The 126,451-nt window shown below is 36.8% G+C and overlaps 2 protein-coding genes and 1 non-coding gene across 3 annotated transcripts; 1 reads left to right on the top strand and 2 right to left on the bottom strand.

Moving 5' to 3' along the window:
• Positions 1-16,864: 16,864 nt before the first annotated feature.
• On the bottom strand, positions 16,865-17,689 carry LOC131860404 (uncharacterized). The gene has a single exon (XM_059214815.1). The coding sequence runs from the start codon at positions 17,687-17,689 to the stop codon at positions 16,865-16,867; it is 825 nt and encodes a 274-aa protein (XP_059070798.1).
• Positions 17,690-27,231: 9,542 nt separating this feature from the next.
• LOC131055848 (5S ribosomal RNA) lies at positions 27,232-27,350 on the bottom strand. The gene has a single exon (XR_009108533.2). It is a non-coding gene; the product is annotated as a 5S ribosomal RNA (ribosomal RNA).
• Positions 27,351-42,830: 15,480 nt separating this feature from the next.
• LOC131055846 (nuclear pore complex protein NUP50B) lies at positions 42,831-67,720 on the top strand. Its single transcript, XM_057990165.2, has 2 exons — positions 42,831-43,109; positions 65,643-67,720. Exon 2 carries the CDS (start codon positions 65,727-65,729, stop codon positions 67,191-67,193), a length of 1,467 nt encoding a protein of 488 aa, XP_057846148.2. The 5' UTR covers positions 42,831-43,109; positions 65,643-65,726; the 3' UTR covers positions 67,194-67,720.
• The last annotated feature ends 58,731 nt before the right edge of the window (positions 67,721-126,451 follow it).

The following is a 126,451-nucleotide window of genomic DNA, read 5'->3' as shown; positions in this document are numbered from 1 at the left end:
GATGGGTTTGAGACACGTATTGTATGTGCCTGAGTTTCGGGCAAACATGGGTTTGCTGACTGCGCTGGCCGAGAGATGGCATTCAGAGACATGCACATTTCATTTGCCGATGGGTGAGATGACAGTCACCCTCGAGGATGTCTACTGGATTCTGCGGATACCGATTGATGGAGAGCTGATCCCATATGATCGTGACGGAGACAGGGAGGCATTGAGACGGGTGTTCCAGGATCCCGGACTAGAGATGAGAGCAGGACATGTGGCATGGGATACCATGACTGCGACAGGGTTAGCTTTGCCAGCTGTGATTGGAGGAGCTATCAGTGGGTTCCTATGTCCGGACAGAGTGACACGGGAGTTGGCAGTGGGCTAGGGAGGAGAACTGGAGACATTGGTGACGGAGCACACCAGATATGCGTGGGGTCCATGTGTTTTGGCCCACCTATATTATGAGCTTCACCAGTTTGTCTACCATGGATCAGTGGGACTGGGTTGTGGAGTGACACTACTGCAGGTTTGGGCATACGAGCATCTGCCTATCACGCGGTCGATACATTTCAGAGGCAGGGGTCATGGATGGAGTTTTGTTCATCTGTACGACATGATCACGTCACAGCCTCGGATTGGCAGGTTAGAGTATTGGCGACGAGTGGTAGATGACATTGATGTCGTCATCTGGAGGTCGTATCTGGGATGTGAGGAGTGGGAGGATGATGCAGTGGAGCTGCCTTACACCTTCAGGAGCAGATATTTGATTGGGTGGACGCCCTATATATTAGAGAGACAGCTGGTGGACAGGGTTGGCCGACAGTTTGGCCGGATCCAGAGGATGCCACGAGGCTCCGGTATGTATGCCCGTACAGTTAGGGATCAGGCGCAGTTCGGGCCTTTGTTGTCATATGATCAGGCAGTCACACAGCTGGCAGAGATGATACCCCTTCCTTGGGACATGTGGCCGGAGATTGAGGACGTCGGGATGGATGCAGAGTATACAACGTATTGGGCCGAGCATCCATTCCCCCGATTGACAGATCCAGGAGAGCTACTGGATGGAGATGGAGGAGGAGATGATGATGACGATGGTGGGGGTGATGGGGGTAGAGGCCGACGGCGGTAGAGGGGAGTAGTTGGGGAGAGGAGGGTGGCACCTCGGAGAGAGGGTGGACAGGAGGGACAGACCCAGGTGGTGAGGGGTTGCGGTGGAGTGCCCCTGCAGGTACCAGTAGCACAGGGACAGAGACAGGGACAGGTGTAGGGACAGGTGCCAGTACAGGCACCGGGACAGAGACGGGTATAGGGACCTAGGCATGTACCGAGACAGGTACCTGTTCAGGCACCAGTACAGGTACAGGGAGAGGTACAGGGGCAGGCACCCGCAGAGGGAGAGCCACGGGCAGAGGCAGAGGCAGAGGGGGTTGACCCAGTGGAGGCTGAGCTACTGGATCTGAGAGAGATCTGCCAGGGCCAGGCAGATGAGATTCAGGATCTGGAGAGGGAGAGGGATCGGCTCAGGACCCGGCTCAGGGATACTGAGCGGGGAGAGGGATCAGGCTATCCAGCGCTACACAGAGGCTGAGACAGCGCTGAGGGCAGGGAGGCAGGCAGCGGAGGATACAGGAGCAGGCTACGCATATGTCCTGCGAGCCGGAGAGGAGATTGCCTACTGGAGGGACCTATATTATGGTGTCGTGCCAGCAGATCAGTGGGTGAGGAGCTTCCATAGACCATTGCGGACAACGACAGCTACGGGAGGGAGCCGGAGGAGACAGGCATCGAGTGGTGGGGTCATGGGTCCTCCACCACCACCAGACAGGCAGGGTGATCCTGGAGCGGGTCCTTCTAGGGCTCAGATTCCATCTAGGCCAGGCGGCTCCGAGGGAGGGAGTTCATCATAGCCATAGAGGGCTCCCTTGTATCAGTATTTGTACCATTTTTTGTATTGTAGACACCTGCGGGTGATTGTAGCCATATGATTTTTTGACATCATTGTATCATGACATTTTTTATTATATGTATGAGAGATGATTCATTTTGCGGCAGCTATATGTATGTGTACCTATGTGATGAGATGTTCTTATGTGATGCTTATGATATGGATGCAACTATATATATGATGCAATGCAATATTTTTGTTCTTTTATGATTCTATATGTTATGCTAATGCAAATGTGAATGTATGTAATGCAAATGAATATGATAATGCAAATGTAAATTGTGCTAACAGGTGTTGTGTGCAGGATGTGATGCAATTGTGATATCTAGATGTATGTATGAGATGCTTATATGTGGTAATGCAGGTGCAACTACATGAAATGCAAATGTTTTTGGTGTGTCATTATACTCAGTCATGTGATAGCAGGCTACGAGGACTCGAGAAGGATGATGGAAGTCAATCAAGAAAGGGGGGATGAAAGACAGAAGATATGAAAGTGAAAGAGCTCCTTGTGCGTTATCATCATTGAGCTTTATTATAGCAAAATAGGTTATGACAATCGAGGCATATGTTCGACCCAGAAAGTCATTGTACCTGTTTGCATGGAGATAAGACAGTCACAAACAAGGAATGCCCCAGTTCACACTAGACTCACAGTGTCCTCATATCCTTGGACAAGTCATAGCATTACTAAGAGACAATCCACAGATAGCAAATACAAATAGGTGACGATACCCCATCCTTGCCTTTCTAGTCAAAGACATCCTAGAGATAGAATCTCTAGTCAGAGACATCCTGGAAAAGCTAAAAGACATGTCACCAAAAAAGATGAAATCAAAAGAAAACCAAGACTCGACACCAACATCCATTGTAGTCCTCAAGTTTAGTGTCCCTTGTTACTTGTATAAGTCATGTTTGATTGTGGTCACAATGTTCACTTTCACAGAAAGGATAGATAGCACTGAACCATAATGTTGTCTGAGTCTGTTGAAAGATTTGATTTGTTGAAGCCCATTGTTGCTGCTGTATCTCATCTGAAACTGACTGAATCCATGAAGCTGATACTTTATTGCGGAGAAGACGAAACTTTATTGTGGATCTGTGATGCAAATGTTGCTTTATTGCGGATTATGCACAAATAGACTGAAGGAAGCTGGAAGAAACTGTACTCCTCGAAACATGTGATGCTCTCAGTTCCACACCCATCACTAGACGTAGGATTTTGCCTTAGCCACAGATAAGATCTGATTTATTATGGATGGAAAGGGAGGTTTAGGAATGTTTATTATGAATGGCTAACCAATCTTGGGTAGATCAATAACAAGCCATGATGGGACTGGGTAAGTTTATTATGAACAAATTAATCGTGAGTGTGTGCAAAGTGAAATGATGAAAGAAAATCCTGAAGGAGGGAGGAGCAATGTCTCTACGCATGGTGTTGGGAACCCAGTTTTCACCATGGTACTTGCCCAGGGCGCCACCGAAGTGGTTTTCATCGTTGGACGAAATTATTTCTCTTTACTTTTTTCGATTTTTCAATGTTTTTTTTTGTGTCACAAGGCGCCTGTTTGCTAGGTTTTCACCAAGTAACGATTTTTTTGTTTTATAATTTTTTTTGTATTTTTGAATTTTTTGATTTTTTTGTATTTTTGAATTAGGAAATTTCGAAGAGCTATGTGTAAAACCTGCAAAGGTGCATGCTGTTGATAGGATCCTCCAAAGGTTCACCTTCTGTAGTTGAGAGCTGATATGCCCCAGAGCCATATACTGTTGTAATAATGTAAGGACCAAGCCAGTTTGGTTCGAACTTGCCCTTCTTCTCTCTGTCTTGCTGATTCTTGGGGTTTTCTCTGAGAACCAAGTCACCTACCTCAAATGTGCGAGGCTTGACCTTGTGATTGTAGCTGCGACTCATTCGTTGTTGGTAAGCCTTGAGATGATTAAAAGCAATTTGTCTCTGTTCATCCAACAGTTCTAGTTCTTGTAAGCGAGAGACCCTGTAGTCTTCATCAGTGATGATGTTTTGCAAAGAGACCCGTAAAGAGGGTAACTCGACCTCAATAGGCAAGATGGCTTTAGTGTCGTAGACAAGTGAATATGGTGTAGCTCCTGTAGGTGTTCGGACGCTTGTGCGGTAAGCCCAAAGTGCAGGATTGAGTTGGATATGCCAGTTACGGCCAACGTCGTCGACTATCTTTTTGAGGATTTTAAGAATTGTTTTATTAGATGCCTCAGCTTGGCCATTACCTTGGGGGTAATATGGTGTGGAGAAACGATGAGAAATATGGAAGTGGTCACAGAGTTCACGAACATCCCGATTTTTGAAGGGACACCCGTTATCAGTAATAATGGACTTAGGAATACCATATCGGCAAATGATATAGTTAAGGATGAAAGTAGCAATTTGTTTTCCAGTGACTTGTGTGAGAGGCACGGCTTCAATCCATTTTGTAAAATACTCTGTGGCAGTGATAATGAATTTATGACCATTGGAAGAAGGAGGGTGAATCTTGCCTATGAGATCGAGTCCCCACTGACAAAAGGGCCAAGGAGATGCAAGTGGTTGTAGTTCTTGTGCCAGCGCATGTATGAGGTCTCCATGAATTTGACATTGCTTACATTTCTTGACAAACTGATATGAGTCCTTTTCCATATTGGGCCAGTAATATCCAGTCCTAATGAGTTTCTTGGCCAAGGTAGGACCACTAGCATGTGGACCACATATCCCTTCATGCACTTCACGTAACGCAATCTAAGCTTCGTCGCTTTCTAGACATCTAAGAAGAGTGCCATCTAGACATCGTTGGTATAGGATATCAGCTAGAATGACATATCGAGAGGATTGGCGAATGAAAGTGCGGCGTTGGTTGTTTGATAGATCAGGAGGCAAGATATTGTCGCGAAGATATGTAAAAATGGAACCATATAACTGGGATTCGGGCCCAACAACGCATATCATTTCAGTAGGAGTGATCTCATATGAAGGAACCAATAGGTTGTCTACCAGGAACTCATAGCAGGTTTCATTTGGAGGCAGGTCAATTAGTGAAGCAATTGTAGCCATGGCATCTGCAGCACTATTCTGCTCTCTTGGTATCTGCTCAAAGTCTATCTTTGTAAAGTGTTGTTTCAGATTATCCACCATTTGTTTATAAGGCAGTAATTTTTCATCTTTTGTTTGGTAATCATTAGTTGCTTGACGGATAACAATTTGGGAGTCTCCAAAAACACGAAGTTCCTGGATCTTCCATTGAACTGCAATTCGTAATCCTGTTGTTAATGCCTCATATTCCTCTATATTGTTGGTGCAACGAAATGATAAGCGGTATGATTTTGGTATAGAATCGCCTTGAGGAGTTATAAAGAGAATACCAGCTCCTGCCCCATGCTGTGTGTATGAGCCATCGAAGTACAATTGCCATGGCTTTGCACGTGACATTGTTAAAATGGATTCATCTGGAAATTATGAATTTAAAGGAACATCATCTATCATGGGAGCATCTGCTAATTGATCTGCGATGGCTTGTCCTTTTATTGCTTTTCTGTCCACATACTCAATGTCGAATTCACTCAGGATCATGACCCATTTGGCCAGCCGCCCAGTAAGTGTAGCTTTGTTGAGAAGGTATTTTAATGGATCAATTCTTGCAATCAACTTGGTCTTGTGAGTGAGCATATAATGTCATAATTTCTGTGAAGCAAAGACCACAGCGAGACATGCACGCTCGATTGGTGTGTAGTTTAGCTCATATCCCACCAATGTGCGACTGATATAGTATACTGCTTTTTCCTTGCCGTCAGCAATTTGTTGCGCTAAGAGTGCCCCCAGTGCTGTTGGAGTAGCTGAAATGTATAATAACAGTGGTTGATCTGGAACTGGTGGCATCAGAACTGGCGGATTTAGAAGATAATCTTTGAGCGTCTGGAAAGCTTGTTGACAGTTATCATCCCATTTGAATTTGATGTTTTTATGTAGCAAGTGTTGAAAAGGATTGCACTTATCCGCCAGTTGTGCTATGAATCTTTGTATGGACTGGAGTCTGCCTTGTAAGGATCGAAGTTGACTGATATTTCTTGGTGGTTGCATTTCCAAGATAGCTTTGACTTTTGCTAGATCCGCTTCAATTCCTCTTTTGGACACAATGAATCCTAGGAGTTTCCCGGAAGTTACTCCAAAGACACATTTCTTGGGGTTTAATCTTACCTTGTACTTTTCCAACCGATCAAAGATGACTGAAAGTATGTCCAAATGTGTATCTCTGTCTATTGATTTGACCAAGAGATCGTCAACATAATCTTCCACAGTTACATGCATGAGATCATGAAAAATAGTAGTCATAGCTCTTTGATATGTAGCACCTGCATTTTTCAGCCCAAAGGGCATGACATTCCAACAGAAAGTTCCCCACGGACAAGTGAATGATGTTTTATGTTGATCCTCAGGTGCAATTCTTATCTGATTATAACCAGAGAATCCATCCATTAATAATAGCATTTCATGACCTGCTGTGAGATCAACAATCAAGTCAATGTTTGGTAATGGGAAGTCATCTTTCGGACAAGCTTTGTTGATGTCTCTGAAATCTGTACATATTCTGATGTTGCGGTCTGGTTTACTGACAGGTACTAAATTGGAGATCCATTCGGGATAATCAATTGGGCGTATGAATCCGACATCCAATAATTTCTCCAGCTCTGCTTTGACTAGTAATGCCACTTGTGGATGCATTTTCCTTAATTTCTGTTTCACTGGCTTTGCCCCCGGTTTGACTGTCAAATGATGCATTACCAAATCCGGATCCAGTCCAGGCATATCAGCGTATGACCATGCAAAGTTGATTTGTCGTTCTTTGAAGAAGCTTATGAATTTTGATCTTTCGAACTTTGTTAATGATTGAGCCAGGAATATGTTGTGTGGAACCTCTTCTGTACCAATGTTTGTTTTGATAGTCTCCTCTACCAACATGGATGATTTTTCCTCATATGATGCTGGGAGAATGTCGAGCCTTCCATCTTCGGGTGCCTCAGAGAGGTTTTCGCCCTCAGATACATCCTTTCTTTTTACTTTTTTGGGGTCAGATAGCGCCACAGTGTGGTTTTCGCCATAAGACCCTTGATTTGTTCTTATTTTCACATTTTTGCGACTGGAAGGTCCGACACCCTCGCCAAAATATGCCATGTTGTTGAGTTCTATGGTGTATCCTGCTTTGTGGTCCCCAGGGGGAAGATCATCTCGTATGCCAAGATAGTCAATAATAGCTTCGTCATTCTGAAATGTGTCAAATTGTGCTGGTCCTTCATAATCCCAGTCAATGAGTTGGTGGTGAACAAGGGGAAGGCCTTTAATGTTTTCAGAGTTTGCGGGGCTAAGAGTGAAGATGTGGTTATATTCGGGTATATCAAGGCAATCGTTGAGGTCATCGATGGCACTCTCCTCATCAGCTTCGATCGCAAGCGAATCCAAATTATCATTACAAGTAGCGCATTCCGGAACAGGTGTTCTCATCCTATGTGATTTCAACCTAGAACCTTGAGACAAGGACTGTGTAGACTCCTCATGAGTTGTTTCTTGACCAACTCTGAATTTGTTATAAAACTCCTCCTCTTCTGTGGGTTCATCTGGCTCTCTGAATGTCTCGGTGAGCTCGTAGTCACTGAAGGATTTGTCTGAACCCCATTCCCATTCATTGGAGTCTGTGGAATAGCAATCCTCTTGTTGAATTTTGGCAATTTTGATTTGTGATGCCTCTTCTGTCCTTTTTGTGTGGATCTTGGAAGTCAGAAAACCAAGTCCCTTTGAGCGTTCTCTTCTTATAGTCAATTCAGGTTGTAGGGGTTCCATGACGCCTTCTTTGCGTAACCCAAGAGGGCTTTTTCCATCATACCCGAATTTTTGTAGAATCTTGAAGCCTTTGCCATATTTCTCACAAGGTATATTGATCTGATCATGTGTGTCATCTTCAATGTCTTTATAGAGCATTTTGTATAAATCTTCCTCTTCCAGTTCGCCCCATCTTTGAAAGGTAGTAGGATCCCATTTGAGCGTCATGATGAATGTTTGCTTGTTAGGATGTGGCCTTCCAAATTCTTTTGGAGAGCTCATGACTTGTCGTAAATACATGGTCTGACTTAAAGTGTATTCTCCCATGCCTTTGTCCTGAAATCTGCCTTTAAGTTCACCTTGTTTTGATGTCGAAGGTTTTAATGACTCAGGGTCAATGTATGCCGAAGAAGGAACAGCTTCACGATTACTGGGAATGACGGTCTCCGTATGTGATCTCAGGTTATTGCAATATATGAACGGATTAGGATCACCGTTAACTGTTACCTCGACTCCATTATGAGGAAACTTAATGCATTGGTGATATGTTGATGGGACTGCCCTCATTTCATGAATCCAAGGACGTCCTAGCAATATATTATAAGTGAGATCTAAATCCAGGACCTGACAAACCACATCCTTTGTAACTGGCCCAATTCTTAGAGGTAAGGTGACCGTGCCCTTGGATGAGCGTTCTTCATCATCATATGCCTCGATGGTAATTTGGTTCTTTGAATTCACAGCTTTATCGGAATATCCCAATTGTTTAATGGTGCTCAATGTACAAATGTTTAGACCAGCTCCTCCATCTATCAGGACTCGCTTTATTCGATGCTTGTGTATGAAGGCTTCAATATGTAATGGTGCATTATGTGGCTGACTTATGGAGGCGTCATCAGCTTCTGTAAATGTAAGGGAATGTGGAATGGATAGGTATCCCACCATGGCTTGAAATTGGTCCATGTTTAGATCAGTAGGAACAACAATATCTCTCAAGATTTTATCAAGAATGGCTTTATGTGCGGGAGATATGCGTAATAGTTCAAGGATTGAAATGAGTGCGGGTGTCTTCCCTAACTGTTCTACAAGGTCATACTCAGGTTTAGTAGATGAAGAAGCGGTGTTTTTAGTGGAGGCACCTGGCAACGTAATCTTACCTCGACGAGTTGTAACATGACATTCAGAGGTAGGTTCAGAAGAAGATCCAACACCTCTTAGAACAATCTTGGGTCTCTGAGGAGGATTCTCAGGATTTTTGTTCTTGATGGTAATATTAGAGATACGATTATCCATTGAGATGTGATTAATAGTTGAGTCATAGTTGTAAGGTGCTCTAGTATAGTTGGCCTGATCATCTGTGACTTGGGCTTTTCCTTTGTCATGCTTTGGGAATGGTTCCTTAAACATCTCATGTTCTTGATTAGACGAATGTCCCTCAATCTCAATGTCACCTCTATCAATGAGATCTTGCACGATATTCTTCAGTCGATGGCAATTTCCTGTCTTATGACCCTTGCTCTTATGAAACTCACAATACTCATCATCATTCCACCAATTTGGTTTGACCTTTGGTTCATATGGAGGAAAATCTAGAACTGTGATCACTTTGTTTGCCACTAGCTTTTTGAAGACTGATTCAAGTGGTTCTCCCAATGGAGTGTACTTCCTTCGTGATCTGGAAGTTGTTTGAGTATTCACTTGATTGTTTGTAGAACTTGATCCTGAAAAAATGAACTTGGGTCTCACTGTATTGGCATCAACAACGCCATCATTGACTGTGTTCTTGTTTTTGTTCCAAAATCTTGGCTTGTCTTTTCCTTTAAAGTCCTCTTTGTTTTCCTTGAATAGCTTGATGACTCCTTGTTCAATTAGGACCTTTTCTATTGCTAAGCCCTTTTCAATAACATCCTTGAAGGTGGACAAACAAGCTTTCCTTAGATCATAGCCAATATCCTTGTTAACGTTTTGAGTGAACATTTCTACCATTTGTTTTTGGGGAATTTCACAAGAGCATCTGCTAGCTAGATTTCTCCATCTTTGTAAAAATGACGCAAAAGATTCTCCCTCCTTTTGCTTAGTATTGCACAAAGTAGTGACTGAGATATCTGTTTCTATGTTGTAGGAGAAATGTTGAATAAATGCTTCTGCTAAGTCACCCCATGACTTAATACCAGGAGGTAATTGAGAGAACCATTCCATAGCTTGATCGCCTAAGCTTTGCGGGAATAATCTCATCAAATATGTTTCTTCTGCCGCTACCTCAATGCAAGCTGTGAAAAATTGTCGTATGTGTGCCTTGGGGTCTCCTTTTCCTCTGTACTTGTCAAATTTTGGCATCACAAAGTGTGCCGGAAATGGAGGCATTGGAATGCTCTTATCAAATGGATAAGGACATATGTCTCTCATAGTGTATGTTGGTTTTGGTGTACTCATGTCCTCCATTTTCTTTTGTAAATCTCTGATTTGTTGCTCCAAATTATCCTTAGGTGGCGATCGATTTCTTGTAGCATACCCCATGTTTGGGACACCAATTTGAGGAGGAGCTTGTTGCATGTATGGATGATATTGATCATAGACATGTTCCTATGGAGGAGGTCTATATTGATGCGGCATATAGGGAGCACTTGGTATAGCTTCATGTTGAGGAACCCCATATCTATTTTGTGCATATATACCATATTCTATAGGCACGTCGGGTTCTATTGTGTTGCCCCCAAATTTGACATGAGGTTTCCTTGTGTCCAAATTTTGAGCATGCCTTTGAGTGTCCACTTGTTTTGATTGATCCATAGCTTGAGCATGTGATTGAGCATATCTATCTGCATAAGGCTTCCATAATGGTCTTCGAAGGTAAGTATCATATGTTTGACCATGTGTATGTGAGACCTCTAGTTTTTGAAGCAAAGCTGATGGTGATTCAGGTACCATGTGTGGTCCTCTATTTCCTCCACTATTGGGTCTCCTTTGATCCATGTTGGAGTGAGTTTGTTGCGAGGGTCGGTTTTCCATAAGTTGAGACATGTCAAAGTCATGAGCTATTTTAGCTCCACTTTGTGCCATCATGTGTAAGAAGTATTGTCTATCCCTCTTCATTATCTCTTCAACCAATCTATTGAAATGAGGATTCATTATGGATTCTTCTACATCTGCTGATTGTATTGAAAAGTTGTCCACATTGTCATTGTGTGTAGCCTTGTTGTTTGTAGTGTCTGTGTTTTCCACATTTGGAATGTGTCTATAAACATCCATGTCAGGCAATGTAGTGTGCTCAGGATTGAAAAATAAATCATTGTCATACTCATAAGAACTCATGTTGGCGGACCCTTGAGCTTCTTTAGCTTTTCTCCTAGATTTTTGAAGACGGGTTTCAACCATGAACTAGGTGTTTGACCAAGATGTGAGAGACTAGATGAAAAATGGAAAGAGTATGGAAGACCAAGAGTTGAATGGAATGTAAATGAGTCTGAAGTGTACTTACAATGTCCAAAGTGTAAGACCAATTATGTAAGTAGTAGAGTAGGTGTGACTTCCAAAGAGAGGATAGTTTCTCTTGATGAGGTAAGCTGACCTTGACCCTAAGTAAGACCAAATGAGACCCAAAGGTAAGAAACCTTGATGAGGGACCACTTAGCAAAGTGTAGTTGTATGTAGTATGTTGACAAAGTATGATGAGGACAAGCAAGTGACCTTTTGACTCAAGTTTAGACAAGTATGAATGTAAAATGAGATGTGAAGCAATGATGGGCTGTATGAGATCCAGAGACAGGTTGAATGCTAGATGAAACCTGAAGAAACAACCTAGGAAGCTCAAGTATTCCGAAACTGATTTCTCTTGTTTGTTGGACTCTGAAATTTTCTTGCAATTTTGAACACAGACGCGACTATATACTTCACAGACGCGGTTTCTGGACACAGACGCTACTCTGTTTAACCCAGACGCGCTTCTGCGATTTTCTTGTTTATGTTTGCTGGACTGTAAAGTTTTTGCAATTCTGGACACAGACGCGACTGTATACTTCACATACGCGATTCTCAGACACAGACGTGTTTCTGTTCGACACAGACGCTGCTAGACACACAGACGCTATTATGCCCTTCATAAACGCGCTTAGGCAACACAGACATGGTTAAAACAGACATAGACGCATTTCTGTAAACTTCGTGCAATTTTTCCAATTTGTGAAGTTGTTTTGTTGTGACCAAATCCGACTGTTTGACTGTTTTTTGTGACATGAGGACACAATGTTGACGAGGACTCAATGTTTAGACTCCAAAAGTGTGTTGTTTGATGTAAAATGTTTTGCATACACTTGAAGACACAAAAGACACAATGTTTTGCTGTTTGGTCTTGAATGTTTTGAATGTTTAACATAAGTCAAGCACAATTCTTATGGCTGGCCAAGACAATAGTTGTTGATCCCACATAGGGTTTTACCCCCGAGGCTACGCTATTCAGAGCGGATACTTAGATGCTTGACCTCACTGGCTCCACCCTCGGCACTCACTTCTCGGGTCAGCCAAGCATCAGTCCCCATGAAAACTCCCCATGGTGAACTTTGTATCTCTACTAAGAACCATATGTGTGTGGGCCGCTACCAGAGGTCCGACCTCCTGCCCCAACAACTAGAAGGATTTGGGCCTCTAAAACAAAAAGGTGCTAGTAAGGGCATCCGCTCGTGTGGCCATACATGCGGCACTTTCAGCTCTATAAATAGAGAAGGCTCCCAGCCGGTAGGGGTTACGCCCTACAACTGATCAAATAAATTTGATCAAACGGGTTTATGGGGAGACATAGTGTCGGTATGAACTAATCAGCACACGTTATCCATAGTTTTCACCATGAATACATTTGATTATAGTGGTTCGGATGAGGTGGGTTTTCCTCGCTACCACTTGGGTCGTCCTCTTCTCACTAGTAGTCCTAATGACCACACGGGAAGACAGGCCCTCTAAAGAATAAACAAAAAGAGCCTATTGCTCAAGACACAAAAGACAATGATTCAATTTTAGTGCACCAATGGAAGTGTTTGCTAGTCTATGAAAACAAGGCACACAACAAAATTTCAAAACCCTAGCCAAGGACCTGCAACAAAATTTGTTAGTAGTTTGGGTTGTTTCAAATGATCACCCCTTCCTGCAAGCACAAAAGTTAGGTAAATTTTAGAAACCCAAAAGACTTTGTGAAAGGGGGGCCTTCAACCAAAACGTTTTAGCTTCCAAGGCGAGCTGCACAAACTTAGTTAGCTAGCTCTGAAAGGGTTAGTCCAAAAATAAACCAGATCTGAAACCCTAAGTGCGAAATCCAAAAATTGAATCAATGAAAATTTTAAAATTTCGAAACAGTAAAAACACAGACGCTGTTACCCCCGACACAGACGCTGTTACCCCTGACACAGACGCGTCTGTATGACACAGACGCGGTTCTGTGACTTACAGACGCGGTCAAAAATCACAGACGCCTTTCAGACGCGGAAAGAAATAACGCAGACGCGCTTCCTGATTCCGCAGACGCTCCTGAAAATCAAAGATGCGGTCCGAATGTTCGCAGACGCGAAAAAAACCTAAAATGTCGTCGAAAAATGTCCAATCTGCAACTTCAAAAAAATGCAAAATCTGCAACAAAAAAGGTTAAATGCAAAGGGACAAGAGTCCCATTGGGTGTGCCAAAATGTGTATGGTGAAAATGGATAACAATAATAACAATATTGAAAGGCTAAATGAATTCAACCACAAAACCCTAGCCTAACAATCAACAAAGATCCACCATAACATATGAAGATTACCTAAGACAATGCAAATCACATGAAATCACAAAGATTATACCATCACATGTCCAATAAGGTTTTGATCTCCATTCTTCCTATCTCCATTGATCTTGCTTGATATATTTGCTCTCAGATTTTATGTGCACAAGAGCTCAACAAAGAATGGAATGTGGTTGCAAGTAGGATCGTAGTGTAGTCAAGTCCTCCAAATTGTCGATTAGGGTTTGATAATGAAGAAGGCATCTCCTTAAATAGAAGACACAATATGAAATGGAGGGATAAGATTGAGAGGTGTAAAAAGGAGGTTGGCTAGGATTAGAGGGTAGGTAAAGGAAATAATAAAATAATGAAAGAGGTAGGTAGTGTAGGAATTAAGAGATGAATGACATGTGTCATGTGTAGAAAAGCTTAATGAATTAATTAAATAAATAAAGATTTATTTAATTAATAGTATAAGTAGGATAATTAAATAAATTAAATATTTATTTAATTTAGGAAGAGGATAATTTAAATAAATAAATGTATTTATTTAAATGAGAAATAAGGCTAGAAGAGGATAAATGAATTAATTAAATAAATAAAGATTTATTTAATTAATAGAAGAATTTAAATAATTAAATAAATAAAATATTTATTTAATTAGACATGACAATTTTAGGTGTCTACATGTATATGTATATGTATATGTATATATATATATATATATGTGTGTGTGTGTGTGTGTGTGTGTGTACATGTATATATACACATGTATATATACATGTGTATATACACATGTATATATACATGTATATACACATGTATGTATATATATATGTATATATACATGTGTATGTACACATGTATATATATACATGTATATATATATACATGTGTATATATATATACATGTATATATATACATGTGTACATACACATGTATATATACATATATATATACATACATGTGTATATACATGTATATATACATGTGTATATACACATGTATATATACATGTGTATATATACATGTACACACACACACATATATGTATATACATGTATATATATATGTATATACATGTATATATATATATATACATGTATATACATATATATATACATGTATATACATATATGTGTGTGTGTGTGCATATACATATATATGTGTGTATATACATATGTATATACATATATATATACATATATGTATACATATGTATATATATGTATATACATATATATACACATATATATATGTATATACATATATGTGTATATATATATATATATATACATGTATATACATATACATACACATATATATATGTATATACATATATGTGTATATATATACATATGTATACATATATGTATATATATATGTATATACATATGTATATATATGTATATACATATGTATATATATATATATGTATGTATATACATATATGTGTATATATGTACATACATATATGTATACATATATGTATATATATATATATATATATATATATATGTATATGTATATGTATATGTATATGTATATGTATATGTAGTTTACCTGTTTTGGGTACCGCCCATTACCCATTAATTCCTTGGTAATAGTTAACAGGAGTTGATTTGCTATCAGAGTATTCTATAGTTAAGTTTTGGGTTTTAATGCCATATTTATTATCATAGAAAGGAAAATCAGATTTAAGCCTAAATCAGATATTAGAAATAAGGATTGTGCTTTGTCATATGCGACATTCCTGCCTATTATCAAGGCACATGCATTTACCACAAAACAATAACAATGTTATATATCCTTATATTTACCCATATTTGAATTCTGAGTTTTTTGATATTGTTGTACTTTCATTACATATGTATCTTATCTACCACAAACTATTAGCAGGATTATGCTTCTATTTTAATATAAAGAGAGTTTAAAACTATATTGTGTTACCTTAAGCCCCAGGCTAAACAATGGATATCCAAAAAACTACGTGAGAAAGAGGGCTTGCCTCAAATATCAATTTTCTTCTGAGGATTCAAGGGAGTCAGATTCCCCATCGAGTTCAATGCCCTGACTCTTGAGGTAGTCTTCAAACCATGTTGCCTTCTTAGGTGCACGAAGGTGGAACAAATTGAGGAGAAATTCAATGCTTCTCTGTATTTCATCCCTCCTTGCATTGAAGGTCGCGATATCCTCAATGACCAGCATCGGCTTTCTAAGGACCGAATTGTTGTTTAGAATTAGAATGTCATAGTGTGCAGGCCTGGGGATTGTCATCTCATCGCTGATGTTGACCATAACCCTATCAATTTCAACCAGAATAGAGGCTTTGAATATTGCCCTGCAAAGGCTCGTTGTGATGTCCCTATCTTTTTCGATAAACATTGTGACTGCTATAAACATGGCCGAAATGTCATTGTTGGCCCTGGTTCTATCTTCATTATTTAAAAATTCCACACCAAGGATGCGTTCTACCACGTCCATAACCAGCCATTTGTCTTTTTTGGCTTTTTGGTCTTACTGGGATATCCATGGCTTTAGTTTTAGAGGTTGATAACAGAGGGAATTATTTTAGCAAGAGTCCCTTGGAAGTAAATATAGAAATGCCAAATCTTATTAAGAAAGAGGTGAAGTTTCTAGAAGCTGTCATAATTAATAGACTCGCTTTTGGTGAGTAATTATGGTTTAGGCAGATCTTTCCCGTTAGCCCATAAAATGAGGTGGAATGGTTATTATCCTTTAACGAATATCCTTACCTATATTGAGTTTGTATGCTATCTAGGTGTTATGTGTAGAGGGGCCTCATGATTACTTAATTTCGAGATTTTTAGTTAAGGATTTCCTTTTAATTAAAGTAATTACTTCATAGATTCTATAACAATGTTTTTATATATTTTTTATATATTTTTTCCTTGCTACTATTGATTGTTGAGGTATTGATTTATAAGTGAGTAACCAGGCTTTATGTAGATAATCGATTTACCATCAGCAACTTGGTTTGCGAGATGGTCCACCCTAGAGTTACCTTCCCTATATATGTGATTGAAGGTTATCCCCTTAAAGGATTGGACCAGACCAAGAATATTTTGAAGGATTGAATTGAGTTTCCAATTTGGCATGTCCCCTTTCCGGAGGGTGTTAATGATAATGGCAAAGTCTCCTTCGATGTTGACTTTGTTAACTTTCAAAATTTTACATATTTTTACTCCTTCCTCCAGGGCTCTAAGTTCAACGTCATTATTTATGCTTAAACCCTAGGGGTGGGCTAAAGCTGCTATTTCATCACCATTTGAGTTATGTATGCAGCAGCCAATGCCTGCCACGCCTGGATTGCCTCTAGATGCTCCATCAAAATTGAGTTTGACCTAGCCCTCCTCTGGGGGCATCCACTTGCAGTCTCTGCGTTTGTGAATGGCGCTAACCAAACCATCCCCAACAAATAGAGGAATCTTTAAGCCAATCCATTTTAATCTCATTTTATCATCCCATTGTGACATTTCCAGATTTTTATGGTTTTTCATATAGTGACTATTAATTAACTCTATGATGGCCGCCTCAATCTTATTTGTGAGTTGTTGCCACTCCAATTTGTCCTCTCTGAATATTCTCCTATTTCTTTCTTTCCAAAGCTCCCAAACAAGCATTGAGGGAGCTGCAACCCACAGTCCCTCATAAATGTACCCTTTGTTCATGATGGGCCATGCCTGAAACATGGCTATGACTGAGTCTGGGATGGGTGAATACCAATTCAATTGTTTCCTAAGCCAGCTCCAGCAGTTATATGAGTATTCACAGGTTAGTAAAAGATGGTTGATTGATTCCTCGACCTTCTCACATAACGAACATTTGCTTGGGCCTTCATAACCCATTTTTCTGAATAAGTCTGTAGTTAAAAGTTTGTTATGTAATGCCAACCAGGCATATAGCCCTGCTTTGGGGAGGCATCTCTTGTCCCAGCATATTTTTAATAGGATGTCCTTAGCAGTAGTATGGCCTTGCTCACTAAGAGTGTTGTAGCCCTCTTTTGTGCTATACCTGCCACTCTTAGTCCCTGCCCAGATTACTCCATCCTCCTCCTTACCCAAGGTGATTTTCCTATGCTGCAGTGCTTTTACTAGTTCCTTTACTTCATGGGTTGGAAGTCCCAGGTTATCAAATTGTTTCCACCTCCACACTCTAATACCCTCCATTATATTTTCCTCAATATAATCAGCAACCTTATCACCCCATAGTCTTTCCAGGATAACCCTAGAGGTATCAAATTTGTTATTTTTGCTTAGTGCAGGGTAACCCCCCCAGGAATATGACCAGAATAGTGTTTTTTTGTCATTCCCTAGATTCCATGTTAGTTTTTTTGAAACTAATTCCATGCAATCCATCATGAAATTCCATATTTTGGAACCCTTGGGTGGTGAAAGAACTCTAAAGATGCTTGTTGGATTGTTGTTATGGAGATATTTGTTGTATAGGATCCTACCCCATTTTAAATGGGGGTTATTGTGCATTCTCCATACCAATTTAGCTCCAAGGGATCTGCTATGTAGTATCGTGTCCTTAATCCCCAAGCCCCCTTTCTCTTTAGGTTTGCAAATTTTATCCTAGGCCATCAGAGGCTTTCTAAATTTCTCACTAGGTCCCTGCCAGAAAAAGGTTCTAATGTGTTTATTAATTTCATTCTTTTTTGCTAAAGGGAGGTCTATACAAGAGAGTTGGTAAATGGGCATAGCTGATAATACAAATTTTATCATCGTAGCCTTGCCAGCTGAAGATAACCATTTCCTACTCCATGAGAAAATTCTGTTCTTTATTCTTGTGATGATTTGATCCCACAAATTTGAAGATCTACATCCTTTGTCCAGGGGGATGCCCAGGTATTTGCATTGCATAATGCCTTTATTAAAATTTAAGATTTTGCAAATTTTGTCTGCTAGTTTCTCTTCAATGCTGAAGAAGTAAATGTTGGATTTTGAGGTATTGATTTCTTGACCTGACACCATTGAGTAGGTTTGAAGAATTTGTTTAATGGCATTGGCTTCCTGAACACTACTTTGTCCAAAGAGCACAGTGTCACAAATTGTTGATGTGTGGTTGCTTCCAGCCCACTAGTGATGTGAATTCCCTGAATAGATGATTGTTCTCTTGCAAATTTCAATAGTCTACCAAGGGACTTAACCATTAATATAAAGAGGAAAGGAGAGATCGGATCTCCTTGCCTTAGACCCCTGGAGGTATTGAAGAAGCCAACAGGGGTCCCATTAACAAGGATTGACATTTTTGGTGTTGATATACATTCATATATAAGATTGATCCATTGTTTAGCGAAGCCAAAGGCTTCTAGGCATTTACATAAGAAGTGTCAGTCAACTTTATCATAGGCTTTTTTAATGTCTAATTTGATGAGAATACTTGGATGTTTATTGTTTTGAACTGTATGTATTGCTTCTTGGGAAATAATAATTCCATCGTAGATTGAACGACCTAGAACAAAACCTGTCTGTTCCTCACTAATTACCAGGGGGAGCAAATTGTGAAGCCTGTTTGCTATTGTTTTAGTGAGAAGCTCGTATAATGTGTTACATAGAGCAATAGGTTTGAATTCTTCAAAACTCTCAACTTTGTCTTTTTTTGGTATCAAGGCTATAAATGTGTTATTCAATTCTTTAAGGATCTTCCCTGAATTCCTGATTCCTTCTAATGCCTATGTGACTTCATCCTCGATGAAGTGTCAGCATTTATGGAAAAAGGTGGTCGGGAATCCATCAGGCCTAAGGGCCTTGTCTGGATTCATTTGAAAAAGGGTTTTCTCGATTTATATCTTAGAAAATTTTGCATTTAATAATTGGTTATGATCCTTATTTATTATTTTCGGAATACTCTTGAGCACTTCATTCCGCAGGGGTAATCTAGAACCATCTTGATTGTGAAAGATATTCATGAAGTATTCAACTGCTTCTGCCCCTATGACATCCGGGTTGCAGCTAGGAACCCCAGATTTGGTTTTGATTTTAGTTATTCTATTAACTAGTCTCCTCTTCTTAGTGTTGTTATGGAAGAACTTGGTGTTTTTATCACCAGACTCCAGCCAGTTTTCTCTGGACTTTTGCTTCCAAAAAATTTATTCTCTAGCCAAGATTTCCTCATATTCTGTTAGTAAGGATTTCTCCTTCATATAGAGGTTATTATCCATTCCGGACCTAATGACCTCTTCATTTACTTCTTTTAGAGCTACCTCTATTTCTGTTTTTTTGTTAAAGAGGTTCCCGAACTGATTTCTATTCCACGCTATAAGATTTTGTTTAACTGATTTTAATTTAGTGATTAATTTGAAGGGTTTAGAGCCTATAACTCTAACTTCCGTCCACCATTGTTCTATCAATTTTAAAATGTTTTCATCTCTTAACCACATTAATTCGAATCTAAAAGGACTTTTTGAAGAAGGGGTGAATTCAGACATGAGAAGCCGGACCGGGAAAAGGTCAGAACCCGAGAGAGGAAGGATTTTTGCATCAAAGGTATTTGAAATGTTGGCAAGATTTCCTCTTATAAAGAATCTGTCCATCTTTTCTGCAATGTTGCGAAAACCTTTCCTTCTATTATTCCAAGTAAACGAATTTGTTTCTGTTTTAATTTCCATGAGGTTGCTTAACTTTTTTAATACACCCCCCCCCCCCGTTTTTCTAAAGGGTCAATGATGGCATTGAAGTCACCTCCAATAATACATAATTGATTAGGGATAGAGGTGAGGAATTGTTCTATCTCATCCCATATTTTCTTTTTATCTTTATTTTGAATAGGTCCATAGATATGCATGTCCTTTATTATTATTATTATCAAATTTAATCTTTTAAATGCAAAAAAAAATCCCTAATCAAATTATAATATAAAATAAAAATTATAATTAAAAAAAACTTGTAAATTAGGTTTTATAATTTTTAAATGAATATTTTTTTTTGTGTTGAAAGAAAAAAAATGCATTCCTTTATTGTTATCAAATTTTATGTAAACAAAATGTAATATAAAATAAAAACTAATAATTAGAAAAATAAAATTAAAAGCATTTAATTTTCTTTATTATTACCAGATTATATAATTTTTAAATGCAATATTTTTTGTGTTGAAATAAAACAACAATGCATTTCTCTTATTATTATTATCAAATTCCATGTTTTAAAAGCAAAAAAAATGATTAATCAAAATATAATAAAAAATAAAATAAAATAATTAGAAAAAAATATTAAATAATTTATAGTTTTTAAATGCATTTTTTTAATTTCAGTGAAAAAACAATTAATTATCTTTTTCTTTTTTCTTTTTTTTTTTTATATTAAAAATCGAGGGAGAACAATACAAAAATATAGATGTCATTGCCACCTGACAGCAGGAACAAAATTTAAACTAGTATGAAAGACTACGCCACAGTTCAAGACCCCAAAAAGATGAAAAGGCCGAAAATATACAGCAAGGATAGTACATGGGAGACAGGCTTCCATCTAAGACAGGATGTCATCAATGGCCTCCATCCAAGCCATCCACCCCTGTGGTCCTTCCATCCAGACTATGTTCTTATGGCTCAGGGTGTGAGATAACATTTCCACTTGGTCGTAGGGAGGGTTCCTGTTGTCTCTAACTTCATTGTTCAGCTTCTTGAGCGCCTCTTCGAAGGATGAGAGGTTATCCATGTTGCATCTCCATTCGTACCCATCTTTCATTTCATACACGAACATGGTTGCGTGCCCGTCCTTCCGGAATCTCAGCAGCTTATTCCTTTCAATGTTCATGGTAAGAGTAACTTGTGTAGCAATTTTTAAAAAAGTGAGTCTTCAAAAAGATTCAGTAAGGGCCCTGGATTGAGCTTCAAACCTATCATCATTCCTAACCTTCCAAATATACCAGAGAATATTAGCAGATAAAATAAACCAGATCATATTAGCATCTTTTTTTAAGCCATGAATATAACCAGAAATAACTTCCATTGTGTTTATAAGGTCAGGGATAGAAAAACCAAACATTAACCAAATCTCCCTAGCAATGGAGCAGTCGAAGAAGATATGCCTGCCAGTATCAAGGAGTTTACAAATAGAACAAAGGTCAAAAGCTTCACCGTTCCTTTTTAAAGGGAGCCTATTAAGCAGCAACAACCATTTAAAGCACTTGAGTTTGGGCTCAATCGGATTTTTCCAAAGCCTGCTAAAGATTTTCTACCACTGTAGATCAGAAAGATCAGAGTACCATAACATATTAGCATGGTTGATAATAGAGGGGTCAGAGTTCAGTTTAGCATATACATTTTGTGCCTTAATTTTAGCCAAGGGAATATCATCAGACCATTTAAATGAAAGGAAACTATGCGAGTCCACACAACACTCCTTAGGTAATCCAAGATCCGCACAGGCCCGCTTGACCAAGAGGTAGGTTCTTTTATGAGAAGGGGGAAGGTTGAATTTCAAGCTAAGTTCTTCCCACGAGGGAATATTCCCATGCTCTAGAAGATCAATGAAGAGTTTAATGCCTTTGCTGGCCCAGGTCCTAGCCGAGCACCCCTGTGTGAGAGCCAGAGGTTTGCCCGGATGATAAAGGTTCCACCAAATAGACCTCTCACCATGGATAAGGTCACCACTACTAGCACTAGTGTTCCCTAGAAATCTTCTAACATGTTCCCAGGCCTTCCAAATAGACCTAAACACACAGGAGCCTTGGACAGAGATAGGAAGTTACCAGCCACGAGATCGGCAAAGGGTAACCCTTTCCAGGTTTTGGCCTTCTTCGGAACAGCCCTCTCAATGTTGCTTCTGATTAGGACTTTCCAGGGCTCCTGCCCTTCCAGGGCATGGAAGATCCACTTAGCCGTGAGGGCAATACCTTGGGTCCTAAGATCTTTTAACCCAAGGCCACCAAGAGTTTTCTCAGTGTGACACCACTTCCAATTAACAACATGTATTTTCCTATTTCCTTTACCATCCGACCAGAGAAACCATCTAATAGTCTTTTGAATATCGAGGATCTGGTAATTGCTAAACATCCAAGTAGAGGAATAGTAGATATTATAAGATGAGAGGATTTTTTGGCAAACTTGAACTCTACCAACGACGGAGAGGAATCTATTGTTCCATTTGTTCAGTTTCTTGTCAATTTTCTCTTTAACCCAGAGCCACGTATCCTTCAGAGAGGGGGATACAGAGAAGGGAGCTCCAAGGTATTTGACAAGTTTGGATGGGCCCCCCCATTGATATTCAAAATTCTCAAACTAGTCTGGAGGGCACTCCTTCCAGCTAAGGAATGTTGACTTGGCTTTAGAGATCCGGGCTCCCGAGATGGAGCCATATAGTTGAAGTTTGTGATTAAGGTGCTCGATGTTAGATTTGGTAAGTTCCACAAATAGGGTTGTGTCATCAGAAAATTTCAAGTTGATAAGTTCATTGTCATCAGGGAGCCTAACTCCATTTACCTTGGGGGAGAGCGAGCTATCTCTAAAGAGATAGTATAGTGCATCTAAGGCAATGACGAATAGGGTAGGGGCTAGAGGGCACCCCTGGCGAATGGAGCAGGAAAGCAAAATAGGAGGTGAGAGGGAGCCATTAACATCAATCTGTGCGGAAGCATCCTGTAGAAGGACTCTAACAAAGGAGCAAAATTCCCTAGGAAAGCCGAAGGATTCAAGCATAAGGAGAATAAATCCCCATTCTACCCTATCATATGCTTTTTTGAAGTCTAGGAGAAACATAGTAGCATCTTGCCCAGAGACTTTAGCCCAGTCCATAGTTTCCCAACTGGTGATAAGATTTTCTAGAATATAGCGACCTTTAATGAACCCAGTCTGAGTAGAGCATATGAACCTAGGAAGGATTTTTTCCAGCCTCATAGCAAGCATTTTGGCCAAGATTTTATAGGAGACATTGAGAAGAGTAATGGGCCTCTGGTTTTTGATGAGGGCCTTATCCCCATCCTTGGGTATGAGCTTGATAGTGCCCTTATTGATAGAGCTTCCAAGAGAGCCTTTAAGAATAGCCTCATTGTACACTTCTAGTAGGTCTAAGCAGATCCAATCACTATTAGCCTTGTAAAATTCAATAGGGAGCCCGTCAAGCCCAGGAGCTTTATCGTCATGGAGGTAGTTAATGGCACATTGGATTTCATTAAGGGAGAAATGTTGTTTCAGGAGGCAGGCATCTTCCTTAGAGATCCTTTTGGGGATGATGGCTTGAAATTTGATTCTAAGGGTCCTATCCTCCTCAGACTCCTTAGAGGTGAATAGCTTTTGATAGAAGAGAGTAAAGGCCTCTTTTATCTTATCCAGGTCCGAGATCTCATCATTATCAATGATGATTCTATCAATTGCTTCTTGGCTGTGTTTTTGCCCGAGGAGGTTAAAGAAGAATTTGGAGCCTCTGTCACCAAATTGCAGCCACTGGGTGCGGGCCCTAATCATGGCCCCCTTGATCTTGGTTTGCTAGTGTCGTCTTAGTGCATCTCTAGCACTAGCCACCTTAGCAGCAAGTTTAGGGTTAGAGGGGTCTGACTGGACTTCATTCTCCACCCGGGAGAGGTTGTTGCTGAGGATGCTTTCCTCAAATCTGTAGTCTTTGGCCCTTTTCTGACCAATAGTTTGCAGGAGTCTATGCCAAGAGTTAATATTTAAGTTCCATCTGTCAATTTGAGATGTGAGATCTTTGTTATTTTTATTAATCAGCCTGATGATGTTGATGGCAGAGAGAACATCCACATCTTTGAGGAGGTGAGTATTGAGAATGAACTTCTTAGGCCCTAACCTATTGGCAGGGGGAGGGGCAGCTAATCTGATACGGACAGAGATGGGGTGATGATCAAAAAGAGTAAAGGGGAAAACCATGACAGGGTTATTATAAGCATTAGGGGCAAAGGAGAAGAGGTCCTTTTTGGCATAAAGACGGTCGAGCCTACAATAGATTCTATTGGGACCTAATTGGGAATTGCACCATGTGTTCCATAGTCCCTTGGATTCGCCCTTCTTGCCAAGCAGTGGGTCAAAAAGGTTTCTGATATGTTTCATTCTATCCCAATGGGTTTTCTCCGCCCCCTTCCAGCAGAAGGTTGAGCCTCCCATTTTGTCCTCACCATGTTCTACCATGTTAAAGTCACCCCCTATGATCTAGGGTATGTCGAGGAGGGAGGCGATCCAATCCCAGAGGGCAATCCTTTCATTATAATCATTAGATGCATAGATGTTACAAATCCGAAGGAGGGTATTGTTAATACTTACCGAGGCCCAAACAACCCTATTGCAGGGGGAGCAACCATTACTAGTGATGTAGTTCACCCATCTGGGGCTAATGAGCAAACCAACTCCCCCCTACCCTTGAGATGGCTGGAGCAGAACTTGATAGAGTCTTTCCAAATGACTTTTAGATTGGTTTCTAGTGTAAAATTAACAGATTTTAATTCCTGGAGCATTAGGAAGTCCAGATCTTTGTGGGAATCCAGAAAATGTTTAACAATTCTTTTCCTGTCTGGAGCCTCCAGACCTCTCACATTCCATGAGATGACTTTCATGGTAAACCAGATGGGGTACTTATAGACCTTCAGCAGCCAAGAAGCTGCTATTACAGGCAGGGGAATCCTCGTCCTTTTTCTTAGCAGTGTTATTTTTATTTTTAGATCCCATGGGCCTTCCCCTTCTAGTAGGTTTAGAGGTGCCATCTGTTTGTATTTCAAAGTCATCACCAGGCGCATCTTCCTCTAGACAGATACTTCCTAGTAGAGGTTCTTCTAGTTCTGCAGATGATGGAGTTACCTCCAAACAAGGCTCTTGCGGGGGGAGCATGTTAGAGGAGCAAAAAACAGAGTTCCTAGCAACACTAGTGCTAGCACTGGTAACTTGAGCCATGGAAGAACATGCAGATAAATCCTTATTGGAGCCACTAGCACTATCGTTACAGAGGGTGACTTCGATCTTCTCAGAGATGCTAGTAGAGCCATCACCAATAACGACACTGCCAGGGCATCCACGGGGGGATTCAAAACTATTAATTATGCTTTTAACCTTAGAGGGGGTGTGAGGCAAATTGAGCAGGGGAGGCTTAGCAGAAGTTCCCTCCTTATGCAAGACTAATTGTTGTGCATTCTTCCTCCTGCGCTTTTTGGAGTTCATCGCAACTTGGTACCCATCTTCCGAAATGGCAGGGGAGGCGACGTTCGAGGGTTGGGGAGGTGGAGCCACGACGGAGGGAGGGGGTAGGGGGATCGAGGCAGGAGTGGGAGATTCAGGGTGAGAGGCAGGGGCGGACTTCATCGCGGGCTGAGCGGACGGGACAGAGTGGCTATTGGAGGTGGAATTTGGTTTGGAGGTATCAGCGGCAGAGGCATTCTTCTTCAGAATGGGGCAATTTTTCCTTACATGACCCTCATATTTACAGAGGAAGCACGTGTTTAAACCTCCCAAGAATTCCAGCGAGCAAGAGAACACATCCTCTGTGATATTAAGCTGAAGGGAATTGGGCAAATTAATTCCAGAAAGAATGGAGATGAGCACTCTAGCATCCATATGGGGAACAAGACGTGGGTTTTCATCCATGCAGATGAATTTACCAAGAGGTTCGATGATCTAGGGGATGAATTTCCATAAAAACGGCGGAATATTTTTAAGAATTACCCATCTAGGGCTCGAGAGAGCCAAAATTTCTTCAGGATTAGCTTCAGGGGACCAACTTAGGGCACAAAAGGCCATTTTACCTACATTCGAGTATAGTTTATGAAGAACTTTTGATTGCATTTCATGCGAATTAAAGAATATGATAAACAAACCCTTTTGGACTTGTCTACAGAAAGAAAAGCGAAGCCCTAATTTTAGGTTCCAGTAATTGTAAAACCAGTCATCCATGAATTTTCGTGGAGGACACTTATCAACGTCCACATAGGCAAAGAAAATAGCAGAGTCTTTTAACCTATTTTTTTCCAAGGTAATTTCATTTTCCATGGCTTCATTCGGAGAAATGGAGAAAGGATTGTAGCCGAAGCCAGGGTCCTTACCTTGCGGACCCGCTCCATTATCGTTTGAAGCAACTACGAACCTAGCATCCTTCACGATGGAGCTCGAACCTCCACCTACGACCTCGCAAAAGGATTTTGGTTGCAGAAGGGGTTGGGAGGAGGGCAGCGAGGTTTGGGAATGCGGTTCATCCTCAGTCTCAGCCTCCATTAAAGGCAAGGCTAGCGAATGCCCAACTGGGGGCGCCTAGGGCAAATGAAATAAATGTCTACGGAAGAATTAAAGCAGAGTAAAGAGGGAGAAGATAGCGCAAACCAGGTGGAGGAGGGAAGCCTCCTCCAAAACCACGCCAACATCTTGGGAACGGTCCACAAATGGGGTTGCCAGCACACCAGTCAGCCCACTTGCATCCAGTCAGCATGCTCGCGTTTCTAGAGCACCAAAAAAACTCAAAGCCATCTTTTTCCTCATTTTTGCTCATTCGAGCATCCAAACTAGAAACAACAATTGGAAACCAATGGAAGACCAAGAGTCACAACTTAGAATTCCACAAAGATGTCCCTCATGGGAGTTGAACTTGGGTCTCCACATCGAGAACTCAATGCTTTAACCAACTAAGCTCAACCCCTTGGACTAAAATCTTTTTTTTTGATAGGTAATAGGTCATAGATGTCCACTTTTAGATGTCCCTGTTGGGAGTCGAACTTGGGTCTCCACAATGAGAACCCAGTGTTTTAACCAGTTAAGCTCAAACCCTTGGACCATTTTGAAAGGGTACAACACTAGGATTTCCCGGGAGGTCACCCATCCCAGTACTACTCCGGCCCAAGCGCGCTTAACTGCGGAGTTCCGATGGGATCCGGTGCACTAACGCTGGTATGATCGCACCCTTAAATGTTAGATTGACCCAATACCTTCCCCATTATGGAAGGCCAAGAGTCACAGCTTAGAGTTCCACTTTTAGATGTCCCTATTGGGAGTTGAACTTGGGTCTCCACAATGAGAACCCATTGTTTTAACCAGTTAAGCTCAACTCCTTAGACTAATAGGCTAAAGTCGATAAGGTGTACATACCCTACCCCCTTTGTGGGATTTGAACTTGTGACCTCTATTTCAAGAGCGAGCAACTAAACTATATTTTATTTATATTGAATTAATTCTCTTTATTATTATTGGATTATATAATTTTAAAATGTAATATTTTTTTGTTTTTTAAAAGAAAAAAAAAAAGCATTTTCTTTATTACTATCAAATTCTATAAATTTAAAATGCAAGTTTATTTTATTTTTAAGTAGAGAAAAAAGTATTTAATTTTCTTTATTATTATTAGATTTTTAAATTTTTAAATTGGTAAGTTTTTTTTGTTTTTTTGTTTTGAAAACAAAATCCTACCAAGATAATGCTTTTTTTTTCAAAATAAAAATCCTGAAGTGTATTTGTGGTGTCTTAAAATTTTGGGTGAATGCAAAGGTAACTTTTACTTTTGTGCATTTTCTTTACAATTCTTTCTCAAGATTTTAAATCTGATTTGTGTCTAAATTTGTGATATACAATTTTCTAATTGCTATAAATTTGAGCGTGTAGTTTAAAGGGAGAAAATATCTGAATGAAGATTGGTAATAGCATTTGACCACTTGAGTTATCAGATCAACAATCATCCAGGTACACATAATAATATTCTTATCTTTCTAGTTTCATTTTTTGACTATTTGAGATGGATATCATCTTCAAATTCAATATTTAATCATATTATGTTATGTTGGGTTTTGTGTTTTTGTTGGGTAGTCATTGTATTGCATATAATATTATCATTTTTTCATGTAGATTTTCAGTACATCAAATATCTTTTACTTTTTAGGGGTTTAATATAATTTTTAGCATTGCAAAATATGCTCCCTCCCTTAAAAATTTGTGAGAAATGAAAATATAGCATATTATTTATCTTCTAGATTTGATAAAATTCTCATATGAGGGATAGTAATATCTCAAGCAAAATATAAATCATTGAAAAAAAAAAGAAAAAAAAAGATATTTGAAAATTACAAAAATATAAAAAAAATATTGTTGAAAGTTTAATCAAATATTTGAAATTTTTCTATACTAGATATAAATATTTTTTTATTAATATTGCAAAAGACCTAGGAAAAATCATCAACAGTCTCGTAGTGACACCAAAGACATAATAAAGGCACCTCAAAATGGCATTGTAACATGTTAGAGTACACTGATGTTGAATTGAGCACAAAATTGGCATTATTGGTTATTGACAAACCGATCAGGCTGCACTAATGCTAGATTGTATTGTTTGCTTTCTTAGGAGGGTTTGGTTTACTGACATGTATATTATTTATGGCTCACAAAGTTCTAAGGTTGTATGGTTTCAAATTTCTTACTTCTAAACATAAAAATGAACCAAATCTAATGTCAACGCATATTGTGCTTTCCAAACTAAATGATTGCTTTGAATCCTTAATAAGGGTTTCAATGTTCTCCCAACCGACAACCTATAGGCGATGGCTAAAATTTAATAGTAATATGCAAGTCACCTCCTAGTTTTATCAAAAAATGTATACTTAAATATTATAAGGGTTGCAAACTGTAAACTTAAAGTTCAATCCATGTAGTTGAATTAAAACACGCTTCCATTATTAATTATAGCCTGTTCTATAATCTGACCATGAATATTAAGTTAATTGGAATGAATTTAGAGGCATCAACTTCCTCGTTCAATTGGTTGGGATAGGAATAGGTGTTTATATAAGCTAGCTGGATGTCCCTTTGGTTAGGCTTAATTTTCACGTAAGCATAATAGAAAATAGCAATGTTGACTACCCTATTGTGGGTTCATTTATTTTTGTGGACATTACAGTTGCCCTATTTAGAGTCTGAAGCTAAATACTTATGTTTATATTTTGAAGCTTCTAAAAGAAAGCAATAGTAATCAACATGAAACCCTTATCCTAGATTAGCCACAACAAATTCCAAGGTCGTCTCTAATCCTCATCTAAACTACTTTTTCGCATAATGATAAAACTTATCCAAAGATTTAACTACACACTTATCCTTAACCAAATATTTGATAACATGTTGTAAGCTTGCCTTTTATTAGTATGTATATATTAATATTGTTGCAATTACTATCACAAATATTAAAAAATGAAAATAATTTCTACTATTAGTTTTAAATGGTCTAAATTTGATTTCCACCAACAATTGAACATAGAGATTAACAGAATCCTAAATTTGACCATTTTTTCCTAAATGACAAAACTATTGGAATCAATGAACATTGAGAGGGGGGGCAAATTAGTGTTTTATAATTTGCAAACCTATTAAGCCAATTCTTAAACCACCAGATGCACAAGAAAGAAAGTGAAATGCAGAAACATAAAGTAAACAACCACACAACCATAACACCAAGATTTTTACATGGAAACCCATAAAGGGAAAAACCACGATGGGGTTGAGTACCCACAATATTATTATACTATGGCCAATAGTAGAACAATATTACAAAAGTGGAATGCACTTGCATCTAGACACACTTCCTAGAGCTCACTACTCAATTACAAAAGGGCTACAACCCGGAGGAAGGCTCACTGCCTTACATACTATTACAAAATTATTACAATAGTGAATTAATTAAAGTATAACATCTAACTATGCCAAAATACAGTTTCGTCTAGGCTTAGGTTGTCTCCTGCAACTGACCTATCAATTTGCTATGTTCTTCTGCTCTGTCACATACCAAAGCAACAAAATCTTCACCAAACTTACAGATTCGCTCACACAGACTTCCTTCGCTCATCACATACATCAAAATGATCGACCAAATCAATCTTATATATCTGCATCAACAAAAAGAGTCATTTACTATGTCAGCTTCCAAAAATCCCATAACACGCAACATGAAACGTGTACCTCCAAGTCATCTCAATCCGTCCACAAATCCAAATGCGGACCAAAACAAGATGATAATATGCTTCCCATAAGTCGACCCAATCACCTCAAACACGAAATTGATCACTGAAATCATCCCAACAAATCCGCAACACACATTACATTAAAATAGCTCCGTCTTAACTGAATTATCGGATACCGGAGCTCTAAACTTGCACACAATTAAACATCAGACATTAGGATCACAAGATAATCTATCTCGAACCTTGAACCAACCACCTCAATCACTATAACCAAAATTAAAACACCAATAATAAGATGTGCACCATGATCTCATGCTCTACTGGTTACTGAGTTCCACCTTCTAGACTTATGCAATTGAACAAAATGACTTCCGGTAAACCAATTCTATGTACATTGGATGTGATCTATGAACTGAGTTGCCATCAATGACAACCCCTGAACATTAATCATGCACCAATCTTCATTGGAACAACGTCTCTTGCCAACAAAAGCAATAAATTCTTTAAATTCAAGTTTAGAGTAATTGTTCGCATATATAGTTCATAAAATTAGAACACTAAAGCTATATACATTTATTCTATCATCCATGATTTTTTTTTATGAAGACCATGAGATAAAGTACATGATCATAATTGAATACTTTAGAAAGCGTCACTCTTAGCTCATTATAATTAAAATAGATACATATTGTTTTCTTTTAGGAGGCTACTATTGGGAAGCCAAATAGTTCCAAAGCTTTGCTATTGGCATGAGACACACATTTTTATTGAGATGGATTTAAGTGACATTGTTGCCACTAAAAAAGAGAGGAATCTTCATAATATTATCACTATGAGGCACACGTACATTTTTTATTGAGCAAGTGATGCTGCTAGCATTGAGAAAAAGGAGGATCTTAAACCCAATGCTTGTCAACTAGAGAAATACCTTCTGTAATGTCCTAAATTGTACACCCTTACAATTTTGACTGTATTTGGGTCCTCACCTTAGTGTTTGCACCACTAGGCCTGATGAGGACTTGGTTCATCTCATATCATGAAAATTTGACTTCATATTGACCTTGTGCATCATTTAAACCCTGTCTTGGCCACTAAATTGGGTAGAACCAAGGCACCATGCCTTGGTCCCTAATAGGACCAGGACGCCACGCCTTGGTCCTCCCAATCAGGGCCTTGCTTTGGGCCCCTTGGCCATTTCAAAAATTGAGGGGGAAACCCAACCTCGTGTTGGCTCATGTTGAAAAATTAATATGTTTTTCGATTGACAAGTATAAAAGAAGGCTTTCCCCTCTCATTTTGACAATCCACACACATGAAATTCAATTCGACATCGAGAAATCAAGCATTCAAGTCAAGTAAGCAAACAATTAGTCTTCCTTAGAGCATAGGAGCAACAATAAGGTCAAGATTCAAGCATTGGAATTGACATTCATGTTCTAGATACTTCATGAAACCCTAACACTGCGTGGAGACAAACAAAACTTCACATAGAGGTATATCATTTGTGTTTTCAATCATTATTCAACATCTTCCTCAAAAGAAGAACATTTCCATTACTACAATTCAATTATCTTTCATTTCTATCACATGGTTAATTCCAAAACCAGGGTTTGACTTAAGAAAACCCCTATTCCCAACCTATTTCCCCTTCTTTTTGTGTGCAAGAAATAGGTACAGAGTTGTGATATTCAGGATAAGCATTATTTATAGTGATGGATCGATCCTCCATTGGAGTGTGAAAAGTTCGGAGGACCAAGGCAACTGATGACATGGTCCCAACATTTTGGGAGCTCTTTCTGGGAATAGGTCTGAATCTGCTTACATTGCTCAGATTTAGGTTTGTGGCTCGATCCCGTGACTGTAGCTTACTATTTACGCATTTCTACTTCAATTTCCAATACTTTTACCCTAATTTCAACAATTCAACTTACAAATGAGGGTTTATTAATTCACATCATCTAAACCCCCAATCCAATCAGAATTCTCAATCCTAATCCTTGCTAGTTCATGACTAGATCTATTGGATTGAACCCCCTCTTTTGAATGTGATGATCTCTAAGTCATAAAAATAGTGGTTTATTCCTTCTATGGTGGAAACCATAATTTTTCACCATCACATTTTTGGTGAACTCGACTCCTTACGCCTACAATTTTGATTTTGTTTTCAGATCTAAATATTTATGCAATTTAAAATTCAAATTTACGTTTGCAAGTTAAATTTTCATGGAATTTTAAAAATTTAGAGGTTAAATTCACAAAAACCCTAATTTTTAATTCTAAAATTGAGCTTGTGGGTTGTCTAATTTGGATTCATCATTTTAGGTCTGATTATTCATTTAATTTAAAATTCAAATTCCCCCCCTAGATCTCATTTTCAAATTGAATTACATAAATTTAGTGGTTGAATTTACAAAAACCCTAATTTATAATTTAAAAATTAACCACGAGGGTTGCATAAATTTCAATTTAAGTTTTAGATCTGATTTTTATGAATGCATTTCTCTTTCAAATTCACAAATCAAATTGCCTAATTAATTGGTAAATCAATTATTTTCACAAAATTTTGTATTGCTTAATCATAATTTTCAAATTCAAATTCCAATTTCTTTCCTTTGTGCATGAGTTTTACTACTATTATTCCTACCTATAATATTCTCATGAGAATAAGTGCTGGAATTAAGGCCTCCCAAGGTTTAATTACTAAGGAAATGGAGCCTAATTTGGATAACTTATTTCATGAGAATGTGGGTGGTTCTTATATTCCAACAAATGATGTCATTTATCCTCATTCTTTACACAATTCTCATGATAAGGATGAATCAGTAACTAGGGTGTCTGTTGACCAATTGGAGAAGATTGACAATGAATTTGAAAATATTCAACAATGGATGAGTCAACAATATACGGAAAGTGAGGCCATCCCATTGATTGAAGGATTAAAAAGAATGGTTCAAAGTGATAAAATTGGTGTTCATTTGTTGCATGGCCTTGCTCATATTGTTGACACTAATATCATGCCTTTGTAATCATTCTATTCCCATGCCTACTTCTATGCCTAGTGTGCCTACTTTCACATTCAACATCATGGCTACTTCCACACAAAATATTATCCCTACACATGTTAGTCAAGGGGGCAATATTAATAACCAAAACTCTTTCATTCCTCCTATCACGAGTCTTCCATTTGTTACCTAGTCATCTCCCATACCTACCTATCATAGTGTCCCACCTCCTTATTCTCAAGCTCCTCCTTTATTTAACAATGTTACTCCTCCATCCCAATCAAACACGTCTAATTTCAACCAATCCACATTAGCAACCATGAATATCCTAGCTCAAACCATGTCATCTTTGCAACAACAAATAGCTTCCATGAACCAATCAAAGTATAATGTGCCCACATTTGATGTAGTGAACCCATTATCTAATAATATTGTTTTTGCTGTCCTCCCTAAACATAGGTGATCCTATGACTCATGTGAAAACATTTCAAACTTTTTGTAGTGATTTTGCCTATGATCAATGGCTTTTGGCTAAATTATTTATTGGAACATTTAGAGAAAAATCTCTGCAATGGTATTGTTATTTACCTCCTTATTCTATTACATCATTTCAAAAATTGGCTAATGCTTTCATTCAATAATTTCACAATAATATTGGTCCTAAGATTACTTTGATTGTTTTAATGCATTGTAAGCAAGGTGTTAAAGAAAAAGTGACTAATTTTATTGGTAGATATAAGCATTTGTATTCTTAAATTTCTTATCCTACGCTTGATTAAGATGTTCGAAGAATTTTCATTTTTAATTTGCAAAAAGATATTAGGGATGAGCTTCTTTTTTTCCGAGTTTACTTCCTTTACACAATTGTGTGTAGTACTTCATAACTATCAACTTCAAGTGAGTCAATTTGAATCATCTTGTTCAATGGATTCGGTTGATAAGAATGAAAGGGCTCAACAACCTTTGCGAAGTTTAAATTGAATAAAAGATACATCAAGTTCAATGAGAACAACAATACCCAGGTAGCAATCGCGACAACAGGTGTGCCTCCTTTATCTAAGTATTTTAGAAAAGAATTTACTCCTCTTAAAAAATCTTTGCATAGCATTATGACACAACTATTGAACAAGAATGTGTTGAAACTTCCTCCCACCAAACTAATTGACACAACCAAACCATTGCCACCTCACAATCATGTAAGTTTTTTCTCTCACAATCACTTATAATAATAATAATTAATCAAGTCTGTTTTGTTTTGAAACTATTGATGTTATTGATGATCTTCCAAGTTGTATTTCAACTGCAATATTTCAAATGAAAAAAAAAGAGAGTTACAATTATGATGTAAATGTCAATTAAAATAGGCAATATCAAGTGAAAATTAGAGCTCTAAATATAGTACAATTTAATAATTATTATATTTAACTTTAAATTGGTGTTAGAATTCAAAAATATATCATTTATTGAGTAATAATGAAGCAAATAGATATCAAATAGATTAAAACTAGCATACTTAAATTTTAAAAATCTATGCAAAATATACAATAAATATTACATTTTAAAAATAAAATTAAAGCAAAGAAAGTAATCTTTATCTAACACAGTTTTATTTTTCTTTTTAAAAAAACAACAAGATAAAGATCACACAAATCTCATGAAAATAAAATTAAACAAATATCTCGCAAACAATTAGAAAAATAATAATTAAAATTATTATTTTCGAAATCAATGCTTTTGTATGCACTTTTTGCTATTTTTGAATTCTAACGCCAATTTAAAGTTAAATAAATTGGACTATATTTGGAGTTCTATTTTTCACTTGATGTTTCCTATTTTAATTGACATTTACATAATAATCGTAACTTTTTTTTTTCATTTGAAATATTGCAGTTGAAATACAACTTAGAAGAAGATCATCAACAACATCAATAGTTTCAAAACAAAACAAACTCGATTAATTGTTATTATTATTGTAAGTAATTGTGAGAAAATAAACTTACACCATCAACACTAGAATTCATGGACAACAATATTATGAACTCTGAAAAATCATATGTTTGCAATTATAATTTTTTGTTAAATTAGATTTTTTAATTTTAACTTTTAAACATTATTTAAAAACAAAACTTTTAGGCATTCTCGGGATAAAGAACGACACAACACAACAATCACCAAACAAGGATTCACTGTCTCGAGATAGTCACGAGGGCCCACATATATCCATTGGGTTCGACTGTAGCAAGCAGGGGACTCAAGGTGGGACCTCGGACAGTCACAGGTCAGTGTGTTGAAGAGTTTCATATTTAAAATAGGCTTTCTTTATTTTTGCTGCAAAATCTTTGCACCTTTGTCATGGTTTCTTCAATGGATAACATACCAACACCATACATAGTCAATGGGCAAGAAAACTTAGACTAGATTGAAACAAACCACCTAGGGCAAGTGAAAATTGCCTCAATCAAAAGGGGGAAGTGGTTATGGGTCAATGCCAAACAGTATAGAGGTATTTTAAAATGCATATTTGTTCGTCTAAAATGGGAACAAACAAGAGGGAAACAATCTCTTAATGTAAAAGCATGTAACAATAAACACAAGGTTAACTCAAGCAAGTTTTCTATGAAACAATGTGACTGTTGTAGGTCCAAAGACAATAATGACTTCAAGGATTCTGTCATGTACAATCCCACTACAACTCCTCTCATTTGGTGCTCTAACCTTTATGTGCAAGAATTGATAAATGCCAGGCAGAGGTTAGAGACGTTGGAATTCAAAGAGTAGCAGAGAGACCATTCGCTCTTTGTTTTAACAACAACAAATCATTCATTAGTGGATGATAATAAAATTTTAAAGGAGCAGATGGCAGCATTGCATGAAGCACTTAGAATAGGAAAATTGGAGTGGAAAGACATGAAGGCGGTTTGGCAATCTTTGAAAGTTCAATTAGGTGAAGTTAAAGGTGGGTTAACTTCTAGTGCTCCCGAGGTGATAGGACAAATGTCCCCACAAGCAGATTTACATGAAGTAAAAGGAAAAGAAGTGGAAAAAAGTAGTCTCCCAAAAGGTTCCAAAACATGGGCCCAAATCAGTGATAAGGCTGCCAATAAAGGGGTAGAGAAAAAGGTGCCAGCTGGCAATGGACAAGACAAAGAGCTTAAAGAAAGGCAAGGTAGAGCAACAAATGTTATTATTAAAGGTGTGAAATAATTTGGGAGAGATGAACATACTCTTTCTCTTGCAAGTGATTTTCTTAGAGACATGGGGGTTTGGCAAGGACAAATTTGCCAAGCATGGGGGGTGGGTAAGATATGTGAGGAGAGAACTAGACCTATAAAAGTCATCATGTTAAGCATTCGTGACAAGCAAAATCTCTTAAGTAAGAAGAAACACTTGAGGGGTTCTCGCTTGTTCTTGGATGGAGATTTAACTATCAGGCAGCGAGAGGAAAGAAGAGCCGAAGTGGTGAAGGTTAGAGTAGCAAGAGACAAGGGTAGAAGAGCATGGTTAGACAAGGGTAGAGCCATTATTGCCCATTTTGGTCCTTATTATAATTCAACACAACAAACTCAAAGCAAAGAAATGGCAAAAAAATTTTTAGGAGGAAGTGGAGTAGCAAGGCCCAAATGGGCAAATAGGAATGAAGACTCGACGTTGAGTCTCGTGGGCCAAAACAAATAACAATCAATTTCCACCCAGGGTCTCTTAAGCGTAGTTTGTTGAAATTGTAGAGGTTATCCTTGGAGGTGTGGCCCTGGGTTAGGACCTATTGTAGAAGGTAGAGACATTATTTGTCTCATAGAGACACATGAACATGAGGGTTGCAGGACTCTAATGTTTGAGGTATATTAAAAAATGGTAGTGTGGAATAAGACAATGGGAAATGACAAGGGGAACGGGGGTATAATGGTTTTAGTAAGAGAAAAAGAAGGTCGTATCATTCAACTTGAAAGAGAAGATTCAAATAAACAGTTCCTTTGGCTCAAAATTTGTGAAAATGATAACATCATTAGAATTGTTGCATGTTATTTTGCACCGAAAGTCTCAAAAAGTTACAAAAAAAAGGAATAGATCACAAAGACCCCTTTGCAGCCCTAAAGAAAGACATTGCAGTTTATATCCAGCAAGGGGAATTCCTTTTGGTAGGTGATTTTAATGCTAGGAATGCAAGTGAACAAGCTAGAATTCTTTGTTGTTCAGAAGATTGCAATCCTATTTGACTCACTGAATTAAGAAAGCATCAATGGACTAGAGTTTCAGAAGATAACAAAGGTTTCAACCACTTTGGAGAGGAATTGCTTAATATTGGAGTTGAGGAAAAATCAACTCTACGGCTCCCAAAGATCACCTGCATGCAAGCCTATCATAGAAGGAGAGAAGCAAAAAAGCTATGGAGGCCAGAATTCAGAGATCCAGAAAAGAGGAGTCATATTGATTGTGCAACAAGAATGCAATTCAATAATTGCAATTGTTATGAAATTACAAAGAGAGAATCCTTATAAAAGGATACTCGAAACCCTAAAGAATTATAAAATTCCTAAGTTTAGCTTAAGCGTAGAGTATAGTAGACTAATAATTAAATAGTTATTAGCTAACAAAAGATAACTCTAACACCCCCCCTTAAGATGAACTTAGGGAGTAGCTAAAAAACAACTAAGGACTAAAAACACATGTTAAAAATGCAGGAAAGCAACAATGGGTCTCGACAACTAGGCTTGATGAGGTACCTAAGTATAATAAAATCTTTGTAAAGTGGAGAAAAAAGGAGAAAACCCCGTGGGAACAAAACTTCTCTCCAAGAAGAGATGAAAGCTCAAGTGAAGGACTAAGAAGCCTCCAAACAAGAGTGTTCTAGAAAATAGGAACAAAAAGAAGAGAATGAAGAACACCACTGAAACATGAAATGGCTGCAAACACTGTCGAAGAGTAACTGTTGATCTGAAGAACCTCCACTGAAATAGAACATGACCAGGTAGAGAAGACTGTAATCTGCACGAGTGCCCTCAAATGACACTACTCGAATTAGATGGCAAACAAAGGCAAACAACTAAACTCAAAGATACAAATGGTATGAAACACCAAAGTCTAAAGAGTTGATCAATCGAATTAAGGAAGCATTAGAACAATAGGACAAACCTCCCCATAATGTTGAAAAAGGAGAGCGATAGGTACACTGAAAAAATGGCCAACAAGAACTGCATGATGAAGAACCAGGAACATCAAAGGTGCAGAGAAAGTACATAGTGGCATGGAAGGAAGGAACACTCACTTGACACACATCACGAGGCTAATATCATGGAAGGAACACTCACGTGACAAAGATAGATGGCAAACAAAGGCAAACATCAACACCCCCCCCCCCCCCCCCCCCCCCGCACCCCCATGGCACTTTATAAGTAGTGCATATATGATAAGGCACAAGATGTGCAAGATCCCAAGTATACAATGCATGGTGGCACTTTATCTCAGTGCATTTGCATAAATAAAATACTACAATGATCAGAAGAGACGTGAGATTGGAAACAGAAAGAACAACCAAAGACAAGACATCCTACTCGAAGAAAGAGATCCCAAGACCTGAAACATACAAGATATTCACTAGAGTGCTAAAAAGCAAAAAACAAAATAAAATATACTTGAAGCAGAATCTGGAAAGAAAACTCATATGAATGAAAAGAACATAGAACGATCTTTCCAACGATATAAAATTTTTGAAAAACGGAGTTCGGATGCTCAAGTTATGTCTCCCGGAGTGCAAAAAGGAACCTTTGGCTTTGACAACAAAAAATGCCATAAAAAAAACAAAATCAAAAGTTCAAGCCTCTAGATCTGGATAGAGCTCAGAAAGAGCTTTTTGACAATATAAGGTTTTTGAAAAAGCGCTTCCGTATGACCAAGTTATGACCAAAAGAAAAACCCCTCTTATAGGGCATAAAGAGGGAAAAAAAATTTGATGAAAATTTTCTGACGCATTTGCAGTTACAGTCGTACAGATTTTTGTGCCTCGAAAAACGTGCCAATAAAAAATCATGTCCCAGATGCCCCTGCCACCGAAAATAGGCAAATTATATATCAAAATTAATGGAATTAGCCTTCTGAATCCAACTATGAGGTCCTTTTGGCACCAAAATGTACCAAAAAACCAGCTACCCCTAAAAATGGAAAAAACAACTGCACAAACCCCCGAAAACACAGATCTGAAGAACAAGACCCAAAATCTCTCATGAAGAGAACAAGGGCATGCAGATCTGGAGCTCTGATACCATATTGGAGTTGAGGAAAAATCAACTCTACAGCTCCCAAAGATCACCTGCATGCAAACCTATCACAAAAGGAGAGAAACAAAAAAGCTATGGAGGCCAAAATTCAGAGATCGAAAAAAGATGAGTCATATTGATTGTGCAACAAGAATGCAATTCAATAATTATAGTTGTTATGAAATTACAAAGAGAGAATCCTTATAAAAGGATACTCGAAACCCTAAAGGTGAAAACCCTAAAGAATTATAAGATTCCTAAATTTAGCTTAAGCGTAGAATATAATAGACTAATAATTAAATAAATAATTATTAGCTAATAAAAGGTAACTCTAACACTTAATTTGTGTAGCGCTTTCGATCTAATCATTTGCAATGGTATCATCAGATGGGAAAAGTCCGAAAAATTTCACGTGTAATACTTACAATCGGGCAAGCATTGTGGACTATGCAATTGGCTCTCACAGTTTATGTGAGAAAAATGGAGGAAGTTTCGATCGGTGAGCAACACTGGGATTTAAAGTTAGATCATAAACCAATTCACTTAAGTTTTTCTTGGGTTGAAAAACAATTACAGGGGATGAATTCTCAATATCTTCCTCAATCTCAGTCAAAGGGCAAAATTCTTTTGACCCAAAAAAACTATGATATCTTCAAGATAACTCTCGAGAAGCTTTTTAAGAAGGAGAAAAATTCGTGTCACAGGCTGTATAGTCATGAGTTAACCAATTTAATTCATAGTGCACTAGTAGAGTGCAAGAGAGCAAAAAATAAGAAATCAGATACAAATTATTTTTTGGTCAATGCTTGGTTTGACAAAGAATGTAAAATGGCAAGGAAATCTTTGAAAGAAAAAAAAATCAGAATTAAGCATTAAAAGTTACAAGCAAATTTTTAAAAGAAAAAAAGCTGATTACATGATCACAAGGAGAGAGGAACTTGTTTTCCTTGGTAAAAATAACCCCAAGTTATTTTGGAAAGGGCTTCAACCGCAAAAGAGGCAAACGGTAAATAATATCACAGCTACTCAATGGTTTGACTACACAAGGTAGCTTTATGAGTAGGTTTCTGAGATTGTTCCCCCCCCCTTGGTCAATACTGCGACAAATTTGTTCACCATACAAGAGATAGAGATAGGAATTAAAAAATTGGGTGTTGGAAAAGCAAAATACTTGTTTGAGCTTCAAGCTGAGTTTCTAAAATGGGGTATGAAAAATATCACTTTGCACATTATGAAAATATTCAATGGCATCATTCAACGTGGTTTCCCTAAAGATTGGACAACTAGCCTTGCTATTCCTCTTTTCAAGAGTGGTGATGTCAAGAACCCATCCAACTATAGGACCATTATGATTCATACTCTATTAGTAAAACTTTTTGGCAGCATGATAGAAAATAAAATTAGCAAATGGGCAGAAGTAGAAGATAAACGTGCAAAGGGACAAGCTGGTTTTAGGCCTAAATATTCCACAACAGATCATTGTATTACTTTGAGGCATATCATTGATAAGGTTTAGGAGAAAAAGGAAGAAGCCTTTTGTTGCTTTGTTGATTTCAAAAAGGCTTTTGACATGGTCCATAGAAATAAGCTTTGGCACATGATGGAGGAGCTTGGGATTCCTTTGCATCTTAGAGCGGTTGTCCATAGGCTTTATGAAGAGGTTAAAGTTAAAATCAGAACCTTAGCTGGCATCTCTGAGAGCTTTAGGAGTGATATTGGGGTCAAACAAGGGTGCCCCCTATTCCCTACCCTCTTTTGTTTATACATTGACAAGCTTGAAGAGTGGCTGAATTCACAAGATGGCGATGGTATTCACTTGGGAGAGTATGTGATTAGGCTTCTCCTCTATGTGAATGATCTCATTTTGATTGCTAAATCTGCTGTTGGCCTTCAAGAGCACCTTTATGTTCTTGAAAGATTCTGCAAAGTGGTTGGGATGCACGTCAATATCAACAAAACTAAAATCATGATTTTCTCTAACAAAAGAAAACAAAACCAACATAATTTTTACTTTGAAGATAAATTCCTTGTAGAAGTCACTGATCACAAATATCTTGGAGTTGCCTTTGACAAAAACTTGAGCTGAGATTGTTGTAGAAAGAGGAGGACCTGGGAAGTTGGAAAGCATTCTATGCTCTTCAAAATAGATATAGAGAAGCATAGTTGTGGGATTGGAACACTACCCAAACTCTTTTTGGGCTTCTTGTGCGTCTAGTGGTTCTTTATGGTTGTGAATTGTGGGCTAGTAGTACTTCAGATTTACAATGGAGGCAAATTGAGCAAATTCAGAAATGTTTGATTACAAGCAAGTTCAAAATCAAAAGCATGGTCCCTTATGATATCATGCTAGCTGAAATTGGGGCTGTCCCAACTAAAGCAATGGCTACGATTTGTCTGGTAAGGTACTTAAAAAGAATTCAACAAATGAAAGAAAACAAATGGCCTAATATTGTTTTCAGCGATGTTTTGTGCAAAAGAAAGAAGACTTGGATGTGACAAAACAAAACTTGGATGAGTAAATGGAACATATACTTAAATACTTGTCTCACGACCTGCAAGGAGATCAAGACTTTTGTGATGGATAAGTTTTGTAAGTGCATCTGGGGTAAAGGATTAGGGAGAAAGAAGCAGTATTATATCAACGAGTTCAATCCCACTTTTGACCTTCATCAAAAAGTGTACATTGGTGCTAATATTTCGTGGAAAGCTAAAATTCTTATTGCTCAACTTAGAACCAACTCTCATCAACTTCGTTCAGAAACTGGGCATTGGAAAATGGCAAAAGAAGTGTGGGAAGAAAGAGTGTATTTTTTGCACTTTTGAGGAGGTGGAAACTGAAAAACATTTCATTTTGGAATGTGATGCATATAAGGACAGTAGGGATAGTTATGCGAATATCTTGACAGTTGGCTCTTGGTATAATTTATTTAATGAGAGGTTAGTGGAGAAGTTGGGGGTGCTCATCATCATCACCTTACATAGGAAGAGATTGGAATTCCGGAAGCCGATTTGATTCGGCGGTTTGTCCCATAGGCTTTTGTTAGTCTCGTGAACGTAAAAATTTCTTCTTCTTCTTCTCTGATCTCTGATATAATAAAATAAACTTCCTCTATTATTGTTATTATAATAATTATTTGTGAAGGAAACTTTCCCAAACTTAAAAAATGCTGAAATGTAGATGGAGTTTCTATTTGTGGCGAAGATTATCCCCAAGTTAATTATCATCTGCCAAGGTTGGACGAGGGGAAGCTTAATATATATATTCAACACGGGAGCCTTTGTGGGCTAATAAATCTTTCTGTTGCCCATCTGTTTGGATTCTACCTATACATATCTAGTTGTTTGTACTGATCTCTGCGGGAACCCAAAAGTAATTGCCAGGGAGTGTAGAACATATCTTGCAGCGTTGTATTGCATCTTGGCCGGGTCTTGGTGGTGCCATCATCTCAGCTCTTGGCTTTGTTTCTAACCAGGTGGGTGCCTTTTCATTAGAGTACTTTCAGTACCCTTTTGCTTTATCTATATATTTATGAAGTTTATTGAATGTGGCCTCCTTTGTTTTAGTACAAGTGTTTTGATCAATTTGAGGGTTTTGGTGGGTTTTAGTTTGTTGACAACCCACTTTTTTTTCCCCCATTTTCCTAGAAATTCTCTGATCATGCGGGCTTTGGTTTGTTTCTTTTTCTTACTTCCCTAAGAAAGTTTTCTTGGTCTGATGGGTTTCTATCAATCCATCATTTTTCAGTACTCATCTGATTCGATTTGTTTTCCGTCGAATATAGGTGTAGGGGTTTGTTGCCTTACGCCTAGAAGTTTTTAAAGCTTTTTGGTTTATTTTGTCTCCTGGTTTTTTGAGAAAAAAACATTAGGGTTTAGACGGGTTTTAGGTTTTATTTCATTGATTCTGATTAGGTGGATACCTCTCAATTGTTGTCATTCAGGTCCGACTATTTTTGGAGATGTATACACTGGGGTTTCTTCTGATATTATCTATAATTTTTTCGAATTTTGAGGTTTTTGGTGAGGGTTTTAATACTTTTTGCTATTAGGCCTAGGGTTTGGGTTGACAGGTTTGTCTACTTTGTCATTCCTGATAGAGATTATACGGATGGTGATTTGATCCAAAAATAAGACCTAAGACCCACTCATAAGACATGCTTTTTTTTGTATTGATGAAGGCCTCCGGTGAAAACCACCTTGTGTGGGATATGGAGATGTCTGTTTAGACGTGACATGATTTCTAGAGTGTTGGGATTGTCTTGGGTGGTATTTTGTGCTGGCTAGAACAGGGCCTAATCAACATAACCAGGTTTAGTGCCCCAACCCAGTAGCTGAACATCTCCCAGTACCCTACTCATATACCACACTGCACTATTTCAAATGTCCATGCCCCTGCCCCCTGCCCCGGTAACTAAGAGAATGGATTTGGATCAAACTCTTATTTGTTCTTTGATATCAACCATTGAAGCAAAAATCTTTTGAAAATTAAATTAATTGCAATAAATCGTTTCTCAGACTGCTGGGCAATTTTGTATATTTCAATAAATATCATTCTTTCTCCCAGAAAATCGAGCAAAGTGACTTGTGGACCAAATATCATGATTCATTGAAAAAATATCAATGTGCAATTTTTTTGCAATTAACCTGCACTTTTTCTAAGTTTATGATTTGGGCATGTTATGGGTATTACACTGGTATGGTATACACACACACATCTATATATGTATTTGTATATGTATGTACGGTGATATACACGCACACACGCACGTGCGTGCGTGTGTGTGTATTTATATATGTAAATATTTGTGTATACATCTATATAATTAGATATGTATATATACATAATACATATACATGCAGCCTAAAAACAGAATTTCAATTAAGTTTATGATACCTAGTGTTTCATGGAGACACTTCTAAGATATGGGGACTTGAGGGCAACGCCCCGCCATAGGACCGCCATTGTTGCCACCTCCATTGTGGATGTCTCTAGGTTGCTTACTATATGACACACACTATTACATACTGATTGCTACCTTTAACTTTGTGAAAACTAGTTTGCCTTTCATGGGGAACTCATCGTCATCGTTATTAATATTATATGACACAAGTAGTTTAGGACAACATGGGAGCCCCACTACCACTTAGTCTAAAAGTATGCTAGCTACTTGGCTGCTCCATAACTAAAGATTGTGAAATAGAAGAAAGCTCCAAGTGAGTTCATTTTGGGTCTACATCCTAAAAGTTGTTTGCCCCTTGTACTCAGCATCTTTGTGAGTAAGAAGGTGCAAGTTGGAATGTGTATAAGCTAGCTCCTCTATGCTAATCATTTGTGCATCAATGAGTGGATGGAGTATGTACTCTAATTTGTTCATGAGGATGAAATAGCAATCTATTGAAGCAAAGGGAACTCTCAAAGTGTTTAAATTAATTTATTGTAAATCAAACTTCAAATATCAAAATAATCATTTTTAAAACGAAACAAAAATTTAGAGTGGGTAAATACTAAAAATTAATAAGGATGATGAGAATAGATGAATAATGCAAATTTTTTCCAAATGATAGTGGTTGATTTTAGGTTTACACACCTGAATAGGTTTGACTTTCAATTTAGGAATGACAAACAAATGGACTTTCACTCAACTATATGAACTAAGTTGAAAACCATTGATTCTTAACACTGTTCGAAAATTGAAACAAATGAAAACTCGAAACAATTTACAAGTGAAACTCAAACAATATGTTCTATTTTAGGAGTCAAAAACTTAAAACTCTATAATTCAGATTTTCAAGTTTTAGATTTTATAATTTATTTCATCCATAGTTAAATTCTAAAATTTATTTCATCCTATATTTTTGAAATCATGAAATAAATAATAATAATTATGATTTTTTAGCTTATGTTGGAATAGAAGGTTTTGCAGATTTCTTGAGGTTTTTAGACTTGGTAACTTTATTATGTGGGGTTATAGAGATATCAGTTTGGATGTGATGCATAGTTTGACATGCCTTTCTTTTTTTATAAGTAGTGGGATAAGGGTCCATTCCCATGTAAAAGATCATAATAAACATAGGAAAGAGCTTTAGACCCGAGAAAGGAGGAGCCAAGAGAAGAAAAATTCAGTGAGTACTTAAACACAATAAGTAAAACTGAAGAGAACCTCATATTTACCTAACCAGTCGAGCTGCATAGGCAAATGAAGTATCATCAAAATAAAGGTTAATGCTACAACAATGTCAGTTTTTTGTTTTCTTTTGCTTCTAATGAGAATGGCTCCCATAGTCCATTGGTAGTCACCATCGATTGAATACTGCGCCTCCAATTTTAGTTTTCATGGCTTCCTTTTTGCTTGCTTGATTGTTCAAAGTTTGGTTTTGAAATCTTGCTCGTAGTTTGATTTGCGGTGGTTATTTGTCCAAATTGTCTCTATGCTCCAAGTGATCTTGAAGGCCAAAATCTTGCTCATTGAAAATCTAGAAGGACATTAGCCTTCTCCTCTAGGAGGTGATTTTCATGATGTAGTGAATCCTTTGAGCCTTCAAAGCTCCACTTTGTATCCTAGAAGACCCCCAAAGGTGGAATGGATGCTTGGAGAGTTTGTATGAGCTGAATTGTTTCTGGCAATTTTATCTTGGTAAGAATGCCCTGTAGTTCATTGCTCAAAAACTAGATGCAAACTTATTGAGGCAACCAACAATTTTATGTCCAAGTTGGCTACAATTAAAACAATGCTCTAGTAGGCCCAAAAATTTAATAAATTGCATTCAAGATCCGTCAGAGGAATTGATTTTGGGCCTCTAATAGGCCCTAAAAGTTTATAAATTGCTTTCAAGATCCATGAAAGGAATCAATTTTGACCTTGTCCTGTATTAGGCTTAGAAATGTCTGTCAAAGCACAAACCTTGAAGAATGTTCACGACTTGTTTGAGACACTCTCATCTAGCGTAATAAATTTAATATTTGATTTGCTAGAATTTTGAATGAGTTCGGTATTCATCATAATTAAAAGAAGGTAATGTAGTCACAGCTGAACTGGTATATTAGAAATGCATGCATTGGTGGGGGCAAAGAAAAGGAGTCCATGGTGTCATAAACAAACGTTTTGACAAAAACTGAGGAGTAACCAGAAATAAGCCATGATCTAAGATTTTTATTGAGGGGAGCACCAGGTTGCTCCAGTTCTCATTTCGCCACACTAGCAAATTTTCTACATTGTGGTGGTTCCTCATATTTCTAGAAATAATGAACCTAGAACCCAATTTCTTTGTGATTTCATTGATGCCGTCATAAAATTGTGAGGATCAATTGGGCTAATGCCAAAGTGACTATTGAATCCCCCAAAGAAAGTGCAAAAGAAGAATTTGGGATGGGGAGAAGGGGCAGAGGCCTAGGGATGAGAGAAATGTTTTCTACTTGCATGCCAAAAGACGTGTTGCCTTGAGCTCCACTAGATTTTCTTTAATGTAATGTCCCCTTTAGCAACCTTAGTTTTGCCCTAGATATGATTTTTAACCAATAGGAAGAGGGTTAGAGGGAAAGTGCCTTTATCTCTTTAGGAATAAAGACCTGCAAAACAAAGTTAGGAAACACAATACAAATCACGCTACATAAATAAGTAATCATAACAACAACTATAACCAAGTAAAGAAATGATTGATGTGTAAAATAAAGAGAGAATTAAGTAAGCACACATTTGATTATAATAATTGTTAATACAAAAGTTAGAAACATGAACCATGATTTACTAAATTGTTCACACTGCTACTTGGCTACTAATGAAGCCTCAAGCACAGTAAGCTATTATGGATGTTTGATTGGTTGTCTTGATCATCCATTACCCCTTATCAGGTCCAACCGGATAGGGTCTCTTAATCAACCGTTCCCCCAATCAAGCCAAAACCGATAGGGTGTCTTATCAAACCATTCCCCCTATCAGCCATACGTGATAGGGTGTTTTATTAAACCGTTACTCCTATCAGCCGTATGCGATAGGGTGTCTTATTAAACTGTTCCCCCTATCAGCCATACACGATAGGGTGTCTTATTAATCGTCCCCCTTGAATCAAGCCATGGATGGGTAACTTGATAGGGTGTCTTTATAACTGTACCCCCCTCAATCAAGCTACCTTCTCCCACTCATATGATTCCATCCATCACCATGGTAGAGAGGATAAGGTTTTACCGCCATAGGGTGCCCTAAGTCTTGTTGAAGATTGTTATAGCTACGGTCGGATTCCTCTGACCAACCTAGCTAATCCAAATGTCTAATTTGCCTATTGGCCTTAGACATTTGTGTGTAATCAACTTACTTGTTCCTGTTCATATTGTTATGTTCAGATCAGTTAGACCACCTGCGATTACTGATTGATCATATTACATAATTGCTATCACGTGTATATCCATTATCGTATTGCATCACATTATCAACAGGTCGATGATAATACTGGATACATGAATATATACATATAGATCGTGGGAAGTCAAATACTGCAGTCCGTATATATATATATATATATATATATATATATATATATATATATATATATATATATATAGTTCGTGACTATATACAGACAGCAGAAACAATATCAGATTGAATGTGATAAATTGGAATCACACAACATATGGTGGATTTAGCATATCATCTGCAGATCAATAACACAACATACAAAGTAGATTGATTCAGATAGTTCTTCATACTCAGCAGTAGATCAAATATATATAAATCAGACCAGAGTCTATTTATATTCTATTGTGATCAAAACTATTTAAAAAAAAAATACCTGTCTACTATAAACCTGATCTAAAATTAAGATGTTATCAGAGCAGGTTTAAGGAAAGATCAGATCAGATTTATAGAAGCCAGGTTATCTTCTACTATTGTCTTCAAGTTCAACTACTTCTATCAACATCAAGATGGTGAATGAAATTAGAGTTGAAGACAGACTTGAGGGAGCATCAAACTTCGTATCTTGGAAGTTTAGAATTATGCTTGCCTTGGGTGAAAACGAATTAGACGAATTCGTGAAGAAAGTCATACTAGAACCAACCAAAGAGGATGGGAAGCTTCAATGGAAGAGAAGGAACCACAAAGCAATGAAGATGTTGGTTGACTCTGTGAAAGATCACATTGTGCCTATTATTTCCAAGTTGGAGATGACATATGACATGTTCAAAGCATTAGAGGAAATGTATGAGATCATCAACACAAGCTGAGCCCTTGCATTAAAGCAACAACTTTACCAAACCAAAATGATGAAAGAAGAATCCATCACCTCATACTTCATGAGGATTACTGAATTGAGAGATCAACTCTCTACCATTGGACACACTATAGAGGGCAAAGAGTTAACCATGCTAGCACTCAATGGTCTCCCTTCATCTTGGGAGTCATTTATTCAAGGGATAAGCGCAAGATCAAAACTTCCTAAGTTTGATCGATTGAAGATAGACTGCATTCAAGAAGAGTCAAGATTGGTCACAAGAGGCATTGGTCAAAGTTCTACAAATGAAGATAGTCATGTTCTTGCCTCTCACTCCTCAAAGAAGAAAGGTAAGAAAGGACACTTCAAAAGAAGGAAGGATATTTTAGAAATCCAATGCTTTAGATGTGACAAATATGGTCACTACGCAATGAAATGTCCAACTAGGACTATGCCTCAAGCTTCCATTGCGGATGTTGGTTATAGAGTTTTGAAGTTCTATTTGTGATGAAGAGATTGAAATTCAGGAAGAATATGTAGAGGACTTTATTGGAGATTCTAAGATTTTGCATTTCCAAATTTTTATAAAACAAATATTTACATGCAGAAGTGCAACAGTTCACTTGTGAAAGCTATAGAGGCATTTGTGCAGGTGATGATAGCATCTAGGGTTACGAAGCAAATTGAGACAAGAAGGCTCTTCCAGTGAGAGGGAGCGTACTGCAAGGAGATTTTGTTCTAAATCTTAGAATGGTCATATTCCTGCCTAGGGCTCGAACTTATGACAGTAGATCCATGGTGGCTTTGGATCTAGCACTTCCAGTCGTGTGAGGATCATACCAGGTGATGAGAGTCTCTTGAAGCAAGATATCTTCCATGATTGGGACCATGTGAGCAGGGGATGCTTCCGTGACAGAGGGAGCAGCTAAAAGGATGTGCTTCGATTGGTATCCGAGTATCTTGGTCATATTGGTTCAGAGGGAGTGGACCGTGTCAAGATGGTTTCTCTAGTGATCAGTATCACTATGACATGTGGAGATCAAGTGTCACTATGTTAGAGACATGGTGGAAAGGAATGCTATTTAGTTGAGATACATTAGTACTGATGAGCAAACGACAAACATTCTCACCAATCCGCTCTCCAGAATAAAGTTTGTGTACTTTCGAGGTAAGCTTGGTATGGTGGAGAATGAAGCCCTAGCTGAGATTGAGTCTAAGCTTCATTGATTTGTTTGTATTTGTTTATATATATACTAATGTATTCTTATCTTCAAAAGATGTTTAAAGTGTAAACTCTTGTTAATGCATTTCTCCTTGAGAGAGACTTGAGGTGTAAGCCCTTATCTCCACCCTTTGATATGGTTCATGGTGGATGTCATGTGTGTGACACCATGACAACACCACGCGAGAGAGTCCATGGTGATCTTCTTGTACTTGTGTGTTTACCCTTTGGATGAGCCATGGTGAATATCATTGTGAGGTGATGATCTCACAATGGTGAACACTTGTATATCTCACCATTATTGTAAGGTGACGATCTCATAATAATGGTTGTATATATCATTATGGTGGATATCACGTGAAGTGATATCTATGGATATGCCATAATGATTGATATCTCATGAGGTGATATCTATGGATATGCCATAATGGTGGATATCATGTGAGGTGATATCTATGGATAAGCCATAATGGTGGATATTACATGAGGAGATATCTATGGTGGATATCACGTGAGGTGATATCTGTCGATAAGCCATAATGCTTGATATCACAGTAAGGTGATATCTTTCCTTTCCACATATGGATGTAGCCATTGTGGATAATCATCACAAGAAGTGATGTAACTTATTAAAGGTTAAGAAGGATTCCTCCTTAGCTAAGAGGGAGTGTTGAAGATGTTATAGCTACGGTTGGATTCCTTTGACCAACCTAGCTAATCCAAATGTCTAATTGGCCTATCGGCCTTAGACATTTGTGTGTAATCAACTTACTTGTTCCTGTTCGTATTATTATGTTCAGATCAGTTAGACTACCTGCGATTACTGATTGATCATATTACATAATTGCTATCACGTGTATATCCATTATCGTATTGCATCACATTATCAACCTTTTTGTGGTTCTGATCGGTTTTACATAACCGATTCCATCTATTAGTGTATTGGTTAATATCGTTTATGGTTGTTTGTTATTAATTATTCATAACCGATTATATCTGTATCGGTTTGGTTATTATCCCGATTACATTTGTGAATTGGTTTGTTTTCAATAGCCATCGGTCTCTTAGTAAAGAGTCACGACCTCTTAGGAAGACTTTGAGTTTCATATATCAGTATGATATATTTCCTTTGGAAGCCAACTAGGATAAGATATCAACGGGTCGATAATATACTGGATACATGAACATATACATATAGATCGTGGGAAGTCAAATACTGCAGTCCATAAATATATATATAGTTCGTGACTATATACAGACAGCAGAAACAATATCAGATTGAATTTGATAAATTGGTGACTATATACAGACAGCAGAAACAATATCAGATTGAATGTGATAAATTGGAATCACACAGCATACGGTGGATTTAGCATATCATCTGCAGATCAATAACACAGTATACAAAGTAGATTGATTCAGATAGTTCTTCATACTCAGCAGTAGATCAAATATATATAAATCAGACTGGAGTCTATTTATATTCTATTGTGATCAAAACTATTTAAAAAAAAAAATACCTGTCTATTATAAACCTGATCTAAAATTAACAAGTCTAATCCTCCTAAGCCCAAAGGCAGAGCACCTTCGCCTCCCTTTGGCCTCATGTGGACTCTGCCATACATATGAGGTGGTGTGCTGTAATGTTCCTTACTTGACTCACTTGGAAATTTAGGACAACTTCCTAGATCCTCCTTCTTACTTAATCAAGAACTTATGCATAGATCTAATAATGGAAGATATGCCAAATGCTATGTCTGATATAAGCAATAAAATACGCTACTGATATGTATTACTGGCAGCGGTGCGATTGCAAATATGAATATAACTTTGTACGATATGCTACTGTCTTGGATCTTGACCTCTAAGCTTGCAACTACAGTTATGGATTCTATGTCTAAATGTTCCTTTTTATATATGCAATCATGACATGTATTGCTCCTTCGTGACTGTAACGTCTGATTTGCTAATTCTATAAACTGTAACAGATTGTAATCTTTATACCACTCGCTGGTGATATATATTGTCTCCTCTGATGATGTCTTATCTGCATGCACTTGGCTGGGCTGTCTGAGATCTCTGTATAATAATCAGCATCGGCAAATAGGAATGTATTTACATGAAGTCTAATGGCAACCTGAAGTAAGCCACAAAATGATCTTCTCAACTTTCTGGGACCCTTGCCCGATATTGTAATTGTCAAATATTTCCACCCTATTATTCCTCATCTCTTCCCTTTCTCCTCCCGATTTTCATTCTAATTTGCATTTACTTCTCTATCTGATCGAGAGATACATCTCCTTGAAGAGTGACAACCTTCCAAATAAACAATTCATATTTCTTCACAATAACCCGTTTAATATATTCAACGAATCATATTGATATTAGACTACTTGTCTTCACTCAAAGGTGATATTACTTAGTAATATGGGTCGCTGACTTATATTAGGCTTGACAAATTATTAATGATAATTAGTTATTGCTGTCTAACCTCAAATCGTTGTTTCTATATCAATTATCTCCTTCACCTGTAATCTTGTGTCTTCATGTCATCGGTGTCTGAGGCATAGTAATTGATAGATGGGGTTAGCTGGTGTTCGATGTCTTATTTCCGAAACAACTATCTGATTGTATGCAGTCACGGCTTCATACCATTTCTATTACACATCGACCTTTGCCTTAGTTTTAATTAAGCCATGATTCTTCCAAAGTGATCAATGGTTTACCGGCACCTATGATATTTATTCACGATAGTTGGCGACTTAGGATAATCTCCATTCATGGTATCGATCGCTTCGTTAATTAAATCTTTTCCAGGTCGATCCATGTAACAGTTCCGGTCTTTGCTATAACTGTGGCACTTTTCATTGCTTCTCAAGCTATTTTAGTGTTGTTATATCTATATGCAATCAGGCTGCAAGAAGGACAAGATCACCGACTCAAAGAAGGATGAGTACAGCATGGAGACATCATAAGTCAATCGTTACAACTAAAATTCACAAGTCTAGTATCCTGACACCAAATCGCATATTTTCTATTTGCCAAACGATTTGGGAATGATCATAATTAATACATGTGATACGATATTCTTATGTACTGGTATTTGATCATTATTTATGGTCTGATCTAACAAGTGGCTTGATTGATGCTTATATGTTTCTGTATACTGTCAATCAAGTGAGTATGTCTAATTCAATAGTGGGTTTTGTGTTGCATTGGTTATTATAATTTATAAAGATAATACAAGGAGCTTTCTTAATATCAACAATACTGATGAGGTTCAGTTTGGGGACATCACATGTGCTTAGGGGTGACCCCAACACTGTTCCCCCTACTGATAACCTCCTCACCTTCCGTCATTGGTGAGAAGCATTCAGATTATTACAGAATACCCATAATCAGATCTATGTTCAGAACATGTATAAACAATATTATCAGCAGCATATAACTTGTTATAAATATGCTGAAGTATGTCCAGAACATGTATAAATAATATTAGCAGCAGCATAACTTGTCATAAATATGCATAAGTATATGTATTGTGACATTATGCTATATTGAATGATTGTAAGCAGCAGTATATTAATCTGGAGACTGTAGATATAAACATTAATGCTACGTATGTAGATCATACCACCATACAGGTGTCAATATTGCATGCAGATATAAACATTATTACTATGTATGTAGATCATACCACTAAACAGAATATATAATCGCACAACTAGGTGTCAATGTTGCAGTAGCTATCCAGTCTATCCTCTAATGGTTGAATGATTGATGAATAATTGATTGATTGAATGATTTCCTTTGATTGTATGATTTGAGGTATTGGTGAGTGTTAATGTAATGAAGGCTGGTTTGATATATTGGTGAATGATGATTGAATGTATTCTGATTTGATAGGATGATTTGCTGCTTAATTGTTGCTTGATTTGAATGATTGGAATGATGATTGATAAGTGATCATTGAATAATGGTCACCACCTTTCATAAGACCTGGGTCACCACCCTTCATTGCTACCTTTTAAAATAATATTTTCTTTCCCAATTGTTCTCTCTTTTTCCCCTCCTCAAATAAGACCTTCTTCCCTTTATATCTTCCATTGTGAAGGAGTAGTCACACCCCTTCAACATGCCTTCCTTTCGAAAGTGTCACAACCTTTCACAATCACCACACTTCGAAATAGTCACAACTTTTCACAATCACCATCCTTTGCAAGGGTCACAACCTTCCGCAATTACCACCCTTCAAAAGAGTCACAACCTTTCATAATTTCTGCCCTCCTTTGGAAGAGTTACTTCCTTATTTACTTCCCATTCCTTCATTCTTCCATTGACTCTTCCTTGCTCCCTTCTCTCTTTTTCTCCTCCTCCTCCCTCTCAAATGAGGTTCTCTTCTCCCTTTTACATCTCATGTTCGAGGGAGTTACAACTTTTCATTTTATGCCTTTTGACCATTCATTAACTTAGTTAAATTTTATTTATATTTAATTTTATATTTTTATTTAAATCCTATTTTTTATTCTTTTGTATTTTAATTTTTTTATTATTATATATTATTAAATCCTATTTCAAAGTGGGGACATTACGTTTAAGCCCTAGATCCAAGTTTTTTGTAGTCCTTCAAAATTCGGCTTTTGCAGAAATTAGTGCAACTATGTTGGATCCATGTTTGTCTTGATCGCTTGAATTTTCCATGTTTGTGCAACTATGTTGGAAATGCTATGAATGTTTGTGAGGATGTAGTGTTTTTCATTAATTGTCTAATTGATTGATGAGTCTGGTTGATGTGTTTTTTAACAACTATGTCTTTATTTGGTGGTCACTAGTAATGTTGAAGTACTCTCTTTGGATACGCAGCCAGCTAAAGAAGTATGATGACTACTATAACAGATAGTTGAATCATCATTGAGATATTCAAATTATAAAGGGCTTCAAGGAAAGTGTGAGAAGGAAGAGGTCTTAATTGCAGATGATGAATCTGATGTAAAATCAGAAGTTGACATTAGGACATCCAAGGGTCAAGCTATTATGAGAAAGAATTAGCAGAAGAAGATTGCAAATAGCTTCATGTTTCAAATGATACCAATACAAATGAGGATTATGAATTTGATACATCACAGTCCAATCCCCAACTTGCAACTTCTATGACTCACATGTATATGCCTCTCAGTATCCCTCTAACTACAGTATACAAGCAGTTAGATTTGTCTTGGGTTACAGTGATTTCAAGCTTATGACAAAGTAAATCTATGATCAAATGCCTTGGTTTGGTGCACTTGATGGTATCACAAGGATATGCTCTTATTCAAGCATTTTCAGATTTTATGGAGCAGTTTCAATTTGAAGATAAGAGCATGTGGCTGAGCCGCTGAAGTATTTTATATCCTTGTATGGTGAAGCTAGGAAGTGGCTAGCAACTTTCCCTGAATTTTATCCTTCTAATCGAAAAGCTCTTTTGTCTGCTTTCAATGAAAGCTACGCATGTAATGTGGCCTTTCCTCTCTTGCCCAGACATTGTTTAATATTAGAAGGCAAGAAGGTGAGTTGCCGTTTGGGTATTATGTAATCCTTTATCATCACAGACCTGAGAATTCTGTAGGTAGTGATCTATTTTGTGAAACTTACAACTCTGGTTTTAGTATGGTGCCTAAAGAAATGAAACCTATTGAACTTGATCGAGTATATGAGCAGGTTTTTTTTTTTCTGAAGGAATAAGGTAAAAATATATTGATACTCTCGTGTTTTCTAATGTTGATGATAATAGTTTAGCTGACCTAAATGACCTAAAGGAAAATGCAGTCTATGTTGGTGAAGCTTTTAAAGTAGAGAATGTAAATGTATGCCATGATAAAATAATTAGGGCAAGGGCTCACCTTGAGGATAGGCTGCATGTTGATAAAGCTTATATAAGGAAAGACAGTCAAAATAAAAGGTATGGCAAAGAAGTATGTGAAGTTACATCTCATGACAGCTTTGTGAATCAGAAAATGGGTGTGTGGACAGCTGGTCAAAGTAATGATTCCACTCATATGGCTGATAGTGCTGAAGTGGTGCATGCAAAAATTTCAGTCAAAAGAATAAAAACTTAGTATATACTGGATGTGCTTCTAGGTTTTTCTTCCTTTGAGGAATGTATTGTCGCTGTTCACTCTGCTGCAAGCATTTGCACACGAGGATGAAATGAATAGTTTTACACCTGAAAAATGATTGTGCTGTTATTGACAGTGTCATGGACATTTATTTGCACCTGAAAATGGTGTTATTTGAAGGCGGGTATGCAAGCATTCAGCTTGAGGAACATGAACACGGTTTTATGCATAATGTGCTTCCTTGTTTTATTAGCTCCAATGATAATGATTCTAATGAGATTTCTGCTACCCACGTTCCCTCTCATGAGAATGTCACAAAGTGTGCTGACAGGATTATGATGAGGACACATGCTTGCTTGTGAGTGAGCTAGATTCTATAGCTAACATGTCTCTTGTTCTTCCTCTTGATGTTAGCTCAGTTGTTAAGGTGACTCGTGTTTATAGGCCAGGTATGTTTAATTTGAATGCTTCTTGTTGTGAGATTGTTTGCCTTGGTGATTTTTTGGGTTACTGGTTGAAAATGTCAACTATTGTGGATTCAAACAATGTTGAGAGTTTGTTTCTAGACTAAATGTGTTGATCATGAACTTATTTTTTCAGATAATGATTTGAATTCCTAAGCATCTGCTGTATTATGATTCCCAAAACTGCGTTGGCAATTATGAACACCTGTGGCTATTGAGATGTTTGCTTCCTCTCTTTTAAAGGGTTGTGGTGTGGGAGTTTGCACCCATCCCTCCCTCTCATTACTGAACATGCTCATGTTTGGCTTTGGTGTGTTTGAACCAAAGTTCCCAGACTCGGACTCGGCTCTGACTCGGCAAGGCTGACTTGACTCGTGACTCGGCTCGGACTCGGCAACGACTCGGCAAAATAAGAAAACCCTTGAAATTTAGAGATTTTTAACGATTTAAAACTTGTTTCATACACCCATTATTGAATTAAGCTTAAAGACACTATAACATCATCAAATAGAAGCTAATTTGATCACATACATAAACATACATCCATCACATGCGTAGAAATGTAAATTGTAGCTGAAGGAATTAGAAAACATAGATATATAGAGTTATAAATGTTGTCCAATGTATATAAAATCCATGACTTCAAATGTTCCCAAACATATATGTAATTGTAAAGTGTAAACAAAAACAAGTCTATGGCTCAGGCTCTGGCTCAGCCTCGTCTATCTGCCTCCTAGAAAGGCGTCTAAGGTAGGTCCTGGATGACTGAGTAGCCATAGGCGTTGGGGACGAGGGGACGTGTTTCCGGGACGGGGGGACCAAGGGCCTAAGTTTGGGGACGGCAGGGGGACGGCGATGGGGGGGGTGGCGGGGTGGTGGTGCTGATATAGTTATACATATACATATAGTACTTGAAAAACTAGTTTTGAAAAGATGTATGACAATATTACAATATAAGAATTACATTTTCAAATGAGACTATAGGAAATTTGAAATACTAAATCTAAATACCAATTACCAAGATTTCTAAGTTGTGTTGTTATATGGAGCCTAATCAGAGTCAGAGGTTAGATTTTCCCTACTTCTATCGGCGCGGTTTCCCCCTATATTTTTCAACGGGGGTTTGGGGGCAGCGCCCCCAACTTGGGGTCAAGGGGCAGCGCCCCTTGCGCGTTCCCTGTCGCGATACAGGGCGGGGTCGAGGGGCAGCGCCCCGCGAGGCCAAAAATACTTTTATTATTTTCTAAAGGTGTCGGGTGTTATAAGAAAGGGAAATGGCGAAAAAAGTCATTAAAAAATGTTATGTTTTTTTTTTTTTACTACACTTTATTAAGTGACTCAAGCCGGGTCACAACCCTCGGACTCGGCGAGTTAGGGAATGACTCGCCTGACTCGGTGAGTCAGGCGATCACGCCCTCTGACCCGTCCGAGCCCGGGTCAGGGTCATCGTGACCCGGCAGGGGTCACCCGGCCCGCTGACTCGCGTGACTCGCCACGAGTCAGGGAACTTTGGTTTGAACTGCTCTTTAAGCATGAAAGAGTTTTTGTCCTTCCAATTCTCATGAGCTTGGAAGTGATTTTGCCCTTCCAATTTGGAAATGCTACCTAGAATTCAAAACTAATAACTTGATGTATTTGCTAGACATCGCTGATTTGCCTTTGCTGATTAATGTCTTGATGGATCTTGAATAATTCTTGAATGCTTTTATAAATGACTCGTGTGCTGCTTGAATTTATTCTCTGGATCGATTGTCTTGGATGATGAATTGATGGCTTGTTGGATTCTTTGCTTGGAGGATTGATTTACCCTTTATACCCATTTCTTGAAGTAGTCACCACCCTTCACAAGGATTGAGTCACCACCCTTCACAAGGATTGAGTCATCACCCTTCATGGCTGCCTATGAGAATAATGTTTATTTCCAAATTGATTTCTTTCATTCCCAATTGATGACTGATGGATTTTCTTCTCAAATGAAATGATCTCCCTTTTGTATCTCATGTTTAGGGAGTCGTAACTTTTCGTTTTATACCTTTTATAACCATTCATTTAACTTAATTAAATTTTACTTATGTCGTATTATATTTTATATTTTTTTATATTTTAATTTATCATTATTATTTATTATTAAATTCCATTTCAAAAGGGGGACATTACAGTTGCTGTTTGCTTCCCTGTTGCCACTATTTTTTTATGGCTGAATTAGTCATCTCTTAATTATATGGGTTTTACATCTAATATTTACATTTTTGTGGTTTTATAACTCATGTTGCTAAATCGGCATATATACCTCCCATTTTTGGGTATGAAATGTCCTAGAGTTGGATCCTGGACTACGACTTCTTTTTTTGCACTAGGAAAGGTTCCACGCTTGGACTGTCAAACTAGATTGATTCTACCATTGATGTGGCAATTTTGGAGGGAATCTTAAGCAATCATAACAAAGTTGGGAACGATTTCCAAAGGCTTTTGTTTTTTCTTATAGAACTTTTTGGATTGGAAATTTCAAATTTCCTAAATGTCAAAACAATGTTTTGGTCATATTCTTAGTTCTATTTGGGGAATGGTGGATGACATTCATTTACTTCATTATCTTCTTTTAATGAACATGTTTTGTGCATTTATTCATCTCAATATATTGGAAAGACACTCTAATAGATGTTACATAAGCTATGTATTGGTCGGTATATCCAGCTCAAAGCAGCAAAATAAGTTTTTTATTCTACCATCTGCATTCAACCTTAGTTTTAAAATTCACGACACTAAATGTTGTTTTAAGGTTTCTATTAATATAGTTTATTTAAATATAGTTAAAAAAATTAATATAGTACCCGAACTTCTCCAAAAATATTGTCATACTAGTGTACAACCGTATCCATACTGGATTCCAATTTGGTAACTTAGGTTTTAACTTGACAGCGTTTGTGTTTTTCTCAGATGATGTTTTGTGATGGTTAGAGCAGGGCCTGCTCAGCTAGAAGGGTATATATATATGCGTGCGTGTCTTAAATTGACATATCTAGAATGTACCCGAACTTCTCCAAAAATATTATCATACCAGTGTACAATCGTATCCATACTGGATTCTAATTTGGTGACTTACGTTTTAACTTGACTACGTTTGTGTTTTTCTTGGATGGTGTTTTGTGATGGTTAGAGCAGGGCCTACTTAGCTAGAAGGGTCCCGTTGATGTGTTTTTTATGACAGCGTCGAACGTAGAATAAAGTTGCCTTATGGTCACTTCACTCTCTCTTGATCAAAGTGCGATTGTGTGCTAAGATAGCGGGAAGATCAGACAATCGACTCCAAGGTTCCTTTATGCTATGGACGTGACTCAGTTGGCGGATGTGATTGCTGGTAATCCAAGGGGACTTATGTTTGGATTGTTCTTTCACTTCTTTGCTGTGGCTATAACTTCATCATCAGAGATAGCAATTCTGTGATGCATTTGCTGGAAACGAACAAAACTAGAATGGACTGAAATTAAAGGGGAAAGGGTTAGGACTTTAAATCTACTAAGGGTAGTGATATCAATAGATAACGCTTTAGTGGACAAATTCCAAATAAACCAAGCTTTGCTTTGCCAAGTTTGACTACAACTCTGCAAGAACCAGTGCAATCTTCTGAGGATGTTGAAGGTTTTTCACATTGAGAAAGTGCATTTGAACACTCAACACGGCACAATCCAACAACTATTCACAATCGAACTTAGCACAAATTTGGTGGTTCAGGCTAACTTTACATTGCAACTTATAATCAACAAGATGCAAAAAGTATGAACCATGGAAATTCATCAAACACCATTACATTCTCCATTGAAATTAAAGCACTACTCTACTTTTACTCTAAGTGAGGAAGGTGGAACCATGCGAGTTTGGAAAATAACTTAAGTGGACACCATCAGTGTTAATGCATAGATAGCTTAGGTAAGATAAATGATTGAATGAGAGATAAATGAAGTCTCTCATTCAATCATTTATCCTATCGATTATTCAAATGAATATCATCATGCCCTCAATTGATAAGCATTCTTTATTTATACATAATTGTTTATTATCATAGAATTCTAATGTGATAATCTATTATATTAGTTGCATTCACCGATTAGCAAATCAGGATAACCATTGCAAAACCGATTTGATGATTATGGGTAAACTAAACATCAATTAGTATTTAATGATTTTGCTTGAACCGATTGTTATCGGGGAGATGTATCGGTAAACTAAACATCAATTAGTATTTAATGATTTTGCTTGAACCGATTGTTATCGGGGAGATGTAATAAACTCACACCGATTGATATCGGGTGTTAAGGAAAACATTCGAAGCATTAATATAACCATATACCGATCAGTATAACTTCGAATATAATGATTAATGAATATAACCATTAGTTAAGTGATCGGTGTTCGTTAACATAGACACCGATTCACTTCGGTTACCTTGCAATACCAAACGCCATAATTAATACCGATTGACATATCGGTTAAACATGTTACGTAAGTCTCGATTAGTATCGGGTTGGAAAATATGTCACATGTTATATGATCACCGATTAATATCGGGTTGGCAAATATGTCATGTGTTATGTGATCACCGATTAATATCGGGCTGACAAATATGTGTAACACCGGTTGATATTATATACCAAAGGGTGCGATCAAGTAGTGTCTTGATCGGTCATGTCCATAAGACATGACTGGTCAAGGCATTGCTTGATCCTCCCCTCTCATATATATATATATATCATATGGCATTTAAGAAAAAGGACATAGAAAATATAAAATGCTCCTCTCACCTGCCATACAAAAGTAGACAATCAGATTTATCATATAAGTAGACAATACATAGATCAATAAAATATAACTAGAATATATCTTGCATATTGAATTGAGAATTGGACATCATTTACAATCAGAGAACAATGTTCACTGTTATTATTTCACAAACTTATCGCAACAATTTCATGCAAATCTCTTGTTTTACAAATGAGAGGGGTCATCCCTTTATATAGGCTTCATGCCTTGGCCACATGCAAACCCTAATTAGGGTTTTCCCAAAAAGATTCCCCACACATGATGCAACAAGGTGGGAATCAACAATAAATGCCCATTATGCCCATATACAATTAATTCCAACATGACAAAAATGGCGACCACTTGTGCATGAAATGCACCATTTTCATCAAATTTGCCCAATACCATCATAAATGCAAAAAATGTGCCTCCATGCAAAATTTGCCCATGATGCCATAAATGCACCATCATCTCTTGAACGTGACGACTGCATGCAAAAGGAATCTGCCACAATGCCATAAATGCACCATCATCTCTTGAACATGACGACTGCATGCAAAAGGAATCTGCCACAATGCCATAAATGTGACGGTTGCATGCAAAGAGATGCTCCATTAATTTAGCATGCGTTAACCCAGCTGCCACTTGGCGAGAAACCCCTAGAGAGAGAAAATCCTCGGAGAGAGAAAATTTTATCAGGTGAGATTTTGAATTTTCCTTGCCTTGGAGAAGATTTTCATCAATTTTGCACATTTCCTATTTTTTAGGATTTTTTTAAAATTAGGGTTTTAGGGTCAAGGAGAAAATCCTCTCACGAATGCAAATCTATCATCATTTTGAAATTTGGATGATTTTTATGCCTGAAAATGGATTTTTCAAATTTTTCCCCGAGGGAATTTTTTCTTTTCTCATTTCTTCCTTGACCTTCAATTTCCTTGCCTTCGAAAATTTTCATCTTCAAGCTTGGGCGTGGAAATATCACCTTGATGGAGGAATTTTCATTTACTTCATGTTTTCCATGGCACCACCATTTTGGCGCCCATCATTCTCCTTGGGCGCTAAATCACCTTGGGCAAGGAATTTTGGTTTGGAGCATTTTTCCTTCATCACCTCCATTCAGCGCCCTAATGCACACTTGGGTGCCAAAATCACCTTGAGGAAATCTTGATTTTCTTGGTTTTCCATGGTCCCTTCTATTTGGCGCCCTACCCAAGACTTTGGCACCAAAACACTGCTATGAAGGAATTTCTTGATTTGGTGACTTTTCGATGCCACCCTCAATTTGGTGCCGTAGCTAGGACTGGGGTGTTGTTTTACCTATGTCAAGGAATTTTTCCAATATCACTTTTTTCAATGCACCATGATTTGGCTCTGGACTCCTGACTTGGGCGCTATTTGCATGTAATGAAGGAAGTTAACCTTGGCGTACTCTTTCCATGACCCTTTGGGATTAGCGCCCATGTGTGCTTTTGGGTGCCAAATTGCTAGCATGGAGGAATTTCTTCATTGCTTGACTTTCCTTGGCACCCTTTATCTAGCGCCTACCTCTTGACTTGGGCGCCATTTCACCATTGTGGAGGAATTTCACAATTTTCAAACTTTCCTTGTTGCCTTGGTTTCAACGCTCCTACCTGGCCTTGGGCGCCAAAAAACATCATGAAGGAATTTCATGTGTGGAGGGAAATTTCTCTACACCTCCTTTCTAGTGCCCATTCTTGCATTTGGGCGCTAAAAACATGTGAGCAAGGAATTTGGGGGGGTGGAGGAAATTCCTCCATCACCCCACTTTAGTGCCCTGCTTTGGATTGGGCGCCATTTCCTCATGTCCAGGGAATGATGGATTTTTCCCTTTGATTGCCTTTCAGACCCAATTAGAATTTTGCTCAATTGCCGGATTGGGATGTCATGTGTGGAATTGAAGTGCTTTGTCGTGCCAGACTTAGAAGAGCCTTTCAGACCCAATTAGAATTTTGCTCAATTGCCAGATTGGGATGTCATGTGTGGAATTGAAGTGCTTTGTCGTGCCAGACTTAGAAGACTTTTCAAGTTTTCCACTTCTGGAATGGGCATCCATACTTAGCCAATTTTTGATCCATTTTGTTTGCTTTTTGACTTTCCGGATTTAGGGGTGTTCAGGAATGCTCAGTCTTCAATGTCTGCTTACGAAGAACCTGCCAAAAAATAGGAAGTGTTTCAAAAATGTTATGATTAGGGCAAAACAGGATGCCGAGACACTTACTAAAAATAGGAAATTTGATTTTTGGCAAAATTAGACCAATTCGGTAGGGTAGTGAAATCCCTAAAAAATAGGAACTTTCTAAAAATAGAAAGTTGCTCAGAATTCGCTCAAATTTCATGTGCAGGTTTCTTAAAGGGCCTGGATTCCAATGCAACACTCAGTTTTTCCAAAACCCTAAAGGAAAGGCCTCATTCAAGTCTAAAGGTCAAAACCCTAAAATAGACAAAATAGGCCCCCATCTTAGCCAAATTTACTCAAACGAGCTGCAGACTTGATCAAATCGACCCCAAACACTCGCAAAACAAGGAGACTGATGAGACTGCTGCGAAAAGATCTGACAAACAAAAGCCAAAAGACCAAGAGGACCTAAAATGTAGGGGGTCCCCATTGGCAATGGGGCGATGTGTGAAAACATCACAACAGGTCCCTATACCTATATCTGTGCATCTCCAAATGACCATATTTAAATCCATACACTAGTCATACACCGCCCTTCCATATTTCACTCAAAATCCTGAAGCAGCAAGGATAGAGGAGTGTTCAAATTAAATATTTAAGCAAATCCATGCTATATGCAGCCCAACCACCCACCCTTCCATATTTCACTCAAAATCCTGAAGCAGCAAGGATAGAGGGGGAATGTTCAAATTAAATATTTAAGCAAATCCACGCTATATATGTGCAGTATATTTTTGCTAAAAAAATGTTTTTTCTCTCACACCCTTCCATATTTCACTCAAAATCCTGAACCAGCAAGGATAGACGCTATATGCAGCCCAACATGTGCAGCAGTATATTTTTGCTAAAATCATGTTTTTTCTCTCACCATCTTTTGGTGGATTTTGTTCCATCACATGCTCACACTCTTCCATATTTCACTCAAAATCCTGAAGCAGCAAGGATAGAGGGGGGGGCGGGGAGGGGGGGTGTTCAAATTAAATATTTAAGCAAATCTACGCTATATGCAGCCCAACATGTGCAGTATATTTTTCTCTCACCATCTTTTGGTGGATTTTGTTCCATCACATGCTAGAAGTCTGTTTGATTGATTTAGTTTCTTTTGGGGATTGCTTTTAACTCACTTTTGATATTGTGATAAAAGGATATTTAATTTGTTTTCTATCTATCAATTCTGTATGAGATATTGAGGTTCCATAAATTTTGAATTTGGTTCTTAATTTTATGAACATGTCCAAAATGCTGTCTTCTTATGATTGCACTGAAAAAGCTTATGTAATCAGATCGTATGTGTGTATGTTCCTGCAACCTGCCTTTCCCTGCGATGCATCTCTAAACTTGACTTGTAGTAGTCTGTTTGATAAATTGAGTTTCTTTTAGGGGTTGCATTTAATCACTTTTGATATCCTGATACAGGATTTTTTATTTATTTGTTGACTTGAATTTGCATCTTAATCTTTTGAACATGCCCAGAATGCTTTGTCTTCTTATGATTGCACTGAATTAGCTTGTGTAAAATGCTCATACATATGTTTGTTCCTGCAGCCTGCATTTACCTATGTATTGGCTTAAAAGATATAAGAAGATTTTGCATGTGTTTTTAAGAACAAGCTTGGCATATGAAAAAGTTTAAACGCTTTAATGTTTTGAACGATTTTTACTGGTTAGATCTGGCTTTGTAAGCTTCTAGTATTAAATGGATAGGGATATTCTTCAAAAAGATTTGATACTCTTTTGACAATGAGCTTTGGTTATCTTTGGTGCTTCATTTTTTTTACCGACTTTTTTCTATTTAGCCTTGGCTTTGTAATCTTCTAGTGTATGTTAGCCTTAAGTTTCTTTTTGAATTTTTTCCAAGTTAGCTCCGGCTTTGTAATCTTCTAGCTTATGTTTGTTTATAGTTTTGTTTTCGGCAATGTGTTGGTGCTCATTTAAGATTAGTAATAGTTTTTTGTGCTGCATGCCATTGCTTTGCATATGTTCTTCACACTCGTCATTTGGTTCATTATCTGGCTGAACTTTTTCAGATAAGACTCATCAAAACAGTATAAAATTTTTAGATTGAGGGGAACTACAAAGAGCCAAAACCATATACCTGTGCAAAAGCTGAAATGGGTGATGCAGATAATGCCGTGCCTCCTTCTAAGAAGAGGGTTGCAGGCAAACAACTCTCTAGAGATGATGATCCTGATGCTGAGGAAGAGGTTTCTGGTCAAGAAACTGGAACTTTTCAGAGGGCCACTGATGAGGTCCTTGCAAGCAGAAGAATTGTTAAGGTTCGTCGCAACACAACATCCTCCACTGGGGCCGCCAATCCATTTGCAGGCATACGTTTGGTTCCCCCTACTGCACCTCCCTCTGTGGGTGAGTCTGTAGCTAAAACCTCTGAAACTACCCTGTATGCAGGTGGTGATGGACGATCTCCAGTTGCCCAAGAGGAAGGGGCATCTGAGGCTAAAGATAACCATAGTGATGGCAAAAATAATAACGAGGTTATGCCAGTTTCTGAGACAAAAGCAGCAGATACAACTCTTACTGAGGTCAAGAGAGTATGTGAGACAAAATCAGCTGACGCTAATTTGAGTGTGAATAGTGGTGAAGTCAAAGGAAAGGAGGAAGAAGCCCAACTCGAACCAACAGAAGCTACTAAGGAGAATGGAGAACAAAATAAAAAGGGTGAAAGTGAATCCCAACTTGAACCAACAGAAGCTACTAAGGAGAATGGAGAACAAAATAAAAATGGTGAAAGTGAATCAACAGAAAAAAACCTTGAGCAATCTACTGAAGTTAAGGAAACCAACAAAGAGGACAGTGTCAAGGAAGTGCATCAGCAAGAACCATCTGCCGCAGTTAGTACGTTCCAACAGCTCTCCAGCACACAGAATGCATTTGCAGGTATCTCAGGAACTGGTTTTTCTAGCACCTCGTTTTCATTTGGATTGCTCCCCAAATCTGGAACTTCCAGTACATCTTCTTTTGGCTCTGCATTCAGCTCAGGCTCCTTAACTGGGAAGGGAGCTTTGTTTGAAACAAAGGCACCTGGTAGTGATGGGCTATCTTCTTCTAGTGCCACTAATGGTGGTACCTCTATTCGGCTATTTGGAGCTCCAGCATCAGATAATGTTTCTGGTAGTGTAAGTGGGTTGCCAGCTTTGCAGGAAGTGCCAGTAGAAACGGGTGAAGAGAAAGAGAAAGCAGTTTTTACAGCAGATTCTGTCTTGTTTGAATACATCAGTGGGGCTTGGAAGGAACGAGGTAAGGGTGAACTTAAGGTTAATCTTTCCACTGTAGATACAGGAAAGGCAAGACTTGTGATGAGGTCCAAGGGTAATTACAGGCTGATCCTTAATGCAAACTTATTCCCAGATATGAAGCTGGCCAACATGGATAAGCGAGGTATTACTTTTGTTTGTGTGAACAGTGCTAGTGAAGCTAAGGAAAACCTTTCCATGTTTGCACTGAAGTTTAGAGATGGTTCCGTAGTTGAACAATTCCGTGTAGTTGTAGAAGCAAATAAAGGTAAAACATCAGGTGATTTGAAGACCCCTGAGAATTCTCCCAAGTCATCTGAAGTGTGAAGCTATTGATAGCAGAATGTGACTTTGCAGTGGGATATGAGAGAAATTTAGATGCACTTGGTAGTGTCAAGGATGATGTGGTCTTATGGTCTTTTTTGTTAGATCCTCTATATCTTACATTAATTCTTGCGAGTCCTTCAAATTAGAGCCATCATTCACTTAGTTTACTCAGGTTCTAGGCTGAAATTATGACCATCCTTTCATGGTTTGGAATCTCTTTCGAGCGTGCAAATGGTCTCTCAGCCGGTTCTATGTGAAGCAGCCTTGACGACAATAGATGCATCTGAAAGTATTTTTTGCCACTGCTTTGTTTTTGAAGCGAGAGTACCACATGAGGCCATGTTAACCTTTTTAATTTTTTATTCATTACTGTATGATGGGAGATTCATATAGTAATGTTTATGCCTTATGAAATCATCTCTTGTTGAATTGGTTTTACTATTATTAGCTGAGAATGGATATGCAATGAAGTAAAACTATGGTGTATGGAAAGCTGGTGTTAATTTAGAGTCAAGGGCATTACTTTATTTGTTATTGTTGTTGACTGAACTTGAAATTGTTTCTATCTAGAGTCTCTGCAAGCCTAAATTTTTGCTTTGTCTAAATTTGAGCCGTTATCTTTCACGACACGTGCCTTCAATATTTGAAATTTTTAATAATTGACTTTATTCACATGAAACATGCAGTAATATTTCTTCCCCGGTCGTATAATTTTTGTAGTTTTGTAATTGCATATGAAGGCAAATCCATTAAAGTGATCTTTGCTAAAAATGAAGTTAGGTTATCTAAGTTTCAGATGTGTTCTTTTTTTCTTCATTTTGCTAAATTGATATGGGCCAGAAGGTTATCTAAAACATCAAAGTTAGTGATATGCAGCTTGATTATTTAATTGCAGCAATTTCACCCGAGCTCCATAAAAGAATAATGAATATTGCAGTAAAATTCAATATCAGCAGAGCGATTGCAGTAGATATAAATTAAGCATGTTGCAGTATTTAGTTTTTGATAGAAGTTACTGTAAGTGGAGGAGATATAATATGAATTTAGACTATTATGTTCATTATCTCTAGATCATGGCTGTAAAAGAATACGTGGATAAATGTGCATTGCCAAATGTTGATTTATAACCAATGAAGCTTTGATTTGTGATGGTTTTTTCAATTCAATTACTTTCATTTCAACTTTCATGGTATCTACGACAGAATAACGAAAAAGTGAAATGATTTCCTTTCAATTTGCATGTTATCACCTTTCTTTCCGGGGTTTGCCTTTTGGAAATTAACCAAGAGACACAAGGAGATTCTTGATGCACGAAAGATAACTTGTGGCATAGAGTATTTTTAATCTAAATAGACCAAGGCTGGAGACTTGCAGAACTCACTCGGGGGCATAATCTATTTACCCAGTATTATTTATACCATTGCATTTATAATATACTTAATGCTGCGGAATGATTTTGATAGATGGTAGTAGAATTATCTATGGCTTTCTACTGTTGGTTCACTTGATTGAGTTCTTTATGAAGCTTATATCAAAGTTGGAATTAAATTTCTAACAATGTAAGAACTGAAATCTTGTGGCCGCTCAGATCTCATATGGGTAGAATCATTAATCAGTATGATGGTTGAATGATACTGTTGCTGCTGACATATCATTCTATTCCTTATACCCTACTGATTATAAACATATGCAGCATGGAGTATGCTTGGAGGTGTCAATCATGTGTCATTACTGGCTTGAAGCCTTTGGTGTACAAGATTTGAACAACCCTCGGTGCTGTATTTATTCCTATTAAGAGATGGTCTATTTAACTTTTAGATTCCTTTTTTGGCCACACACAAAGGGAAGAACTGTTTAAAAATGAACGAGACTATTTTTTTTTTGGGATAACTGTGTATTATATTTAAGCATAACACTAATAATCCATCACATCTATGATCCAAAATGTTGATGTTAAAACTAAAAGATAAAAAAGAAAAAATAGTGAAGAATAAAAAAATGGGTGCCCATTAGTAGGGTTATACTTACTGTTGCAAGCCCATAGGTTATTGTGTGGTACCTCTTGCAAGCTCATAGGTTATTGTGCAGTCCCTCTTGTATGATAATGGTATTGGTATCAATTGTGTATCTATTGTATTTACTCTTGTAATGGTTAAAATTATATATCAATGCTTTTGATTAAAAAAAACAGCGTTAACTAGGGCATCGACCTTTAACATAGTTAGAGACTATCAAAAAGACAAAACAAACCAAGAGAGCAAGCCTCTTTACAACAAAGTCAGAACAAAAAACAAACTAGACCCAACTCAAGAAGGGGAAGAGACACCCAAACTTTGAGAGGGAGAGGTTAGGACAAGGTGGGGGACCTCCCCTTCTGCCTTTGACGAACCATAGTCCAAGCGATACTCACTAGGACCAAGAGAGAGATTAGGTGGAAGTGATTCAACAGAGTTGTGATCATAAGTAGCCGCAGAGTGTTTTCGTAGAACTGCAACAGGATGCTGAGAAACAACGATAGATTGTTGTAGGGATGCAAAAATAGGCTGTCGAAGCAGTGCAGCACCAGAAGCAGACAACAGTAGTAGAACAAAGCTACTGAACAATAGTGAGAGGATCAGTAGAAGGTTTAGTAGCAGTGAGGCTTTTCGTCACAGGAGGAACCATCATCCTCATGAGAGGAGCAAGTAGAATCCAAAGCATTGACAGTCAAATGTTCAATAGTGGCATCTTTCCACCAAGTAACAACACCCTTATGGCAAGAAAAACAATAGTTTGAAGCAAGATGCCCTGTTAAGAAACATTTTTGACAATGGAAGGGCAGACCCTCATAATCCAACGGTTGAGACCAAGGGCTATCCCCAACTATAAGAACAACATCCTTGGGGATAGGTGAGGAGATGTCGATGTCAACTAACAAGCGAGCAAAGGTAGAGTGCCCCATAGAAGACGTGACCTCATCCACTTTAAAAAAATGACCAATGGAGCTGCCAATGGCCTCGTAGCAGGAGAGTTCTCAAAAATGGAGAGGGAGATTAGGGAGGCGGACCCATATTGGACACACAAACAATGATTCAGTAAAGGGATTAAAAGAGGTGGTCCAGGGCTTGACAAAAAGAGAGTGATTTTTCCAAGCCCACACTTTGTTCAAAACCAAGTTTCTATCCAAGGTAGAAATAAACGATGCAATAAAAGATACCCTTCCCGCAAGGAAAGAGCTCAATGCTGTGGACAATCAGGGGTTTCCAAGAGTTACTCACCCAACGATGGAGGTTTGGAAGAGAGGGCTAGAGCCCGGAAAATCTGCACACCAAAGTATTGCTCTGATAGAAGTCAATATTGTCCACAACATCCTGGCCACAAACCACCACAAGGGAAGATTTGGCATAGGGAAGGGGACGAACCCCCTTAATAGTAGAAGCCCTAGCCGCACGAGCATAACTTCTTCCACTAGAAAGAGGAGGAGGTCTGGGAGCATCCACACCCTTGCCAACAAAAGCAGCAGCCGAAGAAGCAACAATTCCCTTAGTAAAGGGAAGACCCCCCGCCCCAGAACCCACGAGAGGAGGGGCAAGGTCCAAGCCAGCCAAAGCTGCGCCAGGAGAGCCATCGTCCACAGTCACGCTATGGAGAACCGACACAAAGCAGGAGGGTGTGGGAAGGTCGCTAGCAGCCCCCACGCCAGGGAGGGGGTGGAATATGCAGACGAGGGCATGTGGGCAGAGACAGACACCAACGGAGCAACCCACACACCATTCGTGACACCTGTAGCAGAAGCATTGTTCAAACGAATAGAAGCGGGAGAGCCGTTGCAGGGGAGCGGGAGGGCTTCCATTCAAACGAGTAGAAGTTTTTTCTTCTTTGGCAAAATGTTAAATGCTTCTATAATTATATATCAATGTTATTTCCCATTTAATTGGGTCTATTTTGAGGAAGTGTCAGTATATGAACATAATGAAAAATGACATGAACATATGTAAAGTTGAGCTTGCTCTTATACATCCATATGTATTTCTATCTCTATAGATTTTCATATACATGCAAACATGGTTGGGGAAGATGTATAGCTTGACAATTTATAACAGTAACAATAGAAAATGCATTCACCATACCCTAAGATGTATCACATTTGCTTGTGTTTAGCTTTGGCCTCATTATTTGATTTATACAATTATAAATCTACATACTCTCACCCCAATGTTTGTGCATACCTATACATTCTATTCATCCACGTCTCATATATTTATCTATTCACTTATTTTTGTTATCTTAATACATGTCTCGATAATGCCTATGTTTATTTTTAATTTTTCAAATTTAAATTTAAATATTCTTTAAAGGACTATTAAATACATTTTATTTGATTTACTGCTATGTCCTTTATTTAAAACATTCAATATATTCATTCTAATTGAATATTTTAAAACATTTTAAGACATAATGAATGTATGTTCACATTTCAATTGGTGCACTAAAAAAAGTTTTAATTCTCTACAAATATTGAAAAGTGTCGTCATCAATCATTATACATTTTCTAGGGGTTGATCTAGGCAAACTCCCTTGTTACCTAATAACAACTTCACAAAGATATTTCTAAATATTGTCATTTTGCAAGTATTGAGAAAGGCATATTAGATTTGTTGTCTACATTATTCTTCAAGCATTCTTTGGTGATAGAGCTAAGTATTATTTTATTTTTTATATTTCTATATATGATTTACTTCAAGTGATCAATGTGTCCATACCTAACTCTCTTGGTTGAATATGAATTTTATTGGACTAACTATTATATCTAGTGTAAATGCATCTTACCTTATATTTTGGTAAACTTGACATGAATTGAATGTGCAATCTCTAAATGTGTCATTTCATGAGTTGTCATGTGCTTTCTAAACCATTTTACCATTTGCCCTAGATCATGTGTTACAATTATCATTCTTCTTCTAGCAACACATCCACAGTGGATTCCACTAATTCTAATATTCATCATTGTGATATATCACTTTTACTAGAGATCCTCCTTGTCATTCATTCATGTTTCCATATGAAATATTTGTGAGTTATTTGCGAAGTCCCAATTTGCACATGATATGGTTGTATCTAAGGAGGATCTTTTACAACTTTAACTTGGCATATATGAGGATGATGTTGCATTAGTTGATGATACATCTTTTACAATCCTTCTCCACTATTACACATGAAGTGATGCATACATATATGAATGTGGGAAATTTTAAACATGATATTTCACACTATGTGAACTACCTCACCACTCGATTTGATAATCTAGGAAAATATATCAATGAATAGAGTCTAAGCACAAGATGACACTTTTAAAGTGTTTCACAATCCTTTGGTAGAATGAAATTTTGGCTCACCCTACACAATTGATTTATGTCACCTTGTTTTGAATAACATGTTGATAGAGGTGATCTATTATGACATGAACAATGATTCCAAGTACGTTTCTTTGTTTTCATGAGAATCAAATGACTGCTAAGGCGTTTCCATCAAGTTTGATTGGTTATGAACTTACATGGTTTTATTCATTACCACTTGCTTCTGTCATTTTTGGTATGTCCCCTTTCCAAAAGTAGCCATTTATTAAATATAGTAATCTAGGTGTTCAAAAATAGCTCATCAAAATCATTTTACAGTTTGGGAAATATTTTCAAATTTGGTCTCTCTTTTTGGTGAAGGCATAAATTTAATTTCTTCAAAAGATATTAAATTGATATTTTTCCTCCTTGGGCATGAGATTTTGTAAAGCCACTTATGGCTTATTTAATGCCTTTTTTGAAGGCATTTGATTATTATGAATAATTGGCAACTTGTTGGCTAGTTGCAAGGGGTGTTACAACACTTGTCACTAGAGTTACTTGCATCTTGCTTGCAAGATTTCCCTCCTTGGGAATTGGATTTGGGCGCCCAAACCAGGTTTGAAAATGGTTTTCTTTTACACAAGTTTTGGCTTCCAAGTTTCATTATTCGCTTTGCAGTTTTCTAGCAAAGCTTTGCTTGTTCTTTAATGACTATCAAACCAATGGAGAAGGAGATTGTTGGACGAAATGTTCAAAGTTTCCACGTGATCTAAGGACAAGACTCAAAGGATTACTAGAGTGTAGTCTCATTCAAAGATTACCCTTGTGCTAGATAGTTTGATTAATTTTCCAGTTTGTCTGCAGTTTGTTTGTAGGAGGATTCTCTATAGTTAAAGTGTGTTATCTTTGGGCTTTGAGTGTCTTGTTTGTTGTAGAAGTTTATGGTAGCCTTGAGGTTGTGGGTTTGTTGTCTTTTAAGGGTTTTGATCACTTTAACAAGTTAATTTGCAGGTTTTGAAAGGATTGGAACACATATTATAGGACTTAAAGATTAAAATTGAACATCAACGTGCATCTAGGACTTATTAGACATTGGATTTTCAATTTCATGCTACAAACTTGCACCTAGATCTAAAATAGGCCTAGAATTAACTCTTAATTTAATGTTACAACTTGCACCTAGATCTTAATTAGGCTTGGATTAACCTTTTATTTCATGCAACAACTTTCACATTTAGATTCTAATTAGGTAAGGAATACATCTTTCGTGCAACAATTCTCATTTTCAAACTTAATTAGAAGGGTAATTGCTTCTCTTTGCTTATCATTGTGATATTTTGTAGCCTAGAGAGTTCAATTAGGAGTCATGAGTTGAGGTGGGTCTCCCCAAAACCAATGTTACCCCTTTGCTTCAACCCAACCTTGCGCACGACAACCATCGAGAAGATATCCTCATAGGGTTAGGAGATCTAGCTTGGGAAGTCCATACTAGCTACGTTCAGTACATTAGTATGACCTTTGTCATAGAAGAAGAGGAAGTCAAAGCTGAACGTCTTGAGAAAGCCTTGAAGAAAGAACTCAAAAAGGAAAGAGAACAACAACAATTGAAAGAAGAGGAAACAATCCAAGCTCCCCCTTCTCCCGAACCTCGATAAAGAACCCTTTCTTAGTAGTCTCAAGGTCCTTTGCATTCTTAGCTTAGAGTATGTTTTGCATTCCTTGTCTCGCATCCTTGAAAATGATCAAATGTCTTGTAGAGTGAAGTTTAGGATTTCTAGGTACCGCAAGAAAGCACAATTTAGAAGACTGACCGGAAACTTTTGAAGAATCCAATAAACTGAATCCTTATTCACCAATCCTGACACGTCTATCACACTTATCGTGTATGAGACTTGTATCTTTGCTTATATGCAAAAATATTGCATGTATCCAACCCTCACAACTCAGAGTCTTTGGATGAATACACTAGATTGATATGATTCTCCTTGGCAAAGAGGAAACATAAGCACCCATACTACAACCTGACCTAGGGTTTAACGATAAGTAAGAGGGCATAATATCAGAATTGAATATTTTAGCTTGGAGGACACAAACTACTTGTGCCACATTTCGACAAACCACTACCGCCCTAGAACAAGAGGAAGAGAAAACACGACGCCTACAAGTGACCCTACAAAGAGAACATGAGAAAGAGAAAAGGAGACTTGAACAACAACGCCAACAATGTCAAAATTAGACCAATCTTGCACCTCAATAGAAAGATTAAACCTTATTTCACTCTCTTTTTGTCTCTTTATGCTTAAAATAGGGTTTTTATCTTGCAAATTCATGAAATTGAAGCTCTGTCAATTCTCTGTGCAGGTGGTTGAGTTTGTTGAGTAGTTGGTTCAATTGGCCGCGTAGTTGGTTCAATTTGCTATGTAGTTGGTTGAGTTTGTTGAGCAGTTGGTCATTTTGAGAATATATATCAGTGTCTATATGGGGATATGTAGGTAAATTCTATGTGATCAAATGACAATACTTCTGTAAAAATTATTTTAAAGTTACACATAAAAGATTAAGGGTTTTTGAATTATCTTGGTCAATCAATTAGATTAGGGTTTCATTTCAGTTTCTTGGGTTACTAATCAATTCTTTGTAGCATTGTGGCATCCATGGGATGAAGATTGAAATTCACAAAACTACTCATTTTATGATGCAGAATGATTGTCAAAGATTGAAATTCAAACAAACTTATGTGGTTGATGTTTTAGTAGCATAACTCACACTTCAATTTGGGTTTAATGAATGGACATGAATCTACCTTTTGATTAGATTAGCTCACAAATTGCTATCTTTAAAGGAAATGAACTCTTGTTTTCCATCTCTTGAGTGCTTGCTCGATCTATAGGTTGGACCCATGGTTGCATTGAGTACCTTTCCACCCACCTTCAAAGTCTTGGGAGAGAGAGAAAGATGATAACAACACCCACTTTTTATTTTCAGTAGATAATCATCTCTTGGGGGCCTCATCACCCCAAGGGAGTGCTTCAAAATTGAGATATGTTGGGATATTGTCTCTCCCAATGGGATCTCGAGCAGTGTTTTTCGAGCCGCTATATAAATATGCTGGTTAGGCAGTTGAAGTGTTGAGTGAATTCAACATATGTGAAACTTATTTGCATTGATAAGCTCAATTAAAGCCTTAAGTGGCTTGCTTCAAAAATCCGTCATCGGATTGAGATCCCTCAGAACATTACTACGAACTAACTATTTTAGCATCCAAAAAACCCTCTATTTGTTGGTGCAAGAGGTCAAACTTCTGAAGTGGCCCCCAATCTCGCAGTTCATTATTGAGATATCAAATTCCTCGAAATCTTCAGATCTTTGGGAATTCAAAGTCTTGTGTGCCCGAGAAGTGAGTGTCATGGAGGGGAGCTAGTGTCACCAAACTTTTATGATATCCAATATGCATAAGTGTGGCTCCTGATTAATTCTGAAGTGGGATTCAACAAGTATTTTCCTTGCCTAACCTAGGGTTGTATATGAATGTGTTTATTTTGTGTTCAAAATCAAATAGCCATTTTGTATTATGTGTGTTGATTTCTTAAAAAACAAAGATAAAACGTTTCCAAAGATCAAACACTTGTCCGAAAGATTTTAAACATTGTTATTCAAAACGTTGTCACTACTCAAAACTGTCTCAAACATCTCAGAAAACTTGTTTCAACTAACATATAAGTTTCATCTTAGAGTTGTATAGTTATGCACACGTCATTCTGAAATTCTAGATTTGCACGAGTCTTAGATCCCCATTCCACTTGCATTTTCATGATAGATTGCATAATTATTCCCATAAATTTTAAGTTCACATCTCATCTATCCCATTTTATATCAAGTCTTTCGTCTCATTTTAAGTCTCTCTAGAATATTCCAAATAACCTACACATGCATAATATTTGTAGATCCTAAGGCTTCAACCCACATTCCCCAAGGTAGACTTAGTTATCCTTCATCTTTGCATTACTTCCTTTGGTTATCTTTGCATAGATCATAGATTTATTATCTAGTTTCATTATAGGTCCTCTCATCCTCGTTTTATCATCCTCGTTTTATCAAGTTGCATTTTGCATACAATCCTTGAGGTAAAACATGAAAAAAGCAAAAAAAAAGAAAGATCATATCACTCCTTATTGCATTCCAAAAATCCTAAAACATTAGTATAGGCCCTAGTGTATATGGTTGAAACATGTCCTCAAATCTTTAGGCGACAACGAGACATAATGGACGAGATGCCTTTAAGACGACCGCAATCCCAATCAATGCAATCTGGAAACATCATGCAACCCTTCTTTACTCCAGAGATAGGTCCGAACCCGCAAACTCACTATGACAGGACACAAACAGGGGTAGGACCTGATTTCCAAACAACAAGACCTCAAGAAGGGAATAGTCCTTTGACAACTTTTATCAATTTGCCACCAATTCTAGACCTAGATCCATCGATTCGAGGTTTCGTGCAACCAGGATTGTCTTCAGGATGGAACCCGTTCTGTATGCAAACTTTAGTTACATTTGACATGAATCATCCCTAAACGTCAATGTGCAATCAGAAGGATCATCTAATTCAGAATCTTCCTGAGAGAGTCATATTTCTCTAACTAATATGTCATAGAAACAAATGGACAAAGCTATGAATGACTCAAGATTCGTCAAAATCTTAGGCAAACTAATCTTCACACATCCGTTGCAATTTTTCAACCGACTCAAAGAAAAACTAGCCTCAACATCTGAGTACCGAACTAGAATAGAAGAATTCGAAACCCAACTCGGAATGCAAGAACATATACAACAAGTTCAACCAACAGTTCAAACAGATCTTCCTCGACAAATAGATCCGACTGGATAGGACACACTAGGGAAGACCTAGGGAAAAGACCTTGCCTTGTGCAAAACACCTCAAAGGCTCCCTTTGATAAGTTTGATAACCCCTTATTCAACATAGCACCGTCCACACAACAAATCGATCCTTATAAGGTGATGATGGGAACATTGACAAACACTAGTCGACCCCCAACAGTAAATATTCAGCAACCCACAGTCCAAGAAACAATCGCCTACACCATAGGAATGCCATATATTCCTCCCTTGGATGTGAATACACAAAAGACTTCTCTTATGCGAACAACTGCTCATATCCCACCAATGCAAACACAATCTCATGAACCAATGACAAATGCACTGGTTAATATGCCTACAGTTCAACCAAGCAATGCTCTACCGTAAGAAGGCATAAACATGATATCTCACTCTAGGCCTCTTAGACATAGAAAGAGCAAAACATATATGCTTGACAACTTGCTTGAACGATTAGGATACACGCAACCGTCCACCCAAGAGCAAAATGTTGCCATGCAATATCAACAACATATACAACCTGCTACACAAATGGATACCATATTTCAAAATACCGGACTAACGCACCGAGAAACACAACAACCTATCACCCAGCCACGTCGGTTGGATCCACAACAACAATTTGGACATCAACATCACCAACAAGCGCCTCAATCTGCCCGAGTCCAACAACAAAGAACACAATCAAGAGTTCAACAAATACCAGTAGTACAAATACAACAACAACGTCGTCCACCCCTTACAATCTGCACTCAACAATAACTGGTTCAACAAAGACAACAATATCAACCCCAGGTCCAAACAACAATACCACTTTCGCAAGCACAACAACAAAAGCAAGACTAGGACACTACTGCAACACAACACGAGGACCTATACATCGTGGATTATGAAATCTTTTACAAAGAGTTGAAAATTTAATTTGCCCTGGGAAGGTCTTTCATGGTGGCGTTGAAGAAAATTCTTTAAGGTTAAAAGAAGAGGATAAATAGTAAAACAAACTATGAATCATCTTTAACTGTTCAGAGAATGTTAGTCTATATAAAGCTCTATAACAAGCAACCGGCCAAGTGCTTTGAGGTTGTGCTATACACATAATGGTAAATAAATAATCAAGAATCTCCTTTCTTCAAATTGGATGAAATCATGGGATTTTGTTAAGAAAATTATAGATTGTTAGTACTGACTGAGATTTGAGACTAATGTAGAGAATGGATTCATTTTGCAAGTAGAATATGGAGATATTACAATCTAGGAGAATGAATTGGAAGGGTTTGTGGATTGGAAAGGAAGACTCGCTCGCAAGAAAAGTCACGAGGGAACCACTCTATGTTCTTTGTTTATTGTATGGAAATTTCATCTTCTTATTAATTTATTTTAGTTAAATATAATTAATATAGTGAGAATTTTGAAATTTGATTGTGTAACAATTTTAAATCAATGTTTCAGATCATATTCTAGGATTCATGATTGATCATTCAATTTACTTTAGCTAAATATAATCAATAGAATAGGATTTTTAAATTTAATTGTGGAGCAATTTTTACATCAATGTTTCAGATCATACTTCACGATTCATGATGGATCATTCAACTTACTCTAGCTAAATACAATCAATATAGTGAGATTTTTGAAACTTGACTGTGTAACAATTTTTACATTAGATAACACTTTCTAATCAATCATTAAATTTACTCTAGCTAAATACAATCAATATAGTGAGATTTTGAAATTCGATTGTGTAACAATTTTTATATCAACATTTCGGATCATACTTCATAATTCATGGTCAATTGAACTATAATGAGATTTTTGAAATTTGATTGTGTAATAATTCTTACATCAACACTTTGGATCATACTCCACAATTCATCACCAATCATTATATTTAGCAGAGAATAAGATAGACTTTTAAAACATCGAATTAACAAATATAATCTACTTTAATTTGAAGGCGTGACATATTTTATTACAAATTTTAAAACATAAAATTATGTAGTTTATTAGTTCATGCATTCATTGAATTCTATCCATTAATTAGTTTAACCAATAATGTCATAGAATTAATAAATTTCAACAAAATCTCTATAATCTAGCTTTAATTTTTATTCTATGTAATTATATAAAAGCTACTTTTCTTTACTCTTATTGGTTTGTGTAAGTGTAAAATTCAATTTTCCCCCCAAAAAATTACACATTAGTATGCCAAGTAGATCATTAATTATTATCTAAAATATACCAAGCATTTCATAAAATAAACTATATACCACATCAAATGAAAGACAAGTACAAATTTTCTCATACATGGATCTTTCCCATATTTAATAACAATTTTTTATGCTGAAGGCATCTCTTATTTAAGATGGACCAGTGATTTTTAAAATCAATGGCTCACATCTAAAAATAATCTATGTAAGACGATAGAACATTTTTATCCATTGATTTTTTCACCTCCTCACTGACTGTACATACACCATTAGCTTGATAACTTTGTTTTTTTCCCTGACAGTATAGGACACGTCTATTCTGGCTCCAAAACAGCAGTACGGATTGACTAACACGCGTGTTAGTTGCACGTTTTATACCGTCGATTTTGCAATAAACGACTACGATTGACTAACACGTCGCTATCACGGTGTACGTAAAGTCCGTTTTGAAGCCGAATGCCACAACCCTCCTTTATCACTTTTTAATTTCATACAATTCTATTATATTTTTGGTTGAGCTATTAAAAATGATTGAATAAATATTATAAACGAATAAAAATGGACACACACACACACACACACTTGGAGAATATAATTCAAAAGGCATTATTTTTATTTTTATTTTCCCACTCTCAATTATGGCACATGTTGTAGGAGGAATTAGAAGCTTCTAGAGGAATCTTCAATGCCTTGCATGTAACTCCCCCACTAGATTTTTAATCAATTTGCATGAGTCCAATATTGGAAAAGAATCCCATTCTTAATTAAATTCTCTAGATAGTGGAATTAAGGGATTTTTCCTATATATTGTATGCAAGTTCTCAAAAAAGGGAGTTGATTATGTTTTGAAGAAATTTTCCAATTTTCCTTGTTGTTGGTAGTAGGATCTCTTTGGTAGACTCATTTTCGTTGTAGGAATGTTAAGTTGCTCTTGAAGATTTCTCTCAAGTTGCAAGGAAGGATCTAAAAGGAATAGCTAGAAGATTGGAGAGGATTCAACTTCGAGCTTCGATAAGCTAGGTTCTCTTCTTTTGTCATCTCTCATTTACATATGAGAAATTTGTGTTATCAAAATATATAGCTTCTAAATTATTAGATTGCAAATCTTTTCTTCTTATTTAGGGAAAGTATTTTTCATATAATGAATGTAAAAGATAGCTTTATCATTTATTTAATTTTTCTTTAGAAAATATATATCAGATCTTGCTTTGCTTTTCCAAAAATTTTTAGATCTGTGCAAAAATCATATTTCCCTTATTTAAAATTATTTTTTTGAGATTAAAAATCTTCTCTGGGTGATTAAATGATAACCATTTATGTATGAATCTTGTCCTTGTTATTCTTCTCTTAAATTCATTACTGGATTGGAAATCTGAATGTAAATCTCATTTCTTTAATTAAATCTTACTTCCCTATGAATAATCTTACCTCTGTGCGAATACAAATTTGATCTTCTGCATATAAAGTTATTTAAATATTTTTTCTTTTTTTCCTGTGAGTAAAAAACCCATTTCTCTCTCTCTCTCTCTAAATGTAGATTTGATCATAAATCTTAATTCCTTAAGAGCAGTCTTGCTTCTCTGTGAACAAAAAAACGTATGGGAATAAAATATAAACTTCATTGTATCCATTATTCTCTGTGGAAATAAAATATAAATCTGTCTTTGTGAATATTAGTTCCTTAAAATCTTTCTCTGAAAGTTTTGTTTATCTCAGCATAATCATCTATTTTTCAGTTATCTATACATTGCTGAAAAGAATTAATCTCTCTATGCTATTTCATCTCTGTGATTAAATTCATATTCTCATAATAATATTCCTTTTGTACATATATCTTTTTTATATATTTATATCTCTCTTATATTTTTAAATAAACTGGAAATAAAAATAAACCACATATATATATATAGATTAAATTTATACCAAAACGAAAATGAATATGTAAAATATTGCAAAGTGATTATTAAAAAATAAGAGGTCTTCGAAATTTATTTCGATTAAGCATTATTGGGCGGCGTGCAGGGGGAGGCGGTTAATATAACCGCTGGGGAAGTGGTACCCTCCACTTCCCCCGCGGTCACTGTCACGGCAGTGGCCGCAGGGGGAGTGGAGGTGCCCATGGTGTGTAGGTTCGCAGGGGTGATGGGACCTGTGCCCCCCCCCCCCCCCCCCCAAAATTAATTTTTCCCATTAACTTTTTAAAAAAAGTTTGTTTTTTTATTATTATTTCTAGATTTTTTCAGAATTTGCAATTTAGGAATTATCATTTTTATTTTTAGTATGAATTTTAAAGTTAGTAAACTAAACTTAAAGCAATTTTTTTTTATAAATATGCGGGATCATTGTATAGTAATTTCGTGATTGTAAATTAAAGTATATAATCAAAATCTTTCAATCTAATTAAGATTTATTGGGTTACTTAGTTGGCGTTTTAGATCCATCATAAGTAATTAATTTATATTATCACAATTTGATCCAAAATTTGTCTATGTCTAAACTAATTGCTATTTAGGAACCGGTGACTCTATAATTAATTATTCCCATGGTAGGAATAATACATTGCTTAATCTTGCATGTAAGTTACACTATTCTTGTATCATTATTTATTCATTAATTGCATTTATTGACGTCTTCATCATCTCCATGCAAGTTACACATTTAATTATTAATATGCGAGTTTCACAATTATCATTATTATGAAAGTTATATTTCAAAATTTGAATATTAAATAATTTAGTTATGGTTTTATTTCACGTAGTTCATCAAGTAGTTATTTTAATTAATTAAGCTTTGCAATGTCTAATTATGCACATTCACTTCGTAACTATTTTCAAGCATGATGTTTATCATAGCTTCTTAGTTAGAAAACTAAATAAAGGAAGTCGGAAAACCAAAACCTAACAACGTTCAGTATTTATGGTGCCTATGGGTCACGCTTACGGGTAATGCCGTCGTGTTGAACTATTGCACTTAACGCCTAATAAAGCTGCATCAACGACGTCTGTGGCATCGTCCCTATAAATCGTCGGGGAGTAATAAGGGACACTTGGAAGTTAAAATCCAAGGGGCGGGTAATCCCCCTTGGATCGATAATCTAATAAGATAATTCTAAAATGATCTTTCATCCGCTGAGTTAAACCATAGTAAACCCCTATAGGGATGATTGAGTGGAATGCTTTTATGAAATTGATTTAATCTCGAAGAGTTGTTGACAAATGATAATTGGTCAAGGGTGACGCTTATGATAGGTATTAGGATCTAATTGTTTTAGGCCACAAGCAATAGGCCATCATGAGCCTTTGCTTAAGTGCTACCACTGTGGGTAGCAACCACAAAGAAACTGTCTGGGACATTGACCCTAGAAAGGGTTGCGTATCCACAAATCAGTTTACATCAAACCATAGAGTAGAAAATGAAACTACATACTTTACGCCTTGATCCCATGCCGAAACGGGTATGTAGTTAATCTAGGGACGTAGTTGTCCCTAGTACTTAGGCGTTCGTGGGTGGGATCTAGGTTTGGTAAGAAGAAGGATTGAGTAGAATCCTAATTTGAAAGATAAGTATAATAAAAAGGAAAAAGTAATTCAATGCATACTTGGAAGGAATCCCTTATGGATTTGCTTGACTTCCTGAGGCTTTAAGCCAAATTCCGAGGCGAAATTCAAGCTTGTATTATGTTATTTTAATTTCTCCTAAGGACGACGACCTCGGTGCACTCCTATTAGAAGAGTGTAGTACTTAGTGAGTGACTCAGGACCTGAATGGTCTCGATGAGTCTAATTCTCTGGCCAGAGCACCTCCTATCCTAATTGGATAGATGCCTAACCCGTATGGGTAGATACCTATCCCGTATTGGATAGATGAAACCTCCTGCCCCATATGGACAGATGCCTAACTCGTATGGTTAGATGCTCATCCTGGATGGATGAATGCCTAATCCTAATGGATGGATGCCCAGAGTATGCGATTGAATCAAACGCAAATGATTAAAGTAAAAAAAAAAAAGTGGTTCAAATTTTGTTGGGTTAAGTAAGTGGGTTATTAGATGTGGTATCAGAGCAAAGGTTCAAATCTAGGCCTTGTGCTCACTTCAATTTACACAACTAAGGGAATGTTTTGCAATGGTAGAAATTAAATTTTAAAATCTTAAATCAAGAACTAACTACATAATTTAACTTTAAGGTAACAGCCTAGAATGGCTAGAGGAAGAGGAAGAGGAAGAGGAAGAGGAAGAGGAAGAGGAAGAGGAAGAGGAAGGGGAAGGGGTAATGGAAGACGTACTACCACTAGGAGACAAAGGGAAACTAACCATGAGGAAAATCATGAAGAAAACCATGAAGAAAACCATGACGAAGACCATGAAGGGGATCAACATAACCCAGGAAATAACAAAGATGGGGTCGAGGCTATAGTAAACCTTCTAACCGAACAAAGGGATAAAATCAATTTCTTGGAACAATCAATGCAGGACATTAGGGCAAGGCAGAATGACATTGGAAATCGAAGTGGTACTGAAAATGGAAACCCTGGTAGCAATCAGGGGAATATGATGGGCAATAGAAAAGAAAATAACATATTGGAACTCTCTAAGAATTTGAAGAAAATCACCCCTCCTAAGTTCGATGGGAGGCAAATTGGTGAAGGAGCTGAGAATTGGTTAAATGAAATCGAAAAGTATTTCGAACTAAGAGATTTAGCGAAACAACCAATTTCAATCCTAATTGACACTGGGTCATCGAAATGTTTCATCTCACCTGAATTAGTAAGCAAATATGCATTAAAAATTAATCAAATGGAGTCATCATGGATGGTTCAATATGGGGATAAGGCAACTAGGGAAGTAACTAAGTGTTTGCCGAGGGCAAGGGTACAATTTCCTGAGTTTGAAACAAGGGTAGATCTCTATGTGGCACCCCTAGGATTATATGACGTAATTATTGGAATGAGTTGGTTAATAGATCATCAAATGTAGATTGCTATAATAAAGTTGTTGAATGCTTGGATGATGGGGAGAAAAGGGTCAAAATCCAAGGAAAGTTTAATCCCATTAGTATAGAAACCATATCAGCCATCCAATTAAAGAAGGAAAGAAGAAGGGGAGGCCTAATCTATATGGTTGAAATTGATGAAGGAAATACCCCAACCTTTGAAAATACCCATTTCTTAAAAGAATTCAAGGATGTATTTCTAGAAGAATTACTCGGCTTACCCCCTAAAAGGAAGTTTGAATTTTCTATCGACGTACTACCGAGAGCTGAACCAGTATCAAGGGCACTTTATCGAATGAACACAACTGAATTACAAGAGCTCAAAATGCAACTAGAGGAACTCTTAGCTAAGGGATTAATAAGGCCAAGTGTATCACCATGGGGAGCGCCAGTCTTATTCGTTAAAAAGAAGGATGGAACCTTAAGGCTATGCATCGACTATAGGATGTTTAACAAGGTCACAATAAAGAATAGGTATCCCTTACCTAGAATAGAGGATCTTTTTGATCAAATGAAAGGAGCAGCAGTTTTCTCAAAAATAGACCTTCGATCAGGATATCATCAACTCAGAATTAAAGAGAACATTCCAAAGACAGCTTTCAGGACTAGATATGGGCATTATGAATTCACACTAGTTCCTTTTGGTGTAGCCAATGCCCCAGCTGCATTTATGAACCTAATGAATAGTGTACTCCATGACTACTTGGGCAAATTTGTTTTGGTATTTTTGGATAAAATATTGATTTACTCTAGGAATGAGGAAGAGCATTTAGTACACCTACAAATTATTTTGCAAAGGTTGAGAGAACATAAGTTATATGGGAAACTGTCAAAATGTGCCTTCTTCGAGGAAAGGATCCACTACCTTGGGCATATAATATCAAAGGAAGGAATAGCAGTTGATCCAGATAAGATAAAGGCAATAGTAGAATGGCCGACCCCTAAAAAAATGTTTCAGAAGTAAGAAGCTTTATGGGGCTAGCAGGGTACAATAGGAGGTTTGTGGAAGGATTCTCTAAGATAGCAAACCCCATCACCTCATTATAAAGGAAGGGTAAAAGGTTTGTGTGGATAGAACAAAGTGATAAGGCATTCCAAATCTTGAAGGGAAAACTAACTTCAACACCCATTCTAAAAGTACCAGATCCGAATGGACACTTCACAGTCGTAACCGACGCTTCTATCGAAGGTTTAGGAGGAGTACTTGTCCAAGATGAAGGGGTAGTAGCTTATGAATCTAGGAAGCTGAAGACTCATGAAGTTAATTATGAACCCCACGACTTAGAGTTAGCAGCGATTGTGCATGCCCTACAAAAAATGGAGACACTTCTTACTAGGGAAGCCCTTTGAGTTAAAGTTAGATAACGTAGGACTAAAGTATATCTTTACCCAACCCCACTTAAATGCTAGACAAAGAAGGTGGTTAGAGTTTCTAGGTGAATATGATTTTGAAATTAAATATATTAAGGGGAAGGAAAATAGGGTGGTAGATGCTTTAAGTAGGAGGAGACACTTGATGACTATAGCAACATTCAAAACTTCTCTCAAAAGGCAAGTAATGGACGAGCAGGGACATGACCCACGGTATGAGCAAGTCAAATTGACTTTAGATCACGATCCAACCAATCCTAAGGTTGAAGGGTATACATTAGACGAAGATGGGTTGCTTAGATACAATAATAGAATCTATATTCCTAATTCAGGAGACTTAAGGGAAGTAGTCTTGTCAGAGGCTCATAATGCCCCTTATTCAGGGCACCCGGGAGTTAACAAACTTTATACAGACCTAAAGAAGTTATACTTTTGGCAAGGGATGAAGAATGACATAGTCAAGTATGTGGCTAAATGTTTGGAGTGTCAAAGAGTAAAGGCAAAACATAGACATCCAGCTGGATTATTACAATTACACGATGTACCTCAACACAAGTGGCAAGTTATTAGCATGGATTTTGTGCAAGGGTTGCCCATGTCACCATCTAGGCATGATACAATAATGGTGATAATTGACAAACTCACTAAGGTGGCACACTTTATACTAGGGAATTTGACGGATGATGCACCTACCTTGGCTAGGCGCTTTGTTAAGGAAATATTTAGGTTGCATGGAATGCCAGAGAAAATCATATTAGATAGAGATGCTAGATTCACTTCAAGGTTTTGGATAACTCTTCAATCAGCTCTGGGAACTCAGCTAAATTTTAGCACTGCATACCATCTTGAAATCGACGGTCAAACAGAAAGGACAAATCAGATTTTGGAAGACCTACTTCACATGTACTGCATGGACCAACAGAAGAAATGGGAAGATTACCTACCTCTGGTAGAGTTTTCTTACAATAATACATATCAAACATCTTTGGGAATGGCACCTTTCGAAGCATTGTATGGTAGACCATGTCGAACACCCTTGAGTTGGGATAGCCGTGAAGATAGAGTAATTGTTGGACCAAATATGTTGAAGGAAATGGAAAGGAAAACTAAGGAAATTAGGCAAAGATTGAAGGAAGCCTCAGATAGGCAGAAAATCTATGCAGACAGGAATAGGACACTAAGGGAGTTTGAGGTGGGAGATAAAGTCTTCCTAAGGGTTAGGCCACACAAGAGTTCCATAAGGTTTGGGAAAAAGACCAAACTTGCACCTTGTTATGTTGGACCTTTTGAAATATTGGAAAGGATTAATCCAGTTGCATACCGGTTGGCCTTACCTCCCCGGTTGAGCCGAATCCATGATGTCTTCCATGTATCTCTTCTTAAAAAGTATGTACCTGATGAGAAACATATTTTGAATTGGGATGCTTTACAGGTCCAGGAAATGGGAGGAATAATGATAGAGCCATTCAAAATCTTGGAGAGGTACTAGTGCCAATTGCACAACAGAGAGGTTGATCAATGCAAAGTACAATGGAATCAGTATGATGAAAAGAATGCCACGTGGGAAGATACAAGGGAAATGCAACAATTGTTTCCTTTTTTTTTGTTTTAAACTAATCATGAACTATAGACTCTTTTGGATACATTCAATAAGTGCATCGGGACGATGCACAAATTAAGGGGGGGAGGATGTCACAACCCTCCTTTATCACTTTTTAATTTGATACAATTCTATTATATTTTTGGTTGAGCTATTAAAAATGATTGAATAAATATTATAAAAGAATAAAAATGGACACACACACACACACACACTTGGAGAATATAATTCAAAAGGCATTATTTTTATTTTTATTTTCCCACTCTCAATTATGGCACATGTTGTAGGAGGAATTAGAATCTTCTAGAGGAATCTTCAATGCCTTGCATGTAACTCCCCCACTAGATTTTTAATCAATCTGCATGAGTCCAATATTGGAAAAGAATCCCATCCTTAATTAAATTCTCTAGATAGTGGAATTAAGGGATTTTTCCTATATATTGTATGCAAGTTCTCAAAAAAGGGAGTTGATTATGTTTTGAAGAAATTTTCCAATTTTCCTTGTTGTTGGTAGTAGGATCTCTTTGGTAGACTCATTTTCGTTGTAGGAATGTTAAGTTGTTCTTGAAGATTTCTCTCAAGTTGCAAGGAAGGATCTAAAAGGGATAGCTAGAAGATTGGAGAGGATTCAACTTCGAGCTTCGATAAGCCAGGTTCTCTTCTTTTGTTATATCTCATTTACATAAGAGAAATTTGTGTTATCAAAATATATAGCTTCTAAATTAATTAGATTGCAAATCTTTTCTTCTTATTTAGGGATAAATATTGATAAAAGTATTTTTCATATAATGAATGTAAAAGATAGCTTTATCATTTATTTAATTTTTCTTTAGAAATTATATATCAGATCTTGCTTTGCTTTTCCAAAAATTTTTAGATCTGTGCAAAAATCATATTTCCCTTATTTAAAATTATTTTTCTGAGATTAAAAATCTTCTCTGGGTGATTAAATGATAACCAGTTGTGTATGAATCTTGTCCTTGTTATTCTTCTCTTAAATTCATTACTGGATTGGAAATCTGAATGTAAATCTCATTTCTTTAATTAAATCTTACTTCCCTGTGAATAATCTTACCTCTGTGCGAATACAAGTTTGATCTTCTGCATATAAAGTTATTTAAATATTTTTTCTTTTTTTCTTGTGAGTAAAAAATCCATTTCTCTCTCTCTAAATGTAGATTTGATCATAAATCTTAATTCCTTAAGAGTAGTCTTGCTTCTCTGTGAACAGAAAAATGTCTGGGAATAAAAGATAAACTTCACTGTATCCATTATTCTCCGTGGAAATAAAATATAAATCTGTCTCTGTGAATATTAGTTCCTTAAAATCTTTCTCTGAAAGCTTTGTTTATCTCAGCATAATCATCTATTTTTTAGTTATCTATACATTGCTGAAAATAATTAATCTCTCTGTGCTATTTCATCTCTGTGATTAAATTCATATTCTCATAATAACATTCTTTTTGTACATATATCTTTTATTTATATTTATATTTCTCTTATATTTTTAAATAAACTGGAAATAAAAAAAAACCACACACACACACACACATATATATATAGATTAAATTTATACCAAAACGAAAATGAATATGTAAAATATCGCAAAGTGATTATTAAAAAATAAGAGGTCTTCGAAATTTATTTCGATTAAGCATTATCGGGTGGCGTGCAGGGGGAGGCGGTTAATATAACCGCCAGGTAAGTGGTACCCTCCACTTCCCCTGCGGTCACTAGCACGGTAGTGGCTACAGGGGGAGTGGAGGGGCCCGCGATGTCCCCTCATCCCTGTGGGCCTGCACCTGCAGGTCCGTAGGGGTGATGGGACTCGTGGCCTCCACGCACACCCCCCCCCTCCCCCCCCCCGGCCCCCTCCCCTCCCCCGCCTCCCACATTTAATTTTTCCCATTAACTTTTAAAAACAAGTTTGTTTTTTTATTATTATTTCTAGATTTTTTCTTTTACACATAAAGAATTTGCAATTTAGGAATTATCATTATTTTTTTTAGTATGAATTTTAAAGTTAGTAAACTAAACTTAAAACAAAAAAAATTATAAATATGCGGGATCATTGTATAGTAATTTCGTGATTGTAAATTAGAGTATATAATTAGAATCTTTCAATCTAATTAAGATTTATTGGGTTACTTAGTTGGTATTTTAGATCCATCATAAGTAATTAATTTAAATTATCACAATTTGATCCAAAATTTGTCTATGTCTAAACTAATTGCTATTTTGGAACCGGTGACTCTATAATTAATTATTCTCATGGTAGGAATAATACATTGCTTAATGCATTCATGTAAGTTACACTATTCTTGTATCATTATTTATTCATTAATTGCATTTAGTGACGTCTTCATCATCTCCATGCAAGTTACACGTTTAATTATTAATATGCGAGTTTCACAATTATCATTATTATGTAAGTTTTATTTCAAAATTTGAATATTAAATAATTTAGTTATGGTTTTATTTCACGTAGTTCATCAAGTAGTTATTTCAATTAATTAAGCTTTGCAATGTCTAATTATGCACATTCACTTCGTAATTGTTTTCAAGCATGATGTTTATCATAGCTTCTTAGTTAGGAAACTAAATAAAGGAAGTTGGAAAACCAAAACCTAACAACGTTTGGTATTTATGGTGCCTCTGGGTCACGCTTACCGGTAATGCCGTCGTGTTGAACTACTGCACTTAACGCCTAATAAAGCTGCATCAACGACGTCTGTGGCATCGTCCCTATAAATTGTCGGGGAGTAATAAGGGACACTTGGAAGTTAAAATCCAAGGGGCGGGTAATCCCCCTTGGATCGATAATCTAATAAGATAATCCTAAAATGATCTTTCATTCGCTGAGTTAAACCATAGTAAACCCCTATAGGGATGATTGAGTGGAATGCTTTTATGAAATTGATTTAATCTCGAAGAGTTGTTGACAAATGATAATTGGTCAAGGGTGACGCTTATGATAGGTATTAGGATCTAATTGTTTTAGGCCACAAGCAATAGGCCATCATGAGCCTTTGCTTAAGTGCTACCACCGTGGGTAGCAACCGCAGAGAAACTGTCTGGGACATTGACCCTAGAAAGGGTTGCGTACCCACAAATCAGTTTACATCAAACCATAGAGTAAAAAACAAAACTACATACTTTACGCCTTGATCCCGTGCCGAAACAGGTATGTAGGCAGTCTAGGGACGGAGTTGTCCCTAGTACTCAGGCGTTCGTGGGTGGGATCTAGGTTTGGTAAGAAGAAGGATTGAGTAGAATCCTAATTTGAAAGATAAGTATAATAAAAAGGAAAAAGTAATTCAATGCATACTCAGAAGGAATCTCGTATGGATTCGCTTGACTTCCCGAGGCTTTAAGCCAAATTCCGAGGCAGAATTCAAGCTTGTATTATGTTATTTTAATTTCTCCTAAGGACGGCGACCTCGGTGCACTCCTATTAGAAGAGTGTAGTACTTAGTGAGTGACTTAGGACCCGAATGGTCCCGATGAGTCTAAGTCTCTGGCCAGAGCACCTCCTATCCTAATTGGATAGATGCCTAACCCGTATTGGATAGATGAAAACTCCTGCCCCGTATGGACAGATGCCTAACCCGTATGGTTAGATGCTCATCCCGGATGGATGAATGCCTAATCCTAATGGATGGATGCCCAGAGTACGTGATTGAATCAAACGCAAATGATTAAAGTAAAAAAAAAAAAAAAAGTGGTTCAAATTTTGTTGGGTTAAGTAAGTGGGTTATTACACTGAAATAACCGCAACTGATAGGAAGATGCATCATATGACCATGCTTTTGTAGTCTCTATCAGTAAATTCATGTATTAATGCCAAACGTACTCGATTAAACTGGTTTATTAATATTAAACGTGCCTAAAATAAATTAAAAAACAACCTAACTTTCTCTCTCTCTCTCTCTCTCTCTCTCTCTCTCTCTCTCTCTCTCTCTCTCTCTCTCTCTCTCTCTCTCTCTCTCTCTCTCTCTCTCTCTCTCTCTCTCTCTCTCTCTCTTCTGTCACCTGACTTTGTCAATATTGATCCTTGTACATAATCTGCATGACTTTAAATTCAGTCTTTTGAGATTGGAAGAATCTCAAATTTTGTGTCATGGATCCTCGTTTCAGAAATCATGTCATGTACAGTATCTTTTCTATTTGATTGGTTCTATTTTGAACTGGTTTGGATTTTTATAGCTACTAAATATGTTAATTTTGGTAGTGATTACCTTCTTAGTATAAAAATTAAGAGAGTCCCATTCACCTCTGAACTCCAAATTCAGTAGTACTTCTAGTTCAGAAGCATTCCACTTATCATTTAAACTTCAAACAAATAAATAAGCTTTTATCATATATTTCATCCTTCTCTTTCAATTGTTTGCTTCCTCTTATGAAATAGTAAGAATTTATTTTTCTAATTTATACTATTAAAATATTAATAAAATAGTAAAATATTAATAAATATATAATTCACAAAAAAAACATTATGAAGATAATAAGAAAAATGGTATTTGTTTTTGATAATTATTTAATTAAATAAGTTTAAAATTGGATAGCTAAATTCTAGTCTTATAATTTGTTTCAAATTTTGTGTCTTTATGTATCTATATAGATTATATCAAATAATTGCTGGTAAAATAAATACGAAAAGCTTGAACTGAATTTCAAAATAAATCAAAATTCAAATTCATGAATGCTGAAGATTGAGAATAGAAAATAATTATAGTACTAAAATATTGATAATTTTTTTTAATAAATACAGAGTTCAAATAAATCATATGAAGATAATAAATAAAAAAGTGTTTAATAATTTGAAAACTAAATAAGTCAGGGCTGGATGACAACATTCCTAGTCTAGAAACTTTGGTTCAAGATTTAACCAAATAGTTATAATGAGCAACATGTTGATACAGTAAGTAACAAATATTGTAAAATAGGAAGAAACTTGAGCAATAAAATTAAAAATTGGCATATTATTATTATTTTAATTTTGGTTGTGCTTATAGTTTTTAAAATTATTTTATTTAAAAAAATTTGAAAGCCTATAAAATTTAAAATATTCATCATGAATTAAGAAGCTATTTAGTAGGGGGATATCCCCGCAATGGTTATAATACATATACAATTTACCAATTTCGAAAGATTAAAAAATTATCATTCAAATATTTACCAATTTAAATTGATAAAATATTTTAGATTAGAAAATTCTAAATATTAGAGAGTCTAAAAAGAATATAACATATAATAGATTACTTACACAAAATGTCTTTTCAAATAGCATAAGAAAAAATTTAATATGCACAGTATAAAAACAAGCAAGTCTAATAAAACAATCTAAAAAATAATATAATACATAAAGCCAAAACCTTTTAATGCACAATATTGAAAATATGACTTACAAAATTCAAATATTTATTGAAATCACAAGAACCTAAACTATAATTGCAATCTTTGATTGTTATAATAATTTGCACTTAAATACAATACATATTAAAGAACGAATTTGACATTTTAACACTAACCAAAATTAATAATAATAGATTACACACACACACACACACACACACATATAAAGATATATACTGACTTGCATCATGAGTAAGATGCCTAACTGATGATGCAGTTGTTGGTGAGAGTAGGCTAAGCAAAAACAAAAGAGCCAGCATGATACAACTAGCACTTGCACCTTAATGAGGTGCAACGGTTACACCGATAACAAGATATGCTTTGGAAAATATATTGGAGGGTAGGAAAAAGTTGGAAGAAACAAACATTGTTTTTGTTAGGAGTAATTAGTTAGAATACAATTGAATTGATCTTGAAGTTTGAAATAGTGTTCACGGTTCAGACCTTGAATATATCTATTCAAATATTTGTAGAAAGCATTTGAGAGTCTAGTGTAGTAGACCCAACTAACAATTTTCCAAAAGACGCAACTTCATTCTTGAAATTTGAATATGTAAGAATCAAGTTTCACCCATCCATATGCACAACAATCTCAAGTATTGATCAAATAGTTGTTGTTGTAGCATCAATTACATATCATACTTGTCTAGACACTTTTCAAAAAGAGTTCTCACACTATATTTTAAATTTTGGAGAATGTGTGGGGTATCTAGTATCTATAAAAATATGTAAGCTTCTTATGCAAGTCTACCTTAGACTATCTTCTAACAAGGTGAACCTTACATTGAGGATAATTTGGGCAAAGAGTTCCTCTTCTAACATCAGCTATAATGTTCACAAGTTCAAGTTTTTGGTTGCATGTTTACACGTGTCATCATCACAAGACATCTTTAATGTATAAAAGAGTGCATTAAAATTATTTAAATGCACTCAATCATGATGAAATATATCAAAAGGGTGCATTAAATTTTGTGTAACTTAGAGGAGTTGAATATTGCAAAGGACAACAAAAAAATTTAATGCATTCTTTTATATATTCCAAAATTTAATGCACTCTTTTATACATTCAATTTTTTTTCCTATTTTCTCTAACAACAAACTCAATAGTGATGAAATCTATCAAAAGGGTTGTCATAAAAGTAAACAACTAATAATTGCAAATTCAATTTGAAGATCCAAAGGGCTCAAGAACTAAGATCTGTCTGGAGCTAACAACTTTCGTGTGAGTTTATATGAATCTCATCTTTATGTTTGTCATTTTTGTGGGGCTGAAAATTGATAATCTTTTAATTAGCATTATATTTTTTGAGCGTAGATTGTGCATTTCAGTTTCATGATTTCTTCAAGTTGTTAGAAGTTTGGGTTATGAATCCTTTGGAAGGTAATATGAATGTTAACATGTTTTCAATTGTTCTTTATTGATTTTATGCTTATTGTGCATCTAAGTTTTCCTTGAAGTCGACTTTATTTATACACCAATAGACTGTTGCAACAGAACACCAGCAAACTGCTGCTCAAGAAGAACAAAATTACCAGGAGAAGAGCGAAGTTGAGGATCAGGAGCAACAGATGTAGGAGCTAAGGGGATGGAAGAGTCTACAACAGTAGTAACCTCAGCAAAGGCATCATCAGCAGTAAGGGGCACCTCATCTCGAGAGGATTCAACCGAGACAGAGTCAAAAGCATTAATTGTCAAGTGGTCTTTAGTAGCGTCAGATCCATATAATGTTAATCAATTGATTGCTTATATTAAACTATACTCTATTGTAATATAAAGATATGATTGAGTTAATATTTTAGGTAACATTAACAATTTCTAGTAGATCCATACAAGTCATAACAAACATAATATAAGTTGTAGGTTTTCTAGAATTAGATTGCGTTTTCTTTTTTGCATCAACATTTCAAATCACACTCTATGATCCATCATCAGGATAGTAGAGAGAGCCAGGAGTCATAAGATGACAAGTTGCAGATTAGAACAAGACTAAAAAGAAGAGGAGAGAGGAAGGATGGCACGAGGTTCAAAGCAACCAAAACCAAAGACAAAAAAGGGGGGTTAAAATAAACAAACGATCAAACAATATAATTATATTTTTGTATTTGTTGTCTTTTCTTGTCTTTTCTTGCTTTTTTAGTTATTGTTTGATCATTTGTTTATTTTAACCCCTCTTTTTGTCTTTGGTTTTGGTTGCTTTGAACCTTGTGCCAACCTTCCTCTCTCCTCTTCTTCTTTTTAGTCTTGTTCTAATTTGCAACTTGTCATCTTATGATTCCTAGGTCTCTCTACTATCTTGATGATGGATCACAGAGTGTGATCCGAAACGTTGATGCAAAAAAGAAAACACAATCTAATTCCAGAAAACATACAACTTATTATTATGGATTGTGGAAATCTGATATCATTAATAAATATAATATAGTTTGAAACATCAAGGAAAGCATTTACAACTGTTTCTCCAATTTTCTTGAATGGAAATGGTTAATCAACTAATTGGATACAAAATAGGTGGTCTGACTTGTTTTGATACACTAATCTGGCATAATAGAGACAAAGATCTTGCTATCGAGCAAGCTCATATAAAATCAAGCTAAGAACTGAATGGCACTGGCTTTGTAACTCTGGATATTTGTAGTTATAATGATGTGTCAGACTTAGTGTTCAAGATTCATTGGGCACGTTGCCCACATCTTTACCAATATATAGCATGTTGCTTATACATATCTTCGTAATTATTTGGTAACCTATACTATTATAAAAAAAAAGTCACTAACATTTGGTATTGGTTCAATATTTCAACCATGTTTTATCAACATTTAGACATAGGTTTCATTATATATTTCATTTATTAAAAAGGTGGCCAATAAGTCATTTTATAGTGCAATATCTAGATCATTTATTGAATATTGTTTACATGCATTACACCCTATTTATTTGATCATTTAGAAACCTTTTAAAGGATTAGTAATTATAACAATTGATAGAATGTGATATGTTAATATTGATAAGCAATTTGAAATTGATTATTTCCTTCTCCTTTAAGAATATTATAAATAATTATTTGATAGATGTATCATAACAATGTTTATTTTGTGTAACTTACAGGAGTTGAATATTGCAAAGGACAACAAAACAATTTGAAGATTAATTTTATTACCACAAAACACTTTACAGGTACAATAGCATTGAAATCGTGTTGTCACACTACTACATTATTGATTTTGTGTCGCCAAAATGAAAAGAAAAATTCAACCAACAAAATCAATAGATAGTATCATAGATGCTGAAAACTATGAACCAGTATATACTGTTGAGATACATGTGTCTCAACCTTGCAATTTTTGGTAAGTTGTTCCAAATGTAGTTGGGAGGTTTCCCATGTGTTAGTGCCTTGGAAAAAGATATAAGAGTTGTTAAAAGATGCCTTGTCCATAGTATAATATAGGAGGGCCATTTTTAGAGATTATATGACACATTTCATGTTGGTTATGAGGGTCAAAAATAGGGGATAAGAGTTTGGACGTGAGTAACTACTTTTAACCTGGTTTTCTTATCTTGGAAAAACAAATGTCAAGGGTGGGCAACACATGTCATGGAGGTTTTGCCCATGGTATTGTAAAACCACAAATGGTTTCCAGGTTGTAAAATTCCTATATAATGAGGGCTTGGAGAGGAGTTTGTATCATGGAGTTTTGGTTTGCAACGCTGGGTGCTAGAAGGATGCTAGTGAAGTCTGTCCGAGCTTGAGTTGAGGTGATGCTCTTGTAAGAACTTGCATTGCAAGTGTATTGTAATCTCTTGTTGATTTGTTAATATACTATGCAGGTTTTAGAGTGTGGGGTTTTTCACCCGTATGGGTTTTCCCCATGATAATCACCGTGTTATGTGTTTCTTGTTTTATTTTTACTCTATTTGCTTCTTGTGATCTCTGTGATAATTAAGTTGAAATTTGCAAAAATCATCCTCTCAAGTTTAGTGTAGGAAGCGTTTCCACACACCTTTGCTTCCTTACATATACAAATGCCAAAGAGACGATTGACATGGTATTGAAGAATAATAACTTGTAAATAGAATAAGCCAATTTGTATATAATGTAGGAGATTGTCTTTTCAACTCTTTACAACTATTGCTACATATGTGCTACACTTCTCTAGAACTGCGCAATGGAGCCATCAACCATTTCTTAAAGTGTCTTGCAACAAATGATCCAAAAAATTGATTCTCACATAGATATGAGCTAGACACAAGGACATTGTATGAATTACATGGAGTTGATCATATTAATACATATCTGCAATGTATCAAATTGTCTGTAGTTCCTAAACCAAATTGTGACAAATATGACCTTTGGGGAGACAGAATTGGGACCCATTGACCAAAACATTAAAAGAATTATACATTGCGCAATAAACCAAATCAAAACAGAGTCAATCAAAACTACATGCTAATATTGACATTTTTTCTTTGATAAAAAAAGATCCAATCACTTATACTTGCTATTATAAACGTAGAATCAATGCTATGAAACATCTAATAAATATGCTTAGATGAATCATTCTTTGGTAAGGTGTTAGACAATTTTTCACTTTCAAAATTCCAAAATCGAAAAAATGAGCATATGACCATTTCATGCTATGGGGAAAAAATGCACCAATATATGGAAAAGATAATAATAGTAGCATTGAAAATTTTGTTCAAAAACATTTGACTTGTGATACTCAAACTTTCGCTCGGTCGTGGATTGCAACTTAAGGCGTGGGTATGCTCCCCATGGTCTTGAGTTCGAGTCCTCGACTGTGTTAACTCTGTGTGTGTTGCTACCTTGTGAGTGGGTGATACACACTGGGGGATTAGTTTCGCTTCGGCGAGGACACCTCCAGATTCCACGATAGTGAATATAAAAAAAAATAGCTAAATTCCATAGACATCACCATACCAAATAATGTAGAAGGAGAAAAAAAGGAAAATGCCACTTTGGTTTCCCACAACTACCAATTAGAACAACAAGAATGCTTGAACCATACAATAAAATAGACAAAAACATTATGTGTATTACATAAAAACTCAAATCCATTTTAGAATGTTCAATGCATGAATATTATTTATCTTTTGAAGAGTTTTTACTGAACATAGGCATAACTGAAAATGACTACATTTTAGCCATTCAATCTACATTATCCAGGCCAACAATATTCTTGAAAAGAAAGCCAACTCACATATGGAACAATACATTTGCAAAATAGATTCCATATCTATGGAAAGAAAACATAGATGCACAATTCATTTTGAATGCATATGCAGCAGCAATGTATACTTTCTCATACATGACAAAAAGTAACAACTCGATAACAAATGTGTTGGTGTAAATAAATATTCATTTTGGATATTATTACACTTACTTAAGTTAACTTAGGATAATGCATCTCATCGTAATTTGGAATTGAGACACTTAGGGAAGTGTGCACTTAGGGATAGAGCTTGTAGGAGAAATTCCACCTTTTGTGGTCTTATTTTGCTGTTACACTCCACATTCGGTGGGTCATCCACCTCTTGTGGAATATTATATTATTTCTCCTACCTACCCTTGTTTCTCATTGAGTCACATGTCATATTTGTGTGCTCATACATCCATATGGCCTTGCCTATATAAGCAGGCCTCTATTCATTGTATTGGTTAATCCAGTTGATCATTTGTATATTGATGAGAATATAGTTTGTTCTTGTCATTCTATTGTCTCTTTTATGCTTTTCATTGTGCCCTTGATCTTGGCAAAATCCAACATGGTATCAGAACTATTGGGGCTTCGTTGATCAGTTTTTGGAGATATTGTGGAAGGCTTCTACTTTCGGATTTGGGGATCTTCATTTTTTGGGGGCATCATATAGCGATTTGGACATCACCGTTGAATCCGGGAGGCCATTTCCATAAATTTTGACTATAAAGTCGACCTATTTTGGTGAGAAATTTTTTTTTCCCATTTTGGCTAAGTTGTACGGATTTCGAAATTTTTTTTACAAAAAAATATTTAAAAAAAAAAATAAAAAAAAAATGGAAAATTTCGAAAAAAAAAAAATTTGGAAAAATTGAATAATAAAAAAAAAATAAAAAAAGGGTATTTTTTGAGGGGTCCGCAGACCCCCCGTACTTGGCCGTACATGCTGTGCGCAGGTTACAGGTACTCGCTACTTCGATCGCCGCGCCGCCGTGCAAGTCACCCGCCACCGCCCCACCGCCGCATAGTGCATCGTGCTCACCGCCCGTACCCGCCGCATTCCCTCGCGCCGCCGTCACCATCACCGCTGGCAGCTCCAAAAGCCCCGGAGCGCAGCGCCCGTCTCCTCTCGCCGCCGTCGGCCAGAGATCTTTGACGATGCGCAGACTCCCGCCACTGGCCAAAGACTTCCGGCAGCGCCATGCTGACATCCAGTCAGCACCCGACCCCGCCACGTGGCTCAAAAACAACCTTCCGTACGCCACGTCTTCGCGCCACCTTGACCGTACGGCCTGCACAGTCACATTGCCACACAGACGTCCGTACAGTGCCACGTCATCCGTACGGTCTGCACAGTCACCTACACAGTCAGCAGTCCGTACAGTACAGACGCCCAGTCAGTAGGGAGGCAAAGTTTTCATGACGGTCATACGGTTGTCAAATTTAACACAGTGACTTGCTGGCGTCAGCACCACATCAGTGCTTTTTGAAATTTTTTTGACCCCTCTCCATTGGGCTTTTCAGTTTTGCAGTCCAACTTTGGAAGGCCATATCTTGCTCATTTTTGCTCCTTTTTTGGTGCAATTTTTTTTGAAATGGGCTAAAATTTTGTGATCTTCACAGTGGTGTGGTTATTTTCTGATTTTGGTGCACATTTTTTTTGGAATTTTTGGATTCTCTCAGCTGTACCTGTCCAATCCTCAATTCTGCAACTTCAAAGGCCTCGTTTGAGCTCATACGACCTCCTTTTCAGGTGCCATTTTTTTTGAAAGTGCTTATTTTTTCATCTACTTTCAAAATCTATGATCAGATTTCAGAGATTTTGAGTGAAAATTGCACTTTTAGATATTGGTCTTATTTGGCCTATTAGGTACTTGTAAATTGCTTGGATCTTAGTTAGATCTCTTGCATTATTAGTTTGAGACTCTTTTGACCTTATTGAGGTAGTTGTAAAATTGTAAATCAGAAGTCCACTTTGCCATCTTTTGCAAGTGGCCCACTGTATACGCACTACTTATAAAGTGCCAAATCATCACATTTGTGGGGGGTTCTTTGATTGAGTGAATTTGGGGGGGTGTCTTGTGTGATTGTGCCTCTCTTTGTGCTCTTTCCATTCTTGTTGCAATGAGTCCTAATAAGTTTCCACCATTAACTCCACATAATTATGCATCATGCAAAATTAAAGTATGGAGTAAACTAATGGAAAAGGGTCTCACACACTACATAGATGGAACAATAACAGCACCACCTGATCCTAAGGCTGATCCAAATGCTCAATTAGAATGGCTCACAAAGAATTGCATGGCTCTTGGAACCTTACGCAAGTATGTATCAGATGACCTCATTTTCCACATTGAGAAGTGTAAAATAATTAAAGAGGCTTGGGATATGTTTCAAAAATTGTATGGACAAGTTGATGAAATCAGAGGCTATCAGATTGACAATGAGCTCACCAACTCAGATCCCAAGAGTTTTGATACAATCCAAGATTATGTAACCAAAGCAAATGAGCTAAGAGCAAAGCTAAAGGATTGTGGAATTGACAAAAAGGATGGTCAATTGATATTCAACTTGTTGGATAAGCTTGCACCAGAATATGTAGTATTTGTATCTAGCTTCCAAACTCATCGTTTGACAGTGGGGAGTTCTTATGTTATGCCTTCATTTGATGCTTTCACTGAAATGTTAATATTGGAACAATCTAAGTTGTTGAACATGGGGTTTCTCAAGTCTTCAAAGTCCAAGGCTTTGGTAGCAAATCAAGGAAATCAAGGAAGTCAAGGCAAAGATTCCAACAAGAAGAAGAAGCAATCCAAGTCTAAGCCACACCAGGAAAAAGGACAATCATTTTCTCCATCACAAGGCGATTTTTCATCCTCTTCCAAGAAGGGGACACCACCTAAGAAGGATAAACCAACTTGTGCATATTGCAAAAAGTATGGTCATGATGAGCATCGATGCCACGCAAAGCAAGTTGATGAGTTAACTAATCTTCTCAAGAAAAACAACATCAACTTGCCATCCGCCTACACAAAGAAGGATTCAACTCCTTCCTCTTCCTCACAGTCTAAGGGAAAAGGGCAAGCATTTGTGGCTACAATAGGTTCTTCACAGCAATGGATACTTGACTCGGGTGCCTCATATCACATGGGTTCTACAAAGGAGGAGTTTTCTTCATTGGAGCCATCTAAGGTACCTCACATTTACATAGGTGATGACACACAAGTAGAGGTTGAAGGGAAAGGTTTAGTTGACATGGATGATGGAACATTTGAGAATGTTCTCTATGTTCCTAACTTGTCTACCAACCTTCTCTCCATCTACCAAATCACTCACTATGGGAATGGGAAAAAGGTTGAGTTTACACCAGATTCAGTTGTGGTAAAGGAACTTGATGATGATGCCTTGGTAGCAGTGGGACAAGTCAATGACAACTCAAGGCTTTATTCATTCTCCCACTTTGTGCCAAGTTCACCTTCTAGGGCCTTGCTTACTCATTCAAATTTAGAAAGTAAGCTATGGCATGTGTGGTTTGGTCACCTTAACTACCGCTATCTTCAGCAGCTAAGCACTAAAGACATGGTCACAGGTCTACCTCGAATCAATTTTTCAGAGGGTGTATGTTCAGGTTGTTCCATGGGCAAGCATCCCGAAGAGAAGTTTGATAAAGGGAAAACTTGGAGAGCTTTGGAAGTTCTTCAACTTGTTCATAGTGATGTAGTAGGTCCATTTCTAGCACCTTCATTCAGTAAGGCCCGCTATGTTCTTACCTTCATTGATGACTACCCCCGCTTCACTTGGGTCTACTTTCTCATTCATAAGAGTGAAGTATTTGACAGATTTTAGGACTTCAAGACTCATGTGGAGAAGCAATCAGGGAAAGTGGTCAAGATCCTTCGCACAGATAATGGAAGGGAATATGTGAACAAGAGACTTGAGGATTTTTGTACATTTGAGGGGATTGATCTTCAGCATTCTGTAGCATACACTCCACAGCAGAATGGGGTTGTAGAATGCAAGAATAGAACTCTCAAAGAAATGGCTAGCTGTATGATACATGCACATTCTCTTGATCCAGCCTTTTGGGCAGAGGCTATCAGTTGTGCCACACACATCTAGAATCGGGTTCCTCACAAATCTTTACAAGGTATTACTCCTTTTGAAGTTTGGGCTGGTAGGAAACCGATTGTGTGACATTTCAGAGTCTTTGGGTGTCCAGCATGGGCTCGCATACCTCCACAAAAATGCAAGGCATTGGAACCTCAGAGTTGACCTTGCATATTTGTTGGATATCCTAAGGGTGTTAAGGCATATAGATTGATGGATCCAGAGACACATGAGGTATTCATTGAAAGGAGTGTTCACTTTGAGGAAATCTCTCCTAGCTTAGCCTCTCTACCTCCTCCACCTTCCTCCATTGTGTATAGTGATGTTAGTGATTCAGATGATGAGACTTCCTCAACTCCGACTCGCAGGGTTCCACCTCCGCAGGGTCCACTTGTAGCTGAGGAGCCTCATTCTCCATCTCCACCTAGACCTCGTTGGGCTCGGCAGACACTTGAGTCCGCAGGTTCTCTTGTTGGGGATCCTTCAGATACATGGAGAACTCGATCACAACATCAAGATCTTCCACATGCATTCATTGCTACCGCTTCCGATCCACAAACATTTAGGGAAGCATCAGGGGTTCCTGAGTGGGACCAAGCTATGGAGGAAGAGTATAGTTCCTTGATGAGGAACAACACATGGGATTTAGTCCATCTCCCTAAGGGGAGAAAGATGGTTCGATGTAAGTGGATCTATCGGACCAAGTTTGCAGCAGATGGTAGTGTGGATAAGTATAAGGCTCGACTTGTTGCAAAAGGTTTCTCTCAGGTTGCAAGTGTTGACTATACTGAGACCTTTGCCCCCGTAGCCAAGATGAACTCCATTCGTTTGACACTTGCTGTTGCTGCAGCTCATGGTTGGGCTGTACATCAGATGGATGTGAAGAGTGCTTTTCTTCATGGTGATCTTGATGAGGAGATTTATATGGAGCAGCCACAAGGTTTCATCCAGGATACTTCCTTGGTTTGTAGACTAAGGAAATCTCTCTATGGCCTTAAGCAGGCCCCCAGGGCTTGGTACGCCAAGATGGATTCCTTTCTTCTCTCCGCCGGGTTCACCAGGTGTCATTCCGATCCGAATGTTTACATTTTGCGACAGGATGACTCTCACTTGATACTTGTGCTCTATGTTGATGACTTGATCATTACAGGGAGTACTTCATCCATCATTAGCAGGGTCAAATCTGCTTTGCATGACAGATTTGCTATGACTGACTTGGGTCTTTTGCACTACTTTCTCAAGATAGAGATTTCACAGTCACCTTTCGGGATCACACTATCACAGCCCAAGTATGCTCTTGATCTACTTGCACGCTTTCATATGGCTAATTGTAAGCCTGCCCCGACTCCCTTTCTTTCAAGAGTCAAGCTTGAGGCTCAGTGTTCTTCTCCACCAGTTGATGCCACTTTGTATCATCAACTTGTGGGTAGTCTAATCTACTTGACTCATACACGCCCTGATATTTCATTTGCAATTGGCATGGTTTCCCGCTTCATGCAGGAACCACATGAGCTTCATTGTAAAGCCGCCAAACGCATTCTACATTACATCCAGGGTACACATCACTATGGGATTCACTTTGCAGCAGGCACAGGACTTCGCTTGTTTGGTTACACAGACTCCGATTGGGCTAGCGATCTAGTTGATCGTAAGTCTACTTCTGGTTACAGTTTTCACCTTGGTTTGGGCCCCATTTGTTGGTAGAGAAAGAAGCAACATGCTATTGCTCTCTCTTCGACTGAGGCTGAGTATCGAGGCGCTGTTAACGTAGCGACTGAGACCATTTGGCTCCAGCAGATTCTCACAGAGTTTGGTTTCACCACTCCACGGCCGACAGTTCTACATTGTGACAATCAGAGTGCCATTGCGATCTCGAAGAACCTGGTCCAGCACCAGTGGACCAAACACATCAAGATTCATATGCACTATATCCGAGAGCTCATCTAGGAGTAGGTCATTGATTTGCAGTATTGTCCTACAACAGACCAAGTTGCTGACATATTCACCAAACCTTTCACCGAGAGTAAGTTCCAGCAATTGCGAGCTCTCTTGGGGGTGCGGGATGTGTCATTAGGGGGGGTCAGCTGACTTCTCCTTCCTCTATTATGGGGGGGACTTTTTCCTCTTTGAGGTTTTGTCCTTCTTCTTTGAGAGTCTTTTGTACATTCATCTCTCTTTTGGGGGGGAGTTTTTTCCCACTGGGTTTTCTCCCTTTCTCCATTTGTGAGAGATTGCATTGCATTGTTTTGCTTGCATTTGCATGTTGTACATGGGTACCTATCATGGCCTAGTAGCCGGGACCCATCTTGCATTGTTGACTTGAGTCTTCATTCCCCTAAGTTACACTTAAGGGGGGGTGTTGGTGTAAATAAATATTCATTTTGGATATTATTACACTTACTTAAGTTAACTTAGGATAATGCATCTCATCGTAATTTGGAATTGAGACACTTAGGGAAGTGTGCACTTAGGGATAGAGCTTGTAGGAGAAATTTTACCTTTTGTAGTCTTATTTTGCTGTTACACTCCACATTCGGTGGGTCATCCACCTCTTGTGGAATATTATATTATTTCTCCTACCTACCCTTAGTATTTCTTACCTACCCTTGTTTCTCATTGAGCCACATGTCATATTTGTGTGCTCATACATCCATATGGCCTTGCCTATATAAGCAGGCCTCTATTCATTGTATTAGTTAATCCAGTTGATCATTTGTATATTGATGAGAATACAGTTTGTTCTTGTCATTCTATTGTCTCTTTTATACTTTTCATTGTGCCCTTGATCTTGGCAAAATCCAACAAAATGCATTCAACAAGATACACATGGACCACAAAAACCAAAAAATTGATGCAATAAACATGATACAAAAGCTTGGGAGTTCCTTCCTCAACCTGCAACAAATGTCTACTCAGTAAGCCATACACATTGTACTTTCAATACTGTTTAGCTATAGTTCAAGGAAATGTACATTCGTAGGCACATCTACTACTGATAATTGCACATTTATTTTGAAAAATTAGAAACTTTTAAATAGTGAATTGAATGAATCACAAAATGTTGCTTGTAAAGGTTTCAATTGACCATTATATTGTGAAGATTAAAATGAACAGAGAAAACATTCAGCTATTAAACTAAATGGAAGTAAACAGAAAAATATACATGACAACGCATGATGCAAGGTTTTAACGTGGTTCACCAATAAATGGCTACATCCATCAGAAAGAAGGGAAAACATATATTAATCAATATCTCCAATACTACACATACATGGGTTGCACACAACCATTTATACAAATGTATTCAGTTATGAAATGAATAACTAGGAGAAGGCGAAAGGTCATCTAACCATTGGGCTTCACATTCCCAACATATATTACACGTCCTACAACATTGGGTGATATTTTTCTTACATAATTTGTTTCAGGATACACAATAACAAAAGGAAAACACATTGAAACAAATTGTCTGATTTATTAGGTACAATAGACATCTTGATAATTATTTGATTTATTAGTTACAATAGACATCTTGATGTTGAGAATTACTATAGAGAACAACTTTTTCTATATGTACCATTCTCCATAGATAATAACAAGATCACAAATTATCTAATTTATTAGGTACAATAGACATCTTGATGTTGAGAATTACTATAGAGAACAACTTTTGCTATATGTACCATTCTCCATAGATGAAAACACATTGAAACAAGGGCTCACAACATGGTAAGATGCTTTTGCTCGCAACAAAGAAATAGTTAAATGTAACCTAGCAAAATATAAATACAATGTAAATGAGCTATGGGGTGATATGGAGAAAGCAATTAATGATGCCAACTTTGAAATTGAAAATTCTGATGATGCAAAAAATGCACATGCATTAAACAAAACAAATAATGAACAATGCAATTTGCAATTAGATTTAAATACAATAAGACTTAACATCTACAAGAACCCTATAACAAAACCATTCAAGATAGCTAAACATCAACACTTATATGACAACACTGAGTATTACAATATTTGAAGGATGTTAAATAAAGAGCAACAAGTGATTGTAAAGGACATAATAATGAAAAAATAATGAAACAAACATGAACCTTTGCATTTATTCTTAACATGAGGTGTTGACACAGGGAAAACATTTACAACCAAAGCAATACAACAAGGACTCCTTCGCATTTACAACAATACAATTGACAGTGACCCTAACAAGTTAAGGAGGTTGCTACTTGCATACAAAAGAATAGCAACATATAATATAGGAGGAACCACTTTGCACTCTGCACTCCTGATTCCATTCAACAAATCCATTTCTATTCCATTGAAATCAGATAGGTTGGATGCATTGACAAAGGAATATCAAGGATAGAGATTTGGAGAATGAGGACACACCAAATGAGCAACACAATGATACAGTGGCAGAGCAGGATGAGTAGCATGAGCCCATGCAGTACATAGAAGTAGGGGATGATGATATCCCAGATGATAGGGTTGTGCGAGGAGAGGTTAGATATCAGTAGGAGTATATTACAGGTCTAGAGAGACGCATAACCTCTATTTAGCAAGATAGGGCAACATGGGATGTTAAGAGGAAATCAATGACAATGAAGATGGAGAGATTGATAGAGCAAGACGTGCACATGACATTTTTCAAATTTTAGGGATTTTTTAGGACATTATTCAATTTTTAGGGATTTTTTAAGACATTATTCAATTTTTAGGAATTTTTTCAAGACATTATTCAATTTTTAGGATTTTTCAAGACATTAAGATATATACAAGTGTTATTCTCTAATTGTGTAGTAAGAAGGATCTTATCTATGGATCATGATAACGAAGATGCCTCCAATCTACGGGAAACTATATACAAGGGTCAAGGCAAGAAATATTTACAGCTCTGGCTTTAATATCAGTGAAAACAATGAATATCAACCGGTTCCAAGTCATGACGGTAGGATTTAAGGGGATGCCAATGGCAAGATAGGTGGAAAATCTATCGTTGATAGGAATAAGATTCAAAACAAATGATGATAGATGATGGAGCAATGACTTGCTTACATGTGGCACCTATTTTCTATATTTTTGCCATGGTACTTACCCAAAGAGCCTGTTTACCAGGTTTTAACAAATGGGCGAATGATTTTTCTCTCCTCTTTTAAAATTTTTCTCTCTCTCTCTCTCTCTCTCTCTCTCTGGAACATTTATCAAATTTTTTATTCTCTTTTCAGGATCATATATAGACTTAAGCATAGTACTTGAAGAGGTACATGTTGTTGACTGGTTCAGACAAAGGTTCTCCCTCTGATGTTGCCAACTGATAAGCACAAGACCCATAATCTGTAGTAACCACATAGGGACCTAACCAATAAGGTTCAAATTTGCCTGGCTTCTCCCATTCTTATTGATTTTTAGGGTTCATTCTACTTAGGACAAAGTTGTTGATTTGAAAGTGTCTATCTTTCACTTTCTTGTTGTAGCTTTTGCGGAGATGATTCTGATATGCAAGGAGATTCTTAGTGAAGGGATCTCGACTTCAAGAGGAAGAATAGCTTTAGTGCCATAGACTAAAAAATATGGTGTAGCACTAGTAAGGGTTTGGACACTAGTTCGGTATGCCCACAGAGCAGGATTCAGTTGTACATGCCAATCATGGCCAACATCATTGACAATTTTCTTAAGGATCTTAGTAATGGTTTTGGTAGATGCCTCATCTTGACCTTTACCTTGTGGATAGTATGGAGAGGAAAAACAGTGTTGGATATGAAACTTGGCACAAAGTTCTCTTACATCTTGGTTTTTGAACGGGCAACCATTGTCGGTAATAATAGCTAAAGGGATTCCATAATGACACATGATGTAGTTAAGGATGAACTTGGAAATTTGGATGTCAGTGATATGTCATAGGAATGGCTTCAATCCATTTGGTAAAGTATTTGGTAGTTAAATAATGAACTTGTGTCCTTTGGCAGAGGTAGGGTGAATCTTTCCTATAAGATCGAGTCCCCACTGACAGAAGGGCCAATGAGATGTAATAGGTTGGAGTTCCTATGCTAGCGTATGAATCATGTCTCCATGAATTTGGCATTTTCAACATGTATTCACAAAAGAATAAGCTTAATTTTCCATGGTGGGCCAATGATTTAGAGGTAGGGGTTTGATTAAACGACCTTCTCAATTTGTGGGGGCATCTACAACACAATTTTCAAAACAACTCACTTGGGCATGTCTACTAGTCTCCACCATAAGAAACTTAAAAGGATTAGGTCTTTAATCATGGAGTTTGGATAGAGGAAAGGATTGAAAAGGGCTCATGCTATGTCTTATGGAACCACATGACATTCTCATTTGGTGGCATACAATACCAATTTCCACCCCTTTAGGACTGCACTGTTTTGGCTTGACAAGTATGAGATTTCAATCCTTGACAATAGGACAACAACAAAAGTTGATGGTTATCTGACCCTAATGTGGATTTAGGGACACTCACAATACTCACCCAAATTCCCTTAGGGAGGTTTCAACACAATCTCAAAACAAAAGTTCCAAAAGTGATTGTTCACTGTTTTACCAAAATGGCAAAACTTTATCCTAATAGGATAGTGATTAACAAGGACACAAAAAATTGTTGAATTCTTCAAAATCTAGTAGGGATGTGTCTCTAAGACTCTTACAAACCCTTCACCAACACTATTCAATCTTATGGGTCCAAATTATACATCAACCTTCACAATTTTGGCCTTTTATCAACCTTTAGGTGATACATGAGGATATCAGGTACACAATCCATTATGAGCACGTGCAAACCAAACCTTCTAACCTTGCAAGTAAGGAACATGAAAGTACATACAAAGATCTACCATTCCACCAATTTCTAACATTTTCTATAGGTGGTTTGGAGATTTATACATTTTTTGAAGGTCACTGATTACCTTAACTAGGGTTCTAAACCAGTTTTGGAAAAATGCCAATAACTTACAAAATACTTAATGGATTTTGATGAGACAAAAATAAAAGAAAACTATATTCAATTGAAAATTAACCCCAAGTGGTCTCAGGCCATTAAGAAGTTCGTACAGTCCATACAAAATGAAAGAACAAAGCATAATGTGATAATTGCAGGAAATTCAAAGTTTTTTAATTCAAAATTGCTATCTTCTCTACAAAGCCAATCCCTCATTTGAGATGGAGCCTCAAATATATAGTTGTGCCATCTAATGATGTTGTTAAACCATCCTAGAACTACTTATAATAGCCTTTAACCAACATTTTAAAAACTTGCCACATGACAAGAAAAATTGTCATGACAACATTGGCAATTTTTTACAACTTTTACATTTTTTGACCAGTGGACCCCAAATTTGCACAAATAGGTCCAAATGAAACATAATGGCCCAAAATGGCCTTATTGACATGAAAGAACACAAAAAAAAAGAAAAAAATTAAATTTGATCATGTTGACCATACATAGGCTCCCAGGGTGCTCCTGCACTAGCCAATAGTATCCCACTCTTGTCAATTTCTTAGCAAGACTTGAACCATTGAAATGGCCCCATAAACACCATCATGGACCTCTTGTAAATTAGTTTGTAATTAGTTAGAATTAAGACACCTAAGAAGGGTTTGGTCAAAAGAGCGACAATACAGGGTGTAATCAATGATGACGTATCTAGTGGTGTGATGGATGAAGGAACAACGTTGGTTTTTGGATGAGTGAGAAGGCAATGCTTGGTTTTTCAAATAATTGTATATGTCTTGGTACCAAGGGGAATTGGGACCAATAATTTCACACACAAGTTCAGACTGGGGGATTTCATGGGCTAGGATTAGCAGTTGTTCCACTAAGAACTCACATTTAGTAACATTATGAGGAATATCGAGCATAGAAGCAATAGTAGCCATGGCATTTACAGGCTTGTTTTTTAGGCATGGTACTTGATTGAAGGTAATTGTGAAAAACTTGGTTTTATAAAAATCAATCTTTTGTAAGGAATGAGCTTCTCATCCTTTGTCTCATATTCATCATTTGTTCGTCAGATGACTAATTGAGAATCAGCATAAACATCAAGATGCTTGATCACCCATTACGTGCTGCAATCCTTAATCCTATAACAATGGTTTCATACTCTACCATATTATTTGTACATTGGAAATTGATTATGTATGACTTAGGAATGACATCTCCCTGCAGAGTCAAGAATAATATACCTGCCTCTGAGCCATGCTGAGTATGTGAGCCATCAAAATAGAGTTGCCACTCAGGAATGGAGGTGATATTGAACAATGATACATCTAAAAAAATAAAACTGTAAAGGTTGATCACTTTCAAGAGGTGCCTTTGTGAGTTGATTGGCAATTTTTGCCCTTTTATTGCCTTACAATCTATATATTGGATATCAAACTCGCTTAGCATCATAACCCATTTGATGAGGCGACTAGCAAGTGTTGCCTTATTGAGTAGATATTTTAAAGGATCCATCTTTGCAATAAGCAATGTCTTATGACTCAACATGTAATGTCGCAACTTCTGAGTGGCAAAGACAACTACGAGGCATGCTTGTTCAACTAGTGTATAGTTAAACTTGTAGCCAACTGGAGTTTTGTTGATGTAGTACATGACTTGTTCTTTCCCTTGTGCATTATGTTGTGCTAGGAGAGCTCCTAATGCTGTCATAGTTGCTGATATATATAATAAAAAGAGTTTACTTTCAACTGGAGGCATCAAAACCGGAGGTGATAGAAAATAATCATTCAATTGCTGGAAGGCATGTTGACATTGTTCAGTCCATTTGAATGTCACCCCTTTAGGAAGAAAATGTTGGACAGAATGACACTTATCAACTAGCTGAGCTATGAATCTTCTGATGGATTGCAATTTTCCTTATAGACTTCTTAACGGTTTAAGATTTGACAGGGGAGGCATATCCATGATATCTTTCACTTTTTCTAGATCAACCTCAATACCATGATGGGAGACAATGTATCCTAACAGTTTTCTAGAGGTGACCCAAAAACACATTTCTTAAGATTGAGCCTAAGATTGTACAACTCCATTCTGTCAAAGATCAAAGTAAGGATACCCAGATGACTATCTTTGTTGAGTGTTTTACAAAGTAAGTCATCTACATAGTCTTTCATTACTGTATGCATGAAATCATGAAAAATAGTAATCATAGTGCTCTGATAGTTTTCACTGACATTCTTGAGGCTGAAGGGCATAACATTCTAGCAATAGGTTCTCCAAGCACATGTGAAAGCTTTTTTAAGTTGATCTTTAGGAGCTATCCTGATTTGATTATATATAAAAAAAATTGTCCATTAGGGACATCATCTCATATCTAGCAGTCAAATCTACAATTATATCAATGTTGGGCAACGAGAAATCATCTTTTGGACATGCCTTGTTTAGATCATGGAAGTTATTACATATGTAGATGCCCCCAACAAGTTTGCTTACTGGAACCAAATTAGACATCCATTTTGCATAATTAATAGGTCTGATGAAGCCAACATCTAGTAATTTTTTTAATTCAATCCTCTTATTAATAGAATCTAGGTTGAATCTATTGAGTTCATTCTCCTTTTGATGTAATCATTGTGAAATAGGTTTAGTTCCTAGTTTGCACGCATAAACTAGTAAACTCTATTTCCACAAATTACAAAATTATGCAAGCTTTATTTATTTTTCTTTAAATTTAAGGTACCTCAAGTAATATAAATATTCTGCAAGGAGATATTGAAACTACATGGCTTGCCCAATAACATTGCTACTTATAGGGATAGTGTGTTTATTAGTTATTTCTGGAAATAATTATTTCACTTTATAGGTTTAGAGATCACACTTAGTACCAGCTACCATCCCCAAACTATAGACAAACAAAGATAGTATAAATAAGTGGATTGAAGGATACTTAAGGAACTATGTTTGAGACTAGCAATCCATATGGATCAAATGATTGCACCTAGGTGAATATTGCTACAATACCTCACACCATGTGTCCATTGGTATGACACATTATAGGTCTCTATATGGTTATGGGGCACTTTCTTTTACTAATATATTACTTTCAGATAGGAGAAAATCATTAGCACGAGACTCAATGGGTTACAATCAAGAAATACTGAGGGCATTAAAGGATAACTTTTCATGAGCACAAAACTAGTAAAAGACTTATGTAGATCAAAAAATAATAGAGAGGTCCTTTGAGATGGGAGATTTGGTTTTCTTGAGATAGTAGCCATATATATAAACTTCCATTAAGAAGGGTAGAATTGAAAATCTTAAACCCCAATACTATGGACCATACAAAATTTTGAAGTGTATAGGTGAAGTGACCCACAAGTTGGAGCAACATGCATGATTCATAATGATTTTCATGTGTCCTATTTGAATGAAGTCCTTGGTTAACACATTACACCCTTAGAGTAGTTACCAAAGTTAGACAATGACTATAAATTGATTATAATCCCACAAAAAGTGATGGATATCTACATGAAATAATTGAGGGACAAAAGCATCACAAAGTATCTAGTCAAGTGGAAAAACCTACCAATAGAAGATGCCATATGGGAAATATTTAAGATCCTTGGCATCCTAATTTGTATTACTTGAGGATAATAAATTCCGAGGGATGAATTTTTATGTCCCCTTTTTAAAAAATTAATAAAATACTTCCTACTCAAGGTGACACATGCCTAGGAGTTGTCAGAAGTCAAGGGTCAAGGTTTTCTTTTGACACATTCCAAAGCATTGCTAGAGATCGAGGTTCAAGTTTGTGGCTCTATGAGTGTTAGAGAGCCATCACAGATCTAGATCTAAAGTTGTGTCTCAAGACATGCTAGAGAGTAATCAAATATTAGGGTTTGAGATTTCAACCTGATGCAATCTAGAGAGCCATCAAAGATTAAGGTTTGGGTTGTAGCCCAACACATGTTAAAGAGACATCAAATATTAGGGTTTGAAGTTATGACCTAATTCATACCAGAGTGAAATTATAACATGGACTCAATGACATGATGAGGATTAAGGGTTATAGATACTGCCTACCCTATGCCAAGTCAAGAGGGAAAATAAACTTTGAACCTTCAATGGAGAATATTTTAAGGCCTATAAGGTTAACCTGAAATGTAACATGTATAATTCAATTTTTTTTCCATGGCACAATTTTTAGTCTACACCTACTAGTTTATTCTTTTGAGGAGTAGCATATTAAACTATAAAAAAAAATGGTTGAGGGTATTTATGTTGTTTTATCATCTATATAACTCAAGGATGCATCCTTGGCCAAAAAGGGCTTGTCCTTGGTCGAAAATGCCTTAAGAACACAAGAACGAGTTAGAAATATTCATCGTCGTCCCTAAAAATGTAATTTTTTAGGAAACATCTTGAGAATGTTTCAAAAAATTTAGGAAATGGCTAAAAATATTTGGGGATAGAAAACCTTCCTTGGGATGGCCAGGGGATGTCTAGATGTCCTCAACCATCCTAAGGATAGCTAGCTATCCTCTATAACCCAACCAAAAAAATTTCCTTTTCACAATATCTAAGCCTACAATAGCATTAAAACATATAAAATAAAAAAAAAGAGCTCATTTGTGTCATTTGGAAAAATGTGAAGAGAGAAAAGAAGAACACAATTGTGAGAAAGTGAGTGAAAGAAGAAAAGAGAAGTGACCAAAGGGAAAAAGAAGGTCAAGTCTCCATCATTTAAGGTAAGTTCATTATTTTTTATTTTTTTTTATAAATTCTTTTGCAATTTTTTTCTTTTTGTAAAAAATTTCAAATACTTAGGAGGGTTTTTTCCTTGTTTGTGTTCTATGTTTGCATTTGTAGCCATCATTAATATTTCACAAAAATAAAAAAAATAATGAGCACTAGCAGTAGTAATCAGGGTAGTGAGAGGCAAGAAATTGAAATTGAATAGGAATGTCATGGTGATGGGAATAAGAAGTGTGAGTGTTTCAAAAAATCCATTTCAATACCATTATAGCCTCTTTAAAGATTTTGTAAATCGGACATTTAACACATAATTACCACTTTTACAATTTGCAACAACCATAGATGTTAAGAAAAAAATTGAGGAAGAGCATAGTATGGTTGTGTCATATTTACAAGGAGACATATAGGGGCAGCTACACAAGAGTTTACTCTCATCTTGTATAAATTATACCTTCTCAAGGGGTAAAATTTTGTAAAACCATAACATTAGCTGAAAAGGTCAAGGTGACCAGGTTGAACGTGGAGGGTGGAGCCATAGAAGAGGACTACCAATAGAATCTTTTTTAGTCTAGTGTTGATGGCACTACTACTATTGAGCTTGAGATTCAAAGAGGAAAGAAAAGTTCGATTGGTGTTGCAAGCATGTTTAACATTCAATCACAACTAAATTTCTATTACCAAATTTTCTATGTTAATGCCATACAATTTCATATGGCTCACTCTCCATATTTAAACAAATTTTCAAAGATGCAGTTATTGTTGGTCATATATTGTTGGTCCTTCATATGTTCCCACTAGAGATCATAAGTTATGCACCTTCCTCCTTGATAAGGAGTATTTCAAGGTGAGTATAATGACAGAAGATATGAGACCATTTTTAATAAGAGATGGTTGCTACATCATTATATATGGGTGGACCAATATTAGACATCAACCACTCATCAGTGTAATTGTCACATGCATGGTAGGATCTTATTTTCTTAGAGGTATTGATTGTTTGGGGAAGTGGAAGGATGCCAGGTTCCAATTTTATATTTTGAAGGATGTTATAGAATAGGTTGCTCCTCTAATGTTGTACAAGTAGCAATTGATTTAGCTCATATTTGGAAATTAGCTAGATTGTGGGTGGAGGGTTCTTACAAGCATATTTTTGGACCTGATGTGTTCATGCATTGAAAAACACATTGAAAGACATTGGTAAAATAGATTGGGTGGAATTGGTGTCATAATCTAGAATCATTTAAATATTTATTTACAATCATCACACATCACTCCCTTTGCTTGGGAATTTTTTGAGGAAGTAACTCCTCGAGCTCATGGATACTAGATATGCTAGAGATAAATGTAATTGAAGGAAAAAATGTCAAACAAAAAATCCTCAAAGATGATTGGTGGTCCACAATGAGGTAAGAGATTGTTATTTTTTAAATTTTAATGCATTGTTGATTTTTAGTATTAAATTTTAGATTTTATTATTAGCAATTACATTATTGATTTTATAATTTTATTGTTTCTAAATTTTTTCGTTTCTAACTTGTAAATTTACTAAATTATTTTCATTCTTTGCAAATATACTTGCTCCATCATCTTATCTAGTGTGTCAATCATAAGGTATGCTAATACAAAATTTGCTAGCCTTGAAGAAATTTATGAGAGTTTTGACAATGTTCTTGGATAGACGAAGCATGCAATTCATAGCAATGACCCTCAATTGGGAATTTAAGGAGAGCACATTAGGCTCAATGTGATGTGACAATGGAACAATGTGAACAACCCACTTCATATCACAACCTATTATTTAAATATTAAATGGTATGTAGCTAGACCTAAGAGGGCACCTCCATTTAATGATGAAGATGTGAAAGAAGGCTTCATGAAAGCCATTGCAAAAATGTATATTGACGAGAAGTCTAGCAAACTTAGAGCACAATCGCTAGCTTTTGTGAATCTTCATTGCCCAACATTTAGTAGACTAGAGGCAATGATGGATAGAGATAAATTAGCTCAAAAGGACCCCATTTGATGGTGGACATAGCATGGCAAAGATGCACCAAAATTGAGGATGCTTGCCACTCAACTCCTTTCATGGGTTGCTAGTTCCCTTTTTTGCAAATTTGTTTTGGTTTGCATATATATTCATCTAATCAGTCAAGAGGAATAGGTTTACCTCTACACAATTAGAGAAGTTGGTGGATATGCATAATGTGTTTGAGCTCCAACACTAATAAACTCTTGAGTATCATTAGACTCCAGTTGCACATTGGGATGTTGATCCCAAAGAAATACATGAGTTAATCATGAGGAGACACGATGTATTGCTCTGGGTTCTATTAGATTAAGATGAGATGGCCTCTCATAGTGGTAATGACTCAAACTCTGATTTTGTGTAGTGTTAGGAGATGCTAATTAGCATAATTTACATATTTGTATATTTTTGTCATTTGTGAATGTTTGATATTTTTTGTATTGTTAAAAATTCCCCTATTTTTTAAAAGTCATCCCCCCAAAATGGCTCCCTCATGTCCCCATCCCCAATATGCGTTCCCCCATCCTCTACCATCCTAGTCTTGGAAACTTGAGGTAATATAGGCTATTATATTTTGTATGCACTATATGTTAAAGCTATCTTTTATGGACAAAACCCCATAATTGTGACCAATAGAAAACAAATCCTTGGTTATTGCAATGAGGGGACAAAAACCATTTGGTTGTTTAAAATTGTTGATCTCCAAAAGACCCATGCCTTAATAAGGGCAATCCAAAAATTTCACAAACATGAGACTTGGGACTTTATTACATTTTGTGAAATAACCTCTGAGGTTTTAGAAGTCGACTCTTCACATTTTAGAGATGGATTGAAAAAGGAAAGAAGGAAGATACAGACAAAAACTAAAATAAGGTGATATGCCAATGCAAAGCTTTTACAACACTTCAAAATCCCCTTTTGTGAAAACCATAAGGAAACATCATTCTTGAGAATGAGCACATCACACCACAACCCTTCACTATTGGAAGGAGAAAATAATGCATAAAGTGACACAAATATATGACATAACATTAAAATCCTTCATGGGAAGCACTTGCCAAGGCTCGATAGAAAAAAATAATATTCCTCTACAATAATTAACCATTCTTTGTATTTGTTCCCTAAGAGCATAGTCAAGTTCCTAATCTAAGGAAAATGAAAGAGTAAAAGATCTTACATGATCCATAGTTGATAGATTAACGAGGAAAAAGAAAAGCCAAAATGAGTTTACAACATCTTCTTTAGAATCAAAATGACATAGAGCATGCTAGCTTAAATAAAACAAGTGAAAGGGAAACAAAGGCACAGTCCCATGCCCAATATAAGAACAAGAATACTAAGTTCAAATCATAGATGAAAATTACTCAACTTGAAACATTATTTTTATTCTTTGTAAGAAAGGGGATTACAAAATTCTTGATTATAAAAGTGTTTGATCAATGGAAAAATTGATCCTTATTATAGGAATGTTTGTGGGCTTTTATAAAATTTTATTTTTTGACTAGGAATGATTTTTGTAACTAAAAACTCCTTGACATATTCATTGCATGTCCATCTTATCATGGAAATTGTTACAACTACCTCGATGTTGGAGATCCCAAAACATTGTATTTAATCACATGCACAAGTCATGGCTAGTAATATTGGGTGATAGAGAGTAATAAGGGTCCATTGCCAAAACACACATGTTATGTTTGTGATAGGGAGAGAGGGGGAGAGGAAGAGATAAATATATAGGAAATGGCATATAATATATTATAATATATAATATTAAAATATTGTATAAAATAGTAAGTATAAATTATATTATATATTTTTAAAATAAAATAAATATATTTGAATAATAATTTTATATAAAAATTAAATATACAACATTTAACTATATAATATTATTATATCATTTTTTTTTAAATGTAGCATGTTTATATCATATTATTTTATTTTATAGTATTATATTAGTTAATAAAATTATATTGTTAATATAAATTTAAATATTGAAAAGTATAGGTGTTGGAATCAATGAACACTGAGAGTGTGCAGGGGGGTGAATTAGTGTTTTGTAGTTCACAAATTTATTAAGTTGATTCTTCAACCACAAGATGCAAACAACTGAAAGCAAAGTGCAGAAACAAAACCCAAATAAGCATACAACCATAACACCAAGATTTTTACGTGGAAACCCAAAAGGAAAAAACCATGGTGGGATTTGAACCCACAATATTATTATACTATGGCTAGTAGCAGAACAATATTACATGAGAGGAATGCACATGCATTCAGGCACACTGCCTAGAGCTCATTGTTCAATTACAAAAGGGCTACAACCCGGAGGAAGGATCACTTCCTTACAGGCTAATACAAAATGATTACAATGAGTAATGAACTGAAGAAAATCATCTAACTATGCCAAATAACAGTTCTGGTTAGGCACAAAGCGATCCGTTGTTGTTGTTCTGATAAATTGCTCTATTTTGCTCTACCACCAAATAATGGATCATTAACACTCAAGATGGGCAAGTGAAACTACGCTCAATTGTACCAAAAATAATTTTGCACACATACATACATCCAAAAAGATCACCCAAGACCATCTAATATATCTGCACCACCAAAATAAATCTCCAACTAGTCGGCTCCTCAAAATATGAAAATATGAAATGTGTAGCTTCAAGTCAGCTCAAATATTCACAAAACCATATTCTTGATCCAAAACATATGATCACACTCTTCCCATAAGTCAATCCAATTACCTCGAGCTTACCAACAACCACTTGAATAACCTCAAAGAATCTGGTCCACACGTTACACCACCAATAATGAAGATAACCTTGTTTTACTGCTCTATTAGATACCAAACCTTCTAACATGCTTAAGAAACAACACCGAAGGATATAATTATGTGATAATCTGCTTCTCATACTCAATCAACTTAACTCTGATCACTGAAACCAAAAACATATCACCAGAAATGAGAAATGCTCACCAAAATTATACACTGAGTATCAGCGACAGACTTATACCAAAACTTACTCAAGACATCTGGATATCCCAAACTCTATACTGGATAAGATCAATAGGTTGAGTTGCCATCAATAACAACTCCTAAGAAATCTCATGCACCTGACATCATCAATCTTCACCAGAATAGTGTCTTATGCCAACAATAAGAATATAAAATATTGATGTTACAAACAATAATAACATTAATTGAAAGATAAATTCAGTATTAACAAATAATTTTTTAATTATAAAATTCAACATAAATATAGTTAAATTCTTAAATAAATTAAATTTGAAAAATTAAAACTATAATTTAAATAAAAAATAAAATAAAACAAACTATATTAAAATTGATACAATCTACATTTTAACTTTTACATTAAAGATTACAAGTTAAATCATAGTAACAAAAAAAAAAAAAAAGTGTTCAAAAATTAATTTTATTTATGTAGTTTTTTTATTATCTTTTGATATCATAAATAATGTCAAATACATGATAGTGAATTTGCCTATATATACAACCGGGGACTAATAAAATAATAATTTAACATTAAAGAATAAGTTAATGGTATAAAATTTGAAAATATAAGTTATTGTTATATTATTATTATAATAATATAACAATAATAATGATTTGGTATTAATAAATCATAATAATGTAATCATATTTTAATAATAATTTGATATCAATTACAATATAATAATAATAATAATAATAATAATAATAATAATAATAATAATAATAATAATAATAATAATAATAATAATAATGGTGTAGACATATACAATTGATTAAATTAATCTTTAATTAATTATCCCTTTATCACATGATTAATTTAATTAATCATAGTATCTTGTTATCACCCTTAAATTTATTGAATCATATTTAATTAATAACTTCCTTCTCATTTCTCCTAAAATTTGATTTATTTCAATAAATCAAACTCTACCTTAGGGAATATTTCAAATTTATTTCTAATCTTGATTAGCTAAATTAAATCATACTTAATTAGGCTAATTTTATGATTCCTACAAACCTATCTTCTAATCCCCTCATTAACCTAATTAACCCAAAGCCTAATTCCTGTTAGTATTTATTCAAATTTAAAATACTACACATCTACCCAAAGTCCACATGTGACCCCCCTCATAAAGGACTTGCATGCACAAGACACTTCAACTCTCCACATCATCTTTGACCAAGGGGTTCTCACACATGTGTGAGGATGCTCTTCCCCATAGAGCCACCGTACACTTTCCCCTTTTAGCCTGTATGTCACAAGCCCCCTTCCACTAGCCCTTACACCTTTCCACAAGTGTTTCCAATTGTCAACCTCTTGCACTTCCCAAGATTTTCTCACACATGTGTGAGAGAATCTTCCCCTTTTCCCTATGAGAGTTGTTCTTCCCAAGATGTGCTCACACATGTGTGAGCACACCTTGTTGTCTCCTTCAATCTCAACCATTGATCAACTTTTAATCTTGATCATCCATTTTTAAGCTCTAAAATCTACAAATTGAAGCATTCACTCATCTCCAATCATCCACTTTCATTATATCATTATGTTGGCCATTTATCTGTAAATCATTGCAAACTTATGTTGTCCTCTTGACACCACAAGCATCACCATAGTACCCTCACCATGTCCAAATCATTGCCTACACATTCTTACTTTGTTATGTGAATGTGAGCAATCCACATTTCATCCCCATCCATCTATCCCACTCTTCATTTGTCAACTTTGGGGCAATGCGGTTCATGAGGACGAGGAGAACAAGGAAGAATACTATCAATGGGAGCGTCTTGAGTATAACGTTTATTTCGTTTGTCTCTCATTACGCTTTTATTTTAATCTTCCTTGATAATGCTTTAAAATGGTTGGTTTACATCTATTGACTAATCCCTACTGATGCTCTGCAAAATGGACAACGTTGGACTAAAACCTGTGGTCGTATAACACACAAAAACATGAGAAACAAAGACAAACGTTAGTGTCAATCAACCAAAAACTAGTCTAAGCAGGCATACCAAAAGAGACACTAAAAACATGATAAAATATTTAACTATGGAAGTAAATACAAGACATCTCCAAATGCCTTCTAACATGTTTTTAGCTCCTTCTCCTTTGTTCCTCTCCTCTCTAAGTTCCAAATTAATGTAGCTCTCAATAGCTTTTTGCACTATGGATGTCTTATGGAGGTTCAAGATTGTAGATGATTATGAAAAGTATGCAAATGCAAGCTTAATAACCAAATAAAGATGAGTTATCTAAATTTTATTTGTTAATTTTAATCAAAAGAGTGAATATGACTAAAATATGTTAAATGCTCTCTAAAATTCTCTATAACTTAGATGCATACAAGTTTTCAGGATCTGGATTATGAAGAAATGAGCTCTATTTATAGGAAAAATGGAGCAATGGATGGTTGAGATTGAGTAATCTCGACAAGGGTTGGGATTGAAGGATATTCAATCCATGTGAGGGCTTTCAAACCAATCCCAGAATGACAAGTGTCAACATGGGAGGGGTTGAGAGGAGAGGGAATAAACATTAAATGCTTGACATGACCTGAGAGTTAACTTGGGAGTTAAGGTCAAGGTTGGGTTGAGTGAATAAATTTTTTATTCAAAGAATAAAGCTTTTATTAAACGGATAAACTCTTGTGCAAAGGTTAAAGGGATAACCATGGTCAAACCAATAAATGCTTGAGGAGACACATGAGTCACATGAGGGTTGAGTTAGGGGTTAACCATAAATGGTCATGTAAGAGCCATAAGTGGTCTGGAAGACTTTAGAGGTTAATTTGTTGAACACACAAAGCATTTAATGTTTTCAAAGACTTTGAAGTCTTTGAGAAGTGACTCCAAGTTGCTTAGGAATGTGACAATAATTAGGGGATGGATTAGGTTAATTAGGAAGGGTTTAGAAGAATCTAGAAAGGGGGTTTAGGAGTGCAAGTGGATTTGGTGGGTGAAGGAAAATAGGATTTTAATTAAAATAAAATTAATTTATTTCAACTTGTGTTTGCAACTTGCATTTGTAGGAAAGTGCAAGTGGGGGGGGGGAATAAATGATTTAAATAAATGTTTTATTTAATTTATTTAAAAGAAGAAAGGGGATTAAATGAACTAAATAGAATTTATTCATTTAATTGATTGTGAAATTGGCTTAATGAATTAATTAAAATAAATTAAATAATTTATTTAATTAATAGGAGAATGTTTGAAGATGAATTAATTAAATATTAATTTAATTAACTGATGGCTAGTGAGTTTTTAATCAAATAAATAACAAATATTCATTTAATAAAAAATGACAGATTTATGTGACTACATTTGCCCCTCTTTGAGACAGTGTGGTTTATCGCATCGTTTTAAAGAAAGAAAAATACGTGTGGAGAAATACCTCATAAAATATTAATTTAATGGGTGGTATGCCCCCTCGAGAGATGGGCCAGATTTTTTTGAAAAATCGGGCGATCTCTCGAAAAAGAATGAAAATTGGCAGGGTGGTAGAAGAGAAGATTTTAGCAATAATGGTGAAAAATAGAAGAAATCAGAGACAAAATGAAGAAATAAGAGGCTCGGGAAGTTCACGGGGACCACGGCGGTGAGCGGGGGAAAATTAGGGTTACAACGAAGGGTATATATGGGGAGAAAGAGGTGAAAACAGGCTCATTTGCATTCACGTCCATAGTGAAATTTGAGCTTTGGAAGTGATCTTTTGGAAGAGCAAGGAGCAGCCAGGATGTCAGTTCCCATAGCAGAGCACCGATTAGAGAGAGTCTGACGATTCTAGCGGCGAGACGACTACAGACCAACAGTATGTGAATTTGAATTTTTGAATTTTATGCATTTTTTATATGTTTTTTTGTTGAGTCCAAGTTGAGTCAACACAATAGCGCTAAAACTGTGTTTTGGCACTGTTGTCAACTAAACTAGCGCTATTGTGCCGCTATAGCGCTATTGCATAGTGGTTTTAGCATTTTTGTCAAGTCCAATGCTATGGTATAGGTGATTTAGCGCTATTGAGTAGTTGATTGAGTGCTATTGTTGTGAAGTAGTGCTATGGTATAGGCAATGTAGCGCTATTGTTGCCTGAGTGCTTTTGCATAGTTGAGTTAGCACTTTTGTAAGCAGATTAGTGTTGTTGTGTGTAAAATAGCACTTTTGTGAGGAAAATAGATGCCCCAGTGTGTGTGAACAAGAATCTCCTGATGCCATTGATGGATGGATGGAGATGTGAGGTGAGAGTTATTTTGAACCATAGCAGCCCTGATGAGACTTAGGTCATTAGGCTAAATGCCTGTTGTAGTCTAGGTGTGCCATGATTGCTTACCTGTTGAGACCCAAAGATACTTGATCAAAGTATTTGTTGATAGTCTAGGTTTAAATTTAAGAAAGTCTGAAACAAAACAACTGATGATGATGGGTGATGCACGTGTGTAGGAGGATCTTCGCATCTTACAGATGCGCGAGAGGCATCCCGCCACATAGGTATTGTGCGATCGACTGACAGAGGCCGAGGTGGATTGCATTGTAACGACAAGTCTATATGATGTGATGTATATGCCCGTGATTCAAATGAATCGTGGGTTGATTACAACATTGGCAGAGCGGTGGCATAGTGAGACATGCACATTTCACTTGGCGCAGGGGGAGATGACAGTAACACTGGAGGATGTATGGCGCATCTTGCACATTCCTATTCGAGGAGAGCTGGTGAGCTATGACCGAGCATGGGGGACATTAGCAGTGCAAATATTTTTTGAGGAGGATGTCTTCATTGATGATGGGTCGATAGCCTGGGAGGATATAGCAGCCTTATATGAGCCATTACTAGTAGTGCTATCAGGGATTGTTGGGGGACTGCTTTGTCCAGATAGACGATTGCATGGACTTGTCGTTGGATGGGGACAGATGATCAAGCAGATGATTATAGAGGGGACCCGGTTTGCATGGGGACCATGCATGCTATCACACTTATATCAGGATCTACATGAGGTAGCATACCGAGGGAGGGGCTCATTGGGAGTGGGGATCACTTTGCTACATATTTGAGGAAGCACTTATCAGTTACCTGACCAATTAGTTTGAGATTCTGAGCAGTGGATCAACCATATGTATACATGTATGGTGGTATGATGAGTCAGCCCCACCTGGGGAAGTTAGAGTGGTGGCGGCAGGCACTGGATGATTTGGATACAGTGATCTGGAGGCCATATATTAAGTGTGAGCAGTGGGAGGATGATGCAGAGGCATTGCTGTATGTGTTTATGACACGATACCTCATTGGTAGGAAAACCTACAATGTGGAGAGACAGTTGCCTGGCAGGGTGTTGAGACGGTTTGGGTGGAGGCAGGGATTTCCTAGTGGTTCGAGAGAGTATGCATGGGTAGTATGAGAGAGGTACTTATGGGGGCAAGTGCTACCTTATGATCGGGCATTGGCAGAGTTTTGCACACTACAAGTGAGACCATGGCATATGAGGTCGGGGATGGTAGATGCTAGGGTGTGAGAGGAGTACACGCAGTATATTGCGACACATCTGATTTCGCAGATATCAGATCCAGTAGAGTCGATTCCAGATTTTGAGGAGGATAGGGGACAAAGACGAAGGAGGAGAGGAGGTCGCAGAGTAGTAGGTGGATGAGGGAGAGGGGATGGTGGTGGCGGGGATGGAGGAGGTGGTGATGGAGAAGGAGGAGGAGGTGGTGGATTCAGAGGTGGACGTGGGGGTGGTGGACGATTACAGTGGAGAGGGAGAGGTGGGCAGCCATTGTGGCTATCTCAGGAACCTTTGATGCAGGGATGTATGAGACTAGGTGGCAGGGATGGAGGTGAAGGACAGGCACCTATGGATATGAGGGAGGGAGCTGTATATGGTGAAGATGGATAACAATAAACAATAATATTGAAAGACTAAAATGGATTCAACCACTAAACCCTAGCCTAACAACAACAAAGATCCACCATAACATATGAAGATTACCTAAGACAATGCAAATAACTCAAAATCACAAAGATTATACCATCACATGTCCACTAGGGTTTTGATCTCCATTCTTCCTATCTCCATTGATCTTGCTTGATATACTTGCTCTCAGATTTTTGTATGCACAAGAGCTCAACAAAGAACGGAATGTGGTTGCAAATAGAATTGTAGTGTAGCCAAGTACTCCAAAATCAGTCATTAGGATGTGTCATTAGGGATTAGGGTTTGACAATGAAGAAAGCATCTCCTTAAATAGAAGACACAATATGAAATGGAGGGTTAAGATTGAGAGGTGTAAAAAGAGAGGTCGGCTAGGATTAGAGGGTAGGTAAAAGAAATAGTAAAATAATGAAGGAGGTAGGTAGTGTAGGAAATAAGAGATGAATGACATGTGTCATGTGTAGAAAAAGGTAATGAATTAATTAAATAAATAAAGATTTATTTAATTAATAGAAGAAGTAGGACAATTAAATAAATAAAATATTTATTTAATTTAGGAAAGGGGTAATTTAAATAAATAAATGTATTTATTTAAATAAGAAATAAGGCTAGAAGAGGATAAATGAATTAATTAAATAAATAAAAATTTATTTAATTAATAGAAGAATTAGGCTTAGATAATTAAATAAATAAAATATTTATTTAATTAGACATGACAATTTTGAGTGTCTACATTTTGCCCCTCTTTGAGACAATGCGGCTTGTCGCGTTGTTTCAAAGAAGATAAGATGAACTGATACAAAGTTGCCCCAGGATGGGAATGATATGCCCCCTCGAGAGATTGGATGAAAATGTCTGAAAAGATTGCAGACAATCTCTCGATAAGAAAGACGGGATAGAATGGACTGATCAGATAAAGTGACAAAGTCACGGGATGAAAAAGACTGACTCGGGAAATGAAGACGAGGGCTAGGCTAGGCTATAAGATAGACCACGGGAAAAAGACATCCTCATTGTCATCCACACCCTTACGAGATCACAGTGCAGAGCGAGAAAAGAGCAGCAGCAGTCAGCAGCGATGGCTTTGGTTCATAGATTCGACCGTGTTCGCCGATTCTAGAGGCCAACGGAGGTAGGAGAGCCAGTGAGTACCACAAAACCTCCTCGTACTTTGATGCATTTATTGTTGTCATTAATGCATACTAGGTAATGTAATAAATGCACATTTATGTCAAGAAAATGTGTTTATGTCCAAAAATACGAATTTGTGTCTTCCAGGTCAAATCGGCAGTTCTGTGATGAACATACGCTGTCGATTGGATAAGCTGCTGAGAGGATACACTCAAGAAGGTCCTCTAGGGAAAACTAAGATAGATCAAGGCACTTTGTGATGAACAGTGAGTACCAAGATAGAGTACTTTGTGATGAACAGGGAGTACTAAAATATGAGCAGC

This window comes from Cryptomeria japonica, chromosome 11 (genome assembly GCF_030272615.1).
Source record: "Cryptomeria japonica chromosome 11, Sugi_1.0, whole genome shotgun sequence".
In the NCBI taxonomy this organism is placed as follows: Eukaryota; Viridiplantae; Streptophyta; class Pinopsida; order Cupressales; family Cupressaceae; genus Cryptomeria; species Cryptomeria japonica.
This window is presented reverse-complemented; position numbering and strand designations above follow the sequence as displayed.

What these genes read in the sequence shown, in the direction of transcription:
- LOC131860404 (XM_059214815.1), bottom strand. Translation starts at nt 17,689, where the DNA reads ATGGAGGGTATTAGAGTGTGGAGGTGGAAACAATTTGATAACCTGGGA.
- LOC131055846 (XM_057990165.2), top strand. Translation starts at nt 65,727, where the DNA reads ATGGGTGATGCAGATAATGCCGTGCCTCCTTCTAAGAAGAGGGTTGCA.